This window comes from Halichoerus grypus, chromosome 6 (genome assembly GCF_964656455.1).
Source record: "Halichoerus grypus chromosome 6, mHalGry1.hap1.1, whole genome shotgun sequence".
NCBI classification, from domain to species: domain Eukaryota; kingdom Metazoa; phylum Chordata; class Mammalia; order Carnivora; family Phocidae; genus Halichoerus; species Halichoerus grypus.
The window spans coordinates 4,543,017-4,683,701 of NC_135717.1; the positions used below are offsets into that span (position 1 = coordinate 4,543,017).

At 49.3% G+C, this 140,685-nt stretch overlaps 4 protein-coding genes and 2 long non-coding RNA genes across 11 annotated transcripts in view; 3 read left to right on the forward strand and 3 right to left on the reverse strand.

Moving 5' to 3' along the window:
* The first annotated feature begins 24,086 nt into the window (after window positions 1–24,086).
* GRID2IP (Grid2 interacting protein) lies at window positions 24,087–52,583 on the forward strand. The gene is made up of 21 exons (XM_078074306.1): window positions 24,087–24,154; window positions 31,042–31,290; window positions 31,515–31,600; window positions 34,171–34,240; window positions 35,084–35,178; window positions 35,486–35,669; window positions 38,343–38,497; window positions 39,373–39,507; window positions 39,775–39,872; window positions 40,052–40,169; window positions 40,923–41,278; window positions 41,674–42,090; window positions 42,641–42,728; window positions 43,537–43,614; window positions 44,132–44,328; window positions 44,666–44,821; window positions 44,948–45,034; window positions 45,924–46,053; window positions 46,151–46,269; window positions 46,973–47,137; window positions 47,377–52,583. The coding sequence occupies exons 1-21, from the start codon at window positions 24,141–24,143 to the stop codon at window positions 47,446–47,448; spliced, it is 3,069 nt and encodes a 1,022-aa protein (XP_077930432.1). The 5' UTR covers window positions 24,087–24,140; the 3' UTR covers window positions 47,449–52,583.
* On the reverse strand, window positions 25,702–41,212 carry LOC144382204 (uncharacterized). The gene is made up of 3 exons (XR_013448672.1): window positions 41,192–41,212; window positions 33,251–33,284; window positions 25,702–26,186 (listed from the first exon to the last, which is right to left on the reverse strand). It is a non-coding gene; the product is annotated as an uncharacterized LOC144382204 (long non-coding RNA).
* A 10,339-nt stretch (window positions 52,584–62,922) lies between the features above and the next one.
* Window positions 62,923–66,236, reverse strand: LOC144382205 (uncharacterized). The gene is made up of 2 exons (XR_013448673.1): window positions 65,977–66,236; window positions 62,923–63,211 (listed from the first exon to the last, which is right to left on the reverse strand). It is a non-coding gene; the product is annotated as an uncharacterized LOC144382205 (long non-coding RNA).
* Window positions 66,237–66,323: 87 nt separating this feature from the next.
* KDELR2 (KDEL endoplasmic reticulum protein retention receptor 2) lies at window positions 66,324–83,958 on the forward strand. Of its 2 annotated transcripts, XM_036103002.2 has the most exons (5): window positions 66,324–66,463; window positions 75,254–75,354; window positions 79,069–79,227; window positions 80,204–80,456; window positions 81,860–82,073. In XM_036103002.2, exons 1-5 carry the CDS (start codon window positions 66,373–66,375, stop codon window positions 81,892–81,894), a joined length of 639 nt encoding a protein of 212 aa, XP_035958895.1. In that variant the 5' UTR covers window positions 66,324–66,372; the 3' UTR covers window positions 81,895–82,073. The 2 variants fall into 2 exon arrangements, with proteins under 2 accessions (XP_035958895.1, XP_035958896.1); XM_036103003.2 differs by lacking the exon at window positions 80,204–80,456 and having other exon boundaries at window positions 81,860–83,958.
* Window positions 83,959–89,352: 5,394 nt separating this feature from the next.
* On the forward strand, window positions 89,353–117,076 carry DAGLB (diacylglycerol lipase beta). 4 transcript variants are annotated; one of them, XM_036102997.2, is made up of 15 exons: window positions 89,353–89,554; window positions 91,023–91,174; window positions 96,187–96,358; window positions 97,660–97,918; window positions 99,304–99,426; window positions 100,381–100,508; window positions 101,403–101,529; window positions 101,885–101,968; window positions 104,336–104,413; window positions 107,362–107,442; window positions 107,538–107,665; window positions 114,781–114,849; window positions 114,936–115,008; window positions 115,912–116,162; window positions 116,277–117,076. In XM_036102997.2, the coding sequence occupies exons 1-15, from the start codon at window positions 89,460–89,462 to the stop codon at window positions 116,470–116,472; spliced, it is 2,016 nt and encodes a 671-aa protein (XP_035958890.1). In that variant the 5' UTR covers window positions 89,353–89,459; the 3' UTR covers window positions 116,473–117,076. The 4 variants fall into 4 exon arrangements, with proteins under 4 accessions (XP_035958890.1, XP_035958892.1, XP_035958893.1 ...); XM_036102999.2 differs by having other exon boundaries at window positions 116,127–116,162; XM_036103000.2 differs by lacking the exon at window positions 114,936–115,008 and having other exon boundaries at window positions 116,127–116,162.
* Window positions 117,077–119,901: 2,825 nt separating this feature from the next.
* RAC1 (Rac family small GTPase 1) overlaps window positions 119,902–140,685 on the reverse strand; it is a 25,429-nt gene continuing 4,645 nt past the window's right edge. Inside the window, exons 2-7 of one of the 2 annotated variants that reach the window (XM_036103004.2) lie at window positions 134,807–134,878; window positions 131,505–131,622; window positions 124,561–124,617; window positions 122,995–123,057; window positions 121,855–122,014; window positions 119,902–121,536 (exon numbers count right to left, since the gene is read on the reverse strand). In XM_036103004.2, the coding sequence (XP_035958897.2) occupies window positions 121,406–121,536; window positions 121,855–122,014; window positions 122,995–123,057; window positions 124,561–124,617; window positions 131,505–131,622; window positions 134,807–134,878 (601 nt within the window). In that variant the 3' untranslated portion in view covers window positions 119,902–121,405. The remainder of the gene's footprint in view (window positions 121,537–121,854; window positions 122,015–122,994; window positions 123,058–124,560; window positions 124,618–131,504; window positions 131,623–134,806; window positions 134,879–140,685) is intronic. The other variant, XM_078074307.1, reaches the window with a different exon arrangement.

The window sequence follows — 140,685 nt, forward strand, 5'->3', positions numbered from 1 at the left end:
TCCTGAATTTCAGTCCAGGATCCATCTCTTCTAGCTGTGTGGTTTTAGGCTAGTTACTTAACCTCTCTGAGCCTCAATTTCCTCATCACGTAACAGAATCTACCTCAAAGGGTTGTCATGAAGATTAAATGAGACAAGGCAGGCCTGTAAAACGCATTGGATCAATTTTGGCCACTAGTATTATAGTTAACAAATAGGACCCATACAGAAGAACAAAGGGGGAAGTATTTCTGGCACAAGAGGTTTGAGGTATCAAAGTTCTTTATGTTGCAAGTAATAGTAAGCCCACCTCAAACTGGATCAAATGACAAAGGAGACTTCCTGGCCTCTGCCACTGTCATGTTCAGAGATGAGGCAGGCTTCAGAAATGGTTTGAATCAGCAGCTCAATGGCATCATCAAAGACAAAGGTTCTTTTTGTTCCTCACTCTGCCACCCAAGTATCAGCCTCATTCCCCAGACCAGCTTTCCTCCTGGTGGTGGGATGGCTGCCAGCCACCCCTGGGGCTTCATGCTTCCACGATCACTTCCAATGAGAGGGGAATGGGGAGGTTTGCCCTGGCATTCCCAGTAGGAGTGCTGAAATTCACTCTGTCCGACCTGAGTCACGGGCTCCCTCCTGAACCAATGACAGGGCCAGGGGAACAGAATGCACCATTTAGTGAGTTAAATGAGGCCCTCCTGCCAAAGCTTCGAGGGGGATCAGTTTCTCCCAAACTAGGAGCTGCTGCTCAGGGGAGAGGAAGATTCCAGATGCAGACCTGGTAATCCTAGAAAGGGGCATGGATGCTGGGTAGGCACTCAGTACGTGGGCATCTAATAAGTTGTTGTATCTGGAATGATAGGAATATGTCAAAAGTGCCCCCCCAAACTAGATGAAGCCCAGAATGAATGAAAAGTGCCACTGTGAAAACACGAGCTGCTTAGTACATGGCAGGAGTGTGTGGTGGGTGTCCTTCGTTTCCAGAAGAAAGGCAAATCTATTAATAAAATTCCTTCCTGGCAGCTGCTCCTGGTGTAGAGTCAAGGAAATGTATATTCAAAGGAAGGGGGAGGAAATTTTAGCCACAAAAGCTGCAGTCCCTAGTGCTGCAAGGTCACCCAGAACGGATGCAGTTCCTTAGGATGAGCAAAAAGGTGTAAAGAGAGAAGAGGCAGAGGCTCTCCAATATCACGGGCCCGAAGCAAAGGAGGAGCTGGCAAAGAAGACCAAGTTAGGGCGGCCAACCCACCTTGAGAATGAGGAAAGAGGGCCACCAGGGAAGCCAAATAGAGGAAGTGTTTGCTAATCTCTTCAGGGAGGCTGGAACAGGGGAGGCCCCAGGAGGGGCCTGGAATGAGCATGCCACAGGCTCCACGAAATGTCCCCGGAGAACCCCTCATCCTATCATCAGCACTGACAGTGAACCGGCCCACCAGCTTCTGATGGTTCCTCTGGGTCAGCGACCCACCAGGGCAACTCATCTTCAGAGCCCAATACAGATGGCGCATCAGCGACCAGGAGCTCCAGAATTAGCAGCGTCAGTAGCCCACAAAGTCTGCAGCCTGGGGCAGGGGGACCCCTGAGCCTGCAGTGGCAGAAGCGGTTCTGAACACTAGTCCGAAGCAAGGGGACCGGGGGGGAGGCGTCTGGGATACGCAGTTTGTCGCACTAACAGTGAGGTGGTTTGTCACAGCAGCTGGCATTAATCCCCCTGGCTCTGATGGTGCTCCCCAAGAGTGGGGTGGGGCCCCAAGAGGGGAGCTTGCGCAGCTGAGAGGAGTTCACACTGTGCTGAATGCAACCTTCTTTGTTTTCCCATAACTGGACTTAGCTTGGCTCCAGTGAGCCAGGTTCCAGTGGGGCAGTGAGTCTGCTCCTCCAAGCCTCCCTCGTGAGTCTCCCCTCCTTGCCCACCGCTCAGACCCTTCTTTGGGTATGCAAGAGCCTCTTAGTCCCAGTGCAAGCAGTCCCACTCTCTGGTTTATAGTGCAAACCATAAGCTTTTGCAATAATATTTTTTCCTTTCCAAAATCCCCAACTTGACACCAGAAAACTAGTTTGACTTTCGGACATTTGTCTTTTCAAAAGACAGACTGAAGTCTACATAGGAGGTTGAAAAATAGAAAGGTGGCTCTTTCAGGGCTCGATCTCTGCCCTCCCCACCTGCCCTTTCACAACTCCCTTCCCCCACCAAGGACGTTGATGATGGGGGAAGAGCCGTGGATAAAAGGAATGAGAAGAGCAACTTCTCAATATCACAAACTATTTGCCACCCCATTTATTTACATCTCCCTGTTGTATTCCAGGCAGGACTGGAGCTGGTTTACACACAAAACAAGATAAAATAACTTTAATGTGACCAGAGGGAAAACAGTACAAAAGGGAAATGAGCATAAGAAAGATGAGGTGCTCCGAGGGCTGATCTCACTTCTGTCGTGGAAACAGGGTGCTGGGAGGGGCTCCCGCTAGCACGTGGCTCACAGACCAGCTCTGCATTGCAACTTCAGTCCCAAGACCTGTGCCGAGGGCTGAGCAGAGAGGCCTGTCTGGATCTGGACATGGTGGCTGTTTCATCACCATTGTACTGCTAACACTCCCCATGGCATGGCCGTGGGATTTACTGTCCCAAAAGCTGCTCTTCATGCCACCCTCCCCTTCGAAGAGTAATCCCAACAAGCCCCCTCCTTAATTCACACCAGACCCATGGTCAAGAAAACCCCCAACTCTTGCCCTGTTTGTTGCTAAGCCAACTGTCCTCCTGTCCTGTTAGATTGAAATGACTGTCACAATCAACATCCCTGACTGTGGGGGCTGAGTCTCCACCCACCGTCTTCCCCAGCATCCCAACATTTGCTGGCCCCGTAGGAAAATTCGTGTCCTTATCTGTGGTAGAGACAACATCAGGTGTTTGCCACAGTGCCTCCTTTTCCTGGGCACAGGGGAAGACTATACATCTCAGGCTCTTTTGAAGTTCGTTCTGGGTATTGAAAAAGCGAGCAGACGAAATGTAGGTCACTTCTGGACCAGGCCTTTAAAATATTCTTGCATAATCCTCTGGCAATCTCCTCCCCTTCTGCAGGGACTTCTGGAGAAGCGACCGCGTGTTTAAGATGTCAGAGCAAGACATGGATCAAGAACCCCGTCTCTTTTCCTGGAGGAAGCCCTCACCCCAACCCAGGAGAGCCATCCAAGCCGTGCTGGACTGTGATGTAGCTGATAAATGAAATTTTATAGTGTGAAGCCACTGAGATTGGAGAGTGTTTGTTACAGCAGCTAGCATTAATCACCTTAACTAATACACTATCCAAGTTGCTGATGAAAGCCATAACCTGGCCCATGGCAGTCATCAAAATGCCCTCAAAATGCCATTATGTCATTGGTCAACTTCAGTTCTCCTGTCATGGGTATGGACAATCATCTGGACCAACCCCTCCATCCCTCCAGCAGGCTGTCACCTACCCCCCTGCCTTTGTCACCTGAGGGCACCGTGCAGATATACTCAGAGGCTTTGGGTAGTAGGACATGACTGCAAGATATTGATGCCCAGCTTGGACTCTTTCCACTCCGTCCAGAGTGGCTGGATGTGTCAGGAGGACTTGGCATGGAGAACGGACACCAGCCAGTTTTAAACTTACGTCTGGGTTTTCTCAGTCAATCCCTTTCTGCCCTCCCTGGCTCTCCTTGGCCGAGGCCACTGACCCAGCTCTCAACACATCCTGAATGAAAGAATCTTTTAGCCACACTCATAAAATTTCACTGTGCCAGTGCATTAGTTTTCTAGGGCTACCATAATAAAATACCACAGACTGGGTAGCTCAAACAATAGAAATGTATTTTCTCTCTGTTCTGGAGGTAGGAAGTCTGGGATCAAGGTTGGGTTGGCAGGGTTGGGTTGGGTTCTCCTGAGGCTTGTAGATGGCTACCTTCTCACTGTGTCCTCACACAGTCTTTCTCAAGTGAATGTACATCCCTTGGTGTCTCTTTGTGTCCAAATTTCCTCTTCTCGTAGGGGAAGCAACCATGTTGGGTTAGGCCCTGTCCTAACAGTCTCATTTTTACTCCATCACTCCTTGAAAGGAGATACAGTCCCATTTTGAGGTTCCGGGGGCTAGAAATTCAACCAATGGACTCGAGGGGACAAATTCAGCCCCTAACAATCAGGATCCATTCTAAGGTGTTCACGGTCATATTTCTGTGGATTATTTAAGGGAGGGGGAGCCTATTCTCATGGAGGAGTCAGATCAACACAGTCTTAACAGAGCACCAGGGTAGGGCTGGATGTTTTCCAGAATTTTCTAGAAGAAAAAAATTGGGAGGAAATCTATACCACCTTGGGTTTGGTGATGAGTTTCTAGATACAACACCAAAAGCATAATTCCCCCCCCCAAATCTAATAAACTGGACTTTATTGAATTTAAAAACTCTGCTCTGTGAATAGCACTGTTGAGAGAATGAAAAGTTACCTACTGGGAGAAAATATTTATAAATCACACATCAGGTAAAGGACTTGTATCCAAAATACACATGTAAAAAAGCCTCTGAAAACTCAACAATTACAAGCAAAAATTTTAATAGACAAAATATCTGAATAGGTACCTCACCAAAGAAGATGCACAAGGAGCAAATAAGCATATGAGAAGATGCTCAACATCATTTAACATTTGGAAAAAAAAAAACAATGCAAACATCAGTGAGATACCACTACATACACACTAAAATCCCAAATAACCTTTACAACACCAGTTGCCTACAAGGATGGTGGAGCAACAGGAACTCTCATTCGTTGCTGGCAGGATGCAAAATGGTGCAGCCACTTTGGAAGCAGTTTGAGAGTTTGAGGAAGCTAAACTTTGTCTTACCATGATACAACAATTTTACTATATATTTACCCAACTGATTGGAAAGTTAGGTCTGCACTAAAACCTGTCTGCAATTTATTCGTGATTGCCCAAGACTGGAAGCAACCAAGAGGTCCTTTAATAGGTGAATGGATAAAGAAATTGTGGTACATCCATACAATGGAATGATACTAAAAAAAAAAAAAAAAAAAGGAATGAGCTATCAAGACACAAAAACAAGGATGGATATTGCTAAGTGAAAAAAAGCCAGTGTGAAAGGCTACGTATTGTATGATTCCATTTATGTGACAATCAGGAAAAGGCAAAACTATAGAGATAGCAAAGAGATCGGTGGTTGCCAGAGGATGGGGAGCAGGGGGGTTGAGTGGATAAAGCACAGGAGCTAGTCTAGGGCAGTGACACGGTAATGGCAGATACATGCAATCACACACGTGTCAGAATCCATGGGCAGTTATGGCACAAAGAGTCACCCTCAATGCATGCAAATTTAAAAATCTGCAAGGAAATTGGGGCATCCCAAGATGAAAGACAGAATGTGACCAAGAGAATCTAACCGAATTACAAATGTCTAAGGTAAGCTCAGTGAGGGGGATGAGGCAAAAGGGAGCTGACCTGAGTAAATTCAGGAGCGGATGGAGACCACATGGCTAGAGGGGCATGTGTCTGCTTGCCGTCAGCCAGCTGGCGAGAAGCAAGGACATCACAGCAGCAGTGAACAACACATCCCATGCCCAGATCTTAGTTTCGAATATTATTCCCCCCTCAGGATAAATCAAAGCACATTGGAGAAATGGCTGATTCTAGGGCTGGGATGAGCCTGGACCAACTTGTAATGCCAGTTGTAAAACACACGTATGCACACACACACACACACACACACAGAGCAATGGAGATTTGCCAAAGGGACATAGGAGTGAACTAAAGGAGACTCCACTTGCCAAAGATGGAACACTTTGAGCAACGAAATAAATAACGTAGTACTAGATGATAATCCAAAGTGTAAAATAAATATCTGTGAATCCATACTCGATCATAACTGATCAAATAAATAGGGGAGAAGAGACATATTTCCCATGCAGAAGGATTCCAAATAATTTATATAGAGCAAAACTCTACCTTCTTAAGTGGGGACTGCACACGGTGACTTCCTTCCAATGAGGACAGTATGAGGGGGTGGGGGACAGAGTACTTTATAGTGGAGAAACTGACAAACCCAACCTCAGGCAGGTGATCAAGGTTAACAGCATGTAAATCAGGGTGATAGCCTGTGCCATTGATATGACGTGATTTATTTATTTTAGAGAGAGAGGGAGAGAGTGCATGGGGTGGGGGGAGAGGAGCAGAGAGAGAATCACAATCAGACTCCACACTGAGTGCAGAGCCTGATGCAGGGCTCGATCCCACGACCCTGAGATCGTGACCTGAGCCAAAATCAAGAGTCCGACGCTTAACTGACTGAGCCAGCCAGGCGCCCCAAGAATAGCATTTTGCTTCTGTGGTCTTCCTCCCCAAAACTATAACCAGTCTAACTATGAGAAAAATATCAGGCATACCCAACTGAGAACATGCTGTGAAATAGCTAACCAATACTCCTGAAAACTGTCCATTGAAAAAGAGAGAGAGAGGGCGCCTGGGTGGCTCAGTTGGTTAAGCGACTGCCTTCGGCTCAGGTCATGGTCCCGGAGTCCTGGGATCGAGTCCCACATCGGGCTCCTGGCTCGGCGGGGAGCCTGCTTCTCCCTCTGACCCTCTCCCCTCTCATGCTATTTCTCTCTCTCTCTCTTTCTCAAATAAATAAATAAATAAAATCTTTAAAAAAAAAAGAGAGAGAGAGAGAGGGAGGGAAGAGGAGAACGAGAAGAACAAGAAGAGTACTAAAGATTGTATTTAATAAATTTGTTAAAAGCTATTAAAAAAAACCTGTCAAGGTAATCAAAACCAAGGAAACTCCCACATATTAGAGGAGGCTAGGGTGACATGATAACTATGTGGCATCCTGGATTGGGTCTTGGGACAGAGAAAGGACATTAGGTAAAAACTAAGAAACTCTGAATTAGTTAATAATAATGGATCAATGTTAGTTCATTAATCGTGACAGAGTTACCATAGTAACATAAGATGTCAGCAGCAAGGGACATTGGATGTGAAATGAACATTGGATACGTATATGAAAACTCTGTACTGTCTTTGAAATCTTTCTGTGAATCTAAAACTACTCTAAAATAAAAGCTTATGTTTTAAAAGATGGTCTGTAGCTTTTGGGAACACAATTGAATTGTCAGAAGGACATAATTATAGTGAATATAATAATAATCACATAATGCATACCATGTGCCACACTGGGGGCCTTCCTCGAGATTCCCATAAGATCACTTAGGGTGGGTCAGTTGGTTAAGGTTTTGGTTTCGGCTCAGATCATGATCTCAGGGTCATGATCTCAGGGTTGTGTGTTCACGCCCTGCGTTGGGCTCTCCATTGAGCAGGGGAGTCTGCTTCCCCTCTCCTTCTACCTCTGCCCCCACCTCAAATAAATAAATAAATCTTAAAAAAAAAAATCACTTAGGGCAGCCTTGGGAGGAGAATGCACTTCCTTCTGTTATAGGGCTGGGACCTCAGGGTAAGGTTTATTAATGTACTCACTCCTTTTACAAATACTGAGCACCCACTATGCGCCAATTACTATTCTAGGTTCTATAGGTATAGCAATGATGAAAACAGAAATCTCTGCCCTCCTGAGGCTTGTATTCTAATGGGCAGGAGCAGACATGAAACAAGATAAATCAGCAAACACATGGCATGTGGATGGTGAGAAGTACTAGGAAGAAGCAGAAAGCAGGGAAGGGAAGAGAAATAGGATGGAACAGGAGACATCTGAACAGATTTGGGAGGTGGGGACAGATTCTAGGTGGAGGGAAGAGTTAGTGCAAAGGCCCTGAGGTCTGTGTAAAAAGTCAGAGAGGTGCAAGAGGCCTGACCGGATAGGGTCCCACAGGCCATGGTGAGGACTTAAGCGATGGGTTGGGTTTTGAGCAGAGGAGTGACAGGATCTGACTTTGGATTGACCGGATCATTCTGGATTCTATGCTGACTGCAGGGACAAAGGGAAGACCAGTGAGGAGGCTGGGAGACCAGTCCAGAAGAGGGATCATGGTGGCTTGGACCACGGTGGTGGCAGTGGCAGTGGAGAGAAGTAGGTGGGTTCTGGTTATAATTCAAAAGTAGAAGGTGGCATCCATAGGATTGGATAGTGTTTGAGTTTGACTTGTACAACAAAGTGAGGAGTCAAGGACACCAGCCCTTCTCAGCAGCACCCACCCAAGCGTCTCCAGGGGTCTCTTTTCCCAAACCTGTGGACACCCCTTCCTGCCCCCTAGGAAACCCACAGCTTGGCTCAACCTTCTGAGACTGGGGTGGGAAATACCAGGGCACATTTTGAGCCTTTTTGTTCATCCTGGGCAAAGCCTTAAAGAAGGCAGAACATGAAACATGGAGCGAGGATCCAGGCTGGACTGCATTGTCCTTCTGTGGTCAATGCCAGGGTCCTGGAACTCTATGTCTTCCCAAGGGCTGACAGAGGGTGGAGGCTGGGGAGGGTCAAAGCCTACCTCAGCTGCTCAGAAGCCAGTGTGACTTGGGACAGGTCCCTTCATTTCTCTGAAGCTCTATCTTCTCCTCTCTAAATTGGAGGTAACAATTCTGACTTTGTTAGGAGAGCATAACAAACAAATGGGATTTAAAAATATATGAAAATTGCCAGCCCGTGATCGGGTCTGGCTCAGTGTGTCATTTCCCCCATCTCCTGTAAGTTACAGGATTTAGGAGTATAGCCCTCAAGTAATTCAAGTTTTAAAAATCAACTTTAGGGGTGCCTAGGTGGTGCAGTCGGTTAAGTATCTGACGCTTGGTTTCAGCTCGGGTCATGATCTCAGCATCCTGGGATCGAGCCCTGTGTCGGGCTCTGTGCTACATGGAGTCTGCTTGAGATTCTCTTCTCCCTCTGTGCCTCCCCCACCCCCATGCTCACTCTCTCTCTCTCAAATAAATAAATCTTTAAAAAAATAAAATAAAAATCAACTTTATTAAGGTATATACAACAAACTGTATACATATGAAGTGTACAAGTTCTCTCAAGGTCCTTTGCAGTTCACCCTTGCCTCTACATTGGCCCCAGAAATCACTGATCTGCTTTCTGATGTTACAGATCAGTTTGCTTGTTATAGAATTTAATATAGGAGCGCCTGGGTGGCTCAGTTGATTAAGCGACTGCCTTCGGCTCAGGTCATGATCCTGGAGTCCCTGGATCGAGTCCCGCATCGGGCTCCCTGCTCAGCAGGGAGTCTGCTTCTCCCTCTGACCCTCCCCTCTCTCATGTGCTCTCTCTCATTCTCTCTCTCTCAAATAAATAAATAAAATCTTTAAAAAAAAAAAAAGAATTTAATATAAATGGAATCATAGAGCCTCTTGTTACCAGCTTCTTTCACTTAGCATAACGTTTTTGAGGCTCACTCATGTGTATCAGTAATTCATTTCTTATTATAATAGAGTAGCATTCCATTGCATAGATATACCTCAGTCTGTTTATCCATTTGCCTGTAGATCGATGTATAAACTGTTTCCAGTTTGGGGCTTTTGTGAATAGTGCTGCTATAAACATTCATGTTCAAGTCTTTACATGGACATACACTGTTATTTCTCTTGGGGACATAAATATCTAGGATGGGTGGTTTGCATGATAAGTGTACATTTAGCTTTTTTTTTTTATTTTTAAACAATTTTTTTTTTAAGATTTTATTTATTTATTTGAGAGAGAGAGAATGAGAGAGACCGAGTACATGAGAGGGGGGAGGGTCAGAGGGAGAAGCAGACTCCCTGCCGAGCAGGGAGCCCGATGCAGGACTCGATCCAGGGACTCCAGGATCATGACCTGAGCCGAAGGCAGTCGCTTAACCAACTGAGCCACCCAGGCGCCCAGCTTTTTTTTTTTTAAGTAGGTCCCATGCCCAACGTGGGGCTTGAACTCACGACCCTGAGACTAAGAGCCAAGTGCTCTACCAACTAAGCCAGCCAGACCATCAAGCAGTATTCCATAATGGTTTTACCATTTTACATCCCCATCAGCAGGTCAGGTGATGCCATTTTTTACCATCTAGAGAAACATCAGTTTGTTAATCAAGAAGACAAAAGAGGGGCGCCTGGATGGCTCAGTCAGTTAAGGTCTTGATCTCAGGGTTGTGAGTTCAAGCCCCGTGTCGGGCTCCACACTGGGCATGGAGCCTACTTAAAAAAAAGACAAAAGAGCGTGCCAAGTAAAGCCACCCGTGTGAGTATCACTGTTTATGCATAATTACCATGCAGCACAACAACTACATGGTCTGGTAGGCATTTGGAGCTGTGCTCAAAGGGGTATTCTATTCCAGCATCAGTCAGTCTTTGACCATGCTCTGTGGACACTGGTTCACTCACAGTTTGGGGGGTTTTCTCCCAAAGAGGATATACTGTAAACTCCCTAGCAGAGTTTGTAACGTAAATGAGACTAGAGAACATATACAGACATCTCTCTCTCTCTCACACACACACACACACACACACACACACACACACACACAGTAACTTGGAGCACCTTTGGGTAAGCAAACTCTGGAAAACATCCAGCTCAATTGTCATGACCTATTAAGAGTATCGCCCAGGGGCGCTTGGGTGGCTGTCGGTTAAGCCTCCGACTCTTGATCTTGTCTCATGTCCTGATCTCAGAGTTGTGAACTCAAACCGGGTTGCATTCTGCTCTGGGTGTGGAGTCTACTTAAGATTCTCTCTCTCCCTCTCCCTCTGCCCCTCCCCACCTCTCTCTCTCTCAAAAAAAAAAAAAAAAAAAAAAAAGAGTATTGTCCCATCCATCTGATCCCCAGCTCCCACAGCCTGGGATTTAATAAAAAAATTTTAATTTTAGAATAGTGTTGGGTGTGCAGAAAAGCTGGGACGGTAGCTCTCCGTTGCCCCACACCTGATGTCTCCAATATATTGCTGGCGTCTGACGTTACTATGGTACGTTTGTCACAACTAATGAACTAATGTTGATCCATTGTCATTAGTTAGTTCTGATTCCTCAGTTTTTACCTAATGTCCTTTCTCTGCCCCAGGATCCCACATTGCATCTAGTCATCAGGTCTCCTTAGGCCCCTCCAACTTGTGACAGTCTCTCAGACTTCCCTTGTTTTTGTTGACCTCGGCAGTTTTGAAAAGTCAAGTATGTTTTCTCTGTATCAGTATGGACCGGTGGATATTCATTTTATTTGGGTTATAATCCAACACTATTTTATTGACTTTGTTGCTCAAATTGTTCCAGCACTGGCCCCTGGGAGCCCTTTCAGCTGGCTCCTATGTCCCTTTAACAAACCCCATATTTTTAGAATGTCCCTCAATTTAAGTATGTCTGATGTTTTTCCTCCTCATAGCCGGACTGGTTATGGGTTTAGGAGAGGAAGGTCACAGAAGCTAAGTGCCATTCACATCACATCAGATAAAGGGCACATGCCATCAACCTGATTTCTCCCCATTGCTGTTAACCTTGATCACCTGTCTAAGGTTGTGTTTGTCAGTTTCTCCGCTGTAAAGTACTGTGACCCCCACCCCTTCATTCTGTCCTTGTTGGAAGGAAGTCACTATGGAAGGAAGCCCACACTTAAAGGGGGGAAGTTATAAATTATTTGGAATTCTTCTGCATGGGAGATATGTCTCTTCTCCCCTATTTATTCAACCATTTGTTTACATCAGTATAGACTCATGGATATTCATTTTATACTTTGGGTTATAATCCAGTACTATGTTATTTATTTTCTGCTCAAATTGTTCCATCTTTGGCCAATGAAATCTCTCTCAATTTGCTCTTGTGTCCCTTTGACAAACCCCATCGTACATGGGTGCATGCACTTGATGGTGAGGATGTGTGTGTGTGTGTATGTGTGTGTGTGTGTGTGTGTTTAGCACTTGTGTACTCTCTGGCGCTAGAAGATGCTCTAGGCTCATCCTGTGTCCTTCCTGCCCCAGGCCTAGAATCAGTCATTTCTCTAAGCATCCCGGGCTCCTTTTATTGGAGAATGATATTAGAAGCCAAGATCTGGCACTAGATGTGCTCATTGCTGCCAGGGTACCTTGCTTCCACGCCCTCTTGCTGACAGAATAAGCAGACATACATTCATATACTAATCTATGCATGTACACAGATCAATAAATATTTCTATATGTGTCCATCTGCAGCTGTAGTAAGCTGAGCATGAGTTCATACTGACGTCCCCGACTCTAATCCAGTACCGCACGGATTATTCTAGCCTTCCCCTTTGCTTGCCTGTAACCTCCCACTCCACCAGAGAGAAACCTGGCTGCCACAGTTCATTTACTTAAGTGTTCGACTCCAGCATGCACGTGTGATTTCAGAACTGTTAACCCGCACCCCGTGGGAAACAGCTTCCCCCGCTGGAGGCGTTGTGTGCAGCTCCACATGCCTTTAGTTTTGCAGATTCCACTCACTTCCAAAGTTACTTCGGTAAGCATCTTTTTGCCCATCCAAACCTTTTTTCCTGGGCTGGATCTCCCCTTCTTCTGACGATAAATCTGACCGTCGGGGCTCCGGCAGTGATATTCTCCGTGGAGACTGGGTCCCCATGCCCTCCTGAGTCTCATCAGTCCCCTCTGCCATCGCTGGACTGAGGGACACCCCCTCCTCTCAAAACAGCCTAGATGAGGGCGCCTGGGTGGCTCAGTCGGTTAAGCGACTGCCTTCGGCTCAGGTCATGATCCTGGAGTCCCGGGATCGAGTCCCGCATCGGGCTCCCTGCTCAGCCGGGGAGTCTGCTTCTCCCTCTGACCCTTCTCCCTCTCGTGCTCTCTGTCTCTCACTCTCTCTCAAATAAATAAATAAAATCTTTAAAAAAAACAAAAAAACAAAAAAAAAACAGCCTAGATGAACCCTCTCGACCCACCTGCCAAGCTCCATGACCTCATGGGTGGACCCAGCCCATGGCCCAGCTCCAGCCAGCCTTCACTCCTGTCTGAGCATCGTTGCTTGCCCCCCAGGACCACTCAGCAGGGGCCGGCCACTCTGGGCCCTGGCCAAGCTGTCCAGCCATCCTGCTGGTCTGCCTGGTAACTGGGGCCTTCTCAGGTTACTCGGAGGATCACTTTGCCTTAGAAACTCCAGCTGTCACCTCGGGTGCATCAGTAACTGACGCCAAGGCCCTGAGCAGCAGAGGGCTGGCAACAAGCTAGTGTCCTCAGGCATTCCACAAGCCCTGTGCTCTGTCCCTGCAACCACTGAACTTGCCAGTGAGGAAGGTGAGCAAACCTGGGAGCGTGGGGTTCGGCCCCCAATATTCTGGGACGGGCGGCCCTGGGATGCCTCCCTCTCATGCCCTGAGATAGTCCATCAGCCCTGCCAGGAGCCTGGATTCCAGTTTCTGGGTGAAGGTGAGAGAGCAGAGAGCGATCCACACCAGGAGCTCGGGGTGGGTGGGAGAGGGCTTGAGTCACTCTGCAGGGCTGGGGACACACAGGAGGGCTTGACCTGGTGTAGAAGCCCAGCAGGGTCCGAGTGATGGCAGCCCCTTTGGATCCGTGGGCTCCACAGGCTGGGTGTAGAGGAGCTAGGCATTGTCTGCTCTGGCCTCTGAGAGGCAGCCTTGCCACAGCTGTGTCCCCAGCCCCAAATTCAGAGCTGCCAGCCCGCCCCTCTTTGGTTGTGGAGGAGCTGACTACTTCTCACGGTACAAGAACTGACCTCAGGCTCCTCTAAGACGTGGTGATGCCCCATCTGGGCCCAGTGCACCCAGGAGTCCAGCAAAGCCACCAAACGACAGAGTAAGTGTCCCCGAGGCCCCGGGGCAGCATGGCCACCTGGCAGAGGAGGACCAGGTCCCCTGGGATGGGCTCGGGAGGCAGCTGGCCAGCCTTGGGGTGTGACAGCCTCCACCACACCCAGGTGAGGAGTGTTCACACTGTCCTCTGGTGTCCCGGTGAGACCGATTCTCTCTGGTTGTCCCTTAAGTGTCCCTGGTTCTTCCTAGTCCACATTGCTGCTGGAACCCCGGGTCTCCTCCTCGCCCCAATTCCCCAGCCGCTAAGACGTGTTCAGGTGTCTTGGGAGAGGGAGCTATGGGCAGATGACTCCATGTGGAGGGCCTTCAAATCCAGCCCTCAGATGTTCTCTGAAGCCATAGTCAGGAAGTCCTCAGAACTAAGGACCCTTCCCCGGAAAACAGAGCCTTCACACCACATACGGCCTACAGTTTCAGAGGCTGTCCGTGGACTGTGAACAACCCCTGCCCTAAACAGACCTACAGGAACACACATAGATTGTTCCATCCAGGACAGTCACCCTCGCCTCCCTGGGCTGAGTTTGTTAACCTCAAATATAAAAGTTATTTTTCCAGGAAAAATGGGTTAACCCAGGAATGGTAGAGAATAGCAATTCAGGACAAGCAAGCTATGGCAAAAGCCATAGACGAGTCCAACAAACAAAGGAGAGGAACTTTATAGAGAAGAACAAGGAAGCTGGAGGGGTGGTTTTGAACAGAAGTCCATTGGAGAGAAGCAAGAGATGGGGGTGATCATGGTTCCTCATTGGCTGAGTTGCAGGGGCGGTCCTTTTCTTGTAGGAGAGGCAATGTACATCTTTTCCTGTTGGACTTGTAATCGATGATTCTTTTCTGTTTGATGATTCTTCTGTCGGGCTTTGGAATAGATAGTCCTTACTGTAATTGAGGGAGAATTATATGGCTCCCCCTTCTGGCCTCCTGACTCTGTTTTAGGAGGTCTCCCTTTATTAATGTTCACTTTTGTGTCTCCCGCCCACTCACCAGCCCCCACGATCTGGCCTCTTTTGGAGGACAGAGGCACCCCCTCCCCTAGACCCAGGAGCTCAGAGACCTCCAAATCAGCCATACCATGCTTCCCCAAGGAAGTCAAAAAGGAGAGTCATACAATTCAAAAGGCAAATACCCGCCAAAGTCAGTAGGAATTTGTGAGCTCATGTCACTGAGAAGTCCTTTTGTCACATGGACGTAGGTGAATTTCAGGCACAGCTGGATCCAGGAGTTGAGACACTATCTTAAGACCTAATCCACCCAGAGGCAGAGAGAAGCAGAGGCCCAGACTGGCGCATCTCCTGGGTCTTTAAGCGGCCTGCAGCGCGGTGGACAGGGCCAAAATGAATCCGCTGTGCGGTCTCTCTCTCTCTCCAGCCGCACTCCCAGCGCTGCCATGCCGGCCACCAACGAGGGCTGGCCCGAAGACTTCGGCTTCCGGCTGGGCGGCTCGGGCCCCTGCTTCGTCCTGGAGGTGACAGAAGGGAGCAGCGCACACGCCGGGGGTCTGCGGCCGGGGGACCAGATCCTGGAGGTGGAGGGGCTGGCCGTGGGTGGCCTGAGCCGCGAGCGCCTCGTGCGCCTGGCCCGGCGCTGCCCGCGTGTGCCGCCCAGCCTCGGCGTGCTCCCGGGCCCCGACGGCGACGACCCAGGCGCGGGATCCGGCCATGCGTCCCCGACCCCAGCCCTGCGGCCCCGAGGCCTCTCCCTGGGCCGCGAGCTTCTGCGCCTGGCCCGCCGCAAACGCCCCGAGGCCGTGCACCGGGAGCGCAGGCGCAAGGCCCAGGAGTTCAGCCGCAAGGTAGGACACACGAGGGGTGGGGCGTGGTTGGCAGGGTCCCCCCGGCAGCTGGGCAGGCTCTTCTGGGGCCAGTGTGGGCCCGGAGCTGAGGAGTCTTCTCGGGACATACTTACCAGAAATATGACGTGCGAGCTTCAAGGCCCTGTACCTAATTTTGTGATTCTGTGGGGTTTTGTGGGGGTTGCTTTTCTCTTTTATTGAGATGCACAGGTGTACAGTAAAGTACATTAAGTGTACAGCTTACAGGATTTTACAGATGCCCTCACCCTTGTAATCACCCCCTGATCAAAATGCAGATCGACAGAATATAGATAGAGTGTAGAAAACAGAATGATTCCTTCACCCCAGAAAGTTCCCGCGTGCTCCTTTCTCTGTCTGTCCACCCCATGAAGAGGTAGCTGCTATTTTGACTTGCGTCGTTATAGATGACTTTTGCCCGTTTGTGAACTTTATATTACTGAATACACAGCATGTACTCTTTGGTGCTGAGCTTCTTGTGCTCAACACTTTGCTGTGACTTTCATCCACGTCGTGTGGCCGTGGGTCATTCCTCTTATTGCCTGTATTACTAACAGCGTCTTAGTCTGTGGTGGCTGCTGTAACAACATACCAGAGACAGGGAGGCTTAGGCAAAACAGGCATTTATTTCAGTGTATTTCTCACATTTCTGGAGGCAAGAAGTCCAGGATCTCAGGGCCAGTGGATTCAGTGTCTGGTGAGAGCCACTTTCTGGTCCATAGCTGGGGGCTTCTCACTGTGTCCTCACATGGTGGAAGGGGCAAGGAAGCTCTCCAGGGTCTCTTTTCCAAGGGCACTAATCCCATTCATAAGGGCTCCACCCTCATGACCAAAGCACCTCCCTGAGGCCCCACCTCCTAATACCATCATCGTTGGGGCTTAGGATTTTAAGATATGAATTTGGGAGGAACACAAACATTCAGACAATAGCACATAGTGTTCTTTTTTTTAAAGAGCCACACTTGTTTCAGGCCCCCACAAAACTGGGATCTGGCCCTGCCTTACACAGTAGTCTGGCTGGCTAGTTGGCAACAGGAGGCCCTGGTTCGAGCCCCCTGACCTTCCAAAGGCATTTCCTATCAGACTTTGGCAGGAACAGACCCTGAGGGGTGGCAGGTGGAAAGTTAGGGCTTCCCCGAGGACTGAGAGTCAGATCCTGGAATGGCCAACATCCTTAGCCACAAGAGGAGTCCAAGGTCTGAGTCACCTACAGGAAGCAAACGGTGGCCACCAGGAGAGGTAGAGACCCAGAGCTGGAAAAGAACATCTGAGCATGGAGTTGTCCTCCGGCCAGAATCCTGAGCAATCCCCGATTTGCAGAAACCTGGCCCTTTTCTGGACAAATCCAGGGAAATCCAAGAAACCTGGATGTAACACAGTCAGGGAAGAGGCTGACCAGTATGGTCCACTGGGGCCCCCTGGAAGGTGTCACCACAGCAGCTACCTCAGGCCCTCCGCCCTCATATACCTGTCCTCCAGGGCCTTCAGATGTGGGTTCCCAGCCCAAGATCTTGGAAACTCAGTTTGATGACTGGGACACTTGAGTTCACAGACACCCTCCCTTGTCCTCCATGGAAAGGGCACTGCTCATTCGTTCTCTTGGCAGAGCGTGGCCATGAAGTTTTGGGGGGCAGAGGGCTGGGAGCCCTGCTGTTAGAGAACTGGTTCCCAGCCCACTGCCCAGGTATCAGATCTCCATTCACCTGGCCTTCTCCAGTGCCCAAGCTTGGTCCAGTCCTCCCTCCTTCTAAACTGAACCCCCTCAGGAGCTTCACCTCCACCATGTACCCTGACATGACCCCTTGTCTGGGCAGGACCCCAGCTTGAGCCTTTCAGCCCATGGCCCCAGAGCAGGCCAGCCTCTGTAGCCAAGTATATGCAGTCACTCACACATACACACACGACTCAGCTCTCGCCTCACCAGTTTCCAGCTCCTCAGAAGATGTGGCTTTCTTTCTATCCCCAGAACAGGCTTTGCTGTTATAACAGACATCAAATATCTTGGTGCCTTTGCACACCCCACAGGTTTATTCTCCATCCACACAAAGTCCTCTAAAAGTTCAGGCACTCTCCAGGCTGGCTGACCTCTGCACGAGGCCTCAACATGCCAGGCGCCCCCATCTCAAAGTGCAGCTTCAGGAGTTTCTGTAGAGGAGGAAGAGAGCGTGGAAACGTGCCCATCAGCTCTTAAGGACTTCAGAGAGGGAGCAAAGCGCTGCACCTGCAGCCGGCGCTCATTGGCCAGAACTACTCACACCACTGCTCCCAAAGGGTGCCGGGAAATGCCGTCTTCTGTGCACCCAGGGAGGGGAGGGGAGCTAGCAATATTGATGAGCATGAGTGGCTCAGTCCGTCCCTGCTGCTGTAACAGAATACCAGACTGGATGGCTTAGAAACCACAGGAATGTATTTCCCACAGCTCTGGAGGCCAGACGTCCAAGATCAGGGTGCCGACATGGTGGAGCGAGGACTCTCTTCTGGGTGGCAGACCTCTCATGTCCTCACAGGAGGGAAGGAGCTGGGAGCTCTCCGGGCTCTCTCTCATAAGGGCACTGATCCCATTCACAAGGACCCCACCCTCATGACCTCATCCCCTCCCAAAGGCCCCATCTCCTAATACCATCACATTGGACAGTAGGTTTGCAACATATGAATGGGGGGGGGGCAGGGCACCACCATTCAGACCGCAGCAACTGGTAATGTCTGCTATAATTCCAGATGACCTGCTACAGAACCCAAGGCCTGTCCCAGACTCCATCTGACCCCTGGAGAGTTGGAAGGGGGCGTGGTGAGAGCCCCCAGAAGGGCAGGGTGGATTGCAGACCTGGCCGCAAGGCAGGGCCAGGGTGGTGAGCGGCTGCCCAGGCCAGCCAGGATGTGTGTTCTGACAAGGGGGAGTGGGAGTGGTGGGTTCTGGTTTGAGCTCACCAAGCACCTCCAAAAACTGAGAGCAAATCCCCAGAAGAGACTGCCTCAGGACAAGCAAGGGCTTTCTGACAATTAGCTCCCGGGTTCTCACCGGCGCTCTCCCTGCCCCAGTTTTTTCTCCTTGAAGATTCTGATTTTTAAGAGAAAATCCATTAGTGTCCCGTGATGGTGCCTCACGCTTAGATGTAGGCTGACACCAAAACCACACTGTGGCACAGGCCCCAGGGGGGAGGAACTATTTTTTCCTCTTTCTTACATAAAAGTCTTTCCAGCTAGCCATGTTCTCCTTTGAATTGAGGCTGCCGCTGACTTTGATCGCAAAACCACTAACCTTCCTCGGCACAGTGGGTGCGTGAGGCGGGGGCGCTGGTGCTGCGGCCTGCCCTACTCACCACCAGGGAAACTGAGGTCAGCAGGAAATGCAGCGAGAGGACAGCCGACCATCTGTGGCTCTTGGGTTCAGCTCCATGAACATTCACTGAGGGCCTACTATGTGCCAAGCCCTGTGCTTGGGGCTGGGCGGGAGCAAGACCTCAGGTCTGGGTCTCAGGCCGTCACGGCAGGTCATGCCAGATGGAGGAGAGAGACAGCAACACAGACTTTGTGGGGTGCACGTGCTAGGACTCAGACATGAGGCCCCCGAAGCCCCCTGCTTCTGTCACCGCCTCTGGAAAGCCGGCCTTAACCCCCTTGTGCAACTATCTAGGAAGGAGTTGGACATGCAGTTCTGAAGCTCTGGGGCAAGCTCTGGGCTGAAGATCGAGGTCCAGAAGTCACCATTTGGGGTCCTAGCCCAGAGTGTTGCCATGGAGCGCTGCCACTAGGGGGCGCCCTGCAGTGGGTCAGGGCAATTGGATAGAAATAGCAAATGTAGACAGCTTTGGGCCAGGAAAAGTAAGAGGATGCTCAGGTTGCAGGGTAAGAAGGACTTTATGTACTCATGTATTTATAGGTTGGGAGAGACTCGAACATTTATATAAGCTGAAGGGAAGGAGGTAGTAGAGACACTGAAATCCATGTGTTTTGCCATCATTGATGATTGGACCTGTGATGCCCCGGGGCCCCGGGAGACAGCTGTGATGAGGACAGGCAGGGAACCTACTCCCATGCAGCGGGTGTCCCTATGGGGAAAAGCCAGCGAGGAAGTGGACAAATGTATAAACAAGCTATCTGGGGATCATGATCAAGGAAGTGAAGACATAAACAGGGAGATGAGAGAGAGAGATGGGGGCCGCTTGGCCACAGTGGTCAGGAAGGCTCCCTGAGGAGGTGACTTTCGCGAGCTGAGAGCCGAGTGGCAAGTAGGTGGAGGAAGAGAAGGTGGGGACGGGTGGGGCAGTGGGATGTCTGTGGACTGGAGGGCCGACCTTGGCCAGGAAGGCGGAAGCTCTTCATCCTCTGACAGCGGAGGGTGGTGGGGAAGGATGCTGTCTGTGGATGCTCGGGGTGGATGGAAGGTGATGAATGTGGTACGAACAGCCCTAGCTCTGGCTGAGATTGCGCCCACCCTACCCTGAGAGAGAGGCACGGCAAACCCACACACTCACTCCGTCGCCCAGCCTCCCACCTGTGCTTCAGGGTCAGCTCAGGGCATCGGTGTCCAGCTACACCCCAGAACCCCTGACTATCAAGGGAGGGCTCTCATGGAGTACGGACAGACAATGCTTAACTGCTGCATAAACAAAAACTAACCATTTCAGACACAAAAGCCGCATACTGTTATGATTCCACTCACAAGAAGTATCCAGTAGAAGCAAATCCATGGAGACAGAAAACAGATTAGTGATTGCCAGGGGCTGGGGAAGAGGGGAGTGGGGAGTGAGTACTTCGTGGGCACAGAGTTTCCATTTGGGGGAGTATGAAAATGTTCTGGAACTGGACGGTGGTGATGGTTACACCACGCCGTGGCAGGTACTTAATGCCACTGAATTGTACACATTAAAATGGTTACAATGGTAGTTGTATGTTATGTGCATTTTTACCACAGTAAAAAATAAAGGGGAAAAAAAGGAACAGTGATAACATGCCTTCCTTTTCCTGACTGTATAAGTCATATAAGCTCACTATATATTTTTTTAAAGATTTATTTATTTATTTGAGAGAACGAGAATGAGAGAGAGTACATGAGAGGGGGGAGGGTGAGAGGGAGAAGCAGGCTCCTGGCTGAGCAGGGAGCCTGATGCGGGACTTGATCCCGGGACTCCAGGATCATGACCTGAGCCGAAGGCAGTCGCTTAACCAACTGAGCCACCCAGGCGCCCCCATATAAGCTCACTATAGAAAAGATGGAAACCATTGACTTATTTTAAAAAACTCCAAATTACTATAAAACTTAGTGCATATTTCCAATTCCTAGATATATGTGTAATCATATATGTCTAAAAATATAACACTGTGTATTCCATTTGTAAACTGTTTTTCTCACTTGCCTGTTTATCACATTTTTCTGTATATTTTATAACAGCTTTATTGAGATAGATTCACATATCATACCATCTACTCATTTAAAGTGTACAATCCAGTGGTTTTGGGTATATTCACAGATTTGTGCAACCATCACCATGATCAATTTCAGAACACGCTAGTCACCCCAAAAAGAACGCCTACACCCTTGGCCATCACTCTCCATTTCATGGTTTTATTTTTTATTTAAGATTTATTTATTTTAGAGAGAGAGCAGGGGGAGGGGCAGAGGGAGAGAATCCTCAAGCAGACTCCTCGATGAGCATGGAGGCCAGCGCAGGGCTCAATCCCAGGACCCCAAGATTATGACCTGAGCTGAAATCAAGAGTTGGACACTCAACCAACTGAGCCACTCAGGTGCCTCTCATGGTTGTTTTTTGTTTTTTTTTTTAAGATTTTATTTATTTATTTGAGTGAAAGAGAGTGAGCAAGAGACAGAGAGCACAAGTTGGCGGGGGGGTTGGAGACAGGCAGAGGGAGAAGCAGACTCCCCTCTGAGCAGGGAGCCCGATGCAGGACTCAATCCTAGGACCCTGGGATCATGACCTGAGCTGAAGGCAGATGCTTAACGACTGAGCCACCCAGGGGCCTCAGCCCCTCATTGTTTTCAATAAGTATCTACAGCATCATTCTTTCTGGCCAAAAAGTACCACATTGCATCAAATTGAAAACATTGTCAATTGAAAGACATCCCATTTTTTTATCACAAAAAGAGAAATACCCCTGGCAATAAACCCATGACACATACTTCCTTATCACCTACTTGTCAGTTAATTTAGTAGTTATTAGAAAAGGACTTTAGACTTATATGAACATATTTAGTACCAGCAATGCACATAAGTCAGTGTAAGTAACACCTACGACCACATCCATATGCATGGCAGCTAGCCATAAGATACATCATGATTTCAGAGATTTTAGAATATGAAAAAATGCTCACCCCAGAATCAACGCTATCCGGTACTACAGAGTATCAAGTGAACTTGGCTCTCAAACAACAGACATTGACTCTGCTAACTTAGTCAGGAAAGGGATTTGTGGGAGGAACAGTTTGCAGAATCCGCGCTGGAGATCCAGCCTTAGAACCAGGGCAGGATCGGCAACCTGGAGCCCAGCTGTCCTTCATCACCCTGTCAGGAAGAGTCTGCTCAGGGTGCACTGTGGGGCTTGGCCACCACCCTCAACAAGCTCTGCTGTCCCCGCATCTCTGCATCATTTTTTCAAGAGCCAAAACTCTGGACCAGAGCCTCCAACTGCCCAAGGCTTCCACATAACTGCCAGGATCCTGCCTCCCACGTAGCCTGGGGTTTCCTTCTTTCTTAGCTGAATAGCCAGGACTACAAATATCCCCCAAATGGATGTGCTAAAATGATTTATTCCATATTATCAGATATCTCTATTGCTTCCAATGTCTCCGTATTATAAACAATGCAGAGGTGAGCCTCTTCACTCAAATATCATTGTGCGTCATCCTGTCTTTCAGGACATCTCTAGGATACATTTCTAGATCATTGGGTAAGGTGATGGGTGCATTTTCAGGCTCTGGACGCACTTACCAAGGCTGGCCTCCAGAAACATGGTGCCTACTTGCATGTCCCTTTCCAACGGATGCATGGACTCCGCTGAGTAGATGTACCTTGATTGGTATCAGCTGGTTGGTACACACAGCAGAAGAAAACAGAAGTCCCGAGGAAGCCCTGAGGGAGTCCGAATTCAGGGCTAGGCACACACTCCAGGGCTTTTCTGTGGAGCCAGAATGTTCTCTGTGGGCTCTCTCAGCACACTGTGTGGTGGAAAGGAGTATAGTGTTATAATAATAGTAACTAGCAATTACTGAGCGCCTGACACATTGTAAAGCTCTTGTATTGATTCCTTTGATCCTTATAATACTCAGTAGAAGGGCTGTCTCTGAGTTTGAGTCCTGACCCCGTGGCCTTGGGCAGGTCGCTCCACCTACACCAGCCTCCGTGTGCTTAGATGTAAATGAAGATATTAGCCGTGTCCCCTTGTCTGTCTGTTAGGAGGTGGGTAATGTGATTTGGGTAGAGAGCTCACCACAGAGCTCAGGCAGTGCTCCCATGTCAGCTGTCCCATGGGGGTAAACTGAGGGCGGAAGGGAAGGAGGTGAGCAGTGTTCTGCTCTGGTCCCCTGTGGTCATTCACCAGACCCTTCCGCGCAGGTGGATGAGATCTTGGGGGACCAGCCGACTGCCAAGGAACGGGTGTTCGCCGCCCTGAAGCGGTTTGCGGCCGAGCAGCGGGTAGATGACCTGGTGTGGGCGCTCACCCTGGAGCTGCCCCGCGAGGCCCGCACGCCACTCCTGGACAACCTCAGGTACCCCGGTTGCGGGGAGGGAGGGGCAGGCAGGGTGTGTCTCGCCCGGGGGTGCCCACTCTCCCACCACCACCCCCGGCACTGCGCATCCTGCTACCGGATGGGGCCCCAATACCGACCCACTCCCAGGGCATCGCTGTGAGTGAGAACAGAAGGGCTGCTAGATGCTGGGCTGGGACAGGCTGCAGAGAGGACCCACCTCCTGCGGAAAGGACATCCCCGCGCTAGAAACAGTGTGTGCTCTCTGCCCTTTGATGATGACAGCTGTGTGCTGGCATCGCCAGGGCCCTAGAGGAGCACTCTCTGGCTGGATCATCTCGGTGCTATTATTATCCCCATTTCCCGCAAGCAAACTGAGGCTCAGAGAGGTTAAGAGGCTGGCCCAAAAGTCACACAGCTAATGAGTGGCTGTCACAGGACTGTGAACCCACCAGCTGTGCACTTTCTGTTCTTCTGCTCAGCTTTGGACCCTGTAAGTTTATCCTTTAGGAAAAAAAATTCCTGGTGAGTTGACACTTGGAGTGGCCCCTGAATCTCCCAAGCCCCCCCCACACACACCCACCCACTTTCCTGCCGGGGCATCACTGCCCTGCACGGCACAGCCTTGATCAGGCCCCCACTGGGCCTGAGTGAGGCCTTCCCTGTCGGGATCCTGGGTGGGGGTGCCTTTCTCTCCTCACCGTGCCTCCAGGGCCTGAGACTCCTCCCCCCTCCCCCTTCCTGGGCTCAGCCTGCCCCCTCCCCTTGCTGCCATTCACCCCGCAGCCTGCCCCTCCCTCTGGGCCTGGCCAATGTCAGGGACGGGGCTGGCCACCACCACCCCCCCACCCCCAAAGCCCGGGCGGGCGCAGCGGCTTGGCTCAGCAGCTGAGCACAGAAGGCCACCGAAAGAGGTCACCATGAGCTGCCTGGGGTGAGTTAGGGGCCTGCCCCTTGCTACGAAAATCCAGAGAGGAAAAAAAAGTTATTCCTACAGCCTAATTTGCAGTGGAGATGATGCGCTGGTGCTGAGGGCTCCCGGGGCCGGGGGGGGGGGGGGGGGGGTTGGGGGGGTGTGGGGGGGTGGGGCGCGTGATGGATGGACAGCCCCCCACCCCATCCATCTCTACCAGGGCTGGGCCAGGGGCGCGGGCGGCTGGCTGTCCCCTGGGAAGTTGGCATGCGCGTGTCGCAAGGCTGCTAGCAGCCGGACTCAGCTGGAGGCCCTCTCGATTCTCCTCATCTCCCTTCGGAGCTGCCCTGGCTTCGGTCTGTGTCGCCTCTGCTTCCCAGGACAGCCTGTCTGCCTCCCCACGCCTGCTTTCCCGTCTGCAGTTTGTCCCCAAGCGACCGCCGGCAGCGGGTCAGGAAGAGCAGGGTGGGGGAGGCGCCCCCTTGGGCGTGCTGGATTTAGAGCCTGGGAAGCGGGAACCCTGGACACCGGGGGATGCCCGGTCCCCGCAGCATCCCCGGGGCACTGCTGGGGAGGATGAAACAGCAACCTCTATTGTCAGCGCGTGTCAAGTGCGACAGGAAAATTGGGGAGGATGCTGGAGGGGGGGCGGCGCCCAGCTGGGCTCTGCAGGGAGAGGGGTACCTTGGCAGTGTGGCTTCAGCCACCCCAACCCCCACCTCCTTCCCCTCCATCTCCCCACCCCCACCCCCAGGCTCTGGTGGCCCAGATGCTGGGTTCCAGGGTTGCAATAGCGATCCCCATGCAGAACTTTCTAGGGGAGAGCTCTCAGGGGGCAGGGAGGAATCACAGGTATACAGTCATCTGTGATTCTGAGGGCTGAGTGCCAGCAGCCCAGGGCTAACTTAGCAGGGTGGCAATAGGGGTAGGCTCCCTGGAGGAGGCAGCAGGTGCCACTGCTGTGGCTCAGTGACCCTCAGAGTCTGTCTGGCAGGATGTCCTATGGGGTGGAGAGACAGACCCTAAGACGAGTTCATCGGGGCCAGGCATCTAGCCACAGAAGTGGACGCTGCCACGGCGAGTGGTGCCACTCTGTACCCAACACTGAGTACACGACAGTACCAGGCTGGAACCACCTTGCCTAGGATGGGTGGCCACAAAGAGCGACAGTTTTGGCCTTAGGATACCCCACTGAGGAGAGACAGGGTTTACATGAGAGTGAGCGCAAACAGTGCGTGGAGCTGTGTGTGTGCATGTGTGTGCATGCGTGTGCATGTGTGTGTGTGTGTGTGTGAGCTTGGCAGAGGCTGGAACCCACCCAAGTCACTGTGTGGCCTCCGAGAGGTGGTCCCAGTGGCCAAATCGGAAGGCTCGGGGAGAAAGAAGGAGCAGTGAGACCATGAAGCGCGGTAGCCACACGTGGCTTTTTAAGATTAAATTTAATGACTACTAAATCAGATTTGAAATTCAGCTTCTCAGTCTCACTAGCCACATATGACTCGTGGCCACAGTGCAGGACGGTGCACCTTTAGAACGTATTCATCATCGAAGAAAGTTCTCTTGGACAGTGCTGCTGTGAGCGTAAGATTTGGGTCAGTGGTGGTAATGGAAGCAAAGGGTCTCATCTTCCTCCATGACGGCAGTTCACCCTGCAGCTCAGAGCTTAATTTGGGTCTATCCCCAAAGGGATCCGAGTTTGATGAAGTGACAAAATGACTTTCTAATTAGGCCAGGCCAGGCCAGGCAGCTTGGGAAGTGTGACGTGGTTAGGAGGGAGCAGGAAAGCAAAGGCAGCTGTGTGGTCTTGGGGGTTTCAGGAAATCTGGAAGGAGAGGGAGGAGCCGGCGGGTGGGAGGAGAAGGAAGCGCAGGGACAGTGCTGGAGGAAGCTGGGGTCCGGAATCCCCACAGACCTCGGTCGGACCCCCAAGTCCACTCACGGGCTGTGCAACCTTGAGCAGGTTCATTGACCTCTACAGTCTGTCTGTAAAACGGGTGGGTCATCCTTACGTGTTCCCAGCAGAGTGCTTGGTAGGCAATCACAGAAATGGACCCTGCCAACAGGACACAGAAAAGAGATTAGCTGAGAATGGGGGGAGGGTGCGAGGGAACCGCTGTACCCCCTCCATCCTCCTCTGCTTTAGGGACCAGTGTCGGAGACACCATAATACAAAGTGATCGGGAGAACTCTATGAAACCGTGGGACATGGTATGTGCTCAGTTAGTGTGGGCTTCCCCTACGGAAGGTGTCTTTCTCCCTAGAGCAGGTTTCTCAGCCATGGCACTTTTGACACTTGGGGCCCGATAATCCTCTGTGGTTGGGAGTTGGCCTGTGTGTTGTAGGATGTTTAGCAGCGTCAGTCAAAACTGTCTCCAGCTAGTGCCAAATGTCCTCTGGGGGGCAAAATCCCCAACTGAGAGCTTCCGCCCCAGAGTGATCTGCCTTTGGTAGCACCCTCTTGCGGGGGCGGGCACTTCAGCAAACTCCATCTGTTGCTTGACCCCAACCCGCCCCCCCCCCGTTGTCTTGGGCTATCTGATGCACCAGCTGCTCTCCCCTTCTGATGCCTTCCCTGTGTACTGGGGCGCTGGGACAGAGGGGTGCCGTGCAGTGTGGACAGACAGGGACAGGGATAGGGGATGACAAGGACACCGGGCCCCAAGGCAGTGTGTGCACTTCTGCCTCTGTCCGGATGCAGGCATGAGCATTTGCTCCATGCTCACTCCTCCTCTGCCCACAGTGAGGTGGACAGTCTTCGTAGCCTTTGGGCTGGCCTGGTTCTGGATGCTGGGCCGTCGCACCCAGGACCAAAGTACCCGAAGTGGCTCTGTCATGATGGGACGGCTGTGGCCTTGCAGATGTCAGAGAGCCGTATCACTGTAGAGTTTTCAGGCATTTCTCTCCCTGGCAGGGCTGAGGACAGGCCTGGGAGGATGCGGCATGCGTTCTGGTTCTGGCTTGCTGTTGCTGCAGGGGAGAAAAGCAGCCCTGGCTGATCATGGGAGGGTGGTGGTCTTGCTGGGCCAGGAACGCGGGGCTGAGGTGTGTTGGGCAGCGTGGTCTGAACTGAGCACCAGGTCTGACTGGCTGCAGGAACCTGTAGGCAGAACCACGTAAGATGTCCCTTTCTCCCAGTGACTGGGACAGAGGGAGGGTCCCAGGGTTTTCTGTCTCTGCAGCTCCTGTCTGTCTGGGTAATGGCCAACTCCTGGTGAGGAAAGAGCCTTGTGCTGATGTCCCCCCAGGAGCCCCTGCTCAGGAAGTCCTGGGCTGGCTCCCGGTATCTATGTGCCCTTTCCCGCAGGCAAGCGGGACAGGATCAGGGAGAAAAGGACAACACAGTGGGTTCCCTGGGGTCTACTCCTGCTCTGACTTCTGGGAGTAGCAGCCCCAGAGCCAGAGGAAGGGTCCAAACTCCCTTTCTTGTCATCCCCCTCTTCTCCCCTTAGCTCCCTCTCTCCCAGTAGGAGGCCCTCCGTCCACCCCCCCACTTGGGAGTTGCCCCAGCCCAGCTGCCCCTCCTCATTTCCACTCATTCACCAGATCTCATAGATCTCCTTTCCTCTGTGATTCCAGAATCTCACCTCGTCCCACCCCAAACCCTTCCCTCTTCCCCTCCCAGCCTCAAGCACTCCCCTGGTGCACCAAAACCTCTGGGGTCCCTCCTCCTCTCTTTAAATCCTTAGACCCTCCCCCCCCCCCCAGTTCAGTCTCAGCGGCTGGCAGTGGCAATGGCCTTCAAGGCCTCCCTCACTAACCGCTTCTTGATTAGCGCTTCCCCCCGGGTAGGTGAGGGGGGCTTCCCCTCGCCGACCCACTCCCTGAAACCTAGCGCAAAGGCCACGCCCTCCGGAAAGCCTTCCCATGCTCTACAAAAGAAAGTCGGGGCTCCTTCCGAACCTTGGGGTTCAGTCTCGCTGCAGCCAGGGGCCGGGACTCGCCACGGTGCAGGGGACCTGGGCGCCCCGGCCCGAGGTAGGAGGCGAGACACCTGGGGAGGGACTGACGGAGGGAGCGGAGAGGAAGCAGCGTTGACAGCTCTGAACCGCCCCCAGTTCCCCCGGAGCTAGCTGTAGGGTCCCCTGTGGGGGCGGGGCGGGGCGGGGCCACCGGAGGGGGCGGGCGCCGGGCCGCGGGCCGGGCGGGCTCGGGAGGGGGCGAGTGCGCTCGCCCGGCAGTGACTCGTGGAGTCGCGGCGCCCTCGCTCTGCTCGCGGGTTCAGCCACCCCTGCCTGTCGGCACCTGCCACGCCGCCGTCGCCGGCTCCAGATGGGGAAGGACCAGGGCTTCTCTCGGCACTTTCGGTAGTTTCCTTACCGCGCTCCGCGCCCCCGGGAACTGTGCGCCCTAGGCGCGGCGGACCCGCCTCGGGCGGCCTGAGAAGGGGTGGGGCTGGGGCACTGAGGTGGACACCCACCCGGCACAAGGGGGCGAGTTCCCCGCGTTGGATGCCTGGAACCTGCATGCGTCCCTGGGGGTCGGGATGGGGATCGGAGGGGGGACCAAGGGCTGGGACTGAAAAGCTCTCTTTCCTTCCTACAATTGGGCAGGTCGAGGGAACTGGCCAGAGAGCCGAGGCAGGGAATGTGGTAGAGAGAGAGGACCCTAGGGCAGCCCCTAGGAGGAATCTGGACACGGATTTACGCCTGACCCCACCAGGCAGAGGGAACAGAACTGACTGACTGGAACGTCATTGTGTGGCCAGGGAAGCGTCCTGTGGTCTCAGAGAAGCCTGTTGGCATGGCAGGGACCTGGGAGTCCTGGGGCAGCCATGCTGTCAGGGTCAGAGGAGCAGTGATCTGCCACAGTGGTCCACGAGGCCCCATTGTGCCTGGCTGTCCTGGGTTAGTGGTTTCAGAGCAGACCCAGGGCTGGGGTGCCTGGCCAGACTGAGCTGCATGGAGGGCCAACACAGGCCAGGAAGGGCATCTGGCCTCACAAGGCAGCCTTGGCCTCTGGCTTAGTCCCAAGGACACCAAGCAGAGAAAAGGCCACCAATCTTCTCCCACCTGTGCAGTTGGTGACTCACCATGGTTACCACCCTGGGGCGGGGGTGGGGGGTGGCGGGAGGTCTTTTCTAATTGCTGCTGGAGGGTGGAGCTGGAATGGTCATCTGGCCCCTGCCCAGGTTGGACCTAGGGCCTTCTGGAGCCTGGGGCTGGAGCCCAAAGTGTGAGGTGGACAATTTCTGGCTTGTCATCCCTCCTTTGCCTGGGCATGAGGCATGTGGTGGGTCTGGGAGGGTGTGGGGAATGTGTGGGTCAGGCAGATGGAGGTGTCAGGCTCCAGAGACCTTGAGTGACCATTTGGGGAATGAGGCTGAGGCTCTAGATTTTCGGGAATCGCTGTGGGTGGACAAGGATGAGCATCAGGCCAGAATGCTCCTAGAGGAGTTGAGCAGACCTTTCATTTTGGCCTCCTGGTCACCTAGAACGTTCAGACCTGGAGCAGAGCTCACTGAGGGGCAACCCTGATGCACCCTCCTCCTGGAGGACCCACATCTCTTCCCTCCCACCAGGCAGCTTATTCTGCCTGCCTGGTCTTATTAATCCTACGCACAGAGGTCAGGGAAACCGATTGGGGGCCACTGGATGACCTCAGAGGGGTTGTATTTCAGCTGGCTGCAGAACCATTGTTCCCATCTTCCTCCCTCTTCCCCACCATGCCCTTGGCACTGGCTCCTGGTCCAGAGAACATGGAAGGGAACATTGGGATGCGGCCAGGGAGGCCTCACTAGACACCAGAACTTCAGAGGCCCTCAGCAGAGTCCTGCCACAGTGCCGAGGCTCAGAGGCTGGCCTTCTGGCCAAGCTGTGTCACCTGGAAAGTTACAGATCTCCTCTGAGCCCCCCGGATCCTCTGCCACGGACAGGGGAGTCCACCAGGATATTAACTGTGCCATTACTGGGAGGTATGGCTGTGCTGTTGGTGGGCCCTCTGTTTACTGAGTCACTGAGTCCCCTGTGTCAAACCCTGACCGGTCACTGTGGCTCCCAGCCAAGCCACAGACTAGCCCTCAGAGAGCTTCCAGCCTCGCAGGAGACACCCACAGGCACCAGGGAATCATCCCAGGGTGTAGACCCCACACAGAGTCCAACCAAGCCTCCCCACTGCCTCTCACCACTTCGTCCTCTGAGAACAGGAACCACAGTGCCTTCAGCTTTGACCCCAAGGGCACGGACAGCAGGGTCTTACTGAAGCATGTGGGATTGAACTGAAGGAAGGCCAGCGCTGGGTGTTGAAGGGCGAGCCCAGTGTAGCCAGGAAACGGAGAGAGTGTGTGGGGCAAGGACAACAGCAGGGGCAAGAGTGTAAGAGGTAGGACTGGACGTGGCAGTCCTGGCAGATTCTGAGGCGGCAGCCGGAGAAAGGGCTGGCCAGAGAAGCGAGCAGGAAGGCGGGCGTGTGATGAGGGTCCGGGGGAAGTCTGGTCCCGGCCAGGCTGTGGCTTCATTTTTTTCCACCAGAGCTGCCTGGAATCAGGTAAAAAGATGGGTGGCCAGGGATCCCTGGCTGGCTTTGGCTGGGCAGGTGCAAGGGCATGAAATGAGGGCGTAGGGGAGAGGCCAGAAATGGGAAGAGGGAGGCAGGAGGAGGAACAGGTGCACGGACGGGCTTTGGGGGCATTGAGGTTCCCCAAGGCCACAGCAATGGGGATGGTCCCATTGTGACTTTCCCGAGGTGGAGAGCCGGGCACCGTGGTTCTGGTGTGGCCCAGGCCAGTTGGGGCACAAGTTCCGACACCGAGGGGGGAGACTGGAGTGCCGGCTGCTGATTCCCCTGTTACCCCTGTGTAGGGGCGCGAGAGCCTAGGGCGGCGCCCGCAAGAAGGAGCCTTTAGGCCGCGGTTTGGCACGATCGGGGCGCGGTCTGGGGGCGCGCCCCGACTCTGCGGTCCTCGCCGGCAGGATCTTCATCCCCAAGAAGCACCGGGCGCGCTTCGACGAGGTGGTGTCGCAGGGTCTGCTGGGCAAGCTGTGCCGCGCCCGGAGGGCTCAGGGCGCACAGCGGCTGCGCCGGAGCCGCAGCGAGGAGCGCCCCGAGCGCCTCCTGGTGTCCACTCGCGCCAGCGCCGCCCCGCGCCGCCCCGACGAGCCGCCCCCGCGCAAGGCTGCCTCGCTGCTGGGCGGCCGCGCGGGCCCGGGGGGCACGCGCAGGTACCCGGGGCGCGCGGGCACGGGCCGCGGACCTAGTCAGTGGGCTGGCATGAAGATCTGGGCAGAGGGCGCGGGGTCGGGGCGTGGACACCTGGGGGTGGGGGTCAGGAGAGATTAAGGGGAGCAGGACACGGGACATCTCTATCCCCTACGCCCCCCAGCCTCCCTCTCCCCAGGGCAGGGCACGCTGCCAGCCCCCCACCCCACCCCTTCTTTCTCCCCAGGACAGTCCGAGTCTACAAGGGCAACAAGAGCTTCGGCTTCACGCTGCGCGGTCATGGGCCTGTCTGGATCGAGTCTGTCCTGCCTGGTGAGGGGTGGGCGGGTTCTCCAGGATGGGGTGAAGGACCCTCTTAGGCCCATACTAAGTAGCCCGTCTCCCCCCACCCCCGGCTCTGCCCCCAGGTTCTAACCTCATGTAGTCCGTGTCCTCTAAGTATCCCAGAGGGGACATCCAAGTTGGGGCAAACCCCCTCCAAGTTCAGGGTCACCTTTGAGCCAAGAGAGCCAAGTTCTCCATCCAGACCTTTCCTATGTCCCCAGGGAGGGCTGAGGGCACTGCCCCAGACACTGGGGGAGCCAGGACACACCTGACACCTACCCAGGCTGCACCCTGTGTGGAGTGCCCACTGGGAACTTGGCACTTGCTGGGCAGGCCAGACTCAGAGAGGCATCAGGCCCTCAGGGCCTCTGCCCACTATCCAGTCCCCTACCCCCAATCTGGACTCTCTTCCTGCCCCCACCCAGCCTGCTTCTTTTTGCTCCTGGAATGGTGACATCTTGAAGAAAGCAGAGCCTTCTCCGTGCAGGAATTCTTCCTTCCTGCCTCTCCAGGGTGGGTGGGGGGGGGGGGGAGCGTGGAGAGAAACTCATTTCTTCCTGTGGCAGCACATTCCACTGTGGAAGGTCTCTGTGGGGCAGAAATGTCTCCTGGTGCTAAACTGAACTCTCCCTCCTGGTAACCACCGGGTCACCCGGGTCACCCACTCTCTCTGTCCTGCACCCATACCCTCCCAGCACCTGTGGATGATGCTCCTGGTGACACATCCCCATTGCTGAGTCCTTTCTACCCTCCCTCATCTCACACCTCCAGTGCAGGGATTTGTGGGTTGGACATCTTCTGATCTCCAGGAAAGTGCCTTAGTGCCTTTGCATCGTTGTTCCAGCCATCAGATCATTTTAAGACCGAATCCTGATGACTGATATGTTGTAGTTCTCCTCGGATTTGTGCATTACTAAGTTGTTGACCCAGTGTTGTAGGGAAAAGGCCCACGTTGGTCCTCTAGAAAGGAGTCATCTCTCCTCTTTGTCTCTTCCAACTGTGCCACCACGAGCACCACCAGTTCCCACCACCCCATGTGGGGTGCAGCCAGGGATACTTTGCCTGGGGCCATGTTTAAGATCCAGGGGTGCTATTCTCCCCAACCTAGCCTCCAGGCTGGTAACCCCATGCCTTCCTTGTCATGGGAAGCCAAACGGATGCTTCAGTGAGAGCTTTTACAGATGGGGAAACTGAGGCCTTTAGAGGCCCTGGCAAAGCAAGGACCAGAACCTGGGATTTCCTGACTCCTGATCCAGTGATCTTGAATCCCCAGCTACAAACCCTCTGGCCCTTCCACCCCAGGCTGGCCCAAGCTTCCAGACAGGCCAGGTTGGATTCATCACCACCATCACCTCTCCCCTCCCCGCCTCTTCAGTCTGGGGGTAGGGAGGAAGGACTCCCCTTCCCCAGCAGGTCTTCCCTGAGCATCTCTCTTCCTCCCCTGACAGTACCCACAGCCTGAGAGAGTGCCTCACAATCTGAGAGTACATTTTCTTTAGGCATTTGTCACTTACCCCACTTGTTTCCCAATCAGATTTAGAGGAACAGCTGACAAAAGAGGCAGACATCCACAAGAGCATCCACAGGAGTAAACTACCAGCCCCATCCCTAGGTGTTTGGTACGGGGTTGGGTCTGACCTTCAGCGCCACCAGGGCAGAGAATCAGCTGCTCCTGTGTGTTTAAAACGCAGGTTTTACCATTATTATTCGGGTATGGTGAGGCCAACAGATCAGGAGATGATGGCCATTGGAAAAAGAGTTTGTCCCTCACAGCTCCCAAGAGGAGGGGGCGTGGCCACACGGGGGAGGGATAGGGCAAGGCAGGCTGAGCAGGTACAGGATTAGTTGGAGCAGGCTCTGAGGCATAGGAGCTGTCCCCAGTCAGTCTGCAGGTACCTGGCCCTGGGAGCTTAGGGCAGGGCGCAGTCCTGGCCCAGGGTGTGAGAGCTCCATAGGGAGGGGCGTTGGGTGTGGGCTCTGGACTGGTTGGTTTGCAGACAAGAGGCACTCTTCAGAGCCAGTTATTTACCACGTAGGGCTTGGCTAGCCACCGAAGGGCAGTGTTTCCAGGGTCAGCAACGGCCCCAAGATGCCAAAGCCTCAGGAAGTACAGAAACAAACAAGCATGATTAATACACCATGTTTCCCAGCCTGGGGGAGGAAGCTCCCTCCCTGTAGGCAGGTGCATTTTCTCCTGATGACAAAGGCACAGAGGAATCTAGGATGTGAGCCGTTATGGGTGGGGCAGAGAACAGTATGGAGCGGGCTTCTCAGCAGGTGCACAGATGGCTCCCAAGACCTTCTTTATTTTTCCCCCTTCTCCAACAGCTCAGGGCTGACCAGCGGTCCACACTGAGCCCCAAACCCTCCCACCCCCACCCAGGGGCTCACTCGCTGCTCAGAGCAGCTGAGAGCAGAGGGGTGCTGGGTCTAATGTGGGATCTGCTGGCCTGAATTTGGCTCTCCTTGGCCACTCATCCCATTTGGCACCTGTAAAATGGGTTCACAGAGTGCAGCCCTGCCCAGCTGACCAGCACATGCTCTCTTCTGGCTTCTAGGGAGCCCGGCTGACAATGCGTCCCTCAAGTCAGGCGACCGGATCCTCTTCCTCAATGGACTGGACATGAGGTCAGAGGCTACTGGGGACATCAAAGCTTGGTGACAAACCATCCTCTGAGACTCCTGGCTCTTGGGACACCTAGGCCGTGGTCCCGATCTCCTATGACCAGTTTGTCCCCAGGATCTGCCCCTCTTCCTATGGGATCTCTTGAATCTGTACCCTCAGACTAGACAGGATGTCAGTTTAGCCTTCCAACTAGAAAATACCCCAGCTCCATGCAAGGGACACAGAGGGTTTTTTGTTGTTGCTGTTTCGTTTTTGTTTTTATTTTTTTATTTTATTTTTTTAAAGGACTCTTTTTTAAAAAAGATTTTATTTATTTATTTGACAGAGGGAGAGAGAGAGCGAGAGCAGGAACACAAGCAGGGGGAGGGGGAGAGGGAGAAACAGGCTTCCTGCCGAGCAGGGAGCTCGGTCCCAAGACCCTGGGATCATGACCTGAGCCACCCAGGTGTCCCTGTTTTTGTTTTTAAAGATTTTATTTTTAAGTAATCTCTACACCCAACGTGGGGCTTGAACTTACAACCCCAAGATCAAGAGTCACATGCTCTACCGGCTGAGCCAACCAGGTTCCCAGGCAACACAGAATTAAATGGACCATGAGTGTCTTGCCCTTGAGGGGGAGCCCTGCCTAGGGCTGACATGGGCACAACCCCTCTGCACCCAGAAGTGTCCAGCTTGTCCTGGGCCTGGAGCTTCTCCTGCAGAGAAGATAAATGAGCAGGAGAGGCAGGACCCCGGCTGCTGTGCACTGCTGAGCAGCCTCCACAGGCTGGACAGGGAGATCTGGTGGGTGGCCGTGGACATCGCTCATCCTGGTCAGGCCCTCCTGGGCCATCTCTTCCTGGCAGGAACTGCTCCCATGACAAGGTGGTATCCATGCTTCAAGGCAGTGGCGCGATGCCCACACTGGTGGTGGAGGAGGGGCTCGTCCCATTCGCCAGCGGTGAGACGCCCACGGCCACTTGGCTTTGTGGCCCACAGAGACCCTGCCAGGGCCTCCACATGTGGGACTTACAAGTCTGCAGAGGACTCTGCTTTTCCCCCAACCCTGCAGCTTCTCTCCCCAGGTGGGGCTGTAGATTCCAGTGGGGCAGCCTCAGGGCCCTGCCTGGGGCTGTCCCATCCCCGTCCCCAGCTCCGGGCAGTAGGTGTGCCTCCCAATGCCCAGCACTCACCCCAGCTGCCAGAGAAACCGCATCTGACCCGGGATGCTGGGTCACCTGTGTCTCTCCTGCCTGTGGCCCCGACAGACTCCGATTCCTTGGATTCCCCCAACCCGTCCTCGGCGCTCACCTCCCTGCAGTGGGTGGCAGAGATCCTGCCCTCCAGCATCCGGGTGCAGGGGAGGACCTTCAGCCAGCAGCTGGAGCACCTACTCACGCCTCCCGAGCGCTATGGGGTCTGCCGGGCCCTTGAGAGCTTCTTCCAGCACAGGTGGCTGGGCCAGAGCGGTGGTGGGAGCTGCCCTGGGTGGGCCCCAAATCCTGCTCAGACTCACCATTCGGGTCTCCCTGCCTGTGCCTCCTGGGAGAGACTCAGAGAAAGCAGCCGCTGGTACCAGGGGCCCCCGGGTGGTGGGCAGTCAAGGTGCCCTACCACCAACCCTGACTCTGAAACCCCCTAGCCACGTGACCTAGCCTCTGTCAAGTGAAGCAGTGACCTCTGCAAAGTTGTTTGTGGGAAGGTCACAGGACTACTAGCCCGTGGGCGTTTGCCACCGGCCACTGAGCCTGTTGGGGTTGGTTTGGTGTCTTCCTTTTTGTACCTGAGTAGCAGCAGCCTGCGTCTGTCACACTCCTGGGTCCGTAGGGTCATTGTCATGGTCTGTGCAAACCCCTAACCCGTTCACGCCCTTTTCCTTTTTTTTTTAAACAGCTTTATTGAGGTATAATTCACACACCCTACGTACAGTGCACTGGATTTTAATTGACAAATCTGTGCACCCATCACCACACTCAGTTTTTGAACATGTTCACTCAAAAAGAAACCCTGCAGCTCTTCACTATCACCCCCTCCTCTTCTGCCCCTTCCTCCCCTGCACATCCCCCCCCCCCCAACAACAACCACGAATCTACTTTAGTGTCTCTGTGGCTTTCCCTATTCTGGGCTTTCATGTGAATAGGATCCTATAGTATGTGGGCTTTGATGTCTGGCTTCTTTCACTCAACATCATGTTTTCAATGTTCATCCAAGTGATAGCATCTACTTCTTCCCTTTTTCATGGCCAAATAACATTCCATTGCGTGGATAGACCACATGTTGTCTGTCCATTCATCCGTGATGGACACTTGGCTTGTCTCCACCTTTCCTTCCCTTTTAGCTCCACTCCCTCTTCTGTGTCCCTCCCCTTCCCAAGGTCACCAGTCCGATGAGTTTAACAGGGCTCCTTTTGTCTGACGTGTTCTTGAAGTGTGGGCATTGCTGTTTTGTAGGATGTGTTTTTTGTTTTTTTTTTTAAGTTTCATTTATTTAAGTAATCTCCACACCCAATATGGGGCTCGAACTCATGACCCTGAGATCAAGAGTCAAATGCTTTTCCTATGGGGCCAGCCAGGTGCCTCCCATGGGATGTATTTTTGGTCTACATTAGAATTGTGGCTATCCTGTGCACATTCTGTGACTTTTTTTCCCACCAAACCCTATGTGTTTAGATCTGTCCATGTTGCTCGTGTACATGTAATACATTGTTTACAACTACAGCCAAATTCCTGTGGATCAAGGGTCCAGGTCTGATCTGTTTACCTGCCAGTGACAGACACAGGCTTGTCACCACTCTCTTCCATCTTGATAGCAGTGATGAACATCATGGTGCACATTTCCCCGTGGTGCTGTGTACAATTCATTTGGAATTTATATCTAAGAGCTGCATTGCTGGACATTAAGGTATTTGTTTATTTAATTTGACTAGGTCATCCAAAATTGCTTCCCAGAGCACTGCTGTCTCTCACCTGCAGTGCACCTGGGCTCCCCATCCCCACGTCCTCACCAACACTGGGCACCATCCAGCTTTCTACTCATGCTAGTCTTTTAGGCATAAAGTGACGTCTTATTTTATTTGGGGTTTTGAAATGACTATTTTAAACATCTTTGAATATCCTTGTCAGTCTTTTCTGTTTCTTTATCTCTAGATTACCTGTTTAGACCCTTTGCCCATTTTCATTTTACTGGGCTTTTTTGTTCTTGTTGATTTGCAGGAGTTCCTTGTATATTTTAGATACTGAGTCCTTGTTGATTTTAGACATTGCAAACATCTTCTCCCATTTGTTACTTGTTACTACTTCTGTTATATCTAATATCATTGTGTCCAAGTTGGGCTTCTTTGAACAGATATGCTTGCTTTTATAAAATCAAATTCAATATGTTTTGGGCCTTATGGCTTTGGCTTTTGAAATTTTAAGAACTCCTTCCCTACCCCTAGGCCAAAAAATATTCTCCTACACTGTCTTCTATTAATTTTACCATTGTATTTTTCATACTTTGTTTTTTATCCACCTAGAGTTCATCCTTATGTGTGGTGTTAGTTTTATTTTCTCATATAATGCAAGGATCAGCAAACTACTTCTACAAAGGGCCACATAGTAAATATTTTAGGCTTTGTGGGCCATATGGTCTCCATAGAAACTATTCAACCCTGCCGTTGTAGCTCGAAAACAGCCATAGACAATATGTAAACACCCAGTCATGGCTGTGTTCCAATAAAACTTTTTTTTACAAAAACAGAAGGTGGGCCAGATTTTGGGCCGCGGGCCATCATTTGCCAATCTCTGCTATAGTGAGTTGGTTTACCCAATACACTCTGTGTGTTTTCATCATATAGCGACTCTGTGAGGTAGATGCTATTTTTATGCACATTTTACAGAAGAGGAAACTGAGGCACAGGGGAATTAAGTAACTTGAGAAAGGTCACTTGGCTGGTAAGTGGCAGAGCCAGGATTTGAATCGGGGGGAGGGGAGCCCATCGCCAGAGCCTGCCTTCCTACCTTCCCCACTTCTCTGTCTTGGCAGGGGTGGGTTCTGTGGCCTGGAAGAGCCCCCTTGTCCATCTCTCCCTCCCCCCCATGGTGAGCCCCTGAGTCATGAACGCCTTGCTCCTGCACCCTCCCCCAGGAACATTGACACCCTCATCGTGGACGTCTACCCGGTGCTGGACACACCTGCCAAACAAGTTCTCTGGCAGTTCATCTACCAGCTGCTGACTTACGAGGAGCAGGAGCTCTGCCAGGAGAAAATTGCATGTTTCCTGGGCTACACGGCCATGACAGGTAAGCAGCCTCTCCCCCTGCCCAGCCCACCCAGTGAAGAGCCAGACCCCTGTCCTCAGATGACAGCCGACCTGGGCCTCTCCCACAGACAGATGCGCCCCTGGAAGCCTGCAGACACATGCCGGGCGCACCCAGGCCGGTCGCACACTTGGCCCCACAAATGTGCCTTCCCCGCTCGATGCTTAAGTAGCATCTGCCACATTACCTTAGACTTTAGACACCCCACCTATCCGCCCGGAATCCCTGGCTTTGTACCCACAAAACGGGAGTGGTCTCAATGGCTGTGCACTGCACGCCAAGAAACATGTCGCAGATCAAGAAATTCACGTGGTTGCCATCCATAGAGCTGGAGGGCGAGGACACAGCCAGGTCGGGCCTGGCTGCTGGGCCTTGAGGCACACAGACGCCCACTAGGGCCTGCCGGGCCATGTGCGGCCTCAGCCTCCCACTGCTGCCCACCTCTTACAGCGGGCCCCACGTGCCCAGAAAACCATGCACTTCACCATTTAGGCCACAGGAATCGGAAGTGGGCCAGACACTGTGCACTTGTTCTAGGCCCTCTGCACCTGCTGCGTCGCGGCCTACACATCTCCCGTGAGCTGGCCCTCGGCTGCCCACCATCCCTCGTCCTGGGGACCCACAGTGTGCTGGGGGAAGCTCAAAGGTTTTAGCAAGAGGCTCAGAGTATAGGCTGGCCAGCGGATGTTCCATATGTCTGCCTAGACCCAGAATCTTCCATCTCAGGCCACATGGGAGGCAGGGCCTGGGGTCACAGATTGGTGCAGACAGTGGTTGCCTCACCCCTCCTGTGTTTGGAGGCCCTTTGTCTGGCTGAGAGGACAAGGGGCCCATCTCCTGTTCATGTCACACTGCAGAGCCGGAGCCCGAGCTGGACCTGGAGCCCGAGCCCGAGCCCGAGCCCGAGCTGCAGCGGCGGAGCTCCCTGAGAGCCTCGTCCATGTGCCGCCGCAGCCTCCGGTCCCAGGGCCTGGAGGCCAGCCTCAGTTGTGGTGAGGCTCTGGCCTGAAAGGCGGGACAGTGTGTGAGGGTGCCACCAGGGCTCGGTCTTCCCGCCTGCAGAATGGGGTTGGTGGGAGGAGAAGTGCCCAAGAACAGGTTGGGCAGGGCTGAGTGATGGCCCTCCTGGGGCTACGGGGCTTGCTGGTTCTTTCTTGATGGCTGCCCATGGGGCCTGGGCTGGAACCCAAGCCTTAGAGCTCAGAGGGGTTACTAGATCTCCCCATGGTGGACTCCACCCTCCCCGATTCCCCTGGCAGGTCCCGGCGACTGCCCCGAGATGCCTCTTCCTCTAATCCCAGGCGAGCGCCAGGCGGGCGATGGCACGTCCCTCCCCGAGACCCCCAATCCTAAGATGGTGAGACCCCATTGTCTACCCTCCTGGTGGTTCATGTGACTCCTGGGCATAGGTGTCCCATGGGGCTGGGGCAGATGCCTGCCCCCCAGATCACCCAGGCCTGGCCTCTGAGGCCATATGAGGGCCTCATGGAGGAGGTAACGGTGGGCTGGACTCACCCTGGCCTCCTCTCCCTGAAGATGTCAGCCGTCTATGCGGAGCTCGAGTCCAGACTGAACAGCAGCTTCAAAGGGAAGGTGGGGACCACGTCCAGATCCCGTGCCTCCCCACCAGGGCCCAGCCCGGCAGGCCCAGCAGGTAGGGGCTCAGCCAGCCCTGGTTCCTGGGAGCAGCACTGGCCTCTGGCCTCTGGGCTATCTGTCTGGGTGTTGCCCCCATCTGGGGCACATCCTTGGAGCCTCCCCTTTGCTCCATGACCACATGATTGAGTTGTGGGGAACCTCAGCAGCCTGCATGGCAAAGGTCCATAGAGGTCAGAGTTGTCACAGGCCTTCGCATGCCCCCCTCTGATCCTTACCCCTACTGCAGATTTAGAAAAGCAGAGGTCCTCCCCCAAAGGGGCCCCAGGTGAGCCTGTGGCTGTTGGATCAACGATTAAGTGCATGCATTGCTCTGTGAATGGCACAGCTAGGAAGATCGTTTCTCTGCAGTTCAGAAGGCAGGACCCCTGGGCACCGTTCCTGTTAGCCAAGGACCTGTTGGGTGTGGGAGGTGCCTCATGATCCTTGATCTGGGACCTGGAGAAGGCTCCTCTGCCCTTTCAGTTGTTGAAAGTTGAAGGGACCCCAAAGTCCCTTCCAAGATGAGCAGGGGTCTGGCTTCTCCTGGGGCTAAGTAGTGTTCCCCCTCACCTACTCTGACCTTTGATTTCCCTCAGGGAAGGGCCTGGGGTGGAAGGGTCATCTAGGGTCTTCTTGTGCTGTATCCAGAGAGGGAAAGGAAGGTGCGCAGGGACAAAGCCAACCTGCCCCAGGCCCCTCCCCTCCAGCCTGCACCTGGAACCCAGGTACTGACTGAAGAAGGGTCCTCACACTTGATCCCACACCCCAGGGCCCAGGACCCTGTCCAGCGTCTCGTGGCCCAGCGAGCAGCTCCTGCCCTCCCCCTGCTACTACCCACTGTGTTCAGGGGGCCTGGCCTCCCCCAGCAGCTCTGAGTCCCACCCCTACGCCAGCCTGGACAGCAGCAGGGCGCCGTCCCCACAGCCAGACCCCGGGCCCATCCGCTCCGACAGTCCCCCCAGCCCGGACCCTGCCCGCCCGCCGAGCCGCAGGAAGCTCTTCACTTTCTCCCGCCCCGTGCGAAGCCGGGATACTGACCGCTTCCTGGATGTGCTGAGTGAGCAGCTGGGCCCCCGGGTCACTGTCGTGGATGATTTCCTGAGCCCTGAGAATGATTATGAGGAGGTGAGCACATGCCAGCAGATGTGGAGGGCCAGGGGCCCAGGTGTGACATGGGGGGTCTGGAAGGGGAACAGGGCTCCTGCAAGAGGCCTGTTGCCCTTGGGATCTGCCCCAGGCTACTCCTCTCCCTGCCCCAGTCCATCCTAGAATCTGTCCCAGGCTACCCCACTCCCTGGCTGAGCTATCCCACCCTTTGACTCAGCTGTAACACCGCTCACTCAAGGCTGTCCCATATTCCTTGTCTCAGGTTACCCCATTCCTTCTCCCAGACTACTTGTCAGGCCATCCTACCCACAGCCTCAGGCTATCCCACCAGACTAGCCTGTCCTTGTCCCCAGCTAGCCCACCCCCTGCCCCAGGCTATCCCACCCTCCCTCACCTTGCTCTGCGCCTGGCAGATGAGCTTCCACGATGACCAGGGAAGCTTTGTGACCAATGAACGGAGCAGCGCTAGTGAGTGCATCAGCAGCAGTGAGGAAGGCAGCTCCCTGACCTACTCCTCCATCTCTGACCACATCCCCCCACCCCCGCTCAGCCCCCCGCCTCCACCACCTCTGCCCTTCCATGACCCCAAGCCCAGCTCCCGCACCTCTGATGGTCCCCGGGGCCCTGCTCAGGTGCTGGCCAAGCCCCTCACCCAACTCAGCCACCCAGTCCCTCCCCCGCCCCCGCCACCCCTGCCCCCACCGGTGCCCTGTGCACCCCCCATGCTGTCCCGGGGCCTGGGCCACCGCCGAAGTGAGACCAGCCACATGAGCGTCAAGCGCCTGCGATGGGAGCAGGTGGAGAACTCGGAAGGCACCATCTGGGGTCAGGTAGGTGACCGGGGGCCTGGGGGTGCCCTGTACCAGGGGAGGCTGGCCTGGGCAGCAGCACTGAAGACAAGACCCTGTCCAGTTTCTAGCCCCTGGCATTTCCCTGCTTCCATTCCCCCAGCATTGGAAGCCCAGGGCAGCTCCGGTGAACTCACCCCCTGCAAAGGACCCCTCAAGACAGGGCCAGGCCTCTCAGCCACCTCCTTAAGCCCCCTTGGTTGGCTGCAGCCCCTTTGCAGTCCCTTGATCCCCCTGCTCCAGTGCAACTTGCTGCCTCCTGCATGGAGTGTTCCAGGTGTGTGTGCCTTATTGACCTCACGAGGAGGCGGCCCACGAGGAGGCGGCTCACCGCCTCATCACTTGGATGATTTAGCTTCTCCTGCAGTCTCTTCTGGTCCTCAAGTTTCTCCCAGGGCCTGATGAGGGCTCTCCCTCGGTAGCTCCCCAGGTGGCTTAGAGGATGGGGGGTCTGGGGGGAGGATGGCAGTCCAGCTGCCAGTGTTCCTCATCCCCCTGAACCTCCCCCCCCCCCCCCCCCCGCCCATTGCAGCTCGGGGAAGATTCTGACTATGACAAGTTGAGCGACATGGTGAAATATCTCGATTTGGAGCTCCACTTTGGCACCCAGAAACCTGCTAGTGAGTGGCCTTAGGGCCCTGGGGGAACCCTCATACCAGGCCCTCTATGGAAGCCCACCTGCTGCCTTCTGTGGCATCCCAGGGCTTAGAGTCCCAGAGGTCTGCACTGACTGCCATTTACTTCCTGTGTCCCTGAGTTATTTAACCTCTCAGAGCTTCAGATTTCCCATCTGAAAGTGGAGATAATCATAGTAGCTGGTATTTATTGCATGCTCACCAAATGCCAGACACCCCCGTTTCTAAATTAATCCTGTGACAATTCTATGAGGTAGGGACTGTGATTGCCCTAACTTCCTGATGAAGAGGCACAGAGAGGCTAGATAATTTGCTCAAAGTCACACAGCCAGAATAAGGGAGGAGGCATCCATATCTAGCCAACTAGATGTCCCCTCCAATCTCTCTGTCGTCCCCGCCCTTCTCTGGGTATCTCCCTAGAGTCGTTAGGTGGGGCCAGGCTGCCAGGGATACTGTGTGTGGAAGGTGGTTGCAGGATGGAAGAGAGAGGCCTTGTCCATCCAGGAAGCATCTGCAAGGTGGAGAGGTGGTTGGTTCACCTTCCTTGGGCAGCTCAACCCCAAGGGCCCAGGGGAGAGAGGATGGGGGAGAGGCACCCACCATGCATGCTGAGTATGTTACACAGGCCGGAGAGTCCCTGAGTGGGAGACTGAGGAAGGAGGGGACTGGGGACACCTGGAGCTGATTCAGTTAAGGCCGTATCAGGGGTTGTCTGGGCTGGTAGGTGTGGCCACCCCCTCTTGGGCCCTCCCACCAGCCTAGCCTCCTCTCATTAAACCATTTTCCCTTCCAGAGCCGGTGCCTGGGCCTGAGCCCTTCAGGAAGAAAGAGGTGGTGGAGATCCTGTCTCACAAGAAGGCCTACAACACCTGTGAGGGGTTGGGGAGTCCCAGGGGTTGTGGGGGACAGGAGGCGGCCCTCTCTCTGGGCCGCAGAGCTTTGGATCCATTTGTGTGGATGACACATTAGGTCTTGGGGGCCCGACACCGGCTGGGTGAAGGCGGCTTCTCGGGTCCTAGATCCCACCCAGGTGCAGCCTCCACCCTCTCGGGCCCCGTCCCTCCTTGGCCCCGCCCCCACGTGTGAGGGGCTCCCGGGTCCTGGCCACGCCTCCAGCCATCGCTTACTCTCCCGCTCGCGGTCTCCTCCCCCGTTTCCAGCTCCACTCCCACAGGCCCCACCCGTATCTAGGTGTGTCCCTTCGAGAACAATTGCCCTCACCTTTATTCGGCCGTGGGAAGGACCCTCTCCACCTCTGGGCCGGCTCCTGCCCCGCCCAGGTTCCTTGCCCCTCCCAGGCTCCACCCAGTCGCCCCGGGGAACTTCTGGGCCCCGCCCACCGCCCGCCTGGCCCCGCCCCCGGCTCACCCTCGCGGCCCCGCCCGCAGCCATCCTGCTGGCTCACCTGAAGCTGAGCCCCGCGGAGCTGCGGCAGGTGCTCATGAGCATGGAGCCCCGGCGCCTGGAGCCCGCGCACCTGGCGCAGCTGCTGCTCTTCGCGCCCGACGCCGACGAGGAGCAGCGCTACCAGGCTTTCCGCGAGGCGCCCGGCCGCCTCAGCGAGCCGGACCAGTTCGTCCTGCAGGTGCTGCGGCCGTGACGGCCGCCGGGGGTCAGGGGGTGCTGCCCAGCGGCCTCGGCCGCCTCCGTCAGGGCTCTCGTTGTGACCGGGGCTTCGTGGGTCCCGCTCCCCTACCGCCACTGCGTCGCGCCTCTGAGTCCCAGTGTTACACCTTTAACGGCCAGTTCCCACCTGGGGCCCAAGGTAGAGGGGATTGAGCTTATTTTTTGTGCTTACGTTGGGGTTGTGCTTATTTTTCTTGAGGGAATGTCCGGCAGCCAGCTGAGCCCCACCCCAGGCTGCGGTGGGTCGGTGGGTCCCCTGGTGGGGCGGGTGAATCCTGGCCTTGCCTTGGTGACAGATGCTATCGGTTCCCGAATACAAAACCCGCTTGCGCAGCCTCCACTTCCAAGCCACCCTACAAGAGAAAACAGAGGAGATCCGGGGCAGCCTAGAGTGCTTGCGCCAGGCATCCCTTGAGCTCAAGAACAGCCGGAAGCTCGCCAAGATCCTGGAGGTCAGGGTGCACCCCCTCTCTGGTCACCCCCCCCCCGGGGCTTCCAGTCTGGAGACCCATCCTGAGAGTGGTTCCAGGGGGTGGGGCGAGGACCTGGGCAGGAACGGTCCATCTTCCTTTCCACAGTTTGTGTTGGCCATGGGCAACTATCTCAACGATGGACAGCCCAAAACCAACAAGACCACAGGCTTCAAGATCAACTTCCTGACAGAGGTGAGGGGACCAGTTGGCAGTAATTGATGAGCTTGCTCTACCGTCAAGGCTGGGAAGGCCAGGCCCAACCCAAGTTGTGGCAGAGGAGAGGAGAGAATATCAGGACCACGGAGGGCCCCTCCCCCAGGAGGAAAAGCTGGCTGCCCGAAGGCCAGGATGTAACTGCTGTAAAGGTTGGGGTGGGGGCTTTTCCAAGCCGAACCTCAGGATCTGGAAAAAGGGAATGTGGGGGGGCCAGGGAGAGAAGACTCCAGGAAGAAGGAGGGAATCCCACCCAGTAGGTTCTGTGCCCTTAATACCACCACCACTGCCAAGCTGTCCTACCCCCAAAAAAATCTAGGATCTGAAAAAGGACAGCGCGAATATCCAGCCTTCCCGCTCTTTCTGGGACCTTTCCCCAGGGTACCTTTCGTTGTTTTAAAAAGAGAGGAAGAAAAATTCCATTTGTAGATATGAATGTTTTAGGATGTCTGAGGCACAGATGGGTCACAGATGGTTCCCGAAAACCACAAGAGCGAAGATATGTGAGTGGTGCTCCCCCAGAGGTCAGAAAATCTTGGACTATATCTGCCGACAAGGGCATGCTCCCAAGGACAGGACACCTGGTGACCTCCTCTAGCTGGTGGCTATGGGCTGGTTCCTGGGTGGGAGCAGGGGGCGGTGTCTCAAAGATCTGGGCCAGGGAACCTCCGAACGCCTTGGGGAGGCCTTTGGGCATCCCAGCAGAGCTTCACAGTGAGGAATACTAGCAACTTTGGAGTTGGTGAGTGTCAAGGGCCAGGAATTGCTGCCACAGTCCAGGAGAAGTGGGGCCAAGAGTACCCAGACCCATGTGATCAGGAATCTGATGGGGTCCTTGAGGAGCATGTATGTTGGGCATCACTTGCAGCTCAACTCCACCAAGACTGTGGATGGGAAGTCCACATTCCTGCACATCCTTGCCAAATCGCTGAGCCAGCACTTTCCAGAACTCCTGGGCTTTGCTCAGGACCTGCCCACTGTGCCCCTGGCTGCCAAAGGTAGGCTGAGTGGATGGGCAGTGGGCGTGGAAGCAGAGGCGTTGCTGTCCTGGGCTGGGAGGTCAGTGCTCATGCGGCTCTGTTCCCTTCCCTACAGTGAACCAACGGGCCCTGACCAGTGACCTGGCTGACCTCCATGGCACCATCAGTGAGATACAGGCTGCCTGCGAGAGTATGTCCCCCTCCAGTGAGGACAAGTTTGCCGTGGTCATGACGGTATCCAGTGAGCAGCCTGTCCGAGCACCAGGGTGGACCCTGGGGTAGCCAAGTAGAACTAGCTGTCACTCCAGCGGCCACCGCAGACCCCGTGTCCCGGCAGAGATTCTGGGCAGAGGCTGCTGTGGGTGGGTCCGGGGGTCCCGGCAGAGGGTCCATCCTGGTGATTTAGAAGCCAAGCACTTACACCAAGTCTGTGTAACTGAAGAGGAGCTTTTTTGACTGTCCAAAAGCCGCTGCCTTGCCCCATCTGTCCTCGTGGGCAGGAGAGCCCAGGTTTAGGTCACAAGATAAAGGGAGTGACCTGCCAGGCCTTGGCCAGCCAAAGGCAGTCAGGAGAGGGGCACGTTGCCACTGGGCACAGTTAGGGACGAAGGCTACAGGGAAAAAAAAAAAAGGGAGAGATCAAAGCCAAGAGAGTGCCAGGGGGCCACTGTAAGTGGGTGTTGGAGGAGGGGGTCATGGCATCTGAGAAGAGCCCAGGGTGGGGAGAGGGCTGCCCTACAGAGAAGGCAAGTGGACGGCCTTGGGGCTGCGCTGGATGCGGCAGGCTCCGGGAGAACTGAGAGGGCAGTGTGCCAAGGCACTGGAGCCCCTGGACACAGCCCAGTTCCCGGCTGAGCACGGGGCACAGGGCAGGCGGGAGCCGGGCAGCTAGGGAACCCGAGGGCACCTGGCGGTTTCCTTAACGGAGGCCGATCAGTCCTTCCTAGAGACGGCCCAGCCGGTGCTGCGGGCCCTGGACGGGCTGCAGCGCGAGGCCATGGAGGAGCTGGGCAGGGCGCTGGCCTTTTTCGGCGAGGACTCCAAAGCCACCACCTCCGAGGCCTTCTTTGGCATCTTCGCAGAGTTCATGAGCAAGTTCGAGGTGAGCCATGATGGAAGGCGTAAGGGGTCTCTTAGAAGTCCCTCCAGATGTCAAATGCGGGGGCTTCCATGAAGCCCAGATCGGGAAACGGGCTCCAGCAAGTGTGATGTGACCCCCACGGGGCCAACAGGTCTCTTCCCTGGCTCTCTGGGGAGTGGGGGGAGGAGATGAGGCAGGGCAGGGATCAGGGGCTCCTGGGACCACTGACCAGCCCCTCCCATGTGCCCCTTCCTCCCCAGCGAGCACTCAGTGACCTGGAGGCTGGGGATGGCCCACGCAGCTCAGGGATGGTTTCACCCCTGGCCTGGTGACCTGCGGAGCCCGTCCTGCCTGAGGCCCGTCCCAGTGGCCTGGAGCAGCCCAGAGCGGCCTGGGTGTGGGAGATGGGGCCCGGCCTCCCCGTGTCTCCAGCTACCTCAGCCATCAGGCTCTGGGCACCGGGAAAGTGCAGGGTCCGCCGGGTTCCCCTCTGTGGGCCTTGGCCCTGGCTCTGGCACCCACCGGGGGCATGGGGCAGAGAGAGGCGCCAACTCCCCGGGGAGTGTGAACCTTGGCTGCCCACCGGCGTGCTCCCACTGGGAGGCCTGGCTTTGCCCCGCCTCACTCTGGGCCTTGGAGCCAGTGCTGGCTGTGCACACCCTCCGGACCCTGGTCTGGTCCCAGGGAGGGGTGGCGGGGCTGCGACCCGCCAGGGGACTGTGGGACGGCCCCCGCCCTGGGGCAGCGTCTGCTGTCTGCCCCACTGAGCTTGGCCAGAGCCCGCTCTGCCCCAAGCAAGGACATCCGAATCTCCTTTTGGAGCCTGCTTCCAGTGGGCTGGAGGGACACCCTTGCAGAACATGTACTCTGGAGCCTAGAGAAGGTGACAGACGCCCTGGAACATGCCATGCCAGTGGGCACAATAGGCCTTGAGGTCTCCCACCCAGCCCCGGCCTCCTGGGGCTGCTTGGAAGAAAGCGGGAGAAAGGACAGCCCCAGGTGCAGGGACCTGGGGGCCTGTGCACCTAGCCTGGGTCTTGGAAGCTGGAAGAAACTGCAGTTGGCTGCAGCCCAGAAGCAGGGCCGGCAGGACAGGTGCCGGGCAGGGATACAGGGGAGGACTGGATTGGGAAGACACGCTATGTCAGACTGGAGAATTGAGGGTTTTTATCCAGCAGACAAATTTAAGTCCAGTTTGGGGAGCCTGAGAATGGGATGGCGTGGGCAAGGTAGGGGCAGAGAGAACGGGAAGATGTTCAGGTGCTGGGTGAGTAGGACTTGGGCGCTGGTTGCCTGGCTGGGTCGTGGTGATGTTCCCTGGAATGGGTCACATGAGCAGAGCAGGTGTTGGACTGGATGACACAGTGGGACATGGCTGGGATCCCAGAGGCTGTTTCACACGTGTATCTGGAGGCCCTGGTGAGGTCAGGGGGTAAAGGAGACAGGGAGCAGGGGTGCTGTGGGCGGGGAGGATGGGTTAATTTCCTCCATCCTTCCCATGCTCTCTTTGGCAGTTTCAGGCATCAGGTAGATTCCTGTTGCCTCTTTCCTTAACTTTCTTCCAGAGAAGTCTGAAACGGGCTTAAAACTTGTCTCTTGGATTCTTTTTCTCTCCCTACGTTCAAATGTCTAATGCTGCTCTTGGACAGTATTTGGGACCCGTTCAGTTCTTTTTTCAGTCTCCCACAGACTGCTCTTTGAGACCATGTATGTTCTTTCCTTGTGAGTGGGGAACTCACAGCCACCCTGTAAACCTGGGGCGCCGGGGAGGGGGCTTAGTGGGTGAAATGTCTGACTCTTGATTTCAGCTCAGGTCATGATCTCAGGGCCTTGAGATCGAATCCCATGTCAGGCTCCATGCTGGGTGTGGAGCCTGCTTAAGATTCTCTCTCTCCCTCTCCCTCCATCCCTCCCCACCCTCGCTAGGCAGCTTTACTAGTCATGCAGGTCTCTCTCCCACGTGTGGGGCCTTGGCTGGGACAGCTGGGATGACTTCATGTGGCCTCTCATCCCCAGCCAAATAGCCAGGATGGTTCCCATGGTGGAGGCAGGGGTCCAATAGAACCAAAGTCACAGAAAACTCCTTGAGGTCTAAGGTCAGACCTCAGACCTGGCACACCACCATTCCACCACAGTCTCCTGTCAAGTGACAAGGCCAGCCCAGATTCTAGGGGAGGGCTAATAGGCTCCACTCTTGATGAAAGATGATGCCAAGTCACATGGCAGGGGGTGTGGATTCAGGAGAATCGGGGCCATTTTCGCATCTGTCTACCACCTGCCTGCTTGGCCAGACATCCCAGTACAGATCCCAGCCTCTAAATCCTCAGTGGTCTCGGTCCTGCCAGCTCAGCTCTGGTTAGCCATCTCACGATTCCTCCTGGTGGCATGCTTCTCCCTCCCTCTTACCTAGTCACCCATTACCTGTCTCCTGACTCTACTCCATCCAGTGGACAGCAACGCTCTGCACCTGCCTGATTAGTCTCCCTTCTGCTGGGGAAAGCACCCTGGTTTTCATTTGGGAAATTATCCCTCCCCCACTCACAGGCCCTGAGCAGTGCTGATGGGACAAGGATGGTCTCGTGACTCTGGCTGGGTGGCTCAGAGTCCAGTTAAGACTCAAGTTAGCACTGTTTGGAAAGGGAGGCTCCCTCTCTTCTGGATAAATCGTTGGATGGATAGAGGGTAGAACCCTGGATGGGGCCGCGAGGACCACTATGTGGAGGACACTTGCCTGGGTATAAAGCCAATACAGGGAAGAAGAGGAGAGAAGACCACTCCATACATCTCTCTGTCCCTGAGTCCAACCATGCCTGAAGCAGACTTCCGGACTTGTCAGTCTCTGAGCCAATACATTTCGCCTCCATTTGTAAACTTTTAAAATTTATTTTAGTTTTTTGGGTTAGGCTGGTTTGAATGGGTTTCTGTCACTTGCAACACTAAGAGGGTTGGCTAAGAACACCCACAGATGGTTATGGATGTTCACTCTTTTCACATCCTCAATGAGCGCTCTTCATAATTGCATTGGCCAATACTTTTTGACTGCCTACTATGTGCCAGGCATCATACCGAGTACAAACACCTTGTGGGTCAGCCTCTCTGAGTTTGGTTTTCTAGGGTCCTACATCATGGTGATTCTATACCCGGGTCGGACAAAGCCCTCTATGTGAGCCCGTATGTGCGCCATGTCCCCCCAGCAACTCCTCACCAAGTGACAAGCTGTGAATGCAAACATTTATGCCCCAGGCATCATTTACTTATTTCTCAATAATACTACCCAAATAACATAGCCTAATTACATGCCGCCTTTCCTCATCACACATGTTTACTAAGTAGTGTGCCCAACATTCTACATATTTCGGCTCATTTCACGTTCACAGTAACCCTCTGAGATGGGTTTTTGTCCTCTCATTTTTACAAATAAAAAGTGAAACTCAGGAAGGTTTGTGACTTTCTGCATCAAAAACTCAGCCCTACATGAAAGCCCATCCTCTGTGTGGAAATGTCTTCTTTGTGTTGCTCAACACAATTTTACAAATATATATATATTTGTAATCTCGACCTGCTATCTCCCTGACAGGAAGCCACGGGGCATGCTTGTTGTTCTTATCTTAACTGACCTTTATTGAAGCAACACCGGGCACTGTTTGCCCTCCCTTGGCAAATTCTCACACACCCAGGCTCGGGCTACCAGGTGTCGAGGTGCACCAACAACCCTGTCATCAGCTTGATTTCCCACTGGCCCGGCTGCTTCTAGCCTTTGCACACAGCGAGCGCTCAATCATTGCCCATTAAATCAAACCACAATCACATCCAGATTGGGATCACACAGGGCTCCCAAACTGCTCAGGAAAATGACCACCTTCCTCCTGTAAGATGGTTTGGCTGCATGTATCTGAAGCTCTAAGACAAGGGTTGCAAAGGAAAAGTCCACAGAGGCCGAGCAAACAAGGCAAACACAAGAAGTGGGCAGGTGCAAGAAAGCGACACAAGACCAGGGACGGAGGGTAGTTGACATGGAGGGACAGGAGAGAGCATGGGGGCGCCGGGGAGCAAATGCCTGTCTGCAGGGGGAACCAGCCCGTGGACTTCCTTGTGGGGAGGCACACTGTGTGATGCCGGATCTTCAGGCTTTCTCAAAGGAAGCTAGAAATCCAGATTTTTTTATTTACAATGTCCTGGTGAAATGTGGGCAGCCAGTGTAAAACTGTAAGGAAGAGTATCAGTTATGAGCCAAAGAAAACATGTGAGCCAGATAGAGCCCAGCTGTGAGTGCGCAACCCCTGAAATAGAGCATCCGCGCCAGCTGGCACATTCACACTGCCCTGGGGTACAGTGGGGGTACCCCATAACAAAGGACTTGATTCGTTTTTCAGTTTTAACAAGGGAACTGTGTTTGAGGCTAGTTGGCAGTTCCAGTTTCTGGATGAAAAGATGCTGATTACCTTGTTTTGAAGATGCCCTTTGTTTGAGGAAATTCACCCGGTGGGTCCTTCATTCACAGGAAGGCGAGACCCGCACAGTGTTCTGGGGGGGAAACCCGTGAGCTACCACGAAACCAAATGCTGGTTCCACAGACCAAGATGTCAAGGATCTGTTTAGTTGTGCAAATTAGCTACCTCTTTACCTTGACAGTGTCTTTAAAGGAAAGGGAAAGTGTTTTCTCTAAAGAGAGTTTGACTGGATTCTTAAAGTCACCAGCATTGAATAAACACAGTGATTGTGTGTTCTTAGACAAGGTAGGGACAGTGTGGGGGTTTCCACAGAAGGAAATGGATGCCTGGCTTGTTGTGCATCCATGGGCAGGAAGGACTGTAGGATGCAGAAGGGGAGAGCCCACTGGGGTGGAGCTGGGGACCCCCCAGTAGCAAGAGGTGAGTTGGGTCCTGCCTCATGAGAGCTACAGGGACAGAAGCCCTGCCTCCCCCACTGGGTGCTGGGTGGACACCCCGGAGGCGGGCCTTAGTTGCATTGGCAGAACTTAAATGTGTTAGGAGGGAATTGGTTCAGGGATACAAACGGTGGGCAGAAATGGCGGAACCGGGCCAAGGTTCAGGCAGCCACCACAACATGTGGCACATGGCCCCATCCCTAAAGAATCCCCCAGAAGCTCTTTGAGGAGGGAGAACCCAAGGGAAAGATCAGAGCTCCCACCAGCTCGAGCCAGAGCAATCTTAGAAGCATTGTGCTTTGAGCAGTTAAAAACCCCCATGGCGTCATCGCATCCCCCAGTCTGGTGAAATGGGTGGTGATATCCGTCTTAGGAAATTCACCGCACAGAAACAGTCAGGAATGCAAATAGACATCGAGGCACCCAGTTGTCCGTTTGTATGTGGAGTTGATCTGAAGCAACAAGGATGTCCAAAAACAAAGGATTTGTGAAAGTATACATAACAGTCATATGTTGGAATGGAACATAGCAATTAAAATGTGGAAGAGGTGTTAAGTCATGGGAGAATGCTTATGATATAATAAGTGAAAAAGAAAAATACAAAATTGGATGTAACAAGACGACCTTGGCTGAAATGAGTTTTTTGAAGCCAGGATAAGGGGAGGAGGAGAAGGAGCTGAGCTGGCCGGGGTAACCCGTTTGGTCTGGCTTGTCCATGTCCGCTGCACAGCCACTCAGAACTGAGTACTCTGGACACTGGGGGGGTGCCCTAATGCTAACTTCCATGTGATCGCCTTTCTGGGATATGGGTTTTCTTCTGATGGAAATATAAATTGTACCATCAGTCATCCTCGAAAAGGTGAATCTCGGGGCCTGAAATGAATCAGAGCAAGCTTTAGACTGGGCTGAAGATGACCATTCTTTCTGGCTTGACTTCTGAGGCCAGAAGATGCCTGGAATGTTTTTACAGGAGCCAGAGAGCCTGCCCTTGACCCATGGAGTGTGGTGGGCGGCTCTCTTGGTTGTCTGTGCAGACCCCACCCAATGCCCCTCCTCCCAATAAACCCAATGGGCCCTTGGCAGCCATTTCCCACAGTATGTCTTTGCCCACTTGGCCAGTGTGTCGGACTTTGAGTGGACTCCTGGCCTAAGCTGAGCCATTCAGAACCCGTCCCAAGAAGATCTGAAATAAATATCTAGAGATTTCAGGCTCATTACAGCTGCTCTCTGGAACAGAAGAGATGTAAACTTGCCAGCATGGGCTAGAGGAGCATAGACCAGTCTGCAGAAAAAGAAGAGCAAGGTGCATGCACTCAATCTGTTTTGCCATTTTTAAGTGTTCTTGGCCATTTCATCTAATCCATGAGAAATTATCCTCAGATTGTCAAGGGTTTTTAAGCAATCATTAATTTATTTTTAAAAAGATTTCATTTATTTATTTGAGAGAGAGAGAGAGAGAGCATGAGCCAGGGGAGGGCAGAGAAGCAGACTCCCCACTGAGCAGGGAGCCCGACACGGCACTCGATCCCAAGACTCCAGGATCATGACCCGAGCTGAAGGCAGACGCTTAACTGACTGAGCCACCCAGGTGCCCAGCAATCATTAATTTAATCCTCACTGGAGAAGGAATCTGCAGAAAGTTCTTGTCTCCAAATAATTTCATATTATTCAAAAGTATACATATGCGTGTGTACGTGCGTTGAGGCACATGTGTATATATATGTGTATACACACATAGAAAATAATTCATCATTCTTCTGAAGACATCATGGACTCAGATACATAATATGCAGAAATAAATCTCAGGCATAACCTCATTCACATTCAGAGATTTGCATTTTCACAGCAAACTTGCACGCAAAAAGAGAAATGAGAAGAGATAATGAAGTACAATTTTATATCATTACATTATGTAGCAAACTGAAATGTGTGCACAAGGTTTTGATGATGCTTACTTAAGGCTGAAACTATCTCATAAGCTCTACAGAAGAGTCAAAAGAAATTATAAATCTCTTAGGTGTTATTGTCAGTATGAGCCGAAGTGCTATAATTTTTTACCAAAAAAAAAAGTTCACAAAGCTGACTCTATACAAAAAAAGGCACACACGCTATATCCCAAATGGAAGGAGAGATGAACAGAGGACGGCTTTTTCAAAGTATTTGGATACTTTCAGTGCTTAACTTTGTATTGCCCTGACAGGAGGCTGTTTTATCTGTCTGTGGCTAGAAATGAAAAGTGGTTGTGTGCTTGCTCTGAATCTTTTTCACTTACAAAAAACAAAAACAAAAACAGAAAACAAAAACAAAAACAAACAAACCAAAAAGGAATAGGTGATAGGACCCCAGGCCCATTGCTGAAATATACAGGTGTATGCAGTATGTAAATATTTACACAATTGGCAACATTGTACTATACAAATCAATTTGTTTTGCAACGTTTTCCAATGAGTGAGCCAAATCAGAAGCAACCAGGATGTCCAAAAATAGGGGATCAGTGAAAAAATTATGCTTGCCAATGAGTGACCCAAAATATTAAGACCTGTCTTGGATTTTTACTTACCAGTTGGTAGAAGTACTTGAAATACATAATACTTACAGAAAACACACTACTTAGTTACCAAAAATGATCTAAACTTCCCAGAAATAAATGAGAATATTTGTACCTGCATCAATGAGAGCCATTTCTCACGTGCTCGAGAAAGTCACCCCAAAACCTTGGTTAACCTTTCTTTATTCTAAGTACTGACTGATATCTCTGAAAGAGGCTGTGTAAATGGACACCAATTAATACAATGCTGATTTGGGAGATTAACTGCTGAGTCACAAGGGATCACTGGTATAGGAGATATTTTTAATTTTGTCAGTTTTTTTCTCAGGCGTGGTGGAAAACTCCATCCTGGGAAATAATCAGGCCCATTGATTGTCTCCTGGATAGAGCTTCTGTCCTAATGCAGGGCTGGCTGCTGAGCTCTTGTCTTATTCTGGGTCTCCCAGTTTCCACCACTGAAGAATTCTTATCTTCACATTCTTCTCAATTGTTATCCCTTCTTCCTTCTTGGGATCACTTTCACTCTTCTCAAGTACATGTCTTACTGTAGAACTTTAAAAAAATTTTTTTAAATTTATTAATTTAAGTAATCTCCACATCCAATGTGGGGCTCGAGATCAAGGGTCGCATGGCCTTCCAACTGATCCAGCCGGGCGCCCGTACTTAGAACTTTTTGTAGTGAGAGCCTGTTGATAGTAAATTCTTTGTTTTTTGTATCTAAAAATGTCTTTTTGAAAAATATTTATTCATTTGAGAGAGAAAGAAAGAGCATGAGTGGGAGAAGGGGCAGAGGGAGAAAATCTCAAGCAGAACCCCCATCCAGCATGGAGCCCAACTAGGGGCTCAATCCTGTGACCCATGAGATCATGACCTGAGCCCAAATCAAGTGGGCTGCTCAACTGACTGTGCCACCCAGGTCCCCCTGAAAATGTCTTTTTATCACCCATATTCTTGAAAGATGGCTTTAGGGGCGCCTGGTTGGCTCAGTCGGTTAAGCGTCTGCCTTCGGCTCAGGTCATGATCCTGGGGTCCTAGGATCAAGTCCCGTGTTGGGCTCCTTGCTCAGCGGGGAGTCTGCTTCTCCTCCCTCTGCCTGCCACTCACCCTGCTTGTGCTCTCTTGCACTCTCTCTCTCAAATAAATAAATAAAGTCTTAAAAAAAAAAAAAAGATGGTTTTCGTGGGTACATGGTTCTGGGCTGACAGTTACATTTTCTCATCAGTTTGAAGATACCATTCTACCGCTTGCTGACTTCCATTATTGGTCTTGAGAAGTTAGCTGTCAGTCTAATGATGATTTTATTGTAAAAAGCAGGTGTATTCATTTCCCAGAGCTGCTGTAAACAAATTAACACAAACTGGGTGATTTAAAATAACAGAAACGTGTTCTCTCACAGTTTGGAAGACCAGAAGTCTAAAATCAAGGTGTTGGCAGGGTCAGTCCCTTTTGGAAGCTCTGAGGAAGAATCTGTTTCATGTGTCTCTCCCACCTTCTGGTGGTTATCATCACTCCTTGGCGCCCATTGGTTTATAGACTCACCACTCCATCCTCCACCATCATATAGTGTTTTCCATGTGTGTCTCTGTCTTCAGATGGTGCTGTGTGTGTGTGTGTGTGTGTGTGTATCTGCATCTCTGTTTTCTCTTATAAGGACAACAGTCATTGGATTAGGACCCATCCTAATCCCATATGATCTCATCTTAACTAATTACATTTGCAAAGATCCTATTTCCAAATAAGATCACATTCTCAGTTTCCAGGTGGATATGAATTTGTGAGGGATGAGGGAACACTATTTGACCTAGCACAGTGGGTTCTATGTATTTTCTCTGTGGTTACTTTCAAAATTTTCCCTTCCTCTTGACATTCTTCTGTCTAGAAGAGATTTTCTCTTCTTTTTTTAAAGATTTTTTATTTATTTGACAGAGAGAGAAAAAGAACACAAGCAGGGGGAGCAGAGGGAGAGGGAGAAGCAGACTCCCCAGTGAGCAGGGAGCCCAATGTGGGGCTCTGGGATCATGAACTGAGCCGAAGGCAGACGCTTAACCAACTGAGCCACCAGACTCCCCAGTAATGAAAAAAATTTTTAAGACTTTATTTATTTGCCAGAGAGAGAGAGAGAGAGAGAGAGCACAAGCAGGGGGAGTGGCAGGCAGAAGGAGAAGCAGGGTCTCTGCTGAGCAAGGAGCCCGATGTGGGACTTGATCCTGGGACCCCAGGATCATGACCTGAGCCGAAGGTGGATGCTTAATGGACTGAGCCACCCAGGCACCCCGAGATTTTCTTTCCTTTATCTCACTTGGGATTCACTGGTATTCCTGAATCCAAGAATTCAGATATTTCATCTGTTTTGGGAAGTTCTCAGTAATTATCTTTCTGAATATTGCTTCTCTCTCATTCTTTCCATTTTTTCTTCCTTCTGAAATGCCAATCAGACATTTTGTTTCTTACTCTATTTGCTGTCTCTTTCATAAAATTTTCCATCTATTTGTCCCATAAATTCTGTTTAATTTCTTCATATCTAACTTCTAGTTCATTAATTCTCTCTTTAGCTGTGTTTAATCTGTTTTATTCACCTACTGAATTTCTAATATCAATTATTATCGTTTTTATTTATAAAAGTTCTATTCGGGGGGTGCCAGGTTGGCTCAGTCCGTAGAGCATGTGACTCTTGATCTTGGGGTTGTGAGTTCAAGTCCCACATTGTGTGTAGATGGCTTAAAAATAAAATGTTTTTTTTTTTAAAGTTCTATTTGGTTCTTTTTCAACTATGCCAGATCATTTTTTATAGTCTCTTGGTTCCCATTCATATTTTTTTTTCCTTTTATCTACATAAACATGTTAAACACATTTAATTTTTTATTATGTGTCTGCTAATTCTAATACCTAAAGTTTCTGCAAGTCCGATATTGCAGGGTCTCATTTCTGCTGTTTCTATCTCACAGTGGCTTTCTTCTTGTGTGTGGTTTTTTGCTTTTTGTTTGTTTTTGCAATATTGTATTGAGAACTCTTATTCTTGGAAACTTGCCTGTGGTAATTCTTTAAAGTCTGGACTTAAAGTGCATTTCTGGGGTGCCTGGGTGGCTCAGTCAGTTAAGCGCCTGCCTTCAGCTCAGGTCGTGATCCTGGGGTGCTGGAATCCAGCCCCGTGTTGGGCTCCCTGCTCAGCGAGGAATCTGCTTCTTCCTCTGCCCCTCCTCCAGCTCATACTCTCTCTCTCGCTACCTCTCTCAGATAAATAAAATCTTTAAAAAAATAAAGTGCATTTCTCTTGGTGGTTTTGTTTTGTTTTGTTTTGTTTTGCCACACAGGTACTATGAATTTCAGCCTCAAACTCATAGGTGGGTAGGGTTGTGTTAAGAATTTTCAAGGGAGGGGTGCCTGGGTGGCTCAGTTGTTAAGCATCTGCCTTCGGCTCAGGTCATGATCTCAGGGTCCTGGGATCAAGCCTACATGGGACTCTGAGCTCAGTGGGGAGTCTGCTTTCAGGATTCTCCCTCTCCCTCTCCCTCTGCCCCTACTCCCCCCCTCAAATAAATAAATAAATCTTTAAAAAAAAATTCTCAGGGAGACTTTTTTATTTTTGCTCCCTTCACCCAGACCCAAGGCTAAATAAAAGAAGCCCTTCACCCTCTTTGATTTCCACTCTGATGTAAATACTGAGCGTCCCACCTCTTGAGGGCCCAACTTTATATGCAGGTCTCCAACCCTGACCCTCTGCCATATTGTACAGGCTTTTTCTCCTGTGTCCTTCTGAGCCCAGAACCATCAACACAAGCCTCCAGGGCTGATTCTAGATCCAGGCCTTCTTTTCTTCTCTGGATTCTTGCTCTTTTGTCATTCTGGCTTTTGACAATATTTTACCTTTCTTCCAGCTCAGCCATGCTGTGTAGGTCTCTCCCCATATCCTGGCCTCCCCAGCAGGTAGCTGGAGCAGCCCAGGGTTCCCAAAAACACATTTCCCAAGAGACAGGACGGGGAAACTGCCAGTCCCCTTGAAGGCCAGGCCCCGAGTCAGAACAGCATCCCTTCTGTTTCATTGTATGGGTTAATGTGAGTCACAGGCGCATCCCAGAACCAGGCAGAAGAGACCTCACAAGCACACGCCTACCAGGTGGTGTGGTTATTGAGGGTTACCACACATGGTCACGCTCCCCCGTATCTTGCCAGTGCTGAGGCTCTGCCCAGCCCTGGACTCCATCTGCTGAAATCCCTCTGCCACACCTGCCAGTTGGTCTGCCTTCCCTCCCACCTGGGAGCTGGGGGATGGGGGACAGAGCCTGCAGAGGCCTCCAGCCACATCCCCCAGACTTATAACCACTCGGCATTCTTTGTGAGGGAGAAAGGTGAATAACTCACCTTGCCACCCCCCGCCCCAGGTTTTATTACATCAAAGAGCCACAAAGCAAGAATGGCTAGTACCCCAATTACAGACTCCAGTGGTAGAGCTGTCCCAGGCCTTCCACCTAGATCTTCCTGCTAGGATAACTAGAGGCAGGCTATTCTAGTAGCAGCCTCTTCTTCCTCGTTCCTCTCCTACAGGGAGCCCCCTCAGGGGCTCACAGGATTCTCTGGAGCTGGGCTCCCATTGCTTCCCCCCAGTCTTCCCAAACAAGTCCATATTTGTAGAACACCCAATTCAGGACATGGTTTAGATTCCCCCCAACCCCACCCCACAGTCGGCAAGACTCTGTAACTCCGGCCCTTCCCTGGGAATTGGGGTGTTGTCATGCAGGGACCCCCACCCGACACTGCATCTTCTCTGAGCTTTTGCCGTGGAGCAGACAAGGTCTCCATTAACTACTATTATCTCTAAGTTGTGGACTTACAGGTGTGGACTTACAGGGAGGGTGTGTCAGTGCAAGAGAATACACTGGTGGGTACAATGTCAGGTGGACTTCGTGGAGAAAATAGTAGGCACAAGGAGGATGATGGGATTGCAAGCCACTGCTACTCAACATCTACAGAAAGACAATGAAGAGGTGAGAACAAGTTTAACAGTCCCTTGAAAGGCAGGCTAGAACGCCGGATACAATGGCTGTGTGCAGGGAAGCCCCCCAGCCCCTGCAGTGGGAGGAGGGGGAGTCAGGGCTCAAGCCCAAACCATCATAGACCAGGGGCTGAACTTGAAAGGCACTTAGTGAACTTGCCCAACCGAGACGAGTCTGTTATGTCAAGGGTAGGGCCTTGCTTGAAAAAACCTGGAATCCAGACACATAGATTGGAGGTATTTGGGTGGAGGCCTCAACCATTTCTAGCTCCCAGGGCTACCCTGATATTTCGGAGCCTGGGGCCATGCCGCACTCCCCACCCTCCCCCGAGAGCTAGCACTCCCTGGAGCTGGAGAGGCCACGTAAGGGCCTCTCCACCTTTTCACCTGTTACTTTTACCTTTTTCGATTTTCAAATTTCCAATAATGAGCATGCATTCCTTTCTGTTATAGAAGGGGTATAATAAAAGCTTAAGTTCCATGGAACAGTGGTGTTCAGAAAGAATTAATGATGAGAAAGAATGATTATACTGTTTTAAACTATTACAAACAAGATGCAATTTTACATTATATATGTGGCATATATATTAAAAAAAAAAAATAACAGGACAAATTGTCCCCTGGCGTCTGTTTACCATGGAATGAGTGAAGCTGAAGCTCTGGGGCCCTCACTTACCCAGGCTGCTACCAAGACGCTGGCAGGGGTGCTTCTAACACTGAATTCACGGGGTCATATGCTTTTGCAAATTTTGCAGAAGTGAAATATTTGAACTTGCTGTCTCTACTCTACCTCTCTTTCCCTCACATTCTAAGCGTTCCTGGCGGCACCACGGGCACTTTGGGGTCTGGCTAAGGGGACGCTGCATTGCGTATATGTTTGCTTGAAGTTCAGTGGGGCATATGTAGGGGACCCACAATCCTCTCCATGTAGTTATGTGACTGCTAGTTGTCCCCGTGGGTGAATGCTTCCAGAAACACCTGTACCAACTCCCTTGGTGTAGGGACAAGGTCATGAACCAAACATGTCAGGGCTGGTCCTGAGAGGAGCACGTATTGCCTGGTGTGGAGAGGCCCTTACGTGGCCTTCCAGCTCCAGGGAGTGCTAGCTCTCGGGGGAGGGTGGGGAGTGCGGCATGGCCCCAGGCTCCGAAATATCAGGGTAGCCCTGGGAGCTAGAAATGGTTGAGGCCTCCACCCAAATACCTCCAATCTATGTGTCTGGATTCCAGGTTTTTTCAAGCAAGGCCCTACCCTTGACATAACAGACTCGTCTCGGTTGGGCAAGTTCACTAAGTGCCTTTCAAGTTCAGCCCCTGGTCTATGATGGTTTGGGCTTGAGCCCTGACTCCCCCTCCTCCCACTGCAGGGGCTGGGGGGCTTCCCTGCACACAGCCATTGTATCCGGCGTTCTAGCCTGCCTTTCAAGGGACTGTTAAACTTGTTCTCACCTCTTCATTGTCTTTCTGTAGATGTTGAGTAGCAGTGGCTTGCAATCCCATCATCCTCCTTGTGCCTACTATTTTCTCCACGAAGTCCACCTGACATTGTACCCACCAGTGTATTCTCTTGCACTGACACACCCTCCCAGTCCACCACCAGCTAAAGCTTTCCTGATTGAATGTCTGCCTTCTGTTAGGGGCTCTCTGTGCTCCACCCGCCAATGGGGTAGCCACGGCCAGCCGGCTCCAGAGCCACATCTAATCACCCGCTTTCTTGTGACCCCTCCCTGTTCCAACTGTCACAGGATGGGTTCTCCAGAAGCAGCCACTGCCCAGACAGTTGGAGGGAACCTATACAGCGAATCTATACTTGTGGAAGGAAGAAGAAGAAGCAGGACTGGGCGTGGAGAAGGCAAATGGTTACACAGGCCCAGCAAACTTCCGGCCACCCGATGGGAGTTCTGGACTAAGTGCAGGCTGCTAGAACGTCCGAGGTGAACTGGCCAAGCCTTTACGATCACCGGAAGCAGATATGGGTTGCCCCGTGGTAGGGATGACCTTGGGTGAGGTGGCAGGCACCCTGTAGGTGAGGCCAGCCCTGAAGATGCTGACGGGTGGATCTTGACCACACTTCCTACAACTGGGCAGCAAGCCCTTTCTTGAAAGGGGATCTGGGGCACGGGGTGGGGGTGGGGGGTGTGCATCTCTGTGCGGGAGAAACAAGTTGTGAGGGTAGAGGGCCAGAAGCTAGTCTGCAAAAAAATCCTTCCAGCCAGTAAAAGTGTAAAAGGGTAAGCGGAGGAGTGAGTTCTCCACAACGCCATATCAAAAATAGAAATTCTCTCCTGCGTGAATAGGTACAGTGATCCAGCTTATACAATTATGGACACATGACTCATTTTTGTTTTTACGGAAGTCCAGGGAAATAGAATGATCACAATTCCTCTGTACCCCTGGGTGAGGCATGAGCCCTGGTGGAACTCAAACATCTTGTGTCTTTGGATGAAGTTGCATGTTTTATGCATCACTCCTGTATTGGTTATCTGTGGCTGGGTAACAAATTACCCCAAAACTTAGTATCTTAAAACAGCAAATATTCGTGATCTCAGTTTTGGAAGGCCAGAAATTTGGGATTGACTTAACTGGCTGCCTCTGGCTCAGGAAATATCATGAGGTTGGGTAAATAAAAATCTAAAAAAAAATTAAATCCCTGGTGCCAAAAGGGAAAGATCCCCCCCACACACACACACATACCTTTTCTTTCAGCATTTCCTTTAAAAAACCTGTAATCTCCAATCTTTTCTGTCTCTTTCAGATGTATATAAATCTTTTTAAAAGCTAAATAAATTTCTTGCCAGTTTTGCATCCTAGTCTTTCTTGGGGGGCTGTGCAGCCATCTCTTTGAAATGCGAACACCAAGGTGGATGGCACCTTGTCTCCCTGTCTCTGTGGGAGTTTAGCTTATGTGCCAGGCTCCAAGTTATAACTTTCTGCTTGTTGGAAAGATATGAGATGGGGCGTCTGGGTGGCTCAGTCGGTTAAGCGACTGACTCTTGATCTCAGGTCTTTTATCTCAGGGTTGTGAGTTCAAGCCCAGCGTGGAGCCCACTTTAAAAAAAAAAAAAGATGGCAAGTTTTCTTTTTGCTTCTAGACAAAGACAACTCACATGTGTGTAACGGCTTGTATCTACTTGGCTATACAAAAGGGTGAGGTTTCTTTCTATCTTTGAAATTTCTTTAGCAGACTGCCCATGACTCACGTCATAGTTTGGTTTGATACTTATCCAATATTAAAACTGTTTCATTCTTTTTTTACATTTTGAGCAGAGGTTTTACTGTGTTGACAGGAGATTTTATTTATTTATTTATCTTAAGATTTTCTTTTTTAAGTTATCTCCACACCCAACATGTGGCTCGAACTCACAACCCCGAGATCAAGAGTTGCATGTTCTACTGACTGAGCCAAACAGGCACCAGGAGATTTTTATTTTTAATTATATTTCCCCAACAGGTGCAGTGAAGACATCAGCTGAGGTTGCATTCATCCAAACGCTGGGCTGGGGCTGGAATGCTGCTTCCAAGATGGTTCGATCACAAGGCTGTTGGCAGAAGGCCACATGTCCTTGATGGCTGTTCATAGGAAGACTCGGTTTCTTACCACGTGACTCTCCCCATACAGCAGCTTGAATGTCCTCACGGCCCACAGCTGGCTTCTCTTAGAGTGAATGATCTGAGAGAACAAGGAGGACAAAACAATACCTTTTGGGACATTGTCTCAGAAGGGACATGATATCACCTCTACCATATTCTTTTTTTTTAAGATTTATTTATTTATTTGAGAGAGAGACAGCACGAGCACACATGAGCAGGGTGAGGCAGCAGGAGAGAGAGAATCCCAAGCAGATCTACCAAGCGCAGAGCCTGGGGCTCGATTCCAGGACCCTGAGATCATGACCTGAGCCGAAACCAAGAGTCAGATACTTAAGCAACTGGGCCACCAGGTGCCCTTGCCATATTCTATTTATTAGAAGCAAGTCACTAAATCCAGCCCACATTCAAGGAGAGAGGCATTAAACTCCCCTCTTAAGGGAACCATCAAGTCATTTGTGGACATATTTCAAAATCATGAAATATAACAAGAAGTGCCAACAAGCTGGTTAATTAGCGTCACTAATTCAAAAAGTATCACATAAGTCCCTGCACAGGAAAAGTAGAAATGCCCCGAAATCTTGCAGCTTTTACCTGAAGTAACTTGAGGTTTTCCCAAATGTGACAACTGTCCTAAAAATTTCCATGATATTATCCATGACCATTTGGGAAGATGAAAGAAACATTTCCAAACAATCATTTGAACTATTTTTGATTGACTGAAGTATTTTTCAATCAATTATGCTGGAGAAAAGATCATTTTCTATTCTCTCTACAGAAAATACCTTAAAATTATTGTCTGGGTCGGAGCGGGAGAAATGGGTGAAGGGGGTCAAAAGGTACAAATTCCCAATTATAAAATAAGTAAGTCCTGGGAATGATATTTAAAGCACAGTGACTATCGTTAACAATACTGTATTGTACTTTTCAAAGTTGCTAAGCGAGTAGATCTTCAAAGTTCTCATCACAAGAAAAAAAATTGTAACTCTGTATGGTGACGGATGTTAACTAGACTTATTGTAGTGATCATTTCATAACACATACAAATATTGAATCATTATGTTACATACCTGAAACCGATATAATGTTATATGTCAATTATATCTTAATACAAAATAGAAAAAAATTACAATGTTCTGCACTATTAAGTTTTAATCCCAACACACAGACACACATAAAAATCATTGGCATAAGAAGAGGTGTCCAAAGAGTATACACTGAAAAAAGGAGGTAAAGGGTATTACAGAATTGTACAAGGTCGTTTATTAATAAAAATACTGTGATGTTGTCAGGATTTTGTGCTGTTTGCTGTATCTGTCAGGAGGGCTGAGTTCATGAGTGAGCGACCAATGCAGTTTCACAGGGACAGATGGACCCCACAATTAAGATTTAATGCTCTGTGGTCACTGTCTTCAAATTCTTAATAATTTTATCTTTGAATTTGTGTTTTGCTGGTGAGGTCCAATGAGACAATGGGACATACAGCGGGGACTTGGAGCCTTGGCTCCTGCGTGGTTCCACTCTTGCCGCCTCCTTACCTCCTTAAGATGGGTTCTAGGCTGTCTGCTCCCCTGTGCCCTGGGTCCTCTCTGCTCCTGACAGTGACGACTGCCACGCTCCACTTAGGTAGGGGCCTGGGTGCAGGTATGGGTGGGTCCGGCTGGGTTGGAGTGGGTCTGGCTGAACTCTCGAGCCCTGTGTCCTCTCTGAGCAGGTGGCCATCCCACCGCTTAGTGGGTAACTCGGCCGGGGCAAGCCTGACCGTCCCCTGATCCAGGCACCTCATGTGTCCTGGCACTAAGGTTCCAATACCCTTGAGGGTTGCCCTCTGCCTATGGGTTGTGCATGGAAAGGGGAGCTTCCTGGCTGGACCTCCCTGCCCCAGAAATATCAGCTGGTTAAGAGGGAACCAGCAGCCAGCCATCAGGCCCACGTGCACACTCCACTGGAATCTAGAGCAGACGTGCCTCATGGCACTAGCTCATCCAGTACCCCCATGCCCAAAGGAGTGCTCGCCGGCCTGCCCTGTGTCTGGGGGGACCGCCTCTTCATCCTTCCCCTCTTCCTGGGTCTGGCCTGTGTCCATCTCTAGGACAAGCCCTGAAATATGAATCGTGTTCTTTCAGCGATTAAGCATTGGACTTAAGCGTTCCGGTGTTTGCATTCAAAACTGACATGGCCCAATAATAAAGACAATCTGTGAAACTCTTGATCATAATTTAAGACTTTTTCTTATTCACAGCATAAAATAGCAAACAGAAAACACCCCGAGACAGACTGCAAAAAGAAAAGAGAAAGCTTTGTACTTTCGCACTGTTAACCAGCCCTTTTTGTTCCTTCTTTTGAACTCGGGACCCCACGTTTTCTTTTCTTTTCTTTTTTTTTTAAGATTTGTTATTTTTTATTTGACAGAGAGAGGGAGAGTACAAGCAGGGGGAGCGGCAGGCAGAGGGAGAGGGAGAAGCAGGCTCCCTGCTCAGCAGGGAGCCCGATGTGGGGCTCGATCCCAGGACCCCGGATCATGCCCCAAGCCGAAGGCAGACGCTTAACCGTCTGAGCCATCCAGGCGCCCCCACCCCACGTTTTCAATCTGCACTGGGTTCCGCAAATTATGCAGCGGATCCAGTTTGTCAGCTTTGTTCTGCTTGTAATTTCTTGTGATTTCTTTTCTCATCCTACAGAAATGTTCACTTTTCCACCAAATTTTGCACTCTCAAAGAGAGTCCCCAGGATGGTAAAAGCTTCAAGCTCCCCCCGCCCCGCAGAAGCCGCATCCTCCCGGGCACCCCCAATAACGACCTTATCTTGACCGAACCCGCCGCGGATTAATGTTTATTTTCCTCTTACACTTTTTCATCCAGTAAGCCTGCAGAGCGCTTAAGATCAGTGGAAGGGGGGGAAATCCCTCACAAGGGAGTGTCATTTCAAAAATTTAAAGGAAATCGCTGGCACCCGAGGGAGGCCGGAAACCGGCCGGGGGAAGTTCGCGAGGGGTCGGGGTCCTGGGGAGGGAGCCCCTGTGCGGGCGCTTCGGGCCGGGCCTGCGCTGGGCGCGTCCCCTTTAAGGGGCGGGGCCCGGCAGCGGCTCCCCCCCGCTCCCAGACTGCCCCGCGCGCGCCGGCGGTTCGGCCACGTCCCTGGCCACGTCGCGCCCGCTCTCGCCATCTTCGCCGCTTCCTCTCCGGGGCCGCCGCCGCCGCCTGAGCTGCCGAGCCCCGGGCCGCCGCGCCGACCGCCGCCGCCATGAACATCTTCCGGCTGACGGGGGACCTATCCCACCTGGCGGCCATCGTCATCCTGCTGCTGAAGATCTGGAAGACGCGCTCCTGCGCCGGTGAGCGGCGGGCCAGGTCCCGGAGAGGCTCGGGCGCCAGGCCGGGTCGCCCCGAGGAGCCGCCGACCTCGGCCGCCCCACGGCCCGCGGGCCTGCGGCGCCCGCCACACCCCCTCGCCTGGCCCGGCAGGGGATCGGCCCTGGCGGGGGGCACCCTGCGGCCACTCGGGGTGGGCGCCCAGGCCAGGCAGGGTGTCGCGGCTCTGGGCCCCGCTCGGCTCTGGGTCGGCTCCCGAACTTGAGCTGTCGGGGCGGGGGAGGCGCCAGCCAGACTGCGCGGGGCCCCATTCTGTCTGAAAAGTTTGGATGGGGCGGGGGCCGGGGGGAGTCCGGCCGGCTTGCCCCTCGGCCCTCGGCTCTGATGGGCGCAGCTCCGCGCGCCTGGGCGCCTGGGCGGCGGGTCGGGAGGTGCGGGGCGCCCGCGAATCAATGGGACTGGAGGGAGGAGGATGGGCAGGAGCGCGGCCCGCTCGGCCTGACGTGGCAGCCAGGCCAGCCCGGGAGGTGGAGCGGGCTCGGGGAAGTCACCCCGCTCCCTACCCTGCCCCTTCGAGGACTGGCCTTTAGGTTAGGGTGTCGGGTCCCACCTGACCCTAGAGTTCTGTGGGCTTCACCCCAGCTCTGGGATCCAGGATCTCGCCTGCCACGGGGGGGTGTGTGTGTGTGAGGAGGTCCCTAAATGAATTTCTGGGGGACCGTCAGTGCTGCTTTGAGAAGCGAGCTAGTTTGTCGAACTCGAAGTGTCTCCATCTAATAACGGGTTCTCTTGAACCTGCGGCGCCGGGTCCCGCCGAGGTGTCGTGCGGTCTCCTGTAATGCCTCGCTCCACGTCACCAGTGAGTTGGCGACTCCCGCCTCCGGAGTACGCATTTCATGCATGCATTGCTGGGAGGCAGTGGGACCAATCTTCCCCAGATAAAAGCTGTGAAGTTTTACATTTCATTAACCCTAAAAGCTTCAGAGGGGCAAATTTTTAAACGATTTCTTGAAATGCAGTGTCTTCTTTAAACTTCTTTTTGATGCTGTGGCCTCAGTGAAATAACTTTGGAATTCAAGAGCTCAGTTTCTGCACAGGCAGTAAAAGATCCCATTTCCCTGATCAGTTTCTAAAGATTTCCATATCTAGGGTAACACCCCACATCACTGACTGCTGTCTTCAGGACTCACCTATCTCCCCAGAACACACCTGAGATGGAGGAAGTAAGCAAAAACAAGAGACCTTTGAGCAGTCAAAATGGATGTTACAAAGTCCATGTACTGAAACCAGTGTTGTCTGGCTTGGAGGTGATCTCTCATTTTGTACATATTCTGAGAGGTTCAGTTGTAAGATTTACAATTATAGCAAAGTAACTGCAGCAATTGTGAGAGCTGACAATTAAGCACGTGCTGGGTACTAGGTAGCGCACTAAATGCTTTCTATAGCTTTTTCCACCTGGTCTTTAAAATGACCTTAAGAGCTAGGTGCTGTTGTCCCCATTCTGTGGAGGAGGGAACTGAGCCTTAAGGGAGGTGAGGAAATTAATGGTAGAGCCAGGATTGAAACACAAGCAAACTCACAGTTAAGGATTTTGAATCAGCATCTGTCTATTTTGGTCTAAGTAATTTTAGTTTAAACTCTGATGCCAGACCAGTAGTTTAGGTCATCTTTTCATTGCACTCAGGAAATTTGTCACGCCCCCCCCCCCCGCTTTATTGAGATATAATTGACATATAACATTGTATTAGTTTCAGGTATGCAACGTAATGATTTGATATATGTATATATTGTGAAATGATCACCATAATAAGTCTAGTTAACATCCATCACCACACATAGTTAACCATTTTTTTTCTTGTGATGAGAACTTTAAAGATCTGTTCTCTTACCAACTTTCAAATACACAATACGGTGTTATTGACTGTAGTCATCGTGCTGTCCATGACATCCCCAGGACTTACTTTATAACTGGAAGTGTGTACCTTTTGACTACCTTTACCCATTTCACCCACCCCTCACTCAGAAAATGTTACTTTTATCTTGATTTTTGCTCCAAAATTTTTGTATGAGTCTCTTCGTTTTCTTTCGTGTATTTCTCAGAATCCCGTTCTCTGTCGAGTCCTTAAGTATTGAAGCATGCTGTCTCTTAAACACACATCTAAATTAAGATGTTGGGGAGAAGCTAGTATACCTCCACGTATAGAATTCTTAAGGGAACCTTGAGTAATACGGAGAAAGTGAGAGGGTTTGCTATTTTGTTTGTTTTTTAATATTCACTATCTTCATTTGGGAGATTTAGGAGCATTTAGGAAAATAGAAAATACTTCAGCCAAGATAATAAGGAAGATAAGTAGTTAAGTTCTTGTGTATTTGTCAAGTATTCCTACAGTTAACCTGAAGTTATAGGGCATTATTAAACTATTCTCTTTGTCAGACTGAAGATCATTTTAGTTCTTATACATGAGATTTCCTGGCCTTTTAAAAATCAAAATCACCGAGATCATTTATTCAGAATTAAATGCTAAATTTGATTGGCTGCTTTGTTTTTCCATTCTAAATTATGAAAGTTGTTTAGAGGCTTTTGAAAGAGAATTTGATATGAGTTTCTCAAATAACTGGAATAAGAGACTTGTACGTTCAGGTTGTGTTTCTCACTTTGACAATACTGGTATTGGGGTTCATTTTAGGATTTGGGCACCTGTTTTGAACATGCCTGCAGCCAGAACCATGGGGCTTTTTTCCCTTAGGGTAAGGGATGAGACAGGTTAGTGAGGAAGCTGGAGATTCTGTTTTCCTGACCATTTAATTTGAGAATGACCACCTTAAAGGGCCTGTTTTAAAGTGAGGGCAGGAGAGCTGATCTTGGTTTAGCTCTGTCTTTGTCTGCTGTTGTCATTACAAAGGGGTGCCCAGATGAAGTATGACTTTCTCATATCCCTGAACTATCGTTGCAGCTGGACCCACAGTACACTCAGGTTATCACTTTATCCTTGTCCTCTACACTGGCCTGGGTAGCCTTGGGAGAACAAGCCTTGGTTTGTAGATGAAGAACTTCTTATCAACATTTTTCTGTAGGCTGGCTGATAGTTATTAATAGTGCTGTTATCTATTGTGCTTACATTACTAGTGGAGTCCTTTTGAGATCCATGACTCCCAGCCGCCCTCTCCTAGTCTCTCCCCTCCTCCCCCATCTATTGCTTTGATTGTTGTTAGCTGTTATGTTGGTTTTGTTGTAGACTTTTTATGTTTCCATACATGATAGGAACATCCAGTGTCCCCTGCTTTTCTCATAATTGGACAGCTTATAATTTTGAATACAAAATCTCCTCTTTTATTGTGGTCATTGAGTACTTCAGGAAGCTATTGTATCACATTCCCAGCTCCCTCTTTGTAGCAGCTGTCCCCTCTGTTCTTTTGAGTGCCAGTCTGTTGACTAATCATTGCTCTCAAACATCTATTGACCAGGGCGCCTGGGTGGCTCAGTCATTAAGCTTCTGCCTTCGGCTCAGGTCATGGTCCCAGGGTCCTGGGATCGAGCCTGCATCGGGCTCCCTGCTCGGGGGGAAGCCCGCCTCTCCCTCTCCCACTCCCCCTGCTTGTGTTCCCTCTCTTGCTGTGTCTCTCTCTGTCAAATAAATAAATAAAATCTTAAAAAAAAAAAAAAAAATCTATTGACCACCCATTGAGTGCAAGGTACTGGGGACACAATTTAGAACAGCAGCTTATAGCTATCAAAGTCTCTGCTTTCAAGAAAGTTGCAATTTACTTGAAATAATAAGACATATATAAAAAGATAAAAATAAAGGGTATTAAAAATAAAGGGTATTAAATGCAGGCAGTAAATCCTGTGGATGTGAAGTGGCTAGAAGGATCCCAGGGAAGGCTCCCATGACTTCCCAGCAAGGTGTAGGTAAGACCTCTGTGAAGAAAAGTCTGAAACTTTGTTAATGGACATAGAAGATGAGCTGAATGTATCTTCGTAACCGTGGTTCTGAATAGGACCAGATAGGCTGGTAAGGAGGCAAGATGATTCATCTCCCCAAATTAACTTACCGATTCAGAATATCATCAAAGTTAAAAGACAATAAGCTGAGAGAAATAATCTGCAATATATCTTAAGTGACAAAAAGCTAACATACATAATAAAATAATCCTACAAATAAAAAGGATAGAAAAATGGGCAAAGTTGGCAGTTCACAGAAGAATAACAGAAGGCCCATTAAGCGTGAAAGAATGCCCAGCCGCATTAATAGTTAGGAACTTGGACAGTAAAACAGCAATGCATACCATCATTTCCTCACTGGGTGAGAAAAGTAAGGGGTTTATAACATGTAACATAGGCAAGGGTGTGAAAGGCCATTCTCATTTGGTGTTAGTGAATATGAAAATTGGCACAGCCTTTCTAGGGGAAATCTGACTGCTTATCAAAACTTAAAGTTGATGTTCATATATTTATACCAGCGATTGTAAGGAATCTGAACTACAAAAATTGCCATATGTGTAAATAAACTATAGGTATAAAGATGTTCCTTGTACCTAAATAACTATAAAACACTGTTTATAGATAAAAAGATGTTCATGTAGTATTCATAAAAAAGTTGTAAACAACCCAAATGTCCGTTAATGGAGTGGTTGTGCAAATGTGGTATGGTTACACTATGGAACACTATGCAGCCATTAACAAGAAGGAGCTAGAAGTATTAACAGGGGAAGATAAATCTGAGAGGTTAAGATAAAAAAACAAATTGTAGGGGCACCTGGGTGGCTCAGCTGGTTAAGCATCTGCCTTCGGCTCAGAACATGATCCCAGAGTCCTGGGATCGAGCCCTACAACAGGCTCTCTGCTCAGCAAGAGGCTTGCTTCTCCCTCTCCCTCTGCTGCTCCCCCTGCTCGTGCTCTCTCTCTCTCAAATAAATAAGATCTTAAAAAAAAAAAGCAAATTGTAAAGCAGAAGATTCTGTGGCCCCACTTTAAGGGGCAAACATATATGCAGGTACATATACAAACACATATATAGAAAGGAGCTTTTATTTTTATTTTTTAAAGATTTTATTTATTCATTTGAGACACAGAGATACAGAGAGAGAGCATGAGCAGGGAGAGAGGCAGAGGGAGAAGGAGAAGCAGGCTCCCTGCTGAGCCAGGAGCCCGATGTGGGGTTCGATCCCAGGACCCTGGAATCATGACCTGAGCCGAAGGCAGATGTTTAACCATCTGAGTCACCCAGGCGCCCCATAAAGGAGCTTTTAAAAAGCCTGGAAAGTTGCATTTAAAATGGAGGTGGGAAGGATGTTAAAAGGTCCTTTTGTTTTTATTCCTTGTATTTTAGCCCAGTTGGAATTTTTAATTAAATAGCATGGATTTCTTTGAAAACAAGAAAAAACAACAAAACAGTACATAGTGAGAGCTGTCATTTATCAAGCATTTGCAATGTAACAGGTATAATATAAAGCACTTTTTCTTTAGCAGTCCCACAAAGTTGTCATAATTTGTCCCCATTTGAGAGATGCAGAAAGTGAGGTTGGAGGTGGGGCGCAATGTATGTCATGGGCCCAGGCTTACCCTGGGTGTTCAGGGGCTGAGCTTAAACCCAGTCTGTCTGGCTTCAGAGGCTCTTTTTCCCTAGGTCCCAAGAGTTGTGTTACGAGTCAGTTCCTGACTATTAGGCTGCTGGTTCCAGGGAAAGTTAATGGCCTTTAGGAGAGTGTCCACATCCTTAGAGACCATGGGCTGGAGCATGGTACCTGGGGCCCTTGCTGACAGTGCAGACTGTCCTGGTGGTCTAACCTACGGGACTTGGTTGCAGCTCCGCTGTTACCAGAACAAAAATAATTCAGGGAAAGCTTTTCTGTTTGGTCAAGGGTTCTGGTCTGTAAACCACTGGGAATATAAGAAATGCAACTTTTAACCTGCAGCATAATTTAGAGTAATATACACTGTAGTGTATAGTTGTAGGGTTTTATTAAACCTAACTTGGGCCAATGTAAAAGATAGGAATGGTGTTAGGTTTAATGACTGATTTCCATTTAATGTGTCATACTCCTTAATATGGATATTTGGTGCATTTGGTATGGGGATGGCCATTTCAGAAACATTTAGAATGAGTATTCTTGAGAGCTTGTTACCTGCCAGCCTTCACATGCTTTGGTCCCAAACAGGGAGAAAGTGACTGTGGGAGCCCCTCAGGCTTTCAGGAGGTTCTCTCCCTGGAAGGAGATTCCTGCCCCTGCCCTCTCTGTCTTCAGCTGGGATCTCTGCCATCTTGTGAAGACTGGAAAATTTCTCTGTCTTAAAGGAAGAAGCTGCTACTTCCTAATCAGGATCCCAGTCCAGGAAGAATAGGGTAGAACTGTATGAGCACACTTAGATTTCCAGCATGGCAGTTCCTACATGGATTCCGCACATGAGACAAGCTGCAGGCCACACACTGCCTGGCTCTCGCTCTTCTCCTGCTCAGGGGCTCTCCCACCCTCTGGTCGGCAGTAAATTAGGGCAGAGCCCACAGAGCATCGCCTATTGACAGTTACAGAGACACAGTATGACTTAGAAACTTCTTGGAAATGTTATCCCAAAATACCACAAAATGAGAATTTACGCCATGACATGAAAATAAAATGAATTCTGTCTCTTTTTTTTTTTGACCATTTGTTCATTCATTCGGCAGATATTTTCTTAGCCCTGCTGCATGTCAGGCCCAGTGCTGAGCACAGAGAATACAAAATGGATAAGACATGACCCCAACCTTTGGAGATCTCAGTGTCTGTTGGGGAAGAGGGAAGACAGGCAACCGGATAATTGCAGTGTATGTTGTAAGGTCATAACAGGAGCTGGAGCAGCAGCTGGTGGGAAGTAGTTTCCAGTATGTATTTGCTGAATGATAAACAGTACCAAGGGAGGGTGTCTTCAAAGACGACTTACCAGAGGAAGTGGTATGTGAGTTGGGTCTCAAAGGGAGTGGTAAAATTGATATGATAGTCCTGGATTTTTAATATAGGGATGCCGAAAATGAGGAAAAATCGCAAATCTGTCTGGCTTCCAAAGTTCCATTAGAATAAACCCTTTATAACAAATTTGCCTGTATGTACCCTATAATTTTTTTATTTAAAATATTGGAAAGAACCAGATGGGAAAGGAACTGGGAATTTCTCTCTCAAAGCTTCAACCAATATCAAATGTGAGTTGCATGCTCCCTATCCTTTTCCCCTTCATCGTGTCTTCTCTCTCTCCCATGTCTCTATGTGAATGGCAACCTCATTGTTCTCCTTTGGAACATTGATCTCTGATAAGAAAATAAGTTCCCCATATCTGGGGAAAACTGAAAGGAGCAGACCGTCTGTATCTCCACCTTTGACCCTTGAAATTGGTTACTACTGATGTATCCAGAAGGAGAGAGTCAACTTTTTCTTCAGGTTCTGTTTAGGTATTTTTGTGAATAGACTAGAACTGCAATTATTCATATGTAGAAAGTAACATTCTTGTATCCAGGCTTTTTTTTAGTTTCAGCAGCCTGCAGAATTGTGTTATAAAATATCATTTAAAAACAATGTAATTTTCACATTCCATAGGAGCATGGCCAGTAATTTGGTGCAGCAACATTTCTTTAAAATGCACGCTTACTGAAATGTTTAATGGTGTGAAGTTTGCAACGTAGAGGAAGGTGGGTGGGTTCTGATGTGTAGGAGGATTCAGTTTCCTTCATGAATTTGCTCAATCTTCATCTGAAACCCATAGTTCATATCCTTTGTCACATAAATATTTGGCCAAATTTAGATGTCAGAAAAGCTGAGTGCACATGCTACGTGACCATCGACACTTCGCGGCTGATCTCCACATGCCACAACAGTGCTCTGGAGGTGGACTGGTGGTTGGAGGTGGGAGCAGATTTAAGGTGTTTTTTTGTTGTTGTTGTTTTTGTTTTTTTTTTAAAGACTGCTGCTTTTGAGGACTGACTATAGTAGTAGGTTCCCACCCTCTTGTTGCCATGGCATCCAGAGCAACATTTTTATGGCTGTGTGATGAATCTAAGACATGGAATTTTTAAAAACCTTAACATGTCCAAGAAATGCTGCCCTCACAAAATAAGTTGCCTTGGGAGGCCATACCACTGTTCCAGGGTGGTACGCTCAGACTCTTCCCTGTAGCAGTGTTCCTCTCTGGGTTCCTCATCTCCTTAATCAGATTAGATCCCAAGGCCACGAAGGATTTGTCACCATGAGATACACTGTTTTAAAGTAGAAAGAAAGATGCTAAAGGTAGCAGACAAGTTATAACAATAGATACCAGCAGAACTAGTGAAATTATTCTTGCCTGAAGCATGTATTTGAAAAATACAGTGTTCAGGGGCACTTGGGTGGCTCAGTCGGTGAAGCGTCCCGATTCGGTTCAGGTCAGGATGGTGTGGTGAGATTGAGCCCTGTGTCAGGGCGGAGTCGGCTTGGTCCTTCTCCCTCTGCTCCTCCCCGACCTGCACTCTCTCTTTCTCTCAAATAAATAAATAAAATCTTTTCAAAAAAAGAAAAATACTCATTTGAACAGAACATCCTGGTACAGTGGCGCTGGCATGATTAAGGCACTTTCCCCTAGTCAGCCAGCAGGGTAAGACCGCAGAGGTAGAGCCTCCCTGAAGGAGCATGTTCAGGAGTGTTAAGTGAAAGGAAAACTACGGCCGCTCGCGTTTAGGGAGTCATCGCAGACATCAGCCTTTGACCCTGGGGCCCACTTCCCGTATCTGCACTTGCCGCGGTATTCTCTGCGGGAAGCGTTCAGCTTCTCTAAGACAGGCTTTTCTAATATGTTCCTTTTGTTTCTTCAGGTATTTCTGGAAAAAGCCAGCTTCTCTTTGCACTGGTCTTCACAACTCGTTACCTGGATCTTTTTACTTCATTTATTTCACTATATAATACATCTATGAAGGTATGGTATGGCATCCAGTGGAATGCATTTTATCCATAATTCACAGGCCTATGGAAACTATTAAGTTTGTGTCAGTTGTGTACTTAGACATCTTCCAGAATAATGTCTAAACATGCTGTTCTCGGCCTAAGCACTTTTAGACCACCTTGTACATAGAAGTGGGAATAGCATTATCATTAAGCACATTTTCTGTTTCAGAGGAGTATCTGTTTAATTAAAGTGCTGTGCAGTTAGAGATTTTTTAATCTTAAATTCCTTGAGGATGATAAACTTCTAAAGCTCTTGATAACCCTGTAAGAAAGAGGGATAACCATTATGTTTTCAAGCAGTGCGAAATTACAGACTCCCTGGGAAACCCAGCAGGTTGGTTCAGAAGGAGGAATGAAAGCCAGGACTCCTCGCTGCAGTACCTCGTTTTGCTGTTGTGGGAGGGATTATGTGTAGGCTTCTACTTCTTTTCTTTCTTTTCCTGCTAAATCCATGTTCCTTGAACTTCTTTGTGTGCCCTCTTTATTACTCTTTCCATGCCTAAATAACATCTGTACCATAATTCGTTTAATGTGTTTCTAAAACCTTTTAACTTGTGCTAAGCATTAGTATCCCTGGCTTTGGTGTCCTATTTTTTCTGAATCCACATGGAAACAAATGTGTAATTATTAAAATGCAGGATGTCTGTGTACCACCTCACATCTTGTGGGCCACTGGGGGCGCACGCTCCCTGCTCGCCAAGGCCTCGGTTTCGCACCGTCATTGAACTTAGACTTACTGAGCACCCACGGTGCCGGGCACTCCCCTAGCTCTGAGGACAGGGCCGAAAACGAGCAGAAGGCTTAGTGTCTGGTTGGGGAGAGTAGACAGATCATCCCAGTACTCCGTGAATGACGGCGGTTTGTGCTGGGTGCTGGGAAGGAGTATGGGGCTCTCGGTGTGCAGTGGGAGTCTCGCTTCTTTCATCCATTCGTTCTACATAGCTTACTGAGCACCTGCACGCGGGCCAGTGTTCTGGGCACAGCTGAGGAAGTCATGTTTAACCTGAAGCCTGTTGGTGTGGTGCTTAAAAAGCATTTTTTATAAGCACAGGTCAGAGTAGACAAAGCCATATTTGGGCCTGTAGTCTTTACTAAGAAACAAATTTGAGTTACCTATAATCATTTCATTCTTCATCGCTAAGTGACCGGAGCCTCGTATTCAGGAAATAATTAGCTTACTTAAAATGGGTAGGTCCCGGGGCGCCTGGGTGGCTCAGTCGTTAAGCGTCTGCCTTTGGCTCAGGTCATGATCCCAGGGTCCTGGGATCGAGCCCCACATCGGGCTCTCTGCTTAGCGGGAAGCCCGCTTCTCCCTCTCGCACTCCCCCGGCTTGTGTTCCCTCTCTCGCTGTGTGTCTCTCTCTCAAATAAATAAATAAAATCTTTTTTAAAAAATAAAAAAGGGTAGGTCCCTGCTTGTTGTCCAGGCAAGTTAAAACTGCAGGTTATTACAAGCGTGTGAGCAAGAATCCCCTCAGGATCCTTGGCTTTCAGAAGATCCTTGCTTGGTTCTAGTTCCCAAGCATGTCCTGAACATCAGAGGAGTGAGAGCCAAGTTTTATGTGCTCATTGCTTTGACTTTAAATGCCAGGCACAGGCGAGGGGAGAAAAGCAGCTGCTTACCTCCGTGGCTGCCTAAGCCTTTAGGGACAGAATCTTGGCTGGCCATGTTCCGGGCGCTGGGGAGGGACCCTCCCAGCTACCACATGCCTTGGCCAGATGTTCTGCTGGAGGAGACTCTGTGTATAAATGTATGTGTTTTGTTGTTACATGTAGATTTATGTGTTATCTTATTCATATACATGTATACATATATTTGTATATGGAGAGAACTCTAACAATATAAGATACTAATCTTGATTTTTTTTTTTTTTTTGGTAGTTTGGTTTATGGTTATGACCAACAATTTTAAGACCTTGTCAACTGTTTATTTGCAAATATAACTTCATGATGAGGTGCCAGGGATAGTCTAGTGTCTTTGTTCTGTTTTTAAGCATATGAGGACTTGAGGAGTGCTCTCATTTTCCTAATAAGCCTAGATGTTTTCCTGTAAGTTTCATAAGGTGGTTTTCCTGAGGAGTAGTACTGGGTATCCAACTGATATCCCACTTGTTTCCATTCAGAGGCTAAACCTCCCCTTTGGTTCTTGGGCCTAAAATTCTGCATTTTGAAAATTGCTATAATTTCAGAATAACAGACTTTTCCTTTGGGTTACATGACTATATGGTGTTTGACCTTTTGAATGTGAAAGAACATAACTCGACTGTAAGCCTTTGAACAGCTGTACTGCTATGTGAGCTCCCTTGTAGGCTTTGACAAGTTATCCCTTCCTTTTGGTTTTGCTTTTGGTATGCTACCAGACAGAATTTCATAGAAGTGATCTGAATGTTCTGTGTTAAAGTAACACAATGTAAGTAAAAATGATCATAAAGTTAAATGTGGGCTACATTGTATCTTCTCTTTAGAAAAGCACTAGCTAGGGGTGCCTGGGTGGGGCTCAGTCAGTTCAGCCTCCAAGTCTTGGTTTCAGCTCAGGTCATAATCTCGTGGGTCATGGGATTGAGCTCCCCGCTTGATGGGGAGTCTGCTTGAGATTCTCTCCTTCTGCCCGTCCCCTCACTCTTTCTCTCTCTCTCACTGTCTCTCTCAAATGAGTAAATACGTCTTAAAAAAGAAAGAAAGAAAGAAAAGAAAGGCACTAGCTAAGAAATAGCCTCATGCTGGAGGGAGGTGCACTGGTGTGGAACTGCGCCCCGTAGGCTGCTAACTAATGGTTTAAAGTGAGATTACAAATACATTCTTTGGAGGGGGTTGGGAGGGATGGGGTGGCTGGGGGATGGACACTGGGGAGGGTATGTGCTATGCTGAGCACTGTGAATTGTGTAAGACTGATGAATCACAGACCTGTACCCCTGAAACAAATAATACATTATATGTTAATTTAAAAAAATGCATTCTTTGGCAGTTTCTTATAAAGTTAAAGGTACACTTTTAACATATGATCCAGCAATCCCATTCCCAGGTATTGACCCAAGAGAAATGAGAAGTTAGGCTCATACAAATGCCTGTATATAAATGCTCACAGTAGCTTTATCTGTTGTCCTCCAAGCTGGCAACAGCCCACCTGTCCTGAAGGTAGTGTGTGGATGGACAGCTGTGCTGCACCCAGACAGTGAACTGCTCCTCGGCAGTAAAAAGGAACCAGTTGTTAATACACACAGCAACATGGTTGGATCGAGAACGCATTATGGTACTTAAAAGAAGCCAGTCTTGGGGGACATACTCTATGATTCCATTTATTTGGTATTCTGGAAAAGGCAAAAACTGCAGGGACCAAGAATACATCAGTTATCAAAAAAAAAAAAAAAAAAAAAAGGAAGAAGAAGAGATCAGTTATCGCCAGACTTTGGGCCTGGGGGACGGGCTTGACTACAAAGGGCAGCATGAAGGAGGTTTTTGGGGGGGGTTACATGATAGGACTATCCTGTGTCTTGATTGTGGTGGTGGTTATATGACTAGTAGATCTATATACCCCCCAGAAGTTAACTTTATTGTATTTAAATTTCAAAATAAAGAAGCTAAGGAAAAAAATCTTGCTTTTGTGAGCATATGGATGATGTAGAAAGCTAAGGGAGTTGGAGCCATTGTAAAGTATGGATGACCTGTGCTTTTCTTCTGTCCTTAGCTCATCTATATTGCCTGTTCCTATGCCACGGTGTACTTGATCTACATGAAATTTAAGGCGACCTACGACGGAAATCACGATACCTTCCGAGTGGAGTTTCTGGTGGTCCCTGTGGGAGGCCTCTCCTTTCTAGTCAATCATGATTTCTCTCCTCTGGAGGTTAGTTAAGAGGTTATTTAGGGAAACAGACATGTTTGCAGATAATGTGGGTGGTTCTGGCTTGTTTGTTTGATTTGGCAAGCTTCTGGTGCAGCATACACTATTTGGTTTAAATAAATCACAGACAGGAATTAAACCCCCAGGTATTTGCCGGATTCTTCTCTAGAGAATAAACCAGGCTTCTGTGGTAGCAAAGACAGTGCCTTGCCCGTCCAAGTGCTTGAAGAACACGGTTCTTCACGTAAGGGTGTTGCACTTTGATACTGTGTGCAAATCCCCTAAGCAGTGTTGCTACGCTGGGTGTGTTGAGGAAAAGTGGTTTGCATAGTGCCCTGCACTCCACAGAGCCCTGCTTCGCCCTTCCCTTAACGTCCTGGGGAAGCCGCTGCTTGTGGATTCAGAACACTCCCAGGGCTACCTGCAAGGCCTTCTGTCGTCCACGTGAATCAAGTTGGGCAGAGTGTTTACGTAATTGCAATTCTCGTTACTTACCCCTTTGATTTAACCACACCAAGAAAGTCCAAAGAGTAAGAAACATGGTGAAAATACTGAGATAGTCTGTGAAGGAGACCAGCTGGTAAGGAAAAGCAGCAGTGGGAGAGTAGAAGGCCCCGGCTGTCGGCCTCGTGCACCGTGGCGGAGAGCGCCCTAGATTCGGAGCGGGACAAGCTTACCTGGGAGAAACACATATGTAGATTCACAGAAAATTGTACCGGGAAGGAGATGCTGGAGGCATGGGTAATGAAAATTCACAGAGGCAGAGGTGTGTGGGTTACCCAGCTTGTCATTGGGAATGTCGTGCCTCTTCAATGTAGCTCAAGTTTCTGAGATTTATTCCATTGCCGAGCTGCTCTGGTTTGTCCTCCGATGCCTAGACTCCTCACTCTTTGTGCTGCTCCACAGTAAAGCGGGAGTATTTCCTGTGAACTCACGGTGGGTACTGGGTGCTGACTGAAGCCTGTGGTTTCTCTTACAGATTTTGTGGACCTTCTCCATCTACCTGGAATCAGTGGCTATCCTTCCTCAGCTCTTCATGATCAGCAAGACAGGGGAGGCGGAGACCATCACCACCCACTACCTGTTCTTCTTGGGCCTCTACCGCGCTCTCTATCTTGTCAACTGGATCTGGCGCTTCTACTTCGAGGGCTTCTTTGACCTCATTGCTGTGGTGGCCGGCGTTGTCCAGACTATTCTCTACTGTGACTTCTTCTACCTGTACATTACAAAAGGTACCATGGGCTGCCTTCCTCCTGCTTTGTTCCTACAGCTGTGTGTTTTTAGGAGCTCCCTCCCTGTGTGTTTTTAGGAGCTCCCTGCTCCTAATCTGGCACTAGCTCATCAAGCACAACTGGTTTCAGAAAAACATTTTAATGACTGTCAAAAATCTGGGTCAGGGTTTTCAGCCTTTTTCTTTTCTGTGGCTTTATTGTTTTTCTATAATAACATGTTTTTAATGTAAGAAATTTAATCAGCTTTTATAATTCTGAAAACAATCACCTGAAACCCTACCACTCAGAGATGATCATAGTTAATGTTTCGATAAGTGTAATTCCAGATATGTCTATGCATATGCACAGATACACGAGTTAAGCTATACATGCTGTTCTATATGTAATCTGTTCCCCCTCCTCACATTTTTTCAAGTCAGGAGATAGAAATCTCCATAGTTTTCAGTAGACAGAGAATGTTTCATTATGTGTATTACCATAATTTACTTACTCAGCCCCCTGTTCATGGGTGTTCAGGCTGTTACTGATTTGCTGCTATTAAAATCCAGTGCATGGGGTGTCTGGGTGGCTCAGTCGGTTAAGCGTCCAGCTCTTGATTTCGGCTCAGGTCATGATCTCAGGGTCATAAGATTGAGCCCCGCGTCGGGCTCCACACTGAGCATGGAGCCTGCTTAAGATTCCCTCTGCCCCCACCCCGCAGCTCGCACATACTCTCTCTCTCTCAAAAAGCAAAAACAAAAACAAAAACTGCTTAAATCAGTATCCTTGTATATGTATATTTTCACATTTATGTGAGTATAGGACATGTGAACGTCACAAAAATCCGATGAAAACTGTGGTCCTTGTTCAAAAAAAAAAAGCATATTAATGCATGTGCACACAAATGTATGCATATAGTTTTAGGGGATTCAGGAGCCCCTGAAACCCAACCATAGACTTAGGCCAAGAACCCTTGCTATACATTATAATGCCTAATGGTGGAATTGCTGGCTACAGGGGCATATGTATCTTCTCTTTTTTAACGTCCAAAATTTCATAGACCTCTGTACATAATAACAGTTATATTTTACTATATGTTGATTAGGGGAGAAAGTAATGAGAAGAAAATGCTGTTGTGAATTTAGTGACAATTTCAATCGAATTTGTATTTCTTAAATTCAGTTGCTGTGACATCAAGGAACATGAAGAAAATTCAAATATGTGTGTGTGTGACATACTCATAGTTCAGGGGGTTTGTTTATTGACACCAAAATCCAATGACTCGTGATGCCAAAGGCTTGTTTCCTTGTACCTTATTCTGTGCTGTCTTAAGTGTGACAGACCTCTAGGAACAGGAAGAAAGAAATGATAAGCTTGTCAATACCAGTAACCTTTTGTTTTCTCTTCCTCTCCTAAAATTCTAGTACTCAAGGGAAAGAAGCTCAGTCTGCCAGCGTAAGTGCCAAAGACCATCCCCAGCCTCTGTCCTTCAGGGTGCTCGGACAGAATTCTTACCACAGCAAAGGCACAAGATGCGTGATGCGGAAAATCAGAAACTTAACTCTTTTGTTGCAAATAGTCATCAGTGGCTCTGTAAGAACCCAGAGGAAAAGAACCAGAAGGTTTCTGTTTAATGCATCTTGCCTTATCTTTTTTTATTACTATGTACAAAGATTTTTTTACACAAAGAAACTTAATGCTGTATTAATAAATTCAGTGTGTAGCTTCAATTGGGGTAGTTCCAAAAGTGAAGATTTTGTGAGGAATAAGTGCAAACTTTTTTTTTTTTAATTCTTTGAAACTGTTGATTCTTGGTGTCTGCAGTGAAATTGTACTCCTTGACAGTTGGTAGATTGTATATTCTTCCATCTATCAAACTTGCATTCCACTATATTTATTTTTTGCCAAAAGATGAGTTCTATTTGTTTGAAATCTGAGACACTATGTTCAATTTGATCTATCTTTGTTCAAATCTCTTCCCACCTAATGTGGAAATCCTTCCTTGGGCATCACAACACTACATGTAAAGCTGGTAAGGATGACTCACAAGCTTATGGTTTTCATTACCAAAATTTTTGGGTTCTGAATATAGATGGAGTCTCGTTCAAGAGTCACCAAAGGTGCCTGCCCCCCTCTCCCGCTAAGAAGAGTGAGTTTGAGACTGTCCCAAGGGTGTCAGAGAACTCAGTGGGCAGGGGCTCTGGGCTGCTTGCCATCTAAATGTGGGATGTGAGGGACATTTAATGATTATGTTGGATCTAGGACTATGCTCCTCTGAGGAATGGAATACAAGTTAGTCACCTATCACTTTAATTTACAGTTCCAAAAGCTTACTACAACCATGTCCGTGCTCAGATTCAAATGGTTTTTCATATCACTTTCGGGTAGTAAAATGATTTACAGTTTTTTTCTTAATTGGCAGCACCAATTGCCATTCCTTACACTCTTTGATTTTTTTTTTTTTTTTTGGTTTTTGTTTTGTTTTTACTGAGCTCTTGCATGATTTATCTTGTGTTACCATCCTAAATAAACATTTTATTAAATGTAGAATAAATTGTCCTTTTTTTGTGAATTAGGGTTTTGGAACATCCTATGTCAGGATGATTTTTTCATTTTTCCATTGGCAATAAAAGCTCCATATAGGGCCGCAAGCATTTATTGTCCACAAATTAATCTAAAACTTTCTGTATTTTGAGGGAAAATTGGAATTTTTCCTCCTGATTTTGCCATTTTATTGATTTGCTACATTTTTTTGATTTGTGCAAAAGCATATGACTTTGTTTTTACGTGATGCACCATAAATGTTAAAGTGTTGAATACTAACAGTGCTTACTACAAGAAGGATGTAGTATTTTTGCTTGCTGCATTAAAATATCTTGTGGAAGAAGGGAGCTAGATGGGTTTTATTTTTATCTAGTGTGTCTCTTAACATCTTTCTAAATTGGCAGTGTGACTGCATAGTTGAACCTCTTGTCTTGATCTTTCTGTTGCGCCCCGTCCCGTTGCCCCCCCAACCCCGCCGCCGCCCTGCCTCATGGTTGTCCTTTTGTGTATCTGTATCTTCCCAGCGTTCTAGTCTTGGTTTAGTTTCTGTTTTCATCCTCCTTGGAAGATTCTGAGAGCGTGGAGGAAGGGTGGGAAATCTCGGTATAGTGGAGCAGACTGCTGCCCACACTGGGGGCGGGGTGGGGGGCTCACACTGTTTCTGTGCATGTAAATTAAACACAAGCTGGGATCACTGTGGGAGAGCACAATGCAGACAAGGATCTGGGACCTCAGCAGGCTGCCTGACTTCGGAAGTATCAGTGTCTTCCCTAGTCATTCTGCCCATGTAAAAGTGAAACTGGCTAAGATGTTACCACCATTTTGCGCCCAACCAGGATGACATCTTAATAAATAGGGTGGCTGAGTGGGAGTGCGGGACTGGGGCAGCGTCCTCACACACATAGGAAACAAAGGCCTTGTATGATGCACTGTTTCAAAGTTCCTTTCACTTCTCCAATAAAGGTTATCAGGTAATTAATACTTTTTTATCCAGCTGTTTTATTCGTGTGAATTTTTTTTAATGAAAGCATGAGGAGAAATAAAGTTCTACTAAGTGGGCTAAGTTGGCTGCTTACAGACACCAATCCATTCCCCATCCAGTTCAATCACAGTGTCAGAATAACGTTTCCTGCTTCCTTACAAGCTGGTTGAGAGAGGAGTAGGTAGAGAAATAGGCGAGGGGGGACGAAAAGGTTGCAGGTGGAAGGGAGAAGATCCAGCCCAGCCTTTCCAAAGACATCGCTAGGTTGGACGACTTCGTGGAAAGGTCAAAGATTTCGTTTCAATAGAAATCATGAGTGGTTGGTGGGAACCCTGAGTAAGGAAAGCACAAGCTTTGGGGTCACTCCTCACACTCTAGCTCCGTGACCCTGGTTTAACATGAGTCTCCATCTCAGTTTCCTGCAGAGACTCCTGCCACAGGAGTTTTGTGAGGTGTGAATGAGCCCATGTTAGTGAAGCTCAAAGTAGAGCCTGATGCACACACATTAAGTGCTCAGCACCGGCGTGACCCCTTTTCCCCTCCCTTTGTGCTTAGTTTGGGACAGTTGCCTCAGAAGCTGGCTGGAAACCACTTCTGGCGGGAGACCCTGTGACCTACTTGATGATATTTGTGAATTTTGCCCTTGTTGGGAGAGCAATGCATCTGTAGACATTGACGGCTAAGTACCTACCCCAAACCACCTGAGGGACGTCTGCTGAGGGCTGATTGGACTGGGGCTCCAGGTGGGGTTTTCCTGTGTGCTTCGCCCTCTAGTGATTGAATATGGAAATAGCAAGGAACCCACACTGTGCTCAGTACCCGCCGCACTCTTTCACCCCTCTGAGCTAGCCTTTGTTGTATGGAGTCTTGTGTGGGTGCTCTGGGCGTTTCTCCTCGGGTTCTGAAACCATTCCCTCTTATCCCTGCAATTCAAAAGCAAGTTGCAGCATAATACAGCACTAATGTCTTAAAACAATGACGGGGATACTTTTGTATAATACTAGGATGCGCCAGGTCTCTACCTCTAGTTTCCCCTTGGGCACTGAAAAGGTGAGAGTCTCTAGGCAGGTACTACGCTACACTTGACTCTGTTCTAACAGAATGGAAATATGGAATGTATTTATTCCTCTAATAAGGGATCTAACACAATAACTGATTGGGTGACAGGGAAACTGGTGTGCCCTGAAACGAAAAAAGTCACTTGTTTACTTCGAATTCTGAGAATTGAAGATCCCAGGGCTGTAAAGAAGGGCTTAGAGAAACAACTCTCCAATTTCCTGAAAGATCACCTGGCTAACACTGCCCCACCCCCACCTGACAAAGACTAAATGCAAGGATATTAACTTTACTCAGGACACAGGCATTTTCTCAGATCAAAGAAAATTAAGTCCCAAAGGGAGAAATAGGGGAGGAAATGAAACAACTGATTTGGAAAAACGAAAGAGTAAAGATCACAGTTTCTCCCAAGTTAATATGAAGGTAAAATGAAAAGCCAAGAAAGTCTCTGAAGAATACTTACTGTACTTTGCAAATACATAGTGAAATTAACCTGAAAGAACAAGCAGAGAAGGATACCAAAGATTTTTTTTTCCCCAAAATTCAAGATAGAGCATCTACGGCAGGATGTTATCCCTTGTTACATCTGGATGGTAGATCCTTAGGTGTCTGGCATCTTCTCTGTATTTGAAAATTTTCATCATTTAAAAGTCATGATGGCCCATTTACCTTTTCAAGAGCTGTACTTTGACTTGGATATTTTGGAAGTAGGAAATACAGTTGATCCTGAACAACATGGGTTTGATATTGTGTTCAATAAATACAATACAGAACTGTTCATGTATTTTCTCTTCCTTATGATTTTCTTAATATTTTCTTTTCTCCAGTTTATTATAAGAATACCGTATATAAGGGCACCTGGTTGGCTCAGTTGGTTAAGGTCCAACTCAGGGTCCTGGGATTGAGCCCCCTGTGGGGCTCCCTGCTTAGCGGGGAGCCTGCTTCTCCCTCACACTCTGCCCCTCCCCGCTCCTTGTGCTTGCTGTCTCTCAAGTAAATAAATATTTTTTAAAAAGAATACAGTAGGGCGCCTGGGTGGCTCAGTTTCTTAAGCGACTGGCTTCGGCTCAGGTCATGATCCTGGAGTCCCTGGATCGAGTCCCGCATCGGGCTCCCTGCTCGGCAGGGAGTCTGCTTCTCCCTCTGACCCTCCCCCCTCTCATGTGCTCTCTCTCATTCTCTCTCTCTCAAATAAATACATAAAATCTTTAAAAAAAAGAATACAGTATATAATACATATGACATTCAAAATATGTATTAATCAACTGTTACTGGTAAGGCTTCCAGTCAATAGTAAGGTATTGGTTAAATTTGGGGGAAGTCAAAAGTTGTACTCAGATTTTCAGTTGTGTGGGGTCGGCACCCCTAACCCCCACAATGTTCAAGAATCAACTGTACTTATTTTTAAAGATAAATCTTTTTAAAAGATCTATTTATTTTTTAAAAGATTTTATTTATTTGGGAAAGAGCGAGAGAGAGAGAGAGAGAGAGAGAGTACGAGCGGTGGGGAGGGGCAGAGGGAGAGAGAGAGAGAAGCAGACTCCCCTGCTGAGCAGGGAGTCCGATGCAGGAATCTGCTTCTCCGTCTGCCCTTCATCCTGCTTGTGCTCTCTCTCGCTCTCTCAAATAAAGAAATAAAATCTTTTTTTAAAAAAAGCTATTTTTAATAGAAAATTGAAAAACTTGTCTAAAATAAGGGAATTAATATGCTTTGTATGAGATACCCACATGATGGAATAATGTTTTAAAACAGCTCTAATTCAACAAATGGAATAATGTTACAAGGAAATGGCAAGGGGCGCCTGGGTGGCTCAGTCGTTAAGCGTCTGCCTTCAGCTCAGGTCATGATCCCAGGGTCCTGGGATTGAGCCCCGCATCGGGCTCCCTGCTCAGTGGGAAGCCTGCTTCTCCCTCTCCCACTCCCCCTGCTTGTATTCCCTCTCTCGCTATGTCTCTCTCTGTCAAATAAATAAATAAAATCTTAAAAAAAAAAAGGAAATGGCAAAACATACTCCGAGAGATTAGAATTACATAAAATACAGGGGCACCTGGGCGGTTCTGTCGGTTAAGCATCTGACTCTTGGTTTTGGCTCAGGTCGTGAGCTCAGGCTCCTGAGATCGTGGCCCCCTGTTGGGCTCTGAACTCAGCGCAGTCGGCTTGGATTCTCTCTCACTCTCCCCCTGTCTCTTCACCCCCCCCCAAATAAATAAATCTAAAAATAAACTATACAAAACACATTTCTTTTATTTTTAATGTGTATGCTACCTGTTTGAAATCATAGTTTTGTGGGTTGTTATTGTTTGTAACATTGTCATCAGTATCTTCTTTATCTTTACTAACAAAAGCTTATATAGAAGAATTGTCTTATTGCTAAGCCTTACAAATCCTGTTTTCAAAAGGGAACTATTACATTTGAGAATATTCAGATCATAGGCACAGCCCTTTAGCTTCTGAATCACTCTCTTCCACTGAATTCCTATTCTTCCTCCAGATCTCATTTTATTTATTTTATTTTATTTTTTAAAGATTTTATTTATTTATTTTGACAGAGAGAGACACAGCGAGAGCAGGAACACAAGCAGGGGGAGTGGGAGAGGGAGAAGCAGGCTTTCCGCCCAGCAGGGAGCCCGATGCGGGGCTCGATCCCAGGACCCTGGGACCATGACCTGAGCCGAAGGCAGACGCTTAACGACTGAGCCACCCAGGCACCCCCCCAGATCTCATTTTAGTATCTTCTTTGGGGAAGTCTTCCCTGACCTCTCCGATTAAGTCACTTCTGGCCACACCAAGTACCCAATGAATACTTATTTTATAATGAATCGTTCTCTTTTCTATAGAAACCTTGTAACTTCCCCATCTACAATTCCCTGTATGATTTCCACAACCATCAATATAATTTCGATACTATTTTTAACTCTGAAATCCTGCCCTTTAGCAGATCCCTGAAGGAACTTCAGACTTAGAAAACCTTGACATTCAATTAGTTTGTTTATTCATCAAGTATTTAATAAGTGCCTGTAATTTGCTCCATTACGTGCATAGCAGTAAACAAGACCGGCGAAGTAAATTGCTTATGCAATTTACACCCTAAGGTGGGAGGAGAAAGGTAATAAACGTGGTACAATGTCAGGGAGTGATTAAGTATCAGGGAGGAAAACCGAAGCAGAGTGAGGGAATGGGAACAGATGGGTGTGCTGTTTAGATAAGGTGGCCAGGGAAGGCCTCTTTGAAACGGGGGCACTTGAACTGAGGCCTGAATGACCTGAGACAGAGACATGGAAATAACTGGGGAGGAGCATCCCTGGCCGAGGAAACAGAGAATGTAAAAGTCCTGGGGCGAGGGCGCCTGGGTGGCTCAGTTGGTTAAGCGACTGCCTTCGGCTCAGGTCATGATCCTGGAGTCCCTGGATCGAGTCCCGCATCGGGCTCCCTGCTCAGCAAGGAGCCTGCTTCTCCCTCTGACCCTCCCCCCTCTCATGTGCTCTCTCTCTCTCATTCTCTCTGTCTCAAATAAATAAATAAAAAATCTTTAAAAAAAAAAAAAAAAAGTCCTGGGGCGAGAATGAGCTTGATGTATTTGGGGGGGGAGGCGGCAGGCAGTGAGGTGATGGAGAGAATGGTAACCCAAACCCAAGGAGACAGAGAAACACGCATTGACAGACTTGTGGTGTGTGACTACCAGGGAAGAGCCTTTCCCGGGGGGTTGGAGTCAATCTCATGCACAAAGTGCAGACTTGCAAGATCCTAAGCGGAGGATGGGCCTGCTCTGACAGTTCAACAAGGTCGCCCCAGCTGCTGCTGCAGGGGAAATGCATTGTCGGGGGGCGGGGGCTGGGAGGCAAGGGCAGAACGAGGGAGCGCAGTGGGGAGACCCGGGCTGGCACGAGACGAAGGGGGCTCAAGGGGGCTCGGACCAGGGTGGGGCGGAGTGGAGGTGCTAAGTGCTCAGTGCCATAGGCTCTGAGGATCAGGATCTTCCCCACGCCCCAGCCCCAAACCCTGAACTCGAGAGGCGTCCTAACGCGGCACTCCTGACCGCGCGCGGGTAGCACCGAGGGTGAACTTCGTCACACGCCTGGAGGCCCACAGACCTGGGAGGAGTCCCAGATCTGCCATTAACACCCGTGGACCTCTGGAGGTGCTCATTCCTCCGCGCCCCGAAGACTCCTTATCTACAAAACGGGAATGTTATCAGAACGGACTTCGCACACGTGCAAACCACCTAACAAGCCGACCAGCGCCTTCCGGGTCAGCGCCTCGGCGCAGGCGCGGAGGGTCCAGCGGCTGCGCGGGGCTCAGTGCGCGTGCGCCGGGCCCGACCCTCGCGCGCGCCTGCGCCGAGTCGCAGTCAGTTTGGCGTTGGATCGCGGAGGGCGCGGGGCTCCGAGTGGCCACCGGCGCGCGGCGGGCCGGCGCGAGGCCGGGCAGCGGGGCCTCAGCCATGCCCGGGATGGTGCTTTTCGGTCGGCGCTGGGCCATCGCCAGCGACGACCTGGTCTTCCCGGGGTTCTTCGAGCTGTCCCTGCGAGTGGTGTGGTAAGGGCGGCGGGCTGTGCGGGCGGGCGGCCGAGGCGCGGAGGGAGCGGGTTCAAGCGGCCCGGGAAGAGTGGCCGTGTCGCCGGGTTCGTGCGCGCGGACGCGGTGCCCACGTTCCCTCGTCTGGGCCTCTCCACCGCGCGAGGCCTCCGAGGACGGGCGTGCAGCCGCTCTCCCCATTTCTCGGAGGGCACACTGAGGCCTGAGCGGGGAGGCCGGGCCCGGGGTCCCCCAGGGGGTCTCCCGTCGCGTGCGACCCGGAGGCCTGGCCCCGGGAGCCCCCGGGACGGGGTTGCCGACCAAGGGCCGTGGCCTCCGGGAACTGTTTCCCGAAGCCAGGAACAGCCACTTGCATCATTAGGGCGCTCGGCATGGAAATTCAGGGCATCAAGTGTCAACCAAAGGAGAGGATGGGAAAGAGTAGCCTGCCTGTCGTTCTGGAGCCGGTTGTGGCCGAATTCCCCGACGAGCAGCCAGGCTTGGCACAAAGTGTGCACCGGATGGGCAGTGGAGTGGGGCGCCTCACGTCTGCTCCCAGAGGGGCTGGGCAGGGAATGAGTGCGTTCTCGAGGGGAAAGGAATGTAAGAACGTGAAATACTGAAAGCGGCTCAGTAGTTTCATAGTTTTCAGAGCCAGGTCTCTCCGATATCATTTTCCATTGTTATTTCCAGACCCAAAGTCCTAATACCACAAAACTGACAAAAGCATAAAATGTTCTCTAGTCCCAGTTCCACACCTGGGCTTGAATCCTTAGTAACAGCGTTCTTGCCAGCGATGTTCAGCCCTTTGCTGAAACGCTTCTGGTGACTGGTCACTGTTGCTTTGAGGTGTTTGGTGCTGTCTTTCCTTGTTCTGCACCGAGTTACAAAATATATAAATAAGTCTGCAGTACGTGGGCTTTCAAGCTTATCAGTGTTCACCGTGGAACATCTTGGCATAACTTGATTACCACCTCCTGGTTTTTGCATTACACACAGCAGATGACAAAAAGTGTTTGTCAATTTCTTGTTAATCCCCAGAAGTGAACATTATCTTGTTAATATTTTAGCAAGCAGGTATTTTGTTGGTTTACACTTGCATGTTTCTGAGTCATGGTAGGGCTGCTGTTTTTCATCAGCCCACATTATAGTTGCCTGCTTATGGCATTAAATGCCTCTTAGATATTAGAGCAGGCAGAGAATTAGGAACAATCATGTAAGCACAGAAAGGATAAAACGCATGTTTTAAAAAAAGGTCATGCTCTGTAATTGACTTAGTAGATTTTTTTATTGTTTTCTTTTAGTAGATCTTTTATCGAAGAAAATTATATTCCAAAGCAAACTTCGCCTTGCTTTGGGAAATGTTAGCTTTTTAAAAAATTTTAACTAAAACTTTTTTGTTTAATATTAACTCCTTTTATTTCATTCTGTAGTGTTTTATAATGTAGTTCCTTGGTTTGCATTTCTGACGCTCCCTGTCTCTCGGCAGGTGGATTGGCATTTTGACTTTGTACCTCATGCACAGAGGGAAGCTGGACTGTGCGGGCGGCACGCTGCTCAGCAGTTACTTGATCGTTCTTCTTGTTCTCCTGGCAGTTATTATATGTACGGTGTCCGCCATTGTGTGTGTCAGCATGAAAGGTAAAGGGTAGCCTTTTCTATTTGATACCTATTCTTTGTTAATTGCTTTATTGAGATATAATTCACGTACTATACAGTTCACCCATTTAAAATGTACAAGTCCATGATGTTTAGTATATTCACAGAGTTGTGCAGCCATCGCCACAATTTTAGTACATTTTCATCATCCCCAAAAAATCCTATGCCTATTAGCAATCCTCCTCATTTTCCCCCAATTTCCTCAGCCCTAGCCATCTACTAATCTACTTTGTCTGTAGATCTACCTATTCTGGATCATACAGGTGGAATCATCCACTGTGTGGCCGTTTGGTCTGGCTTCTTAAACTTAGCATAATGTTTTCAAGGTTCGTTCACCTTTTAGTGTGTGTCAGCTCTTCATTCTTCTTATGACTGAATAATATTGGCTCATCGGTTAAACATCTGCCTTCGGCTCAGGTCATGATCCCAGGGTCCTGGCATCAAGCCCCACGTCAGGCTGTCTGCCTAGTGGGGAGTCTGCTTCTCCCTCTCCCTCTGCCCCAACCCCCCGCCTCAGCTCCTGTGTGCACGCTCTCTCTCTCTCTCATAAATAAAAAGTCTTTTTAAAAAATTACATCGAATGGTTTGCCACGTTTTTACTTATCCATTTGTTAGTCGGTGGACATTTGGGTTGTTAACACTTTTGGGCTGTTACACATAAAGCTGCTATGAACATTCGCTTTTGTGTTTTTGTATAGACAGAGGTTTTCATTTCTCCTGGATGTGTGCCTAGGCGTGGAATGGCTAGGTCATGTGGTAACCCTGTGTTTAACCTTCTGGGGAACTGGCAGGCTGGTTTCCAAGCAGCTACACCATTTCTCTTTCAGTTTATAAAGAGTTTCCATTTCTCCCCCTCGTTAGCAGCACTTACCTTTGTCTGACTTTCCGATCCTAGCGGTCCTGGTGGATCTCACTGTGGTTGTGATTTGCAGTTCCTCGATGAGCATTCTCTCGTATGCTTACTGGACATTCGTATATCATCTTTGGGGATGTGTCTACTCAGATCCTTTGCCCCGTTGGGTTATTTGTCCTTTTTTATTAATGAGTTGTAACAGTTCCATCTATTCTTAATGATTTTTTTTTCTCCATGTTACAGTTTTCTGCAGTCACTTTGCTGAAAATGTTGGGAGCCTCCCTGTATGAGTGCTCAGGTTCATAGGAGGAGCCGAGCATCATGGAGCATTAGTAACTAAAAACTGCAGTCAGAGGCAGGGCTGAATGGCATGCGGCCCTCCAGCACATTTCATCATTGCTTGAGTGGGGATGTGGGAGGCACGCTCACACACTCCAGATGATGGGGAAAGCACTGGGAGGGAATAGCTGATTCACTGGGTGGCAGAATCACGATCTTGACGGTGTGGAAATGACCAACTGAAACTTAAAAGATGGGGATAGCTCATGGGGAGTGACAGAGAAATGTTAGTGGCCAAGTGTTTCTTGGCCCTCAAGAGAAAGACCACAGGGTTCTGGATGACCAAGAGGTGTGGCATGTGCCCAGTTAAAGAGAAATATATGGAAAAGAGAGCTCTGTGTAATTTAGCATGCCCCTGAAAACATGAATGCATGCATGAATGTCTAGAGCAAAGAAGGCCCCAGTTTTGTGATCTGTGTCAGTCCCCTCTGTGTGGCTTTAGCACTGTGGAGTTGTGGTTTTGGTGTGGTGGTGGTGTTTTTTAGAGAGTGCGGCGGGGGATGCAGAGGGAGAGAGAGAAAATCTCAAGCAAACTCCGCACTGAGCATGGAGCCCGATGCAGGGGTTGATCTCGTGACCCTGAGATCATGACCTGAGCCGAAACCAAGAGTCAGATGCTTAACCGACTGAGCCAGCCAGGCGCCCTAGCACCGTGGAGTTTTTCCATGAAGTCTGAATTTCTGAAAGAAGTATTTAGGTTGGTGTCCCTTCAGCTGTGGTATCATCTCATTTATTGGCCCTTTCTGTTCATTTCCTATTCTGGTTAGAAGACCCAGTATGCTGCTTAAGAGTGGGTTCAGATCTGAAGCAGGAATGTAAGCTTTTTTTCCCTTAAATGGTTTTCTTCAGGTATTTTTGGTGGTGTCAGGGCACGTACACCGTGATGGATGGCCATGTCACTGAGGCTCCCCCTCGTAAGCACTTGCCTAAGGCCTGCCCCATCTCACACTCACAGTCAGAGCTCAGAAAACATCTCTCGGTGTACGTGTTAGGCGTTATGCGCCAGTTGTTTGTGTTATGGGTGGGTTGCCTATCCAGCAGCCTCTTCCAAACAGAACCCAGTTTTATTTGGGACATCCCCCATCCCTCACATATGAAGTCAGTGCGTCAGAGAAGCCAACTCTCCACCCAGCTCAGGAATGATCCTCATGTGTCAGTGATTGGTTCCGGAATGGACGTGTGACCCAGTTTGAGCCAGTGAAACTCAGGAGTTTTTTGGAAAATTCTGGGGAGTCTTTCCTTGCTCCTCTAGGAAAGATCCAGAAGCAGTAAGCTGTTTTCAGTCTGGGTGATTCTGTGGAGGGAGGAGCTGCTGAATTCCTGCCGTATGTCCACTCACTGCCAGGACGAGCTGACACAGAGGAGAGCAGAGCCGTGAGGGGCCAGAGAGCCGTGGCGCCCATGCCAGCTCTGCATTTCCAGTCCCCGGAGTCAGGGCAGGTCCCAGGTCCTTCCCGTTTTTACTTTTGTTACTTGTGGCTAGAGATACCACAACTGACCTAAAAACAATATTTTATAACTTATGTTAGTTTAAATGCCAACCCCGAGATCATGATCTGAGCCGAAATCAGGAGTCAGATGCTTAACTGACTGAGCCGCCCAGGCGTCCTTGTTAGTTTTATTCTTGATCCGTGGATGACTTCTGTTGCCCTTTTGTTCCATAAGGCATCTCAGTAATTAAGCTGTCACTTGTGCAGAAAGGCCATGATTTGTAGCTTTGTGCTGGTATTACTCTCCAAAGGAGACACCACAGGCGGTACGCGTTTGGGACCAGTGGGGGTCAGTCATCTTTACCCAAGACACTGATGCTTGTGTATTTACCTCTGCTCTTTTTCTTGGTCATCAGTGTAGCGTAGTTGGGAAGAATCTTGATATTGGGGCAGTTTCTAGTTTTGATTTGAGAACCTCCCTGGTGAAATTCTACTGTTCCTACCATGTAGGAGGTTTAATTAGGGGGAGGTCCAGCCTCATGACTACCATATTTTCCTGGCAGAACACCCTCAGCCTCCAGGGTGTGCCATTCGTGATTCTGGGAGGTTTCCTTGCATCGCCTCCGTATTTGTGCTGGGAGCTCATTGCTCATCTCACGCCGGGGAAGATTGCTGCAGCGTGTAGAGGTGTTGAACCAAAGATTCTGTGACGCAGGCCTGCCTTTTGTGGTCTCTGCCCAAGTGGTTCTGCCTGATGAAGACGCGGGCTGCGCTGAGGACATTCCGTCCAGCTCGTCAGTTCTGGGTTCTCAGCGTCACCGCGCCCCCGGGAGCAGCCGGGTGCACGCCGGTCCCCTCTTTGCCTTGAGAGGAAAATCTCTTATCTAAGTAAATGACAATGTTTTCACTGGCGGGTATGACTATATAAAGGAGGTTTTTTTCAGTATCTTGATTTCTTTTTGGAATCTTAGAACTCCGTTTTCTGCTTCCTAATTTCCGACTTTATCCCGTTCCCGGAGCGTCGGGCCCAGGTGCTGTTGGCGTTCCCGGCGCCAGCCCGGGTCGGGTTGCCTGTTTCACGGTGATGGGCTGTTGTCGGCAGCGGGCTCCAGAGAGCGCCGAGTTTGTGTGTCTGCACTCGCTGTCCTCAGAGACAGAGTGGTGCTCTGGTGACCTTGTGTTTTGTCTTCGTGCCAAACATGAAACCGGAGAGTGTCTTAACATTTTAAAATGTGACTCTAAGTAATCCATTCTAATCCCAAATCATTCTTTACGTCTTAGAAATGTCTTCACTCACTGTTTCGGGTTTTGGGGTTTTTTTCACTGTTTTTGTTTTAACCATGTGGCATCTTTATGTTGCTTCAATTAGTATTTATCACAACTTTTTCCCAGAGGGAGAGAGTTGATGTTTTACATCAGGAATTAAAGCACACGGACCTCAGTGGGATGCTTGGGTTTGTTTGAGACACGCGGTGAAAAGGTTGCGTCTGCATGTTAGGTTTCTTCAAGCGTTCTCACGCGTCAGAATTGATCACTTCCCAAGAGTGCAGACGTTGGTGAGGCAGAAAGCCGGGACTATGCAGACCTGGATTGTGGGGTTTTTCGTTGTTGTTGTTTTTGTTAAGATTGTATTTATTTATTTGAGAGAGAGAGTGTGGGGGGAGGGGCAGAGAGAGAGGAGGGGGAGAGAGAGAATCTCAGGCAGACTCCCCGCTGAGCACAGAGCGGGATGCAGGGCTCGATCTCACGACCCTGAGATCATGACCTGAGCTGAAATCCAGAGTCGGACACTTAATTGACCCTACCACCCATCATGCACCCTCTGGGTTATGTTTTAGAAAGTAGTTACTAAGCCCAGTTGGCCTCAGTTTCCTCCTTTGTAAAATGGGATGGTGACTATCTTCAGAGTCGTGAGGATTACAGAATAATTGGTGTGAAGTGTTTAACATGGTGCCTGAACGCCATAGGTCTCAAGCAGATGGTGGAGTTATGTTCTAGAACTCAGGTGACCGTGTATCTCTGTTGGCCTGGGACAGCTCTGTTTTGTGCCGGTTGTCCCAGCATAATTTTTAATAGCACCTCCTTCCTCTCTCAGAAGTGTCCCAATTTGGACAATGATTATATGGTCATCCCAGTTAGAACCCTGAAGTATCTTGAAACCCTAGTAAGTCTAGGAAATGAATCTGAGGCTTTTTGTCCTGTTTCCACCCCGCCCTTGGCTACTTGCTCTCAGCCTTGGGCATTGATGTCCAGTTACGAGCAGAAACCCCCAGCGCGCCTACGGTACTAACATGCTCTCCGCGCTCCGTGTCTGTGGGAAGCAAGTCTCTGAGGAAGCCAGGTGCCCGGGTTGAACATCTTCTGTGTTTCAGGAACCATCTGTAATCCCGGACCACGGAAATCTATGTCCAAACTGCTTTACCTCCGCCTCGCGCTCTTTCTGCCAGAGATGGTCTGGGCTTCTCTGGGGTCCGCCTGGATAGCAGACGACGTGCAGTGTGACAGGACGGTGGTGAATGGCGTCATTGCCACCGTCATCATCAGGTGAGGTCTTTGTCTTCTCTCTCAGTTCCTTGTCTCGGATGCATTTGAGATGTAAGGAAGCAGACCTTTCTGAGTCACTGCAGATAGCCCCAAGTCATGCGGGCTTCCTAAAATTGTTAAGTTGCACCTTTTTGAGTAAATCATAAAAATTGAGAGACATGGGTTAATATATAAGAAACAATTCATCTCCTGTTAACGCATTTATTGATATCATTTTCTTCCTTGCTGGTTCTCATTCTTCTGCATTCTATCCCTTCTGTTTTTTGTTTTTTTTTAAGATTTTATTTATTTTTTTGACAGAAAGACAGCGAGAGAGGGAACACAAGCAGGGGGAGTGGGAGAGGGAGAAGCAGGCTTCCCACTGAGCAGGGAGCCTGATGCGGGGCTCGATCCCAGGACCCTGGGATCACGACCTGAGCCGAAGGCAGACGCTTAACGACTGAGCCACCCAGGCGCCGCTATCCCTTCTGTTTTAAGAAGGAAGAAAACCCAAAGACCAATTCAAGGGCAAAAACTAAAGGCAGGATGAGAAGAAACGCGGCGTCAGGAATCGTGACAGGGACTAATGCACGGGATCGGGTTTTCGCAGTTTCCAGGCTCACGGTCTTAGGAACAATCCGGGGACTCGTGCTGATGCCACCCGGCCCACACCACACGCACGCGGGCAGCAGATCCCCTTCGCAGAGGTGCGTCTTCCCGTGGCACACGTGTCCAGGAACCGCAGTGTCTGGCATGTTGTTCCTCACACGTATGAATGAAAGACCCATCAGAGTTTCCCACGATGTGGCACAGTTCTTTCGGTTTTACTGAGAAGAACCCCGAGGCACTGAGGAGTAAGGGCCTGGGTCATGGCCAGTGGACCATGGAGAACAGGTTCCAGCTACTTCCGTGCCCAGGCTGCAACTCTGCCTACCAGGCATCTGCTTTTTTCTTTTGTGATCTTCACTTCTAAGGCTCTGATTTTTGTGTGGCCTGGGCCAGCCACAGGCTCATAAAGAACTTTCTAGGGACACCTGTGTGGCTCAGTCAGTTAAGCATCTGCCTTCGGCTCAGGTCATGATCTCAGGGTCCTGAGATCGAGTCCCGCATCGGGCTCCCTGCTCGGGGGGAAGCCTGCTTTTCCCTCTGCCTGCCGCTTCCCCTGCTTGTACTCTTTCTCTCTCTGACAAATAAATAAATAAAATCTTAAAAAAAAAAAGAACTTTCTAGAAGAAACAAGTTGCTCACCTCAACCTGGTTCTGGGAGATCCGCATCTGGATGTGGGACCAGGGTCATCATGCCTTCTCTCTCTGTTTTGCAGTTGGATTATCATCGTCTCCACTGTGGTCACCATCATCATCGTCTTTGACCCCCTCGGGGGGAAAATGGCTCCGTATCCCTCCTCTGGCCCCAACCACCTGGATAGTCATGAGTCGAGCCAGCTACTTAACGGCCTCAAGACAGCAGCTACCAGCGTGTGGGAAACCAGAATCAAGTTCCTGTGCTGTTGTGTCGGGAAAGACGACCATACTCGAGTTGCTTTTTCGAGTACGGCAGAGCTTTTCTCAACCTACTTTTCAGTAAGCTGAAGGGGTCTGCTTTCGTCTCTTTCTCCTAAGTAAATGTCTCTTCTGTTAAGATGAATACTCTCTTTGGAGCTGATGGCTGATCCCCCTGTTCACGTCAAAGAGCTCTTGCCCACGTGTGGTCTGTGGTGTGGCAGAGTCGGGGGGAGACTAGGGGGCGTTAACCCCGGGCCCTGCGCTTGCGGGCCCCGTCTCTCTGGTCGGTACGTCCTAGTGTTCCCACCTGTTTGTTACACTGTCAGGATTTTTAGTTCATTTTTAAGGAGCTAAATAATGGAACCTGCATATTTTGGGATGATTTGCCAGTTGTCTGAATCGTCTGTCCTCCATCCAGCTGGTCCTCTGCAGGCGCCAGGTGTGGGCGGTGTCATGCATCCAGGGTGGTATCAGACCTTGTTTACTACTTTATAGCATGATAGAAATGATAGATTATTCTGCTTTTGAAGGAGAGTTTGAATATGTTATTACAATGTAGGAAGGCATCTTCGTTCTAGAGCAGTTTCTTCAGTGATTTGGAAATACTCATTTTTCTTTCACATCCAGCGTTTTCCTGTAATGTTCTCTGGTAAACTGTTGTGTTCAGCACTGAGACCAGGTAAGGGAGACGCATTCTCATGACGTCCTGCACGACTGCCGGTCCCTCCCTGCTCCGGGCAGAGTCTGTGTCTGCAGGGCCCAGGGCCGGCCCCGTAGGCTGGTAGCAGTTGCCGCAACAGCCTCCATGTCGGGACTGGAGAAGTGTGTCTCCCTAAAGTAACCTTCAAGGAGAGCTTCAGTGTGGCCTTCAGCAGCTGGGAGAGCCGATGGCTCAGAGGCCGAGTGGGCAGTGCCGGGTCCGTCCCTGTGGGGCCGGAAGTGCCTGGAGGCAGCAGAGGAGTCTGCCTGAGGGAGAAGCGGGAGGCAGGCACCAGAGACGCCCTCTGTTGCTGTCCTAGTTTGAGGTTCTTTTGGAGGCTTGCTGTAGCCGGTGAGTCTAAGTTCAGTCTCTTAAATCTCTACCAGGGACTCTGAACAAAACCAGGGCACCTTGAGCAAGAGGGTAAATTTGGGCTAAAATTGGCCATTACTACAAAGATGGTGAATTTACTCATCCATTTGCTCCCAACTATACAAAAGCTGTGAAGTCAGTTAAGTTACTTGAAATGAAATTTGAAAATAAAAGCTCAGCAACATTTCTGTGTTCTCTAGTGGATTTGTCTGAGGGCAGGATAGTAAAAATCATCAAGCTCACATATAGAAGGAGTCTTGAAAATACTTTTAAGGAACCTCTTTACACATACCTGCGTGTGTTGCGCGTATGAACTGTAAAAAATGGATTTTAAAAAGGAACTCATGGGTCGTCCCTGCTGAGTTTGTGACAAGCCACTGTTTACATCCAGGACACAGACCTGGCGCCCAGCGACATTGCGGCGGGCCTCACCCTTCTCCATCAGCAACAGGACAATATCAGGAACAGCCAGGAGCCGGAGGGGGTGATCGGCCATTCCCCGGGGCCCCCCCAGGTAAGCCCCTTTCTGGTGGCTTGTACAGTTTTGACATTTACTCCTATTAATACATCTTCAAAAAACAAAACAGACTGGCCAGCAACAATTTCAGGACAGTTGGCTTGGAATCTGATGTGTGGCTTCTGCTAGTTGTGGTCCCTCGGGTAGAGGGAGCCCATTCCTGGCCACTTCACCCTCCATTTTATTTTTTTATTTTTTTAAAGATTTTATTTATTTATTTGACAGAGACATAGAGAGCACAGATAGGCAGAGCGGCAGGCAGAGGGAGAGGGAGAAGCAGGCTCTCCGCGGACCAGGGAGCCCGACGCGGGGCTCGATCCCAGGACTCTGGGATCATGACCTGAGCCAAAGGCAGATGCTTAACCGACTTAGCCACCCAGGTGCCCCTCCTCCATTGTATTTTTAAAGCATTCTCTTTTAGGAAATTGGCTGAAGTCAGCATAGCAAAAATTCTTTCTGGGATGGGCCTGATTCCCCCTGGGCGTGTTTGCTCTCTTCTCTGGGCCAAGGGAGCAGAACAGTTGGGTTTTGCTGGAGGAGTTTTCCTGCCACAGCTGTTTAGGCTTCTGAAAGAGAAGGTTGCACGCGGATGGATGGATTTCTCTGCCCCTCACGCAGGTGCCCGGGCCTTCCGACTCTGCTGCCGCAGGGGCCTGGCGCTCTGCTTGTCCTCATGCGCTTCCAGCTCAGTCCCTGGCTCATTCCAGCAGGGGCCACAAAAGTCAGCAGGGATTTTTGCTGTTCATTTCCACCGTACTTGCTGCATTCCTGTAAAGTGAGGGGTTCTAGTCCGCGTTTAAAGACGAGTTTCCCCTGTGGAAGTCTGCTGAGGTCTGTTCAGTGAGGAAAGAAAGGGGCATCAGGAGTTCGAGTTCAGGTTTATGATCTTCATGAGTTGGTCTTGTCCGTAATGGGTTCCCTGAAACAAAAAGCTGTTTTTCTTCTCTTCAGGAAGCTGATTTGGACGCCGAGTTAGCCAATTGTCACCATTATATGCAGTTTGCAGCAGCGGCCTATGGGTGGCCTCTCTACATCTATCGGAACCCCTTCACCGGGCTCTGCAAGATTGGCGGGGACTGGTAGGTGGGCGCGCCTGGGCCCCTGCCTGCCTTCCGCCCATCACTCCGACGGCGCCCCACTGTAGTTTCTAAAAATAATCCCGTTTCCCTTTTCCCAAAAACGTTCTGTTTTGAAATACGTCAAAACTGCGTGTGCAGTACCGAGAAGGCCCATGGATCGTTTATCTGGAGCCACCAGTCGTGACTCGTGTGGTCACATGTGCTGTGTCACCATCGCTTCCTGCCGGGCTGCCCACCCAGAGGGCACGCTCCCGCCCGCGTTTCCTGAGGACGAGGGCCTCCTTTTACGGACTCCGCACGTCCCGCACCAGCGCAGCTCGCGTTAAGCAGTAGCTCCCTTAGGTTGTGGCCAGTTTCCCACTTGGGCCGGTAGGAGCCTTCAGAGCAAGGTTTCCTCCACGTGAGGCTCACGCGTGGTGCCTGGCTGGCTGTCTGGAACAGTCCCGTGGTATTTCCGGTCTTGCGTGCTGGTGACATTGCCTTGCATGGTAGTCTCCGTATTTTGTGAACGGCCCTCAGTTTGTATTTGTCTGATGGTTTCTGCTCGGTTGGAGTCGAGTACACATTTTTGGCAGGAATTCCTCGGGAGGAACGTCCTGCCCTTCTTGGTCCATCAGGAGGAAACAAGGTGCCAGTTTGTCCCATTCCTGGAGATTTTAACGTCTCTCCCGTTCTTAATATAATTTATTTTTTGAATATGTAAAACATTAACATGACCCCAGAAGTCAGAACTGTAGTGAGAGGTGTGCCCGGAAATAGTGCAGGCCGTTCTCCTGGAGCCAGAGGAAGGGCTGAACGTTGTGAGCCCGGGGCTCGCGGCTGCTGGGGAGGCGGGGGGCGGGCCTGATGTTCCCTGGTCGGTACTGTAACTGACACGTTTGCCTGTGTGTTTAGTTGTCGAAGCAGGACGACGGAATACGACTTGGTCGGAGGCGACCAGCTCCACTGTCACTTCGGCTCCATCCTGCACACGACGGGCCTGCAGTACAGGGACTTCATTCACATAAGCTTTCATGACAAGGTCAGTACAGCGGCGCCTCGTCCCTGCTCTGGGGTCGCGGGGTCCTTCGAGAGTGTGATGGAAGTTAGAAATTATCTCCCCCAGAACAGTGCGCATAGACGCACGCACACACACGCACGCACGCGCGGTTTGCATGCCGGTTCAGGGGGGTCCCAGGCCCTCCCATCCCAGAGATGGAGCCGGAAGTCCTTGTAGAGATACATCGTGGGTTCTTACGCAGCCCACCATCTGTGGAAGAACAGCCGGGCCCCACGGCTGAACTGTGAACTGTTAGAGACGCCGGGCCGGCCGAACTCGGCCCCGTAGCTGCGCGCTCTCACTGTCGAGAACTCATGCTTCTTTCCCTCGCCCTCAGGTCTATGAGCTTCCCTTTTTAGTGGCTCTGGACCACAGGAAAGAATCTGTCGTGGTAGCCGTGAGAGGAACCATGTCTCTGCAGGTAAGGGGCCTGATGCTCGAGGCCCGGGGACAAGGGGTGGGACGAACAGCAAGCCGCGGGTGCCAGGAGACCCGCCTTTGCTGGAACGGAGGGTAGAGCCCTCGTCGGTTAGGGCAGCAGGTGTAGCCGGAAACACCAGGATAGAAAGTGCAGAAGCAAACCCAGGGCTGTGAAATGCTGCCTTTGGAGAAATGGAGGGAGTCGTTTCCTTTCCACCGAGAAGTGTCAGAAACAGACCAGCAGGCTTGGGTTCCCCGCTGGAGGACTTCCTCCAGAGGCGCCCGCCTGACTCTCGGGGGTGCGGGGCCTGCCGTGTCTGTCTGTCCCCCCCCGCCAGCCAGCCCTGTCCTGGCCGGCCCGTCCCCGCCTTCTCAGCCCTGTGCGGATAAGTGGGCAGCCGCTGCCCTCCTTCCGTGTCATGCTCTCTGGTCTGTTCTTGGCCCTTGCTCCATCTCATTTCCTGGTCCTCACTTCCCTGCTGACCCAGAAAGTGTAGCGAGACGCCACAGTGTGAGCCCTCGGCGCCCTGCGGGGCAGGGCCTGCCGCTCGGGGTGTTGGCGGGGACTGTGCACCTGCCCAGGGCCCTGCCCGGGGCACCGAGGAAAGCAGACGCCTCACCTCCTCTGGCCCCCATTTCTAGTAATTCTGCAGCATCCCCTAGCTGGCCCCTGAAGGCACCGTGGAGTGGTCCTCGCTTTCTCTCCTGGCTTCCTGCCCGGTCTCTCTGGCTGTCTCTCCATTTACGGCCCCATGGCCCCCATTGTGGCCCCGTCTCCCCTCCCAGGCCTGGGAAGCAGTTTTCTACCTTGGTCCCTGTCTCTGCTCTCTTATCTTTCCAGTCAGTCCTCATACCGTCCACAGAGAACTCTTTCTAGAACGTGGGTCAAATGTTATCACTGCTTCTTAGAAACCTCCCTCGGCCCCCCCATTTACTTTTTTTTTTTTAAGATTTTATTTATTTTTTAGAGAGAGAGAATGTGTGAGTGGGGGGAGGGGCAGAGGGCGAAGAGAGAGGGAATCTTAAGCAGGCTTCTCACCCACTCTGAAGCCCGACACGGGGCTCGATCTCGACCCTGAGATCCTCTGACCTGAGCCGAAATCAAGAGTCAGATGCTTAACCGACTGAGCCACCCAGGCACCTCACCCCATTACTTTTTTTTTTTTTTTTTAAAGATTTTATTTATTTATTTGACAGAGAGAGACAGTGAGAGAGGGAACACAAGCAGGGGGAGTGGGAGAGGGAGAAGCAGGCTTCCTGCAGAGCAGGGAGCCCGATGCGGGGCTCGATCCCAGGACCCTGAGATCATGACCTGAGCCGAAGGCAGTCGCTTAACCAACTGAGCCACCCAGGCGCCCCTACTTTTTTTTTTTTTTTAAAGATTTTATTTTTATTTATTTGACAGAGACACAGCGAGAGAGGGAACACAAGCAGGGGGAGTGGGAGAGGGAGAAGCAGGCTTCCCACTGAGCAGGGAGCCTGACGTGGGGCTCGATCCCAGGACCCTGGGATCATGACCTGAGCTGAAGGCAGACGCTTAACCAACTGAGCCACCCAGGTGCCCCCCCCATTACTTTTTAATAGAAAATTCACGTGTCTTATCACAGCTCTGTTGATGCTTTGTGACTTGACCCCAGCCTGCCTTTCCGGTTCCCGCCCAGAGCTCAGCCTGCCGGTGGTTCTCCAGCGGGCTGCAGTCCCCTTGAGCTTTGCAGGGTATCACTATGGAGTCCCATCCCCAGCGGGTTAACTGCACTGGGTCCTGGGGATGCACCTGCCTCTCGGGCTCTGCCCGCGGCCCCTCTGAGCACCCATGTGCCTGGCCCTGTGTCTCCTTCCTGTGCTCAGACGCTTTGCCTTGGGTCCTCCTGGCCCCTTAGGTGGAGTTGCCCACCTCTCTCTGTTCCCTGAAAGCAAGTTTTCCCTTTAGTCTTTGGCTTAGGCGCCACCTCCTCCAGGAAGCCCACCCCACCCCCGCCCTGCAGCACACACCCCTCTCCCCTCTGATGCATCTCTTACCCTCCCTTAGCTTTCAGTGAGCCGTTGATAGCCCCTTGAGGACAGGAAGCATGCTTTGTTCAAAACCCAGGTACAGGGCTCCGTGCTTCATGGGTACTTAGGAGAGGTGTGCAGTGAGGGAAGGCAGCAGGTGTGTCTTAGCCGCGTCCCACACCCCCTCCCTGCCGACCGTGGGTCCCTCGGGAGCTTCCTAGGCGCCTGGGTTTCCCTCCCAAGGTCAGGTGTCAGGTTCAGTCCTCAGCAGTCTGACCCAGGAGACCGTAGCGCTCCGCGGTCCTTCAGAGGGACCTGCCCCCCGGCCGCCGTGCACAGCTCGTCCCAACGGCCTCTCCCAATGCGCTCTTTGTAGGACATCCTCACGGACCTGTCAGCGGAGAATGAGACCCTCAACTTAGAGTGTGGGGTGCAAGACTGTTCGGCACACAAGGTACAAGCCCTGGGGTGTGTGTTCAGGAATGTTCCGTTAAGGTGAAGCTAAAAGGGGTCAGGATTTTTCCAACTCTGACTCTCCCGGGAATGCTAACCATACAACAGGTAGCTACCAGGTGCCAAGTGCTGTGCAAGTAAGTGCTTTTCATTCTTTTCGTAGAAATTCTCATGACAACCTTGTGAGGTTGCTTTGGTTTTTTAAGAGAAAGGAGCAGGTTCAGAGCCATCGAGGGACTTCCCGGAGGCCACACAGTTATTGGAATAAGTGTCAGTTGGCATTTGAACCCCAGTCGAACGCTCTTCCCTTGACTGAAGTCCTATATTGTGGAGAAGAGAAGCTTCAGCTGAGTACAGGGCCCCCGCCCGGGAGCCCCTCCCACATCCCCCCATGTCCCCCACGGCCCCCCGAGCGGCAGGCGCCCCCAGCACTTCCCTGTGGCCCGGCCGGTTCCCTCCGCCGGTGTCACAACACACGGTTCTCCTTTCGGTCTTACTGTGCGGGACAGAAACGGCCTGCCTCAGACGGACTTGTTTTCTAAAAGGGTTTTAATTATGTAACATGATGTTTATCATTGCACCCCTTTCCCTTTGTAAGCATCCGATTCGGCGGCGGCAGAGACTCGCAGAGGCTCTGTACCTTCTCATCATCCCAGACATAAACTCCGTATCCGTGAGCGGTGGCTCCTCCGCCCCACGCCCAGCCCCTGGTAACCTAGTACCCCCAGGGCGCTGGTTCTCGGGACCCCCCAGAAGTGGAGTCACGCGGCTGTTTGTCCTTTCACTGAGCACAGTGTCCTCGAGGTGGATCCAGGTGGTAGCACGTGTCAGAGGCCCCTTCCCGCTGTGGCTGAGCGACGCCGCGCTGTGTGCGGGGACCACCTTTGCTTGATCCAGTCGTCCGCGGAGGGACGGGGGGTCACGCCCAGGCGTCGGCTGGTGTCAGCGCTGTTGCTGGAAACAGGGACGGACAGACAGCTGTCCGAGTCCCTCCTTCCCGTGCTTTAGGGAACCTGCCCAGAAGTGGGGTTGCGTGTCTGGTGGTGTTTGCCGCGTGTAACGTTTCGAGGGACCACCGGGCTGTGTTCCAGCGCAGCTGCACCACCTCCCGTCCCACCAGCGAGCGGCCAGGCCCTCGTTCTGCACGTGCTCGTTGCCGCTTACCTTCCGGGTTTCGGTGCTTCCAGCCGGACGTGCTAGCGGGCGCGAGGCGGTATCTCCCTGTGGTTTGGGCTCACGTTTCCCGGATGACGAATCAGCTTGCAGAGCAGAGCGTTTGCACGTTTGAGGGAATGATTCGGTCCCAGACGTTCCAGCAGCTCCTTCCGGGGAGAGGGATGTCGGGGTGGAGGGCGGTGGGCCTGTGCTGTTTTTATATACTTTGTGTGTTTTTTAACCAAAACCCGTATTACTTCTGTGGTGATCATATTTTAAGTAAAATGTGTAATCTTTATAAAAATGTGTGTCCGAGCCAGACCGTAGCTGATGGAGCCCCGCGGTCCCACCTGGACGGTTTTCAGGACGGGGCCAGACTGGAGCCAGACTGGAGGCTTTCGTTCTGCCACCAGTTAGAAGTGGGACAGTCCTGGGAATGTGAATTTTCCCCTTTAACCCTTAACTGTCTTTTTGGGTCTCAAGTCACAGAAGAGTCCAGTGTCACTACTGGGCACGTGTGAAGAAAAAGAGAAATGTTCTACTTTCTTACAGAGACACATCAACTCGCCAACCACACAATACCCAGCAGGATCCCGTGGGCTGGGCTGCGGCTGTGTTCTTAGAATCGGCCGGCAGCTCGAGGCTTTGTGCGTGCACGAGGTGCGCTCTGGGCCTGGCCCCCTCCAGCCCGGTTCCCGCCGGGGGCAGCTCCCTCGGGCCGGGAAGGCGGTGGTGGCCGCGGCGGCGGGCCTGAGGGCAGAGCTGTTCTCCGCCTCTGATCCCGGTCCCAGCAGTTGGAGCTCGAAGCTGTGCCGCTGACCGCAGTCTTGGCCCTTCCGGGGCTGGCGGGGGGAGTGTCTGTGTGTGTGATGCAGGCCAGGGCCTCTGCCACGGCCGCTGTGTCCAGGTCCCTTTTGGCTTTAGCTGTCCCGAGGCGGACACGTGGTCGGTCCCCGCGGCGGGTGGGAGGTGGCTGCACGGCCGGCCGCGGGGGAGGCCGGAAAGCGTGGTGGTCCGTCGGGAGGTGCTCTTCCCAGACGGTAAACCCGTCAGACCTCCTCTTAGCTTCCCTTGGATGTGACCGGGGTCAGCCTTCTCCCACGGAACTCGATAGCGACCGACTCGGGAGTTTGCAGGAGCTTTCGAGGCAGCCGCGAGTCTCCCATCTCGGCCCAGGATCTCTCCCGCTCGGTGCCGGGGGAGAAGACAGGCCCGTCTCGTCCACGGGGTGCTCTCTCCTCCGTGGAGACGGCTTCATTTTCAGGAAGCCTGGTTCTTAGGACAGCTATATTTGTTAGGTTTTATGTTTTATTTATTCTCTGAAATTAAAACCTAACCTCCCTAGAACTCAGCTTCCAGTGGTCTTCGTTTTGCCTCTGCAGAAACCGGATGCTTAATCAGTTACCACCGATTCAGAACTTTATGTTTTACCGTCTTGTTAAAAGATCAGTCATTTATCATCTAAATGGGACCGGCCATCGGGACCGTGGTCTGCGCATACAGCAAAATACCGTGTGGCTGCAGAAAAGCCACAGAAAGATCCGTTGGCTGGAACGGTGTTGTGGGTGTCACCCATTCCTTCGTCCCCGGAACTAGTCCCGGAGCACCCACTCCACGCCCATCCCTGCGCCGGGGACCAGGACCCCGGCGGGGCGCAGTAGCTGTGGCCGCCGATCCCCCGATGCTCACCTCGGCTCTGGGGAGACGCAGAAGCGTGCACGGCGTAGCCCTGTCACGGGGCCGAACCTGCCTCGTCCGATGACCAACAGCGCCTTCTCTTGTCTGCATTTTTAGGGGATTTCTCAAGCCGCCAGATACGTTTACCAGCGCCTCGTCGACGATGGGATTTTGAGCCAAGCATTCAGCATCGCTCCCGTGAGATTCTAATTTGTCTTTTCTTTCCTTGTCTGTCCCGCGTCGGCAGCTTGCTCCTTTGCCCTCACCGTGCCGCCTTCTCTGTTGGCCCGCAGGAGTACCGGCTGGTGGTGGTGGGCCACAGCCTGGGGGCGGGCGCCGCGGCCCTGCTGGCCATCATGCTCCGGAGCGCCTACCCGCACGTCCGCTGCTACGCCTTCTCCCCGCCCAGGGGGCTGCTGAGGTACGTGCGTGTGGGCCGCCCTGCCGCCGGGACCGGCCCGGCCTGTGTGAAGCCCCGTTCGGGGGGGACAGACTGAGGAGCCCCTCCCGGCTCCGTGTGAGCGGAGCTCCGCTCTCCTGCCGGTGCGGCGGGCGCCCGCTGCTTCTGCGAGCGGAGGTGCGGCCGGCCGGGGCCGGCGTTAGTGCCAGGGGCGCGAGGTCACCGTCTGGCGCCCCGACTGCCAGTAACGCAGAAGAGCACATCTGTCGCTTTACGTGCTGACGGAATTCGGGTTTTTTTCTTGTGGTGAGAACCTTGAAGATTTTTTCTCTTGGCAACTTTCAGACGCGCAGCAGGTGCACTGTAGTCGCCCAGCTGTGTATTCTGTCCCCGTCAGTGACTGTGACTTATTTATAACTGGGAGTTTGTGCCCTTTGACTCCCTTCTCCTGTCCCACAGGCCCCACCTCTGCAACCACCAACCCCCAGTCTCTAGATTTGTGAGCTTGGTTTTTGGTTTGGGGTTTGTCTGTCTTTTAGATTTCACATGTAGGTGAGGTCCTGCAGTATTCGTAAGGATAAAGACGTCTGTGTGACTGATCTCGTGGAGCATAATGCCCTCAGGGTCCATCGTGTTGTTACAAATGGCAGGATTTCCTCTGCTTTATTCCGTTTTCATTCTTTCATGGCCATCGTGTGCGTATACGCACACACAACCCTGTCTGATCCGCTCACGTGCTGACGGACACTTACGTTGTGCTTTGCACGGGCTGGCTATTGCAGATGACGGTGCAGCGAACACGGGAGTGCACACATCTCTTCAAGTCGGTATTTCGTTTCCTTCGGCTGCGTACCCGGAAGTGGAATTGCCGGATGATACGGTAGTTCTACTTTTCCCTTTTTGAGGAACCTCCGTACTGTTTTCCCCAGCAGCTACGCCTACTTACATTCCCCCTAGCAGCACATGAGTGTTCCCTGTTCCCCACGTCCTCGCGCACACTTGACATATCTGGGTTTGGGGGGCTTTTTTGTTTTTGTTTTTGATCCTAGCCATTCTAACAGGTGTGAGGTGAGATCTCACCGTGGTTTTGATTTGCGTTTCCTGCTAAGTAGTGATGTTGCGCACCTTTTCACGTCCCTGTGGGTCGTGTGCGGGTCTTTCTGGGGAAAATGTCTATTCAGATCCTCCGCCCATTTTTTAATCTGTTTTTTTGCTGTTGGGTTGTGTGAATTCTTTATATATTTTGGGTATCAACCCCTTGTCAGAGGATTTGCACATTTCCTCCCATTCCTTTTGTTGGGGGTGCCCTTTGCCATGCAGCAGCTTTTCAGTTGGATGCAGTCCCTCTTGTTTATTTTTGCTTTTGTCGCCTTTGCTTTTGGTGTCAATCTAAAAAATCATCACCAGGACCAATGTCAAGGAGCTTACTGCCTGTTTTCTTCTAGGAGTTTTCTGGTTTCAGGTCTCATATTCAGGTCTTTAACCTGTCGTTGAGTTATAATTTGTGTGTGTGTGATGTGAGCTGGGGGTCCAGCTTCATTCTTTTGCACGTGGCTCCAGTTTTCTCACCACCGTCAATTGAAGAGACTGTCCTTTCCCCATCGTATATTCTTGGCTCCTTTGTTGTCAGTTACTTGGGTGTATTTCTGGGCTCTGCGTCTGTTTTTCTGCCAGTACCATACGGTTGTGGTCACTGTGGCTTTATAACCTAGTTTGAAGTCAGGGAGCATGAGGCTTCCAGCTTTGTTCTTCCCTCTAAAGATGGCTTTGACTATTTAGGGCCTTTTGTGGTTCCACATAAATTTTAGGATTATTTGGACTATTTCTTGAAAAATGCCATTGGAATTTTGATAGGGATTGCACTGACTCCGGGTTGCTTTGGGTGGTTTGGACATTTTAACGGTATCATTCTTCCAGTCCGTGAGCACGGGAACATCTTTCCATTCATTTGTGTCTTCAGTTTCTCTCATCAGCGTCTTACTGTGGGCAGGTCTCCACCTCCTTGGCTAAATTTATTTCTTCATATTTTTTTGGTGCAACTGTTAAGTGGGAATGCTTTCTTATTTTTCTTTCTGATAGTTCGTTATTAGTTTATAAAAAGAACAGATTTCTGCACACAGGCATACCTTGTTTCATTGTGCTTTGCAAGTACTGCTTTTTCTTTTTTTCTTTAAATAAATTGAAGATTCGTGGCAACTCTGCCTTAAAAGCAAGTCTGTCGGGGCCCCATTTTTCCAACAGCATTTGCTCACTTTGTGTCTCTGTCTCATTTAATAGTTCTTGGCAATATTTCAAATTTTTTCATTATTTCATATTTTGTTATGTTGATCTGGGACCCATGATTATGACTGACTAGCTGAAAGCTCTGATGGTGGTTGGCATTTTTTAGCAATAAAATATTTTTTAATTTAAGTATGTACATTGGCTTTTTAGACAAGTTATTGCACACTTAATGGACTTCAGTGTGGTGTAAACATACCTTACACGCACTGGGAAAGCAAACAATTCATTTTCCTCGTGGTGTTGCAGTGTTTGCTTCACCGCAGCAGCCTGGGACTGACCCTGCAAGACTCCCCAAGTTGTCTCTCTTGATTTGTGTCCTACAGCTTTACTGAATTTGTTTACTGATTATTTTAAGTTTGAAAAGTACATTTTTCCTTTCTTACTCAACATACTTAACCCTGTATAATCTTTGCCCTGATTATAAAAGAAATTTGTGCTACAATTGAAAAGAAGGAAAAAAGGGGGGAAAAATAAATTTGTATCCAACATAGAAATTTTGGAAAATATAAAAAGGCTGAAAGATCAAAGATCTTCTACCCAGAATTCACCACTGTAACTATTTAAGTTTGTTTACTTTCAGCTGTGTGTGTGTGTTTTACAAATTAACATAATATTTTATATACATTATATCCTTAAATATTGTTTGAGAACATTTTTTTTTTAGAGCTGTTTAGTATTCTGTCATCTGGTTATGCCATTTTTATTTAGTGTACTGATGGATATTTACATTCATTTTTCTCATTGTAAGTCTGTTATATTTATATATAAATATTGGTGTACTTTTTAAATTTTTAGAAGTTCTTTTTAAGTTTTTTGGTTTTTTTTAAGATTTTATTTATTTATTTGACAGAGAGAGAGAGCACAAGTAGGCAGAGAGGCAGGCAGAGGGAGAGGGAGAAGCAGGCTCCCCGCCGAGCAGGAAGCCCGACGCGGGGCTCGATCCCAGGACCCTGGGATCATGACCTGAGCTGAAGGCAGCCGCTTAACGACTGAGCCACCCAGGCGCCCCTCTTTTTAAGTTTTTTTAAAGATCTTATTTATTTGAGAGACAACACGTGCAAGAGAGCAAGAGTGGAGGGGGAGGCGCAGAGGGAGAATCAGGCTCCCGGCTAAGCTGGGAGCCCGATGTGGGGCTCTATCCTAGGACCCCAGGATCATGACCTGATCCAGAGGCAGATACTAACTGAGCCACCCAGGTGCCCTTAAGTTCTTTTTATTTTAAAATATATACTTGTACATATGAAAAGACATGAGTGACTTTAAAAATACTTGAATTTATAAATTGTGAAACAACATAAGACATATTTTTGAGACTAAGCAGCAAACATCCATACAGCTTGGATGCATTTTGCTGTCTGAAAAAAGCCCTACACAAAAGATCTATTGTAAGATTCCATTTATGTGACCTTCTAGAAAAGACAGAAGTACATGATGACAGAAAGCATACCAGTGGTTGTCTGGGGTTGGGGGTGGGATTGATTGCCAAGGGACACAGGGAGCTTTTTGGGGGTGATGGAAATGCTCTTTTATCTTGATGGTGGTGGTAGTTAAAACAGTTATATGCATTTGTCAGAACTCATTGTACACTTACAGTGGGTGATTTTGCGGTGTGTACCTCAGTAAGGCTGATTTAAAAATATACACACATCGGGGCCGCCTGGGTGGCTCAGTCGGCGAAACATCCGCCTTCAGCTCAGGTCAAGCCCCACATGGGGCTCCCTGCTCAGTGGGGAGTCTGCTTCTCCCTCTGCTCATGCTCTCTCAGGAAAAAAAAAAAAGTCTGTACCCAGGTTGAGAAACGAGCAGTCCGTGCCTTCGAAATTCCCCAAGCATCCTCTCCTTTCCTGTCCACAGAACGTCACCATCCTGATCTTTGTGAAAATTCTTCCTTTGCTTTAAGGTAGTTTTACCACCTATATGCAGGTCTCCACATAATAGTTTGGATTTGTATGGTTTTGAAATTTATTTTTTTGAAATTTATAGAACTAGAATTGTACTTAATTTTATTCTGTGACTTCCCTTTTTTGTTCCCCATTGTTTGATGCCTGTAAGACGTGATTCTGACCGTTCTGGTTCTGTCTCGTCGTACATCGATCACAAATGGTCTGTGTCACTGGTTGTTTGGACGCCCTGTGGTTGTAGAAGGAGGTGGGAATTCCTAGCACGGCGTGTGCACACGCTCCCCCTTCGCGTGACACACCCGTGTTCCTGCGCCAGTTTACGTGTGCCCTCAGTGAGTTTGCCCCGCTCCACATTCCCACCGACCGTCAATCTCAGACTTAAAACTTTTTTGCCAGTGCGATGGGTGTGCAGTGATGTTTCATTGTGGTTTGATTTGCATGTCCGTGATTGCTAATGAAATTGGGGCTCTTTTCATGTATTTATTGGCTGTTGAGTTTCCACTTTTGTGATGTTCTTTTTGGCTAAAAAGCATGTTGGCTATTCTTAGCCCTTGACGCCTCCATGTCAATTTTAGAATCATTTTGCAAGTTCCATAAACAAAAAGCTTAGCCTTTTTATTTCAGCTGCCTTTATTTTCTGGTTCAATTGAGAGGTAAGTGACGTATTACTGAATTTTCCCACCTTTGAACATGAAATCACTTTTCAGATATTTAGGGACTCTTGAATTATCTTTCAATTTTTTATGATTTTCTCCATAGTCTTACACATCTTTTGCTGACATATATCAATCTCATAGAAATTTGTCTTTTGATCGTGTATCCAACAGCCTTGTTAAATTTGCTTATTAATTATAATTCATCTGCAGATGCTTTTTTTTTTTTTTACTGTATAAACTAATTTCATGAATGACAGTTTTGTCTTTTTGCCTTTCGGGGCTGATAGGATCACCATTAAAATGTCCTGTGTCCCTTTGCCCTTGGTCCCTTCCACCCACCCCCCAGGTGCACAAGGATCTTTTTTGTCACTATAGTTTTGCCTTTTTCAGAATGTCATAAAAATGGAATCCTACAATATGCATGATTGTGTTGCATTTTCTTTTACTCAGTAAGATGCATCCAGGTTATGTGAGTGCTTGCTTTAATCTTAAGTGTATGGTCTTCAGTGTTCTCGATTGAAAGTTTTAGATTCTCAAATCTATGAAGGCCTAGACTGCCTCTTCTCTGTTCTCCCACTTTCAGAGCCTCCCATCAGGCATCGCGCCCCCTTGCTCTTGTTTCGCATCTCCAACCTCTCGTTCATACCTCTGTATCTTTGCTTTTAGTGCTACGATCTGGATAGTTCTTCAGGTCTGTTTACTAGTTCACTGATTCTCTCTTCAGTGCTTATGATGATCTGTTAAAACTATTGCCTTATAATGGAATTTTCATACAAAAATTAAAAATTTAAACCAAAGTAAAGAGAATAGTATAATAAGCCACCATTTCATCAGCTTCAATAATTTGTTAACATGACTGACCAATCTTCATGTACCCCACCGTATTGCCCACAGATCCCCATGGCCGGAGTACCTTGAAGCAAACCTGAGACCTATCATTCATCTGTAAATACCCTAATATGTCTCCAAAGCATAGAGCACTTAAAATTTGATTCCAATAATTGATCATGTTCTCCTAATTATCTCATAAATGTTTTACAGTTGATTTCTTTAAATTCCAAACAAGGTTGGATTGGATGTCCTGTGTCCCTTTGCCACTGGTCCCTTCCACCCACCCCCCACCCCCCAGCAGTGGGTTTGTCTTGGAACTGTATTTTTGTTTTTAAATCAGATTTAAAAGCATGTGTACAAGGGATCCACACAGACACGGAAATTCTGTAACTCTCCTTTAATGTATAGATATTTCAGTTCCCTCTTTATTTCTGAAACCAGGTTAGTTCTGGAAAATCCACATTCTGGATTTCTCTTGCATATTCACCGTGTCACTTAACATGTTCCTCTGTACTGTTGGCTGTATGTCCTAGAAAACACAGACTGATGGATCAGTTTCAAAATGACTGCTGAAGGCAGTTTGAGATTTTTTTTTGCAGTTTGTTTTGTTCTTATGTAATACTCCCACTAGGGATGTACAGCCAAATTTCTGTTGTTGTAGTCACTTGAAATAATTCTTCTGTTTGGTTAATAGTACTGTTTAGGTTTGTTTGTTTCATTTGGCATTTGATTTTAGGAATTGCTTTTAATTTTTACAATTATATAAACCAATGACATAGTTCCACAGACAACTCTATAAACAAGTTACATTCAGAAATGTCCCTTTCTGTCCTTGTTCCCTGAGGTAGCCATTAGTGTTTGACTTAGTTTTCCATTAGTCTCATTTATATATGAAAGCAAGTATGTGTATCTTTGCATCCCTTTTCCTGCATACCCTTCATGCCCTTGTGCATCTGCTTGTTTTGACTTGACCACACATCCTGAGATCACCCCCCACCGCACACTGCAGCCGTGAAGGACTCGGTACTGTGCGGGCGGCCGGAGTTTGTGAATTGAACTGTTCTCCACAGATGGACATTTGGGGTTGGAGCCTCTGCTATGACAAGCAGTAAGAGCTGCAGTGAATAGCCTTTTGCGTCTTTTTACCATTTTGCCAGAGCGTCTTTGTTAGATTCCTCCAAGCAGGGGTCGCTGGGTCAAAGGATGCAAGCACAGGCTTGCTCCGTCTGCCATCTTAATCTGGTTGGTGGATGTTGTGGCTTTACTAGAATCTGGCAAATGAGTTGCTGTGATCGGAGTATCTCCATTTTACTTCTCTTTTCCTTTAAAGGGTAGAGAACAGTTTTATACTCTGAAAACTTACCTCACTGACCTGGCAAAGTGACTTGATTTCCCTTTGGAGTTCTTTGTAGGCAATATAATCCTGATGAAACTTCACTAATTTTTTTTTTTTCTGAAATTTCAGCAAATCCCTTTATGAATACTCTAAGAACTTCATCGTGTCACTTGTCCTAGGCAAGGATGTCATTCCCAGGTGAGTCAGCTGGATGCTTCATCTGGGCTTGCAGCAGCTGAAAGACCAAGTACTGAGCCTCAATCTGGTCTTTTGCTAATAAACAGGTTAAGTGTGACTAACCTGGAAGATTTGAAGAAGAGAATCTTGCGAGTGATTGCTCACTGTAACAAGCCCAAGGTAACTTGCGGGGCCCCGTAAGAGGATCTAAGGAGGTTGAGGCTGTGTGTGCCAAGGAGAGTTTGTTTCTAAATTCAGAGCCTCTCCGACCGGGGCAGCTGATGCTGTTGCCTGGAGCTCGTTCGACCCTCCGTACAGGCTGCTCGTCTACAGATGCTGCTGAAAGCACACGGCCGAGTCGGTCATGAAATGCCAGTTAGAAAATACTATAGTAGAACCATCCCTGTTCTAGTTAAGTGATTTGCTTTCTGTCATACTCTCTTAGCCCTGTCTTGTGACCAACAGTATTTTCATGCTTTTGGTCCCAAAGCTTAGAAAATAAGGCTGCCGAACAGAGTTTAAGAAGTACTAGTGTATGTATACTGTGCAATATTATGGTCGTTAAAAATGGTGACGTAAGGTTTTGTTTACCACTAGAGAAAGATAGCAGTGATGTATTGAAAAGGTTTTTTTTAAAGGGCAGGTCTAAAAATGATTCTTCGGGGATCTATCCCCTAAGGCAGGGTATATAAAGAGTTTTTAGAAGTGATTTTAACCAATTTTCTGACATTTTTTATTGTTGTTACTCAAATTCTTTTAAAATAAGCTGCTCCTTACCCCCAACTATCCCCCCCCCCCGAGTTTTAAAAATTAATAAATGTCATGAAGGGAAAGAGTAAAGCTCATCGGCAGGATTTGGTTTTTATGTATCGCTTCATGTTTGATATGGCTTCATGGCCCAAGAGATGCAGGAGTTTAGGCCACTGACCTCCACGGCCCTAAGATCCAGGATTTAGAAAGACCATTGGTCTGAGCTCTGAGGGTCACCGTCCTCCGGCACGAGCTTCTGGGGCCGCGGTCTGTGTTGACAGTGAAAGCGTCACAGAGTAACAAGCAGGCTGCCTTCTTGGGTCTCTCGGCCAGTACCAGATTTTGCTGTACGGGTGTTGGTATGAGCTGTTCGGAGGAAGCCCGGATAACTTTCCGACGGAGCTGGACGGGGGCGCCCAGGGAGACCTGACGCAGCCGCTTCTGGGGGAGCAGAGCCTGCTGACGCGCGGGTCCCCGACCTACAGCTTCTCCAGCGACTCCCCCTTGGAGTCCCCCACCAAGTATCCCCCTCTCTACCCTCCCGGCAGGATCATCCACCTGGAGGAAGAAGGTGCTTCAGGGAGGTAAGTGCAGGCCGCGTGGGCACGGAGCTGACGGGGCTCAGTCCACACAGATCGAAAACACACAGGTTTCAGCCTAAAGGGCCGCTCGGCTAGTTGACCTTCTGTCTTTCCCAGGTTTTGGCGTTCTGCTGCTCAGTACAGTGCCAGGTGGTCACACGAATCACAATTCAGCAAAATACTCATCGGTCCCAAGATGTTGACAGACCATATGCCCCACGTCCTGATGAAAGCCTTGGACAGCGTGGTGTCGGATAGGGCCGGCTACGTCTTCTGCCCAGCCCGAGGCGGCTCGAACGTGGACATGGTGTAACCGGGGCTCATGCAAAGTGCTCCGGGAAACAGCCTGACACTTCTGTTGTTAAACTGACAAAAATCAGTGATTCCCATGATGCCAGGACCTTGGATGTCCATCGGTAGAAATTGGATGGTCTTCTAAAATCACTGAATAATTTGGGAAGTCCTTTTGATCCCAGTGTTAGCAGGATCAGTTATCAGGAGAGAGCACGGAGAGGATGGGGCTCACGTAGGAAGCTTCGGGAAGCTCCAGGGCCATTCCTTGGTGATCTGAGAACTGCCCCCAGGAAAGGGTGGGAACCCAAGGGCAGGTTTAAGACCCTGATGGATCCGTAGCTTCCCACCCCTGACGCCACCTTGTCACTGACGGGGTCTTAACCACTGTTGAGAGGAGTCTGACCTGGGCATACAGCTGTGCAATTTATTTTGCAAACTGGATTTTCCTGGCTGCACAGATGGGCTTTCTCCTGGGTGGCCCTGAGGTCGGGCTGCGAACTGGGACCCCTGCCCCTGAGCACTGAGTCTCCACATCAAGCTCACTGCTTCATTTGCACATAATAATCTGGCTTTTGGAGGTCAGCCAGTGGATTCAGAGGGAGTTAATAAAGCACTTACACGTGTCCTTCGTGTCTGGACAGTGATGTACTCGTCCACCGGATGTTTCCAGGAGGGTCTATTTTACTGGGTAGTTGTATAGCAATCCTGTTTTAAAAGTTTTCTATCTACTGTAAACAACAAAAATGCAACCTTAAGCTTTCTTGGAGCTCTGGGCTGAAGGCTGGCCATCACACAGGCATCTGATTTAACCCCACTGAAGTGCCAGAAAATGACAGTAAGTGGATCTCTTTAAAAGCATAAACCCACAAGGATGGGGAAAGAAGAAAAGGAATTGGTTGACTAGAGGTAAACAGAATCCTAAGTGGAGGAAAGACCAGAACTACCCTGGTTTACAACTCTGACCCCCCCCCCCCCCAAGCAGAGCAGGGGATCAGTGAAAGTGAGGTGGCTTACTTGAAAGCTGGAGGAAGTCTGGCCCTTGGTTCGCTCTGCGGGGAGGGGGCCCTGGACAGCAGTGCAGCGGGAGGCAAGGAGGTGGTGCTCCTCAGCTTCTCACACTTAGAGAAGATGCCAGACCTCTAAGATTCTCCAGGGCAACCTGACCTCTAAACACCCCTCCCTCGGGGCCTCTCGGCCGTCACACCAATACCACCTTAGCCTCTTGAGTACCTGCAAAAGCCCATTTAAAAAACTCTGACTGAAATGCCATGGTGTCCAACTGCCACAAGTTTTGTTTCTAAACAATTCCTGTACATTCCTAGTGGCAGAAAGCTAAGCGATCTCGGACACCCCTTGACACCACCATGGTGCCCAGTTTCCAGTCTCGCCCCCGCCCCCCATTTTTAAGATTAATGTATTTTAGAGAGCAAGCATGAGGAGGAGGGGCGGAGGGAGAAAGAGAATCCCAAGCAGACCATGCTGAGCAGGAAACCCGACGCAAGGGCTCAACCCCAGGACCCTGAGATCACGACCTGAGCCAAAATCAGGAGTCACTTAACCACCTGCACCCCCCAGGCGCCCCTGCAATCTGCTTTTATGGGCTCTCAACCTTAAGCATGAGCCAACGACTATTGGGCACACGCAGAACAAGGGACTGGGAGAAACTACTGGCTACCGCTTGGGAACAGAGAAAGTGTTGTAATCATAAAACAGATCCTGAGCCTGAAAAGTGGAGAATAAAGAAGAATGCCTGAAAATTAAAAGCATGACAGGTGGACCTCCAGAGCAGCTGGGCGGCAGATAGCTGCATGGTGGCAGACGGAGCCCACCCAAGCACAAAGGAGAAAAGCAGCCCAGGATGTGCAAGACGGGGAAAAAAAGCCCACAGAACTGATCAACAAAAGTTCACCCCACATAACAGCAACGGCCAAGAAGATCCAAGTGAGCTGCCTTCCAAGCTGAGGGGAACGCATTTCCACCCCGGCATTTCCAACCAGACAGAAAGGACCAGGGAAGAACAAAGTTATTTTCAAAGACACAAGGGCTGAGAAACAGATTCCCACACACTTCTCAGGAAACTCTTGGAGGAGTTGTTGAAGATGAAGAAGCAAATTAAAAAGGAGTCGGGCACCTGGCTGGCTCAGTCAGTCGAGTATTCGACTCCTGATCTCAGGGTCATGAGTTCGAGCCCCACGCTGGCCGTGGGGATTATACTAAAGATCAGCACATTGGGAAATGGTGGCCAGAGGATTCTGAGACTCTAGGAAAATGAAAATCGGTGAAACACATAATACAATCATCTTGAGAGATTTACACTGCAGATGGAAGTTCACTTAAATCATTAAGCACACAGGAAATGAAGCAAAAAAGTATAAATTATCCCTAAAGAAACCAGAAGTTTGTGCAGCCAAATTGTTATTCCACGGCTTGGCTAGGAATATTCACACAGTAACAGATACTAAATAGTGACCACCAACCCAAATCATTCTCTTGTGTCGGGGGGGAGGGGGGTGCTGCCATGCAGAGATTATCTGTGGTAACAGCCAAAACTGAAAATGCAACCAGCAATAAAGTGACTTAGCCTGACCCCCAGGGAGGGGAGAGGGGCTGGAGATTGAATCAAACAAACCACCTGTCATTTAATAAGCACGGCTATGTAACAAAGCCTGCAGGAAAAAAAGGGGGGGGGTGCAGTTTGCAGGTGGGTGAGCATGTGGAGATTTGGGGAGGGGGCTCCTGGAGAGGGCGTGGAGGCTCTGTGTCCCTCCCCCATACCTGACCCTAGGCATCTCTTCCATCTGGCTGTTCGAATTCTATCCTTTCATAACAAACTGGTGATCTAATAGGTAAAAAAAAAAAAAAAAAAAAAAAGATGTCACTTAGGCATATGGAGGTAAATAACAAAGATTAGTTAAAAGAACTCAAATTGGTTGCCTTTGGGGAAGGTGTGAAGGGAGAAGGCTGATGTTTTTGTAGCAAACCTTTGGAACTACGTGGTCTTTAAACTGCGTATTTATCTTTAAAAAATGCTCAAAACTAAAGCAATCTTCAGAGCAATAAAAAGGATAATACAGAAAATTGATTCTAACATGACAAGTTCATAGTACAGTTTCAGACTCTAGAAAGGATCTTAAGGTCATACTCAGCCTCCTCCCTACCTCCCAAAATCTGCCTCTTCAGCCCAGAGCTCGGGCCCAAGATGTGCGCACACATGTGCCCCAGTGTGGATGTCACCATCTCCCCAGCATTCAACAGATGCAAAACCCAACCTGCCCCCCAGCACCAGTGCTTGCGGACTCCTCCAGCTCCCCCCCAGGGGGCCCCTCCCCGTCCCCCCAGCATGAAAAACATGCGCTAGAAATTGTTTCCAACAACCCAAGATTTTCAGGTGAGACAACCGAACACATACCCCAGGAGGTTGTTCTCAAGAATTCAAGTATTACAGTCATATGATTCAAGGATTTATTAAGTCATACATGCAAAACATACTGCTAACTGCATTAGCAAAAGATCAATGTAAAAACACTCCACGATTCTGCAACTGTCAATTTAAAAAATGTTGTTCTAGTGGTTGAGAGGTCCAACCTTATATTCTTGCCAGTGGGTAAGTTGTACAGAACTTCGTTAGCACAAGCACGGGCTTACAGAACCTCACAGACCCAAGGGAACATGGTCAGGCAGAGCGAGAGGAAGCGTGTGTCCAGGGAGGTGAGGCAGAGAGGAGGGCCAGCATTAGTCAGGGTACAGTACTGGTGATCTGGCAAGACAGTGATGTTAAGAAAGTTCATAGTTTAGGAATATCTAAAATATTTCAAAAACCGTAAAGCTGCAACACATGATTTTTACACCTAGTTACTAGAAAACTAAGGAAAGCGCTTATTAGCTCTGAATAAAGTAACAAGGAAACAGGAATGCACTTTTACTAATCTAAAAAAAAAAATTTCTAATGCATTATCAGAAAGATTTTATAATACAAGGAGGCATATTGCTCATTAAGAAGGGGTTCTATAAGAAAAGCACTAAGTTAGCAACTATGGGAACGACCAGTTCAAAGATGAATTAAATGCCCAATTTCAGGAGGGATGGCAGGTCTAAGAAAAAGGAAAAGCTTAAACAGTGATAATACCAACCTTTCTTCATCATTTACTGCACTGGACAGAAATAAACCTTTAATATTTTACCCGTGACACTTTTACTCGGTTTAATTAGGACGTGCACAATGTAGTGTAAATTAACCTCCGTATTTTGTCAAAATACTGTCTTCATTCTTTGATCGCGTCACGTGCTGCTCACCCCCCCGGCCCGGGCGCCCACAGCTGGAGCAGACACTTCGCCGGGGGGACACGGGAGGAAGAGGTCTGTTCAGAATCTCAGCAAAAGCGAATACATTAACTTTTCAAAAAAAATCTCACTACAAAATCAAAAAGATTGATTCGAAGAGTTGAGTCGTTACACTCACTCCGCGAGGACGTACAGTACAGTGTTAGGGGAGGGCGTGGGGTCAGATGGCCTCCTGGTGGCAGCTGGGGAAGGACGCTGTGCCGCCTTCCTACCAGAAAGGAGCGTGGCAGCGTCTGCGGGGGCAGACCTGAGACGCCGGCTCTTCTGAAAGACACAGCTCTCGAACGGTTTAGTGCTTAGTGTTCTCAGCACAACGCAACTTAGTTCACAAGGTATTTTGGCAACTCTTAATCTGAGCAAGAATAGGGGCTTTTGAAAAATAAGGCTTTAAGAAAGCTTGCCATTTTAGGGCTAAATTTTAATATAATGTGAAAGTTTGAAATCTTACACTTAAAACCTAAAAATTACTGATTGGTTCAAAATGGTTTTATGGAATTCCGAACTAATCTGTAACAAAAACTTGGCATTGAGTGCGAAGGCTCCACCATTTTTGAGCAAAGCGTACAAAGGTTCCGAGGGGGACGGGGCGGGGGCGGGGCGGGCCCGGACATTTACAACAGCAGGCATTTTCTCTTCCTCTTCTTGACGGGAGGGGGGCAGAGAACCGCTCGAATCGCTTCATCAAACACTGTCTTGAGGCCTCGCTGCGTGAGTGCCGAGCACTCCAGGTATTTTACTGCACCTGCCGAGAAACACAGCCTCGTACAGCCACCCGGCCACGTACACCCACGCGCAGAGCCACCCTTCCAACCACCACGAGGGCGGGAAGCGGCTCCCCAGGCCCTGCCTCCTGCTGACCCACTGGGTGCAGCAGAACAACCCCTGACCTGTGCCCGGCTCCTGAAGGCTCACACCGAGAGCCTTGCCTCGCTGGCTCCCCAGAAGTCAACAGGAGCCTGAGTCAGACAGACTCACTTTCTACCTGCCCAGACTGGACTCCCGTCTCTGCCACAGAAATAAAACCATGTGCAAAGCAGATGTGAAAATGCAGATTTCCTACCGATCTCCTTAGCCATGGCCAGACCCTGCGGGTAGGTGATGGGTGTCAGCTTCTTTTCCTTCAGCTTCTCGATCGTGTCTTTGTCGTCCCTGAGATCAAGTTTAGTCCCCACCAAGATGATGGGGGTGTTGGGACAGTGGTGTCGCACTTCGGGGTACCACTAGATTCAAGAGAGGAAAAAAGTCACGACACACTCCCTCCCTGATGAACATCCTTCGCCTAAATTCCATTTCCACGGGCGCCAAACTGTGTCAGCCGCCCCCCCTTGGTCCCTCAGCGGACACGGCACCCCGCCCTCCCGCCCTGCTCACCTCCCCTTGCAGTACCTTCCAGTACCACAGGCCTACCTGTGCGCATTCAGTTAGCAAGCTGGGACTCCCAAGACTAACGAGCCTACTCATCAACAAGAGCAAGGGGAGAAGGGAAGGTCCCCCTCCCAAAACAACTACCTTTTGGTAAAATGAGTCAAGTTCTTAGATTATCTCCGAGAATCCTTCCTAAATCCAGTGAAGAGAGTGAACTCCATCTGGACTGAGGTCTCAGCTCTGCCACCATGACCCCCACCGAACACATCCCTGATCACCACAACTTAAGGACATCCTGCCCGTGTCATGTTTCACTAGGAAGCATGTGAGATGCAGGGGTGCAAAGTCATGGTCGCCATTTTTATTAGACGACCCCATCAGACTGACTCCAAAGTGCTTGTTATTTTAACAAGGACACAGCATTTCTGAATCAGACCCTGAAACTTTAGAACTCTACATAATAAAGTCCTATACTTCAAAAATTGATTTGCTACCTAAACAGAATTACAAGATCAATTTAAATAATTAAAACTCCTATCACTAAATGGTATTTTTGCCTCCCGAGAATGACATTATGTAACAAAATGTTTCTCTAAATCGGGCGCCTGGGTGGCTCAGTTGGTTAAGCGACTGCCTTCGGCTCAGGTCATGATCCTGGAGTCCCGGGATCCAGTCCCGCATCGGGCTCCCTGCTCAGCAGGGAGTCTGCTTCTCCCTCTCCCGCTCCCCCTTCTTGTGCTCTTTCTCTCTCTCACTCTCTCTCTCAAATAAATAAATAAAGTCTTTAAAAAGAAAAAAACAAAACAAAATGTTTCTCTAAAACATCCCCGCTTACCTTTGCTCGAACATTTTCAAATGATGCAGGACTCACAAGAGAAAAGCAAATTAAGAATACATCCTATAAAAAGGAAACAGGGAGGCGTTTAGAAATGGTCTTACAATGACAAATGCACTTTGCTCTGTAAATGCTGTTGGGAATGAATCATGAGACAAAATGCATGTTATGTACCAGCAGCTTGTGTCTAAAGCTTACTCCCTCGTTAGCCCTTCAGTTCTGTCAGAAGGCTCCCAAAGCAGAGCCAGCACATGAAGCAGCCAATTACTTGGGAGAAGAAGGGAGAAGATTTACTGGAATGTGCTAGAATTTACTGGAGGCCAGGGAGGCCTCAAATCAGACCCCCAAGAGGCTTCTTTTCCATCATTCCCAACTCCCACTAGGAACTTAATGGCCCTATTTACATAGAGGGATAAAATCAAGTGTCAAGATACCACTGCGGTATTTCTGTAAAATGTGGTCTCAGTTTATCAAAAGCAGAGTCTATTTTAAAACCATTTACCAATGGCGTGTTTTCAGTAAGCTCCCCATGTGCACGTTCAATACACGTTTAGTTGACCACTGGGTTGCAATTAAACTGCTTCTTTAAGAACTGCCACCGGAGTCCCTGGCACAAAGTGGGGCTCAGCTGTTTGCTACGTGAGCACATTCCACCGTGAAGGAGGACGGTCTAGCGTGTGAGGGGCATCCTCCTGGCTATCAGCTTCTCAAACCCAAGCAGGGTCTCTGGAGGACTTGCAGCACAGGGCAGTAGCAGCTGAAGTAGAGGTTCAAAGGAAAAGTCGGTGCAGAGTAAATACCTGGAAGAATTTCTGACTGAACGTAAACCATGTGTCCCACTCTGTACTGGGTAAAAAGCTGAATTTAAAGATTTACCTATATTTTTAAATGCCTAGGAGTTTCTAAAATGCTAGGTTTTTAAGACATTTTCCTGGAAAAAGGCAACTATGCTACTTTGTGAAATGTACCCAATTCCCAAGCTAACACTTTCAATCATCCAGCTGATATCTTGTACCTGGAAAGGGAGAGAAACATCCCACACAACAGCTTTTTATAAATGACATTTTAAAAATGCTAGCGCATGCACAGGCTTGTCCAAGAATCACCATGGCATTTGGGCACCTGATTACGTCATTTCAAAGCAAGGTTGAGTTAGCTCCCCAGCACCACATAGCCATGCCCCAGACAGGCCCGCTGCACCGGGACACCAAAGCGGGGAGAGGGCCTGGCAGCCACGGTTAGTCCCACTCCGGCTCAAGCACACGCTCCGGGGTGGAGCCTCCACGCCTCCATCTCCAACCCACCCAGAAAGGCCCCTTCAAAGGAGTTCCTCCTTTCCCTCAGGAGGAGGGGAGCAAGCAGTTCACAAACTGCTTTAATTCAAGCTAATAGGTAAACTGCCTCGCTCTACTGAAAGCACATTTGGTCAAGCAAAACCCAGCCTTGAGTGAATTAAATACAGAACACTCAAGGAACGTGAGGCTCAATAGGAAATCCTGGGAAAACTAAGTGAAACGAGAGAACAGATAAAGCTTGAAACTGAAGTCGACTGAAAGTTTTACATACGGCAATCGGCTTGTCTTTGCCCCTGGAGGTTATATCCTTACCATACGTTTCTGCAACCTAGTAATGCATGAGAACTTTGTTTGAGTTTAGTAAAAACTGAGGAAGATAAAAGTCAACAAATCCATTATTTCTTCATCAGAATTCTGTCTCAACCCTCCCAAAGGATCTGACAGCAGATGATTATCTAACAACTATGATGCCAAATACCACCAAACACCCCATCAAACCCTGTGAAGGTCAACGATGGTGAAGACACGAGTCAGGCAAATACCGGGGGAAGGAGTAGGACGGAGGCGCTCTTGTCCACCCGTGGCAGCACGCAGAGTGCTCCTTGTCCAGCAGAAGCTACGACACGCCTGAGGAAGCACACGGGCCACGGCCAGTCAGGACTGTTAAGGAAGTGTCCTTAATGAAGGTGCATCCCTAGGCGTCGCTGGCACCCGCCAGCAACAGGCCCACCTGTCAAAGACCTCCATCAAAAAGCTCTGAGACATGAGCCCAGCTGAAGCCGCCGCAAATGGGAAAGCATCTGTCTGTAAAAACAGGCCTCTGAGAGGAAAGGCTCCCCAGGAGCACGGCCAGGTCGGAGAGCCCTGAACGCCGCAAGTCTCCCGTACAGACGTGCTGGTCCTCTCTTCCCCCAAATGCTGGGAGTGCGGTTTGAGTTTAGGGACCTGCATTACTGGAGTGAACAGCACTGACGCACGGAGACCTTTCAATTCCCCAACCCCCCAGCTTTGGACAGGACTGCCCAGAAGGGACAGCATTTCTAGTGTTTACCACAGTGCTTTCAATTCATTCCTTTGTTCCAACAAAAATCGAAAGACTTGCTCTTCAAGCAACATAAAAACCTACAATTCTTTTAAGAGACAATCGGACAAGAGAATTATTTTAATTTCACCTCACTCAAGCTTCTGGGATCTACAGTTGTGAGAATATTAAAATTGCTGTAACTATCCGGGTTTAATCTACGAGCTACTTTTCAAGATTTGTGCCCCCGACACCTTGACGTGATGCCAAATCTTTGTGACACATAGACTCATGGGCATCGGTCACAAAAATGCAGCCTCAGTTCAAAATACCCTCCAACCACATCTGTTCTACCCCTTTCATTTTTTAAGAACATCTTTTTTGATGAAGAAACACGCTTTGTACTACATTAACATGCCATCTGCCTGTTCCTTTCTCCTTTCTCCTCCCAGACAAAATACGGCTTTAAAAAATACTTCTCGGGGCGCCTAGGTGGCTCAGTCAGTTAAGCATCCAACTTTTGATTTTGGCTCAGGTAGTGATCTCAGGGTCGCGGGATCGGGCCCCATGTCGGGCCCCACATCGGGCCCCGCACTGCCTGCTTAGGATTCTCTCTCCCCCTCTGCCCCTCCCCATCCTCTAAAACAAAAACAAACACAAACTAGCACTTCTAAAAAATAAAAATAAATTAATAAATAAATAAAATGCCTTGTATTTCTGATACTTCTCTCTTCTAGTAGTAATTTGTTCCAACCTTTGCCTTCTAACCCAACACTCCGAAGAGTCCGTGCTGCTCAGTATTTACGCGGCATCTCCAGGTACACGCCCGTCCTGGTAAACCCCCGAGCTCTGCAGCAGGGCCACCGGGGGCCAGGTATGGCCTGGCCTGCTCAGCCTTCCTCCCGGGGTCACCGTGTGTCCCGGAGCCTCTTTATTCCACCTGAGCTGTCCTGGGTCACAGGCTCACCTTTCCTCTGGCTGGGACACCGCCTTCCCCAAGCTGGCAGGACATTTCCAACCACACAGGCTCCCATTGTGCCTTCAGTGACTTTATTACCTGTGTATCACAAAGCAGCTCTCCCTCACCGGTCAAAAGCACTGCCTCCCCTGAATGTGTGGAGGGCACCATCAAGAGACAAGTCGGCTCCTAGCAGAATGGCAGCGGGCACTTTGGGCTCTCCCAGCTCTGAATGCACCATCCAGCGCTGCTCTCTCCTCTCCTCTTCCGAAGACCTTCCACCTGGTTTTACTTCAGGCTTTTCACTACAGGCATTCTCCAAACCAGGAAAAGGAACGGGATACATACAAACAGGGCAAAGACACTGTGCCTGTGGCATCCACGGGGAGCTGCTAAGAAAACAAGCTCTGGAGAGACAGGTGCAGCCTGACCCCTGGGAGGCAGCCTGTGACCAGGCTGGAGTGAGACCAACGGTAAAGCAGTAAATAGAAGACCACTTCACAATCTTGTCTGACCACAGAGAAAGGTCACCGTGCAAACTGTAAAAACACCAAACATCCCCCTCTCCCAGCCAACGAGACTGTGTGCCTATGTCTGCACCAGTCACAGCTCTGGCCACACTTCATCCCCACCTTCTACAGGACATGGATTAGAGCACCCCTAAAACTACCCTGCTTCCCGCCAGCACCCCATCCACAGCAAGCCCTGCCTTCTCGAGCCCTCACCCAAATCGCACACCCCAGAGCCCCGAAGGTGTGTGTCTTGCTGGGGACAGAGGGACAAACCCAATTTGGTTTAGCCACAGGTGTGTTCCTAGTGACCTTTGGCCAGAGGACACAGATCCTGTAAAAGCCAACTTAATAAAGTAGAAAGCCATTTGAAAATCAAAGCAGCCAAACTAAACGCTACTGTTTTTCCTTTTAACCAATGTCGAACAGTCTAGCCCTTTCTCCAGATGAGCTCACACAGAAGGCGCCCGGCTGCCCAGGACAGGAGAGGCCCAGTTTATCAGCGGACAGGTGGGGCACTGAGAGCTTCTGAGAACCCACACAGAGCTCAGGCCTTGTGACTCTGGCAAGTCACCTAGGTTCCCACTCACACCACTAAATCCTGGAACAAGAAGACAAATACGGTGGGCCTGACACAATGCACAATGCTGGGCCTGAGCACTGCTCGGACCACACCGTGATGGGGAGCAGGCCACCGAAGGTGAGTGCGCAGAACTCAGGGTATTTTTAAAAAAGAGCGTATTAAAAAAAAAAAAAAAAAAAGTATAAAGGTAACTTATTCAAGGATGGAAGAGGCTGAAGGATTACTTAATTGAAAAAAACAAAAATGTGAAGGACAGTTTCTACTAAAAAGTACCACCTGCTTGTTATCTTTTGGAGAAGAAGTAGAAACAAATGCCTTACACAGATTTAACTTCGCTCCCCAGAGCCACCCCACAAACAAGGACAGCAGCGTTAAATGACCACAGGAAACAGAACGTCTGGTTTTTGGGTCACAAAGCCCTAAGTAGTGGTGAGATCTGGGTAAGAAATAGCCCATTGGCCCTTCGGGAGAGGGTCTGAGCCCAGTCATGGATGAGCCACGTAACTAGGCCTGTAGACCAAAGAGTCAACAACCAGAGACCATGTTCCAGTTAGTGCAAAGTTTAAAGGCGTCCCCTCTGCCAAGATGCCAGCCTGGAACCACCAGGCCCGCTCCTCTGGGTAGGATGGCATTTGGGGCCTGCCCCCCAGGAGCCAAGAAAACTTCCTCATCCCCAAAGGAGTCCAGCAGGCACGTCTTTAACTGCCAGATGGCTGCTCTCCCCTCTTTGTTCTAAGCACCATGACACCCCCCCGTGCCGGTGCGTGGTTTGTTACACACAACATGTGGGAGCCACCTGAGCAAGAATCCTGCCTTAGCCCCTTTTAGACGTCCAAGTATTTGACAGGAAAATAGCACCTTACACAGATGGGACATAAATAGTTTAAGTCCTGCCCCAGAAGGATAACACCCCACCCAACACCCCATCCGCCTGGCTGTCAGGCCTCATACCCTGTGGCTTGCTTCAGTCTGTTACTTTATCTATGCGTTCTCTAGTGTGTTCTCTAGCATACAGAGTGGGAATCTTGCCAAGTCACCTTTGACTTACCGTGAGTGACTCCCTCAGAGAAAAAGGCCGCACCCTGCCTGGACCCCTTGAGTCACAGGAGGTGGTTCTCATTTCTCAGAAGTGATACCCCGCCCTTCTAGATGTATCCAGTGGGTTGGAGACTCCTACTCTACCAGTCATAGGTTAGCAAATCCACTTAAAATCTGGAATTATCAAGCACCCACTGGGGTTAGAATAATTTCCTAAACATACTGAAGACCTCAAACCATTTGGTGATTCCGAGCTGATTTTTAAAACTTAATCACAGTTAATTTTTAGCTGGAGAGATTAACTGAGACATCACTCATTCAGACCTCCCATTTTATAGTCTTGGTCTTTGTTTAGCACTATTACTATAATTTAGCTAAAGGACAATCAGCAAAACTCCACAGCTCAAAGAGATTGTATTTGGCAATTCCTCCAGCAGGAAATAAATAACAAAAGACAATGACTATTGCATAGAAAAGCTGTATTAAAAACTAAAAAAAAAAGGGAGGGCACCTGGGTGGCTCAGTCCAGAGTGTCCTGAGCGTCAGACTCTTGATTTTGGCTCAGGTTGTGATCTCAGGGTCATGAGATTGAGCCCCAAATAGGACTCTGCACTCAGTGGGGAGTCGGCTTGAAGATTCTCTCCCTATGCCCCTTTCCCCCATTTGTGCACGCGCAAACTAAGTTTAGGGGCACCTGGATGGCTTGGTCAGTTAAGCGTCTGACTTTTGGTTTCAGCTCAGGTCATGATCTCAGGGTGGAGCCCCACATCGGGCTCTGCACTGAACGCAGAGTCTGCTTGGGATTCTTTCTCTCCCTCTGCCCTCCCCCACTTTTGCCCTCTTTCTTTTCTCTCTCAAATGAATAAATCTAAAAAATAAAAAATAATTCTAAAACTATCATTTACTAAATAGAAGTTAAGTTTAAAAACAAAAAACAAGAGGCGCCTGGGTGGCTCAGTCGTTAAGCGTCTGACTTCGGCTCAAGTCATGATCCCAGGGTCCTGGGATGGAGCCCTGCATCGGGCTCCCTGCTCAGCAGGAGGCCTGCTTTCTCCCTCTCCCACTCCCCCTCCCCCTGCTTGTATTCCCTCTCTCGCTGTCTCTGTCAAATAAATAAATGAAATCTTTAAAAAAAAAATAAATAAATAAATAAAAAAAACCCAAGATTTAGATAGACTGGAAATGATTGGTTATTTTCACCCACACTACGCCCCCCCCACACCCGCCCCCCCCCCAAGACCGTGATGTCAAATCCATCCAAGGGTCAACACCTGCCTTCTCCGGGATGTCTCCTTGACCCTGACTCTCTGGTCATCCCGGCTTGCTGAGAGCATGTACAGCAACTTCCATTCATTTGGGCCCAGTCAGCTCTGACTTGAAGAGCTCTCCAGATCTGTGAATCTTCACAGCAGCTACACTGGTGTGTCTGTGGTGTGCCTGGACTGTTCTGTGTGCTTTATACAGATTGCTCATCTAATCCTATGAGGAAACAGGTCATGACTAGAACCGTGAAGAAACCTGTCAGGGTCACAGAGCTAGGAAGTGAGAGCACAGGATTTCAACCCGAGGAGTTCACGCCACTGCCCCTGGTGTGTATTCCTTTGACCAGTGAGTCACCTGAGTCTCTTTAAAAGTCTTTAAAATACTTTTAAAATGATGAACAAACATGTAACAAGCAAATGGTACAAATAAGACAATTACTTATTTCAAGAAAAGGGCTTCTCAGCATATTTTCACCAGCTATTGATCTGATTCGCTTTGTATATACATCATTTAATTGTCTAAAATGGAAGCAAAACTAATCTAGAAGTTTTTCTGACTGGACACAGTGGACATATTTTTACAAAACTGAAACCTGAATCTACACTGAGATTTAGGTACTAAAGCCATAAAAGATGAGCATGTTTTATAGAAAAATAATACTAAACCCAAAAGACAAGTCATTAACTTGATTTTTAAAAACCTTAATCTTAACTGTTTAATTTGACTCTATGGTACCAAACTGTCACAAAGCAAACTGACCTTGAAACTAATTACTGTTGAAACTGGTTTGCAAGAATAAAACAGTACCGGGGCACCTGGATAGCTCAGTCGTTGGGCGTCTGCCTTCAGCTCAGGTCATGATCCCAGGGTCCTGGGATCGAGCCCCACATCAGGCTCCCTCCTCTGTAGGAAGCCTGCTTCTCCCTCTCCCGCTCCCCCTGCTTGTATTCCCTCTCTTGCTGTGTCTCTTTCTGTCAAATAAATAAAATAAAATCTTTAAAAAGAAAATAAACTATTTAAAAAAAAAAAAAGAATAAAACAGTACCTATTTCATATGGCTGTCCTGAAACTGAAATGAAAGCATGTAAAATGCATAGCACCACAATCAGTAACTGGTAATGCTACCAAAAAGAAAAAAAAAAAAAAAAAAAGGAAACAAACAAATCCTTGGTCCGCACCTAGGAGGACATTCACTATTGAACTTAACCTTGCTACTACTTACGCCCTTGAACAATGCAGGAGGGTAGGGCCACTGCCCCCCCCCAACGCAGTCCAAACTCCATGTATTACTCTGATTCCCTGAAAACTTTTAATAAACAGCTTGTTGTTGACTGGAAGCCTTACCAATAACATGACCAGTCCATTAATATATATTCTGTATGTTATGTGTAAAATACACTGCATTCTTATACTAAAGTAAGCCAAAGAAAATGTTACTAAGAAAATTCTGAAGAGGAAATATACTTACAGTACTGTAATGTATTTATGGAAAAAAGTCCTGGTCTAAGTGGACCTCTGCAGATCAAACCTGTGTGTTCAAGTGCCAACTGTGTAAGCAAACCCATAGGCGATACCCAATTACACAGTCAAAATAATATATTCCGAAGGACACGTTAAAAATCATTCATGATCGGGCGCCTGGGTGGCTCAGTTGGTTAAGCGACTGCCTTCGGCTCAGGTCATGATCCTGGAGTCCCAGGATCGAGTCCCGCATCAGGCTCCCTGCTTGGCAGGGAGTCTGCTTCTCCCTCTGACCCTCCCCCCTCTCATGCTTTCTCTCTCTCAAATAAATAAATAAAATCTTTAAAAAAAAAAAAAAAAAAAAATCATTCATGATCCTTACTGTTTGCGGATAGGATAAGGGACGTAATCGGTCATAATCTTCTTGTCCAGCTGTATCCCATAAGCCCAGATTCACCGGTTTTCCATCTACCATAACATTGGCAGAGTAGTTGTCAAAGCTGTAGAGTGGAGAAAACACGGTCAGTCCGCAGCTCCAGAACATTAAGCACAGACTGGGGGCTTGAGTTACTGTTGTGGCGAGGGTCCCGGAGGTGTGCCAAGGCTAGGAGTATTCAGGCTTCCAGGGCAGCAGATGCACCAGCACGCAGGCACGAGGAGCCTGAGGAGCTAAAAAGTGGAGGGAAAACCGGCTGCAGTGTAAGGAGAAAAATATGCACCTGAAGAAACATGCCCGAGAAACAAAGGACAAGCTATTCCATTTAACTGAAACAAATTACTGTCAGCAATAGAAAACCTTCGCTTTTAATAAAGAGAACATTAAGATTTTTCTCCCATGGGGCACCTGAGGGGCTCAGTTTTTGGCTTATTTAAATTTAAACTGGGGGGTGCCTGGGTGGCTCAGTCGTTAAGCGTCTGTCTTCGGCTCAGATCATGATCCCAGGGTTCTGGGATCGAGCCCTGCATGGGGCTCCCTGCTCAACGGGAAGCCTGCTTCTCCCTCTCCCACTCCCCCTGCTTGTGTTCCCTCTCTCGCTGTCTCTCTCTCTGTCAAATGAATAAATCTTTTAAATAAATAAATAAATGAATAAACAAATAAATTCAAACTGGTTAAGTGTCTGCCTTTGGCTCAGGTCACGATCTCCAGGTCCTGGGATGGAGCCCTGCATCAGGCTCCCTGCTCAGTGGGGAGTCTGCTTCTCTCTCGGCCCCTTCTCCTGCTTATGCTCTCTCTCTGTCCAATAAAAATAAATACATAATTAATCAATTAAAAAAAGAAAGAAAGAAAGAAAATAATTTTTCTCCCCAGGAAGAAATGAAGTATAAAATTAGTCCCTCTTTCAAACCCCACTGCTGACTTTTTTGTGTACATATCGGACTCATCTTCAACAAGGTGGCATACCACAGAGCCACACCGAAGTGTTCCAGAACACCCGCACTGAGTATAGGGTGAAATTAGTCAAGCCCTGGTCATCCAGGCCTGCAACCAAAGGGACATGGTAACACAAAGCAAACCTGATTTGAAAAGCTATAGTGTAACGTTTCCAGAGTGAGTGTACCAAATTACACACATAAATTAACATGAAGTTGCTACACAAAAAGTAGTTACTGATAAAAAGAGACAGTCCAGAAAAGCCTGTCTGACAGGCAGAAAATAAGGTGGACCTTAAAAAAAGGCGGGGGGCGCTGGGTGCTCAGTTGGTTAAGTGTCTGCCTTGGGCTCATGTCATGATCCCGGGGTCCTGGGACTGAGCCCGGAGTTGGACTTTCTGATCAGCGGGGAATCTGCTTCTCCCTCTGCCCCTACCCCCCACTCATGCACTCGGTCACGCTCTCTCAAATAAATTAAAAAAAAAAAAAAAAAATCATTGAAGTACCACCAAGTACTTCATTAAAACGAAAATCTGGCTTTGCAATTCAAACCTGGGCAAGTACCAAACAGGACACAATACATCAGCCTGTAAGATAAAATTCAGAATTCATTTTCACATACTCTCAACACTAAAACTTAGGGTCTTGCTGCATTGCAACAGCAAAATGAAGGTCTGAGTAAGCCTGCAATGTAGCTTACAGAATGGAATGACAACTAGATTTCATAAAGAAAAAGCCTCATGTCTTGCAAATCTGCTTCCGTGAGAAAAGGAAAAATTATTCAATAAACAGTATCATGTTTTTCCATCTTGGAAAAAAGAATCAGATGCCTGCCTCCTACTATACCAAAAAAAAAAAAAAAATTCTAAACAAATTTAAACTTTAGCCACAAAAAAATCTAGAAAACCTACTAGAGGATATTTTTGTATCACTGAAGTAGGAATGGTCTTCCTAAGTAAGACATAAAACTCCATGAAGGTGGAGTGGTATATTTACATAAAAATGCCAAACTTCTTTATGGCAAAAGACCCCATATAACAAAGTTCACAGACAAATGAGACAAAGGGGTTAATACTCCTTATGTACAAAAGTCCCACCAGTAAGAAAAAATTTCAGTAGAAAAACAAGCAAAGGATTTCCACACGCCATTCACAGAAGACTGCAAATGGACAGTGAACATTCATGGAACCTTAACCTCACTGGTGATCAGAAATGCAAATGAGAAGGTAACTTTTTTCAACGCCTGTTGCCCACGGTCCAAGTTGAGGGGGCCACTTCAGTCACAGCTGGTCCAAGTGACAGCCTTTTTGGCAGCAACTGGGTAGTATCTATCAAAAATTTAAATATCCATTCCCTGTTGACTCAGCACACTTCCACTTCTAAAAATCAATCACATGTGCACAAAGGCATGTGCAATGATGTTTTTAACACATGAAAAAAAAAAAGGCCTAACGACCAGTGGTGTTATCAGGTATTGTGGTTCAAAGTCACTGACAACTGACAACGATTTAGCTCTACCTATGTGTAGATTAGAAAAGTCCCCACCATAAAACCAGAACATGGACAGTATGATCCCACTTCTACAGAACCGTGGAGACGCCTGCAGCATACAGCGCTATGCGTGCCGAGGTCAGCAGAGGCGGGACCCGTGCTGTCTCCTCTCCTCCAGCACGGCAGCCGTCAAGACGGAGCTGACACCACGGCTGCGGGGCGACACGTTACGAGGCTCGGCTACGTGGGGCTCCCTAGTAACCCCACCAGCAGAAAAGCACTTTTCCATCTGCACTCAATTCTGCTGCCAAGAGGGTTTAAGCAGCTCAGCAGCCAATTCTGTCCTCCCATAACTGCCCCCAACACACACCCTGGTTTCACTTTGACCGCCTGATAACTCAACAGTGACACGCAACCATCAGATTCCTTGCCAGAAAAGGCCAATTACAATGTAACAGCATACTTCATGTTCCAGTTCTTTGATCCTTCATACACAGAGCCCAGAGAGCCAAATTTATCTGAAACTCTTATATTATCCAGTCTTCATACTTCAGTTAGTTAACTTTGTTTCCTGAATGTCTAAAAACCAATTAGGAAAGCTGTGTGTTTCGTCACAACGTAGAAACTTTACATTAGATTATTTTTAAAAAGCCCAAATAAATACCTTATAATTAGACTTTGGTGAATGTTTGGACGGAAAATTAATTAGATCTCTTCATGTGCAAATTAAGAATGCCTTTATGGCAAAAACAATGGTCAAAGGTGAAAAAAAACAAAAACACATCACAGACAAGTTAATTCCCAGTTTAACTGGATACTTACACAGTGGGGATGTACTCTCCAGGAAATGCATTGGTTGTGTAACTGATCAGTAGGCAAGTTTTACCTACAGCTCTAAAGAGAGAGAAAAAAAAATGGTGTAAGTTGCTTAGTCAACATGAACGTAATCCTTTCATTATTCTGTTAAATTTCTAGAAAAATCAAGGAGTATACACCAAGTACTTAGCATTGAATGGTTTCTATAATCTTTTAGTTAACACTACACATTTTTATCCTGAAATTTATAGTAAACACAGTTGAATTTCTCAAAAAGGAGCCTTCATGTTCTGTTTAGGTGTACAGCATTAGCATTCATGGTCAGAAACAGCTGTTTAATAAGCCAGGTTGAACAGGAACAAGATTTTTAAATTGAAAGTCTCTTCTGTGAACATCTGTACCAGTCTTTCATCCAAGAATCTTCAATTCTATCCTCAAATCATTTTGGAACACAGCCTTCCTCTACAACTTCCACTTGGTTGCTAGGTTATATATTTTGCTGCCTCAGAGTGGTAGCTCAAACCCACCACCTTTTAAAGCCTTCCCTCTGGCATCAGTAATGACTGTTCTCTTAATAGAGTGCTTAGTCACTAACCACACACACAACTGTGAACCACAAAGAGCCACACAGAACTCACTTTAATTCATCTGTATTCATTTGCCACCTCCCCAACCCCCATCCTCACATATCACCATAAGCTTTTAGAGCAACTAACACAATATATTCCAGACATATTAATTAATGGCTCAGGGAGGCTGGCATAAACTTCCAAGCAGCTGCAAAGAGGAGAAAGTAAAAAAGAATCGTGTAGAAATCCTCCAGAGACAGAAGGGCCTCCTGCACAACTGGTAATGGGTACAGTGTACCATCAGGCAGAGATCAGAGTGGTGGTTCAAAGTCTCCCAACTGCTTGAAATGTTTTTTCATGAGAATGTCCCCTACAAATTAAGATCATTGCACCCTTAGCCAAAAAATGGTTTCCAAATTTTACATTCTTACGGTGACTTCAAGGGCTTCTGAAAGCCTGTGTCCCTGGCTTAAGGATTCACTAAATGCTCTCCCTAAAGGAGCCCGAGATCTCCTGCTGTCTTCTCTTGCCTTACCAAGGTCATGTCTATCACACAATGAAGTTCTGAGCTGTAAGATTTTGTTGTTCAATCTCAACTACTATGAATTAGGATTCACCATAAAGAAGTTAAGTGCTTTTCTATCTTTGTAGCACTCTTAGCTGAAGGCAAAAACCTCTCAGCTAGGACAGATTACAGGCCTATCCAGTCGTGCCAATACTCGTTTTACTCATAACATTATTAAGGGCTTAAAAGTTGGAACTCCCCCACCCCCAAAGACCTCACGGAGTCAAACATTACATCATCAGGAAGTAGCTTCCAACTCCTAAAGGCTTTCTAAACAAAATGACTCACTGGCCACACATTTTGTTAAAAGCTTACAATGTCAAACCTGTGTGAGCAGGAGGCTGAGATCTGCAGTCGTTACCCTGGATTTGAGACCCAGAGCCAGCTCTTTATCACTTATTGGCTGGAATTGTTAGTAGGTTTCAACTTCCTTATGCCTCAGTTTTCTCAACTGTAAAATGGATGCAAGAGTACCAACTCCATCACAAAACTACTGAAGGCATTAATTCTATTTCAATCTATACCAACAAAGTGTATGCTATGCAAGGAAGAATAGTAGGTGCTGAAGATATTGCAATGAACAAGACCTCATGGAATCTGTGAGGTTATTAAAGTAAAAAATGAAGAATGCTGTCACTACATAAAATTATAGGTGTGGTAAGTGTATTAAAGATGCTCTGGAGGGGCACCTGGGTGGCTCAGGTCAGTTAAGCGGCTGCCTTCGACTCAGGTCATGATCCTGGAGTCCCAGGATCGAACCTCGCGTCAGGCTCCCTGCGCAGCTGAGAGGCTGCTTCTCCTGGTGCGCTCTCTCGCACTCTCTCGTGCTCTCTCATTCATAAATGAATGAATGAATGAATGAATGAATGAATAAATAAATAAATAAATAAAATCTAAAAAAAAAAAAAATGCTCTGGAAATGTACGGCAAAGGGATCTGACCTAGTCTTGGGAGGCCCACAGAGGAGGCTGCAATGTATACAGAAACTTAGAGGCGTGGGGCCGTGACAGAAGGAACATTCCAGGCAAAAGCAACAGCATTTATGGGGAAACCCAGTATACCTGAAGAACAAAGAAGTAAGGGGGAAGCATCAAAGGAAAATATGAGGAAATTGTCATCTCTTCTTGTTAAGGGTATGGGACTTGATCCTACTTGGGAAGTTCCAGAAGATTTTTAGTTGCCGAGAAACCACTAAATTTGCATTTTTAGAAGCAGCCTCTGACTGCAGTGTGGAAAGAGGACAGAGGAAGGAAGCTGGGACTGGAGGCAGGAAAACAAGAGTGGTGTGAACCAATGAGGGGGCTTCACGGTGAAGAGAAGTGGGCCATTTCAAGAGCTTCCTAGGCACAAGGCAGAACAAGACAGCTCAGCCACAGGTTGGATGTGGTAGCTGAGGGAGGAGTGGAGTCTAAGGCCATCATCAGTGAACCTCCTCAAAATTACAGATGTTGTGTAAAAATGTTACTACTTATTGCCTCTTAATGTCAACAACAAGCAACTATGAAGGTTTTAATGGTTATGTTAAAATGTCATAGTAGCACTTCCCTAAATCTCTTCCATATGTATGAAGAACAAAGCCATTACTTAAAAATACGACCAACTCTGTTTTAAATGCTCTAAAATTTTTTTCCTGAAACTTCACCTTTAGCTGAGCATTGTCTTTTGAAAGGTTTAACTGTAAAGGAATTCAAGGTCCTGGCATAACCTGATATTGACTGAAAAAAAATTTTTTTTTTTTTAAGATTTTATTTATTTGACAGAGAGAAAGACAGCGAGAGAGAGAACACAAGCAGGGGGAGTGGGAGAGGGAGAAGCAGGCTCCCCGCGGAGCAGGGAGCCCGATGCGGGGCTCCATCCCAGGACCCTGGAATCATGACCTGAGCCGAAGGCAGATGCTTAACGACTGAGCCACCCAGGCGCCCCTTGACTGAAATTTTTTTTTAACAATCATTACAGTATTTGCTATAAATCTAAGTTCTGTAAGAAATTATTAAATTATAAAATTCTGACCTTTTATTTTATTTTTTTTTTTAAGCAGGCTCCACATCCAGTATGAAGCCCAATGTGGGGCTTGAACTAATGACCCTGAGATCAAGAGTCTGATGCTTCACTGACGGAGCCACCCAGATGCCCCAAAATTCTGTCTTTTTAATTAAGTACATGTCCAACCTTTGATTTAAACATTTACTTAGTTTTTAAGAAAAGATAAAAAGAAAAAGGAAACGGTTATTTACCTCCCATTAGTGTTACTTATTCACTCCTTTTAAATACACTCCACAAACAAACTCTAGAGGCCAAAGTCAACACAGGCTCAGGCAGTCAGAGCTCCTCACACGGAGAATGGAAGCCACGTTTGGTCACAGCCTTGCCTGAGGCTGCAGCAGAATCGCTGGAAGTTGCTATCTGCTTTGGAGTTTCCAACTTTATATATACTTACCTGCTCAGTTCAACCTCTTTTTAAAAATCTTTGAAAGCTGCCACAACATTAAAAAATAAACATGAGTCTACTGGAAGAAAGTTCACATGAGCACATTTTTTTTAGCCTATCTGTGCCTGTCCTGCTCTATCTTGTAGAAATAACCAAGATTAAAGCCAGTAACTTATGTTCCTATTATGTTCTTTGTTTTTCCATTAGCAGAACTTTAAGGAAACTTTTAAAATTTTGGGGGTAGATCTCAATATTACCAAAATCTATAAACCAAAACTTAAAAAGCACATACAATAGGGCGCCTGGGTGGCTCAGTCGTTAAGCGTCTGCCTTCGGCTCAGGTCATGGTTCCAGGGTCCTGGGATTGAGTCCCGCATTGGTCTCCCTGCTCTGTGGGAAGCCTACTTCTCCCTCTCCCACTCCCCCTGCTTGTGTTCCCTCTCTCACTGTGTCTCTGTCAAATAAATAAAATCTTTAAAAAGAAAAAAAAAAAAGCACATACAATCAATAAATCTGGAAACACTGGCAACTTCCTCATGTTAGAAAAGTAAAGGAGGGGTGCCTGCTGATTTGACTCTTGATCTCAGGGGTGTCAGTTTGAGCCTAAGCTGGGTATAGAGATTACTTAAAAATAAAATCTTTAGGGGCGCCTGGGTGGCTCAGTCGTTAAGCGTCTGCCTTCGGCTCAGGTCATGATCCTGGGGTCCTGGGATAGAGCCCCACATCGGGCTCCCTGCTCGGCGGGAAGCCTGCTTCTCCCTCTCCCTCACTTGTGTTCCCTCTCTTGCTGTGTCTCTGTCAAATAAATAAATAAAATCTTAAAAAAAAAAAAAAGAAAAGAAAATCTTTACCCCACCCCACCCCCAAAAAGGGAAGGGATACAGTACAGGAAGTTAAAAAATTAGAACTTTCTGCATTGCCTTACTTAAAAAAAGATATATTGGGGGGCACCTGGGTGGCTCCAACTCTTGGTTTCGGCTCAGGTCATGATCTCAGGATCATGAGATGGAGCCCCATGTCAGGCTCCGCACTAAGAGCAGGAGTCTGCTTGAGACCCTCTCCCTCTCACCTGCTCTATCTCTAAAATAAAATCTTCTTAAAAAATAAATTTAAAAAGCTACACTAATCTTAATAGGACTGAAAGACCAGATTTCTCCAATGAGAAAATAAGGAGCCTATACTGCTGTCTAAAAGTACCTAGATCTTGGGGCACCTGGGTGGCTAGATGGTTTAGCATCCAACTCTTGGTTTCAGCTCAGGTCATGACCTCAGGGTCCAGGCTCAGCGGGTGGTCTGCTGGAGATTCCATCTCTTCTCCCTCTTCCCCTACCCCCACTCCTGCCCTTGCTCTCACTCTCTGCCTCTCACCCTAAAATAAATAAATCTTTTTTTTAAAAGTACCTAGATCTTAAAAATCAGTTAAAAGAATGTAGTGAAATGTGAATTACATGTATTAAATATATATTTATGTTTACTGCATAAATGAAAGACCCTGAATGAAAGTCCTCAATTTACCCTGTGAAATGGGGTTTGGGAACTCTCCCAACAGTAGGCCTTCAGTAAATGCATAACCATGCAGAGAATAAATTCAGAAAATGCATGAAGAGGGGCGCCTGGGTGGCTCAGTCGTTAAGCGTCTGCCTTCGGCTCGGGTCATGGTCCCGGGGTCCTGGGATCGAGCCCCGCATCGGGCTCCCTGCTCGGTGGGAAGCCTGCTTCTCCCTCTCCCACTCTCCCTGCTTGTGTTCCCTCTCTCGCTGTGTCTCTCTGTGTCAAATAAATAAAATCTTAAAAAAAAAAAGAAAATGCATGAAGAGAGTAGTTTAGTGCTACAAAACCACAAACTCTAATCTGAAATTCTGGTATTCTGTCACTAACAAGGGACACCACAACCAACTTACAGAAAACTATTATCACCATTGTAGGCTTCAAAAAAATTAAAAAACCCATGTAGTTTCAAAAACCCCCAAAGCTGAAGATGCTACCTCTAAGAGTTCAATTCTGAAGTAGCCTTTAGTCTATAGACCCCTGCCTTCTAGAACCACCAAGCCTAACCCTGGAGTACTTGATATTTGGACGTGCAGAAGATACAGAGTTCAAAAACAAGAATTTTTATCTAACTACTTATCACTCTCATTCTCCCTCAAAATCAAATCCTCTTGGGCACCTGGGTGGCTCAGTCATTAAGCGTCTGCCTTCGGCTCGGGTCATGATCCCGGGGTTCCGGGATCGAGTCCTGCATGGGGCTCCCTGCTCAGCGGGAGGCCTGCTTCTCCCTCTCCCACTCCCCCTGCTTGTGTTCCCTGCTCTCGCTCTCTCTCTC

Coding starts and splice junctions, on each gene's coding strand:
- GRID2IP (XM_078074306.1), top strand. Junction 35,179..35,485: donor GCTCGTCCCATTCGCCAGCG/GTGAGACGCCCA, acceptor TGGCCCCGACAG/ACTCCGATTCCTTGGATTCC. Junction 40,170..40,922: donor CAGCCCGGCAGGCCCAGCAG/GTAGGGGCTCAG, acceptor CCCACACCCCAG/GGCCCAGGACCCTGTCCAGC.
- KDELR2 (XM_036103002.2), top strand. CDS start 66,373: ATGAACATCTTCCGGCTGACGGGGGACCTATCCCACCTGGCGGCCATC. Junction 75,355..79,068: donor TATATAATACATCTATGAAG/GTATGGTATGGC, acceptor TTCTGTCCTTAG/CTCATCTATATTGCCTGTTC. Junction 79,228..80,203: donor ATGATTTCTCTCCTCTGGAG/GTTAGTTAAGAG, acceptor TTTCTCTTACAG/ATTTTGTGGACCTTCTCCAT.
- DAGLB (XM_036102997.2), top strand. CDS start 89,460: ATGCCCGGGATGGTGCTTTTCGGTCGGCGCTGGGCCATCGCCAGCGAC. Junction 100,509..101,402: donor TGCAAGATTGGCGGGGACTG/GTAGGTGGGCGC, acceptor CTGTGTGTTTAG/TTGTCGAAGCAGGACGACGG. Junction 107,443..107,537: donor AAGCATTCAGCATCGCTCCC/GTGAGATTCTAA, acceptor GTTGGCCCGCAG/GAGTACCGGCTGGTGGTGGT.